Genomic DNA, 123376 nt, shown 5'->3' on the forward strand with positions numbered 1-123376 from the left:
GACAGGAGGATCACGGAGGTTCTCAGGCAGCCTCAGCTACTTAAGCCCTTTCAACTCAGTGAGACCCTGTTTCTAAATACAGAATGAAAAATAGGGCTAGAGGCCTATTTTGTTTTTGTAGCTCGGAGGTAGAATGCCCCTGGGTTCCATCTCTAGTACCACAAAAATAAATAAATGCTTTTTTAAAAGGGTAAGTAATTCTTATTACAACTCTACAAAGTAAGCACCCTTGTCCCTCCCCTCCCACTTTTGAGTTGGGGTCTTGATGTTGATACACAGGCTGTTCTTGAACTCATGAACTCAACTGACCCTCCTACCTCCGCCTTCCCCAAACATGGGACTACAGGCAAGTGTTTTCCATGCCTAGCTATGATCTCTTCTTTAGAAAGAAAAACCCATGGTATGCAGAGGATATATAACTTGCCCAGGGTCACAGTGGAGGCAAAATGCAAACCCGGGCAGTCCACTGCCCCCACTCCAGCCATTCCCCTGCCCTGCCTTCATGGTGTCCTGTGCAAAGTAGAAAAATGCCTGTCCTGACTCTCCCGAAGTGCCCAGGTTACAGAACTGCACAAACCCACTTACACTGGCATCACTCTCTCATGTGCCAGCTGCCCCAGTGGAAATAAGACAGCATGCCAAGGACACAGGTGTGGGAGCACCTAGGCCCACCACCTGGGTAAGGGAAGTGCAGTACTGAGGCTAAGTACTGAAGGATAAGCAGCGATGCTCTGCTGGGCAATCCTGGGGGAGGCTGCTGCAGGCAGAGAGGCAGAGGAGACTGACAATATCAGACAAGTATAGGGGTTCTGAAAGTGCCTTCAGAAATGTCTTGAATAAGCCGGGCATGGTGGCGTACGCTTATAATCTCAGCATTTGGGAGGCTGAAACCGGAGGATCGCAGTTCGCGGACAACCTCAGCTACTTAGTGAGGCCCTTTGCAACTTAGTGAGACCCTGTTTCTTTTTTTGTTTGTTTGTTTGTTTTGATTTCATTTTTTATTTTAACTTTTATTTTTTATAAGTGGAACATAGAGAAAGTGGTGTACATTTAGATTGTGCTTCATGCCCTTCCCCCTTCACTTCCTTCCCCCCTCCCACTAGAGAGTGTCCAGGTTAACCATGTTGTATTTATGCTACTACACATATTCACATGTAGCTCCTCCATTGAACAACCTTAGCTTTCTTCCTCTCCTAGCCTTCTGTTCAAGCTTTGCTGAGATTTCCCCTCCATTATCTGGAGTCCCTCTGGTATTATCACTGTTCCCTAGCTTGGGTATATTAGAGAAAACATATGTCCCTTCTCTTTCTATGCTTGACTAATCTCACTTAACATAATGTTCTCTAGTTCCTTCCATCTTGCAAATGCTATTATTTTATTTTTCTTTACAGCTGGATAGATTTCCATTGTGTGTATTTCCCATAATTTTGCAATCCATTCATCTGTTGATGGAGATCTAGGTTGGTTCCATATTTTGGCTATTACAAACTGTGTTGCTATGAAATGGGTATGCATATGTTGACGTAGTTCTCTGATTTCAACCCCTTTGGAAAGATACCCAGGAGTGGTATGGCCGGATCAAATGGTGGATCTATTCCCAGTTTTCTAAGGAATCTCCATACTGATCTCCATAGCGGCTGAACTACTCTGCATGCCCACCAACAGTACAAAAGAGTTTCTCTTTCCCCACATCCTCGCCAGCAAATGTTGTTCTTTGATTTCTTTATGTTTGCCACTCTGATTGGGATTAGATGGATTCTCAGCGTAGTTTTGATTTGCATCTCCCTGATGGCTAGTGATGTTTAACATCTTTTCATGTATCTATTTGCCATTTGTATCTCTTCTTTTGTGAACTGTCTATTCATTCATTTGTCCATTTCTTGATTGGGTTTTTTTTTTTTTTTTTTTTGCTAATGTAGAGTCTTTTGAGCTCTTTGTATATATTCTGGATATTAGCCCCCTATCAGAGTGGTGGCTAAGATCTTCTCCCATTGTGAGACTCTGTTTCAAAATAAAGAATCAAAAATAGGGCAGGGCGTGTGGCTCGGAGGTAGAATGCCCCTGGGTTCCATCCCCAGATCTGCAAAAAAAAAAAAAAAAAAAAAGCCTTGAATAAGCCCAGTGTGGGGGCCCATACCTGTAATCCCAGTACTTGGGAGGCTGAGACAGGAGTAGTCCAGGTTTGTAGCCAGCCTCAGCCACTTAGTGAGGCCCTCTGCAACTCAGTGAGACCCTGTTTCAAACTAGAAAAAAATAAAATGGGGCTGGGGATATGACTCAGAGGTAGAATGGTCCTGTGTTCAATCTCTAGCACCAAAAACTAAAAAAGACTTAATTATCAATTGGCCTCTCACAGTGTTAGTATTCAGAGAAACAGCAAAGTCACTCAGTTCAAAACCCTCTCCGTAGCCAGACATGGTGGCACACGTCTCTACTCCCAGTTCTTGGAAGACTGAGACAGGAGGATCAAAGGTTCAAGGACAGTCTCAACAACATAGGGAGACTGTTTCAAAACAAAAGAGAACAAAGGAATGGGGTATACCTTAGAGAGAGCATACACCTGGGTTCAATCCCTAGTACCATGAAAATAACCCTATCAGTTTAATCGTTTCAGGTAAATTTAACCTCCCCATCCATATATATTCACTCCCCCCTCAAAAAAAAAAAAAAAAAAAGCCTAGAAGGATATATTTCAGTGGGAACATTGGTTTCTCTAAATGGTGTTGTTAGCAGGGCATGGTGGCACTTGCCTGTAATCCCAGTTTTTGGGAAGCTGAGACCGGAGGATCCAGGTTCAACGATAGCCTCAGCAATTTAGGCTTTTAGTAACCTTGGGAGACTCTGTTTCCAAATAAAAAATAAATCAGGGGATATAGCCTGGAGGTAGAAGGCCCCTGGGTTTTACTCCTAGGACCACAAAACCCAAAACCAAATGGTGCCGTAATGGGTGACTTTTAGCTTTGTTTTTATTATTTTGTACTTTCTACAGTACTAGTATTCATTTGTAATTAATGCAGACTTACACACTTCATTAACCAAGCCGGTCACTTTTAGCTATGGTGTGGCTTGCTGTATAGCCTTTTTAGTGAAGTCATCTCCAAGCAACCAGACAGAACTAGATCAAACTAACCTTACCAAATCTGCAGGGATTAAAGTTTACACAGAACTGCACATTGCTTCTGGGCATGCTTTGGAAGAGAGAGGAAAAACTCAGGAGCCTAATGTTCAAATTATTTAACTAGAGCTGAGGAGTTGAGCTGTCAGAGGAGGTTCCTAATAGACCTGGGAGAACCAAATGTTCCAGGGCATGTTATTTTAGAGTGGTTTTTAATAAATGGTTAATGGAGGGCAGTGTTCAGAGGGAGGGGGCGTTGTGTAATGCAGCTGTAGGTGGTGAGTTTCTCACCTAGGGAAGGGTTGGTCACTCCCCTGAACTGACCCCCAGGGCACTTAGAATGGGCCAGCTGTGTCCCATCAGGTCCTTCGTGTATGACAAGCCTCTCCTTTGGCTGTTCCCGCACCTTCCATTTCAGCTGATATGAATTATTTGGTTTTAACTAGGTTGATTTTTTTTTTTTTTGTGTGTGTGGGTCTGGGGATGGAAACCAGGGACATTTGACTTCTGAGCTACACCCCCTGCCCTATTTTTTTTATTCTTTATTTTGAAACCGGGTCTCACTAAGTTGCAGAGGGCCTCTCTAAGTAGCTGAGGCTGGCTGCGAACCGTAATCCTCTGGTCTCAGCCTCCCGAATGCTGGGATTACAAGCGTGCACCACCACGTCTGGCTAGGTTGATTTTAATAGATTTTTTTTTTTTTTTTGGCCAGGAATTGTGGCACACACTTGTAATCCCAGTATTTGGGAGGCTAGACAGGAGGATCGCAGATTCAAAGCCAGCCCCAGAGATTTAGTGAGGCCCTTCATAACTTAGAATTTTTTTCAAAACAAAAAATAGGACTGGGTGTAGCTTGGAGGTAGAATGTTCAATCCCCAGTACCACACACAAAAAATAGATTTTTTTGGTTGTTGTTACTGGGAATTGAACCCAGGACATTCTACCTCCGAGCTATACTCGCAGCACCCTCCCCACTCACACCTTTCTTTTTAATTTTGAAACAGGGTCTAAGTTGCTGAGGATCTTTGGAGGTTTCTGAGGCTCGCCTTGAACCTACAATCCTACCTTCTCAGCCTCTCAAATACTGGAATTAGAGGTGTGAGTCACCACACCTGGCTTAAGAGATTTTTATTAAACAACTGTGGAAGCAAACCAAATGAGAAAGTAGAAGCTATTGATTCTGAACTTGCTATATAGCAAAACAGAGACTTGGGTTTTGGCAGAGAAAAGCTTAAAGTGGGCAGAGGGAAGGCTTCAGGTGTGCCCTGGTGGAGCTGTCAGCGTGAGGAAGCTGCAGGGGGCTAACTCCAGGTGGCGCATGGGCAGTGATTGATCAGGAGTACATTATTTGGCTTTGTCTGGTTGGTCCTAACTTGAAAGTAAGGCGTAACTCAGGGAAGTTGCCAGTGATTAGTGAAATCCTGACCCTTTCCAGCTAATAGTTATGGAAGTTACTGTTCAGTTTCCTAGGCCATCACTAGCTGCAAATCTAACTCATAGCAGTCTGGCTTCCTGGGTTGTTTATTGTAGCTAAGAGTGATAGTTTCCTAGATAGATTGTGGGTGTGAGAGTTCTGGTTTTTTTTTTTGTGTGTGTGTGTGTGGTACTGGGGTTCCTGGAAGCCCTTCTACCTCTGGGTTACACTCCCAGACCTATTTTTATACTTTTTATTTGGAAACAGGGTCTCTTAAGCCAGCGCGGCTGGCTTCGAACCTGCGTGATCCTCCTGTATCTGTCTCCCAAGTGCAGGGATTACAAGCGTGCGCCACCACGCCCGGCTTAGAGAGTTCTGTTTTTAAAAATGATTTGAAGCCAGGCGCGGTGGCGCACACTTGTAATTCCAGCATTTGGGAGGCTGAGGAGGAGGATCGTGGTTCGCAGGTAGCCTCAACTACTTAGTGAGGCCCTTTGCAACTCAATGAGACCCTGTTTCAAAATAAAGAATAAAAAGTAGGGCTGGGGGTATAGCTCAGAGGTAGAATGCCCCTGGGTTCCATCCTGCAATAAATAAATAAATAAATAAATAAATAAATAAATAAATAAATAGTTTGGCTGTTGTCCATTCACAGAATCAGTCCATCACAATAGAATCTCCCTTGCCCTTATGCTTTTGTTATTACTTCATCTGAGGCAGACACCTGCTGTTCTGAATAATACATTGGACAGTCAGTCGTCTTCTTGGCAAAATTGTTAAACATTTTTTACTATATACCATTGCAAGGCCCTGAGGACATACAAATTAAGCAGAGTCACTCTCTTTTTCTGTGTGTGTGTGTGTGTGTGTGTGTGTGTGTGTGTGTAGCGGGGTGGTATTGGGGATTAAACCCAGGGGCCTTCTAACTCAAAGCTACAACCCCAGTCCTGTTGTATTTTTAAACAGGATCTTGCTAAGTTAACGCTCATTGCCTTGAGCCTGCGATGCTCCTGTCTCAGCCTCTCAAGTTCTGGATTACAAGTGTGTGCCGCTTTGCCTGGCTACTTAACATAAATGAAGTCAGAAGGAAAGTCTTAGGTGCCATGTGAACTCTGGGTAAAATGTCATTTGTGTTCAGATTTATTTTTTATTTTTCTGTGGTACTGGAGATGGAACCCAGGAGCCTTCTGCCTCTGGGCCCTAGACCTATTTTATTTTTCATTTGGAAAGAGTCTTGCTAAATTGCTGGAGCTGGCTTCTAACTTGTGATCCTCTTGTGTCAGCTTCCCCAGTACTGGGATTACAAGTGTGCACCACCACGCCTGGCTAAAATATTATCTTTTGTTCAAAGCAAAGATGGTATTTTTCCACTGACTATTTTTTTTGTGTGTTTAAATATGTAATATGAGAAGGAAAATGCTCAAAAGGCAGTACCTTCACTGAGAAAAATGGCAAAACGCAACATGTGAGGTGTTATTCAGGACATATTTGAGTATCATTGTGCTACTGTCCTTGAATTATGGGATCTTAGAATTATGTTGTCAATATTTTATTTACTTATTTATTTTTTATTTTTTTACAGTATGAAATGGAACCCAGGGACATTCTACCTCTGAGCTATACTCCAGCTCTATTTTTTTTGGGGGGGGTAGTACTGGGGTTCCTGGAAACCCTTCTACCTCCAGGCTATACTCCCAGACCTATTTTATACTTTTTTATTGGAAACAGGGTCTCTTACGCCAGTGCAGCTGGCTTCAAACCTGTGCGATCCCCCTGTCTCCGCCTCCCAAGCGCTGGGATTACAAGTGTGCCACACCGCGCCTGGCTCCAGCTCTATTTTTTATTCTTTATTTTGAAACAGAGTCTCACTGAGTTGCAAAGGACCTCGCTAATTAGGTGAGGCTGGCCATGAACCATGATCCACCAGTACACCCGGAATACATACACATATATATATATAATTTTTTTTTTTTTTGGTGTGTGTGTGTGGTACTAAGGGATTGAACTCAGGGACATAATACCTGCAAGCTACACCCCCAATCCTATTTTTTTTTTTTTTTGTGGTACTGGGGTTCCTGGAAGCCCTTCTACCTCCGGGCTACATTCCCAGACCTATTTTATATTTTTGAAACGGTCTCCTATGCCAGCGCGGCTGGCTTCGAACCTGAGCGATCCTCCTGTCTCCGCCTCCCAAGTGCGGGGATTACAAGCGTGCGCCACCATGCCCGGCTCAACCCTATTTTTTATGCTATATTTTGAAACAGGGTCTCACTAAGTGGCTGAGGCTGGCCACGAACCTGAGAGCCTCCTGTCTCAGCCACCTATGTGCTGGGAGTACAAGTGTGTACAACCATACCCGGATGTCACTAATAATTTTTTTTTCTTTCTTTTTTTTGCGGGTCTGGGTATGGAACCCAGAGGCACTTAACCTCCGAGCTACACCCTCTGCCCTATATTTTATTCTTTATTTTGAAACCGGGTCTCACTGAGTTGCAGAGGGCCTCACTAAGTAGCTGAGGCTGTCAGCGAACCGCGATCCTCCGGTCTCAGCCTCCCGAATGTTGGAATTACAAGCGTGCGCCACCACGCCCGGCATAATTTTTTGATAATCAGATGAATGAAGCATATCCTGATAAAAATGGAGGGGTGAAAATATTTACTCTAAAAAGAGATGAATATTAAATTACAATTATTTCTCTCTACCTTTTAAAATCAGGATGCCAAATTCTAAATTTCAGAGGCTTTTTTTTTTTTTTGGTAGTACTGGGGATTAAACTCAGAGGCATTCCACCTTTGAGCTACACCGTTAGACCTATTTTATTTTTTATTTGGAAAACAGGGTCTTAGTAGCTTGATGAGTCTCACTACTTGCTGAGGCTATCCTTGAACCTTCCATCCTCCCGTGTTGACCTCCCAAGTACTGTGATTATAGGCATGCGCCACCACACCCAGCTAAATCTCAGTCTTTTAGTAAACTTAAAATATAATTTTTAGCATTAAAGTATTTTGGGAATGGTGGCATGGTGGCAAACACCTGTAATCCCAGTACTTGGGAGGCTGACAGGGGGGGATCACAGATTGGAGGCCAGTCTCAGCGATTTAGCAAGACCTTGTTACAAAATAAAAAAGAAATAGAGCCGGGCGTGGTGGCGCACGCTTGTAATCCCCGTGCTTGGGAGGCGGAGACAGGAGGATCGCGCAGGTTCGAAGCCAGCCGCCGCGCTGGCTTAGGAGACCCTGTTTCTAAATAAAAATATAAAAATAGGTCTGGGAGTGTAGCCCAGAGGTAGAAGGGCTTCCAGGAACCCCAGTACCACCAAAAAAAAAAAAAAGAAAGAAAAAAAAAAGAAATAGGGCTGAGGGTATAGTTTAGAGGTAGAATGCCCCTGGTTCAATCCCTAGTACCAAAAATTAAACAAACTTAGATTGCCTGCCTACCTACCTACCTTCCTTCCTTTTTCTCTGTTTCTGTTTCTTTTTCTCTTATTTTATTTATTATTTATTTTTTGTCATACTGGGGATTAAATCCAGGAGCATTCTGCCTTTGAGCTACACCCTAGCCTTATTTTATTTTTTATTTTGAAATAGGGTCTCTCCGGATTGATGAGTGTCTCACTTCTTGCTGAGGCTGTTTTTGAACCTGCGATCCTCCTATCTCAACCTCCCAAGTACTGAGATTATAAATTGCATGACCATGCCCAGCTGTTTTTTTTTTTTTTTTTGACATAGAAAGGATATAAGCATGCTGACATATGATGATCAGAGGCCAAATAGGTCATGCTATTGAGACAAAAAACATCAAAAGTAAGTTTCTTTCTCTTGTTTTCATCATTAAAAAATCATGAAATTCATCTAGTATCAAAGATAATTTATATTAAACTATTTCACATAGGCCATATGTACACTCCTGTAATCCCAGTACTTGGAAAACTGAGACAGGAGGATTACAGATTCAGGCGCAGCCTCAGCAAATAGTGAGACTGCTGTCTTTATCTCAATATAGCGAGACCCTGTTTGAAAAATAAAATTAAAAATATGGCTGGGAGTGTAGCTTGCAGAAAGAATACCCCTGGATTCAATCCTTGGTACTACACACACAAAAAGTTTTACATAAAAGACTTCCTTAACATTGTTTTAAAAATTTGACTGTTGGAAGGCCAGGCGTGGTGGCACATACTTGTAATCCCAGCATTCAGGAGGCTGAGACAGGAGGATCTGGGTTCATGGCCAGCCTCAGCTGCTTAGTGAGGCCCTCTGCAACTTAGTGAGACCCTGTTTCAAAATAAAGAATAAAAAATAGGGCTGAGGGTGTAGCTTGGAGGTAGAATGCCCTTGGGTACAATCCCTGGTAACACACACACATACACACACACACACATACACACACACACACACACACTCATACACAATTGACTGTTGGAAAAGCTACTGTGTAGGTTATCTTTTACTATACAAGAAATTACTACAAAGTTTGGTGGCTTAAAACAATAATAGCGTTGGTCACTCTCACAGTTTCTGAGTGCCAGGCCAGTGCTGACCTGGAGCCCCTGGTGAAGCTGCAGTCACGTGCTGGTGGCTGCCCCGTGGTGCTGGGGGATCCACTCACAAGGTGGCCTGCTCACAGCCCGGGCAAGTTGAGGCTCGTTTTTTTGGTGTGAGGACTTAGTTCCTCTTTGCAGGCGTCTCTCCACAGGCTGCTCCGTGTCCTCACTACATGGTAGCTAGGTTCCCTTAGAGCCAGTGATTTCAGAAAGCAAGTGAGCCAGCCAGAAGCCATTCTTTCCATGGGCCAGCCTTGGAAGTTCCATAATATCATGGATGCCATATTCTGTTCTTTATTTTAAAACAGTCTCAGTTGGGCGTAGTGGCTCATGCCTGTGATCCCAGTACTTGGGAGGCTGAGAATGGAGGGTCACAGTTTTAAGGCCAAGAGGCTCTCAGCAACTTAGTGAGACACTGTTTCAAAATAAAAAATAAGATGGGTGTGGGTGTGTAGCCCAAGGGTAGAAGGCCCCTTGGTTCCATCCCCAGCAAAACCAAAAACAAAACAACAAGGTCTTGGGTCTTACTAGGTTGCTTAGAGTCTTGTTAAGCCACAGAGGCTGGTCTCAAACCTTGATACTCCTATCTCAGCCTCCCTATAATTGGGATTACAGGTGTGCATCACCAAGCCCAGCTGACTTTAGTTTTTAGAGTAGTTTTAGGTTCATGCAAAATTGAGCAGAACAAGCCAGGTATGGTGGCACATCCTTGTCATTTCAGTACTTGGGAGGCTGAGACAGGAGGATCACAGGTTCAAAGCCAGCCTCAGCTACTTAGCAAGGTCCTCCACAACTTAGTGAGACCCTGTTTGAAAATAAAGAATACGCCAGGCATGGTGGCGCACGCTTGTAATCCCAGCGCTTGGGAAGCGGAGACAGGAGGATCGCGCTGGTTCGAAGCCAGCCTCTCTGGCTTAAGAGACCCTGTTTCCAAATAAAAAAAATATAAAAAATAGGTCTGGGGGTGTAGCCCAGACGTAGAAGGGTTTCCAGGAACCCCAGTACTACACACAAAAAAAGTACTAAAAAATTAAGAATACAAAATCAGGCTGGGGGTGTAGCTCAGAGGTAGAATGCCTTTGGCTTCAATCCCCCGTACCACAAAAAATAAGTAAATAAATAAAAATAAATAAATAAAAATTGAGCAGAACATATAGAGACATTCCGTATACCTTCTTCCCCCATGCAGGCACTGCTCTCCCATTGTCAGTATCTCCTGCCAGAATGGTATGTTTTTTTTTATAACTGATGGACCTGTATTAACTCATTATCGTCACCCAGAGTTTATAGTTTGTATTAAGGTTCACTTTTGGTGTTTACATTTTAAGGGTTTGGATAGATAATTATATTGACCTGTATCCATCATTATCATATAGAGAATAATTTTATGGCCTTAATTATTTGCAGATATATTCCTAAATTGTTTCAAGTCTTTGCTGGCATTATCCTCCTATCTCAGTGTTCCAACTGCCTTTTCTTTTTCTTTTTCTTTCTTTTTTTTTTTTTTTTTGTGGTACTGGGGATGGAACCCAGGGACATTCAACCTCCGAGCTACACCCCAGCCCTATTTTTTATTCTTTTTTAAAATTTTTATTGGTGTATTCTTTATTTTTGAAACAGGGTCTCACTAAAGTTGTGGAGGGTCTCACTAAGTAGCTGAGGCTGGTTACAAACCTGCAATCCTCCTGTCTCAGCCTCCCAAGTACTGGGTTTACAGGCATGTGCCATCACATCTGTCATTTATAATGGATTTTATATAACTCTTAAGTGGATTCAGTCTGTCAAGATGAAATCAATTATATTCCATTGTAAATACAGTGATATCCAAAAGCCAGGCGTGGTGGCGCACGCTTGCAATCCCAGCATTTGGGAGGCTGAGACAGGAGAATCGCAGTTCAAGGACAGCCTCAGCTGCTTGGTGAGGTCCTTTGCAACTCAGAGAACCTGTTTCAAAATAAAGAATAAAAAATAGGCCTGGGGTGTAGCTCGGAGGTTGAATGTCCCTGGGTTCCATCCCCAGTACTGCCACACACACACAAATTATATATAGTGATATTCTTGCCTATACAGGAAATGCCCCAGACTACTAAACTTTTTTTTTGTTTTTTTGTTTTTTGGTGCTGGAGGTTGAGCACAGAGGTGTTCTACCTCTGAGTTACATCTTCAGCCCTATTTTATTCTTTATTTTGAAGCAGTGTCTCACTAAATTGCTGAGGTTGGATTTTTTTTTTTTTTTTTTTTTTTTTTTTTTGGTGGTACTGGGGTTCCTGGAAACCCTTCCCCTGGCTACACTCCCAGACCTATTTTTTATATTTTTATTTGGAAACAGGGTCTTTTAAGCCAGTGCAGCTGGCTTCGAACCTGCGCGATACTCCTGTCTCCGCCTCCCAAGAACAGGGATTACAAACCGCCACCACGCCCAGCTTGAGGTTGGCTTTGAACCTGAAATCCTCCTGTCTCAGCCTCCCAGGTGTCGGGGTTACCAGCATGTGCCACTATGCCCAGCTGCTTTTTGGCTTTGGGATTGGTGTTTCCCATCACCTTTGTTACCAGCAGGTTGTTGAGTTTTTATTACCAAATCTGCTTGTAGATCTGCTTCTTGTATTGCACATCTGTGGAGGGGCTTCTTATAGAAGATGCCATTTTAGGTGCTGCCTGTATTAGTGTCAGGAGGTGAAAGATGAAGATATGACCCCTGCCTGTCGATTGTATGTGACAGGGGGGATAAACAGCGAATAGTTCCTTGGTTCTGCAGATAGGATCATTGCTGGATGAGGTGGTGGTATCAGCAAAGGCACAAAGTATAGAAATACATGGTGTATATATTTCTACAAAAGTATGGAAATACCATTTATAAATGGAAAATAGGCCATATGAGTAGACTATTAAGTTGCAGAGGGGCATGGAAAATGAGGCATTGGACCCCAATCTGGTGGGCTCAGAGCCATAAAAGGTTTTCTCTCTAAGTAATAGGGAAACTTTGAAAAATATCACAGAAGGCAGTGATGGGAATCATCCTGTGTTTTGCAGAGAGGTAGGAAACCAGATAGGAGATAGTGAGTTTAGATGTCATGGTTACATGCATTAGTTCAGTTTCTCCAGGAAGCAGACACCAAAGTCAGTGTTAGCTATACAGAAACCTAGTGGTGTGGTGTTAGGGGACAGCAGAGGAGCATTCAGACTAGTGCAGGTCCGAGCCTGGTGGAAGGGAGACAGATGGAAGAGGGGGTAGAAAGTGTCTTGTACCGCAGCATGAGTCTAAGAAAGGCTCATACAGGCACAGAGGGAGTCCTTGAGTGAAAGCCATGTATCTCATAAGTCTGATGTCTTGCAGAAATGTCCGCATTAGCTCTCCTTCTGGACTTAGTTAATGCATGGTTTTGGTATAGACTTGATGACTGATCAAAGGGGCAGCAGGTAAGACTCTCAAGCAGTGTCTTGGCTGGGTGTTTTGAAGTGATGGCAATGTCATTTACAGAGAGGGAAAAGGATCCCAGAGAAAGGCAAAATGAAGTCCTGCTTAAGCAGAATTGGGCTCGAGGTGCTTATGGAGCATAGCCGTTTGGAAAAAGGTGGAGCATGAGTTGGAAAGGAGGGGGGAGGGAGAGGGAGAGGAGAAAGAGTGAGAGAAGAGATAAAAGTTGTAGATTTAGTGAGTCTTAAATGAATTCATGGAAATAGATAGCACTTCAAAGGATGGCTCATGGGAAAGAAAGCAGAGGCCAGGATGTTGGGAAGGATGGAGGATGTTGGGAAGGATGGAGGATGTTGGGAAGGATGGAGGATGTTGGGAAGGATGGAGGATGTTGGGAAGGATGGAGGATGTTGGGAAGGATGGAGGATGTTGGGAAGGATGGAGGATGTTGGGAAGGATGGAGGATGTTGGGAAGGATGGAGGATGTTGAGAAGGATGGAGGATGTTGGGAAGGATGGAGGTAGGGCAGCCTGAGATGAAGCCATCAGGGTCAGGAGACAAATTCTCAGCAGAGGTTGTGTCCCCAGTGCCGTCCTCTGGGCCTTTTTAGATACAAGAGGGAGGAAAGTCCACATAAAGCACGAAGACCCCTGAGGTGGAAGGAGTTGAGAGGCTGCCGTCTCACGATCTCTGCATGAGAGGCAGAAAGGGTGAGACTGCACATTAGAGAAATGTGGCATTTCAGAAGAGCCTTTTGTGCATCTGGGTGGTGCGAACACGGGTCAGCCCGCGTGGAAGACCTGCTGAGATTGAATGGCAAGCATTCGTAAGGCGTGTTGGGTCGGGCTCTCCTCTCCCTGGCATCATTCAGTGACCCGGGAGCAGAAGGACATGCGGTGAATGAGTTCAGCTGAAGTTGAGGATTGGCGGAATCAAGGGCAAGGGCTCCAAGGTCCACTAGTCAGCTCGGGTCAAGTGGGTTTGGAGAGAAGTGGGACAGTCCCATCCACATTGTGCCTGCTTGTTGAGCATGACGCAGGAGCTTCAGGACAGGGGCTGGACAACAAGGTTATGAGCCGCTTAGAGCAGGTTTGTGGTCGGACTTCATCTGTCCTCTTTCCATTCACCTAATAGCATGTGCCTTGCTTGAATAATTCTCAGTTATATGGTGAAGGAATAACTTTGATGTCACTTTGACCCCTCTTATTTAGTCAGATTTTTTTATTTCAGTAATGGGAATTGAACCCAGGGTCTTGCACATGCTAGGCAAGCGCTCTACCACTGAGCTACATCCCCAGCCCTTCATATTTTGTTTTATTTTATTTTTATTTTTTACAGTACTGGGGTTGGAACCCAGGGGCATTCTACCTCTGAGCTACACCCCCAGCCCTATTTTTTTCTTGTTTTATTGAAAATAAATGGCATACATTTAAACTGTGCTTGGTGCCCTCTCCCCTCCACTCCCATTTTCTCTCCCCCCTCCCAACAATGGGCATCCAGGGTAACCATGTTATATTCATTCTTTTACATGTTTGGATGTAGTTGCTCCATTAGTCAAGTTCAGCCTTCTACCTTACCTATCTTTCCATTCAAACTTTGCTGAGATTTCCCTTCCCTTATCTGGAGTCCTTCTAGTGTCCCCAATGCTCCCTAGTATGGGCATATTAGAGAAAACATATATATATATATATATATATATATATATATATATATATATTTTTTTTTTTTTTTTTTTTTTTTTTTGGTGGTACTGGGGTTCCTGGAAACCCTTTTATCTCTGGGCTACACTCCCAGACCTATTTTATATTTTTTATTTGGAAACAAGGTCTCTTAAGCCAGCGCGGCTGGCTTAGAACCTGCGCGATCCTCCTGTCTCCGCCTCCCAAGCGTGGGGATTAAAAACATATTTTTTATTCTTTATTTTGAGAAAGGGTCTCACTGGGTTGAAAAGGGCCTCACTAAGTGGCCGAGGCTGACTGCGAACCAGAATCCTGTCTCAGCCTCTCAAATGTTGGGATTACAAGCGTTCACCACTATGCCTGGCCATATTTTATTTTGAGACAGAGTCTTGCTAAGTTGCTCAGGCTGGCCTCCGATTTGCAAACTGCCTGCCTCAGCCACCCGAGTAGTTGGGATTACGGGTGTGCACCACCCTGCCTGGCTAAGCCCAAATTGGCTTTTTTTTTTTTCTTTTGTTTTGTTTTACAAAAAATACCAACTGAAAACTTTAGTAAAATGGATTCTCAATGCATATTCAGTATACTAATTGATTAAACAATGAGGTAATAAAAATCTCTGAAAATATAAAATTACTGTAAACACCGCTTTATTTCAAAGAACTTTCTCAATAGCAGCAGAAACATTTCCCTGTATAAATCTCTAGCTTTTGCTTTAGGGATACAGTTGAACCAAATGTGAGAATAATTTGTGCCTTGACTAATCATTGTGTATTCTGTGACAGATGAGTTATTGCAAATATTGAACTACTTGTATGTGAAACCTTAGGTGAATTTTCATTGCAACATGTTAATTTTCCTGTATTTTCTGAGTATCTACTATGTAACCCACTATGCTCTTGTCCACAAAGAGAATATAGTTTACTTGCTGAGATTCTGAATTCAACTACTGAACATACCATTATTCCTTTGATCTATCAAAAAAGTACCATTCCCTCAAGCAAAATAAGTGGTTTGAGTTAGACTCTCAGAACATAACCTTCCCTTCTTGTTTTTGCTCTGCAGGCCAAAACAATGTGCCTGCAGGAGGGCAAAGAAAGAAAATAAAATACTGATTCTCATTTCAAACGACCCAGTTGGCCTGATTGCATAGGTCATCTGGTGTCCCAGATAAATATTGTGAATTGCAGTGTTCCTCTGTATGCTTATTTTAGCTTATGTTATTATTATTATTATTTTGTGGCACTGAGGATCGAACCCAGGGGCATTCTACCTCTGAGGTACACCCCAACCCTATTGTATTTTTATTTTGAAATGGAATCTTACCAGGTTGATGAGAATATCATTACTTGCTAAGACTGTCCTCAAACCTGAGATCCTCCTGTCTTAGCCTCCCAAGTACCAAGATTACAGGTGTGTGCTACCATGCTTGGCTCTGTATGCTTATTTATTTATTTAATTAATTTATTTATTTATTTATTGCAGGTCTGGGGATGGAACCCAGGGGCATTTGACCTCTGAGCTACACCCTTTGCCCTATTTTTTTATTCTTTATTTGGAAACAGGGTCTCACTAAGTTACGGAGGGCCTCACTAAGTAGTTGAGGCTGTCTGAGAACCGTGATCCTCTGGTCTCAGCCTCCTGAATGTTGGGATTACAAGTGTGCACCACCACGCCTGACTCGTATGCTTATATTTTTTTAAAATAATAGATTAAATGAAGAGAGGATGTGAAGGAGGCCTCCCGCAGAAAGAAGTATGATTCAAGTCTCAGGCCCCTCCTCCCCACTGCCCTCAGTGTTTTGATGATCCTACAGATGGAAGGACCTGGAGGCTGTGTGTCTTTGGGGTGGGAGAGCAAGATGAGCCACAGGGACTGCTCACTCAACTCCGTGTATACAAGGGACCAGGGACATTAGCAGCATAGAGGAGACATGCCTCAGCTGGTTTGGGGTACAGTTGTCCCAAGGAAGGCTCTAACCCCTGAGAGTCACGAAGGACTGAGCTAGGTGGCCTGTTAGTTGGCTGAGCAAGAAGATAGGGACGAGCCGGGCGTGGTAGTGCACAAATGTAATCCCAGTGCTTGTGAGGCTGAGACAGGCGCATCACAGGTTTGCAGCCAGACTCCGCAAATTAATGAGGCCCTCTGTAACTTAATGAGACCCTGTTTTCAAATAAAAAATAAAACAGGGCTGGGGGTATAGCTCAGAGGTAGAATGCCCCTGGGTTCAACCCCACTACCCATCCTCCACACACACATGAAAAGAAGACGGACACGCTGGCGGGGTTAGGTGAGAGGAGTTGGAGCCCCAGGTCAGGTGTTTGTGGGCCCCTACATGGCCACATCCTCACTCCTGGTGCCCCTCTGCCCTTCTCCCAGGGTTTTCAATATGTTTATTTTATTCATATATATTGTTATTTTTGGGGGAGAGAGAATGTTACTGGGGATCAAACCTAGGGGCAATTTACCACTGAACTACATCTCCAGGTCCCTTTCCTCTTTTATTTGAAACAGGGTCTTGCTAATTTGTTGAGCCTGGCTTCCAACTTGTGACCCTCCTCTCTCAGCCTCCCAAGTACCAGGATTACAGGCATGTACCACCACACCCCAACTAAGGGGTTTCAATTTTTTTTTTTGTACTAGGGATTGAACACAGGGCATTCTACCTCTGAGCTACACCCCCAGCCCTATTTTATTTTTTATTTGGAAACAGGGTCTCTCGCTAAGTTGCCGAGAGCCTCACTAAGTTGCTGGCTTTGAGCCTGCGATCTTCTGTTTCAGCCTCCCAAGTATTGGGATTATAGGCATGGGCCACCACACCCAGCTAAAGGATTTCAATTTATAGTCTCCATTCTACCTTATGAAATATGATTTGGGTTGGCTTCCTGGAATGAACACATTCTCTGAGCTGACTTTGGTTGTGGAACCCGCCTCTGTCCAGGGAGCAAACTTGACATTAATAGGTAGATGGGCTGGGTAAGTGGGCTTGAGCCAGGTGGTTATGGGGGAAGTAGAAAGGTGTTGTACATGACTAGAGGATGCAGTAAGATGGAATTTGTATTCAATTATGGCATCCACTCAGAAAAATCAGAAACTCTTAGCTTGTGCTCTCTTTATAGTCTGTCTTGATTGATACCTGGACCCTCACCCCTATGCTTTCCTGCCCAGCTTTGAAGCCAGGGATCTGCATGTGAGCAAGAGAATTCTGCCCAGGCGGTCTCTGTCCTCACATTCTGTTCCCAGCTTTTCCCTTCAGCTTCTGGCAGAGAGAGGCCTTTCTCAGATTGGTGACATTGTCTGGGCAAACGCAAATATGAGTGTGTTGGTTTTCAGTCCTGATGATTTCCTTGGAGACCTTTTCCTAAGATCTTGCCAAGTACACGGATGGCGAGGAGTGGGAGGGAGGCCCCGGCGCTCCTTATGGCCGCTCTGGGCAAGGCGCTGGTGAATGGGTGGCTGGGAAGTGCCAGCCTCGGGGACTGATGGGGCCCTGCACTTGTCTACTGCCCAAGCAGTAGTTCATCCCAGGCACAGCATCCTGTGTGTGTGTGTGTATGTGTGTGTGTGTGTGTGTGTGTGGTATTGGGGTTGAACACAGGGACTTTCTCCCTCTGAGCTACACCCCTGGTCCTATTTTATTTATTTATTTTGAAACAGGGTCTTGCTGAGTTGCTGAGGCTATCCTTGAACCTGTGATCCTCCTGTCTCTGTCTCCTAAATACTGAGATTAGAGGCATTCTCCACCATGCCTGATTCATAGCACTGCGATTTATTTATTTATTTTTTTGTACTAGGGATTGAACCAAGGGGCATTCTACCTCCAAGTTATACCTCACCCCTATTACTCCTCCTCCTCCTCCTCCTCCTCCTCCTCCTTCTTCAGTGGTACTAGGGTTCCTGGAAACCTTTCTACCTCCAGGCTACACTCCCAGACCTATTTTTATACTTTTTTATTTGGAAACAGGGTCTCTTAAGCCAGCACGACTGGCTTCGAACCTGCGCGATCCTCCTGTCTCTGCCTCCCAAGCGCGGGGATTACAAGTGTTTGCCACCGTGCCTGGCTTTTCTTCTTATTTTGAGACAGGGTCTCATTAAGTTGTAGAGGGGCCTCATTAAGTAGCTGAGGCTGGCCAGGAACCCGGAACCTCCTGTCTCAGCCTCCCAAGTACTGGAATTATAAGCATGTGCCACCACACCTGTCTTCAATTTAATTTTTTTTTTTTTTTTTTTTTTTTTTGGTTGTACTGGGGTTCCTGGAAGCCCTTCTACTTCCGGGCTACACTCCCAGACCTATTTTTACATTTTTATTTGGAAACAGGGTCTCCTAAGCCAGTGCGGCTGGCTTCGAACCTGTGCGATCCTCCTGTCTCTGCTTCCCAAGTGCGGGGATTACAAGCGTGCGTCACCATGCCCGGCTTAAATTTAATTTTTGAATAAATAATATAGGCATATTGCCCCAAACTGAAAAGCATAAAAAGATAAGGAAAAGTATGAGTCCTACCCACTTTTAATCTCATGTTGTGTGTATGTATGTGTGAATCATCTTTGAGATGTTTCATTCAATACAAGCACACACACCACACACATTTTATATATATATATATATATATATATATATATAATTTTTTTTTTTAGATGGGTTTGGTAGTACATGCCTATTTCCAGCTACTACAGAGGCTGAGGCAGGAGGATGACAAGTTTGAGGCCAGCCTGGGCAACTTAGTGAGACCTGTCTCAAAATAAAATTTTAAGATTAGGAATGTAGCTCAGTAGTGGAGCACCCTTGGGTTCAATCTTCAATATTGAAAAAATATATATATATATGATAATCTATGTACTGTATAGAAAATTTTTAGATTGTTATAGAAGCAAAACAAAGCATGGATACATTTTTCCCATATAAATAACCCAACCCCTAAATGTAGTAGGGATGTGTTTGGGGTAATGGGTTAAGGATGGGAAACGTGTGTGTGTGTGTGTGTGTGTGTGTGTGTGTGTGTGTGTGTAGGTATGGCAATATCATGATTCATTTAGCCTGCCTGTCCATTTAAATGACATTTTTCTACTTGTGTAAATTCACATATATGGAAAATTGAAGCTTAGACCATCAATGCATCAAACATTTAATAGCTAAATTGTATAGTGATTGGTGCAGAGTATTTGATATTTCAGGCACAATTGGTAATGGAGTTGCTTCTAGGAAGGCTCTTATATGCTGGGCTTGGTGGCACATGCCTCTAATTCTAGTACTTGGGAGGCTGAATGGGTTTTGGGGACACCCTCAGAAACTTAGACTTTCAGCACCTTTGTGAGACCCCATTTCAAAATAAAAATTAAAAGGGATGGGAGTGTAGCTCAGAGGTAGAATGCCCCTGGGTTCAATTCTCAGCACCAAAAAGAAAAGAAAAAGGCTCTTGTGTGGAATTATGTAAGGAAGAAGGAAGTGTTCATCGTGACTTCCGAGAAGCAGGTGACTAGCCTTCACCTGCACATTCTTAGGAAGCAGCGCCGAGAGGCCCCTGAACTCTGTTCTTGGTACATTAGGACCAGAGCATTATGCAGTGTTCTGCAGCAAGAATAGACAAAGTCAGAAGTAAATGCTGGTTCCATGAGAAAAGAATTTATTGCTTAGGTGCTTGAAGGATGCTGGACCTCTGACAGAGCTGGGAGTATATATATAATGCATGTGATGGTGCTGCAGGCTGTAGACAAGCGAATGCAAAATGACAGTGCATCTGCAAGCAGCTCTTTTTCTCTCTCTCTCTTTTTGGCACTGGGAATTAAACCTAGGGGTGTTCTACCTCTGTTGCACCCTCAGTCCTTTTAGTTTAATTAGTTAATTAATTTTTTGTGGTACTAGGGATTGAACTCAGGAGCATTCTACCTCTGAGCTACACCCTCAGCCCTATTTCATATTTCTTATTTGGTAACAAGATCTCACTAAGTTTCTGAGGGCCTTACTAAATGGCTGAGGCTGGTGAGAACTAAACCTGCAGTCTTCCTGTCTCAGACTCCCAAGTACTGGGATTACAGTTGTGTGCCATCACACCCGACTCCAAACAGTTTACTTTTTATATGTTTGTTTGGTTTCGTTTTGTTTTGTGCTGGAAATTGAACCCTGGGGTCTTCTACCTCTGAGTTATACCTGCAGCCCTATTTTTATTTTTGTGGTACTGGAGACTGAACTCAAGCATATTCTACCTCTCAGCTACACCCCCGGCTCTATTTTATTTTTTATTTTGAAACAGGGTCTCAATAGGTTGCAGAGGGCTTCACTAAGTAGCTGAGGCTGGCAGTAAACCTGTGATCCTCCTGTTTCAGCCTCCCAAGCGCTGGGATTACAGGTGCTGGATCCAGGTGATTCTTAATGAATGGTCCCTTTTTCATTGTGTCTCCTTTCTTTTTCAGTTAGTTTTACTCTAGTTCATGTTCATGAAGATATAGGAATTAGGCCTGTGCCCAGGAGCAAGCTGGTTTTGTCAAGTTAGAAGGGAGAGTGGGAGAAACGTGCTCTGGGGTCGGCTCTGGGGGAAATCTGGTCTTTTTCCTCTTCCCTTTGTCCATGAAGCTTCCTCTGGCTGCATGCTGTCCAGGGTTCGGATGCACAATTGCCTCTTTATGATGTTTCTCTAGGGGAAAAGGCTTTGGGATTAAGGGTCCCCCAGTGTTTTCTCTAGAAAGGAAATTCTTTTCCAGCTGAGAAGAGATGTGACAGTGTGGGCATTATGTGCTTATGACTTGGACTTTTATTTAGACTTGATCATGGCCCCAAACTGGGACTTAAAGACTGGATTCTGCTAATTCCATTTTCAGGTAGGCTCAGCAGGTCAACCTCTGTAGACTTTGCTTGTTCTCTCCTTTTCTTTCCATCCATTGCTATCAGGACATCATTTAGAAAATAATGAACTCTGGGTTTCTAAATACACTGGGTTGAGCCGGGCGTGGTGGCGCACGCTTGTAATCCCAGCATTTGGGAGGCTGAGACCGGAGGATCGCGGTTCGCGGACAGCCTCAGCTACTTAGTGAGGCCTTTCGCAACTCAGTGAGACCCTGTTTCAAGAATAAAGAATAAAAAATTGGGCAGGGGGTGTAGCTCGGAGGTCGAATGCCTCTGGGTTCTATCCCCAGACCTGCAAAAAACAAAACAAAACAAAAAAAACAACTAAATACACTTGGTTGGCCCTTCTGCAGATTTGGCCAGAGTAAGATTTCATGAGTGAGAAATGGTCACTAGTACACAAACATTTGAAATAATCCAGGCACTTGCCACGCTGTGTTCATGGGGAATACTTTTTCCTGTGGGTGGGTGGGGAAGCCTGAGGTGTTAGCTTTCTATCACAGTAAGTGTGGCTTAGCTCTGTTCATCAATTCACACATCCTCCTGGCTTCTAGCTGGGAAGTTTGGTCATGATGCCGTGGATGAGTGAATGGGGAAGGTTTCCCACACCACTTCCACTTTAGGAAGCACAACTAGGTACTTAGCCATACTCCCTGTAAGGCAAACATCTGCTAGCTTGGTGTACAGGGGACAGCTCATTTTATTCTCAACAGAAGATAAAGTTGGGCATAAAGACCTGGCTGTGATAAGTGGCTTTGGGGGAAACTTGTATTAACCCAACCTCCTGTGCTTAAGATGTTTGGCTGGTTCTATAGGAACTAGGGTCTACCTTTATTTTTTAATTTATTTATTATTGGCACTCGAGGTTGAACCCAGGGGGACTCTAAGCTATACCTAGACCCCCCCTTTTTTTTGTACTGGGGGTGGAACCCAGAGACTTTCTACTTCTGGGCTATACTTCCAGACCTATTTTTTATATTTTTATTTGGAAACAGGGTCTCACTAAGTTGCTGAGAGCCTCACTAAGTAGCTGAGGCTGGCTTCAAACCTGTGTGGTACTCCTATCTCAGTCTCCCAAGCGTGGGGATTACAAGCATGCATCACCATGCCCTGCTCTTCAGCCCTTTTTAAAAAATTAAAACAGGGTCTTGCTAAGTTGGTGAGGATCTCCTTAAGTTGCTCAAGCTGGCCTTGAACCTACCATCCTCCTCCTTCAGCTTCCCAAGTACTAGATTGCAGGTACCATCAAGCCTGGCTAAAGTATATCCTTAAAGTATTAAAGTTTTCTTTTTCTTTTCTTTCTTTCTTCCCTTCCTTTCCCCTCCCATTCTCTCTCTCCTTTCTTTCTTTCCCTCTCTTCTCTCTCTCTTTCTTTCTCTCTCTCTTTCTCTCTTTCTTTCTTTTTTTGGGTCTAATGATTGAACCCAGGGACATTCTCTCTCTGAGCTATATCCCCAGCCCTATTTTATTTATTTTTGATGCAGGGCCTTACTAAGTTGCTTAGGTTGGCTGTGAACCCGTGATCCTCTTTTTTAGCCTCCTAAGTACTAGGATTACATATGCCACCACACCTGGCAGGATTAGAAATTTCTGTGTCTTTGGTGGCACATTGCTGTAATCCCACTACTGGAGGATCACAGGTTCAAGGACAGCCTCAGTAAGTAGCGAGACTCTAATCAACCTAGCAAGACCCTGTTTCCAAATTAATAAAATCAGGCTGGAGGTGTAGCTCGAATATGGAATGCCTCTCTGGGTTCAATTCCCAGTATCACACACACAAATTATTTCTCAATTTTGACCATTTTTATGCTTCTAGATATTATTTATAATTAATTGTTTTCTTTATCCTAATCGACTTTCAAAACTTTCAGATGTTTTCTTCGAGTGTGTAAGACTTGAAGTGAGGGGAGTTGATTTCTGTCTGGAGACACTGAACTAATGCAGAATGTGCCAGTGGGCTCCTGGCTGGTTCGGCATGGCATCTTTCCTTCCTTGCTATTGAAGGCATCAGGCAAGATGGGGCTGGGCGGTGGGAGGCTACAGAAGGAAGGGAAGAGCGAGGTGGGCACTCTCTGGCCTGGAGCTTGACCTTTGCCCATCGCTCCTGGATTGCTCTGCTGGGAAGTATGAGACAATAGCCTTTTCTGTATAGGAAAAATCCAGACCCCTCCACTGTTCTAGTTGAGAATCTAGAGTCTCAGAAATATCAGCAACCCCCATAGCAGCATTGACACTTTTCACACTTGAATGACACACCTAAGGTTTCTTAAAGGCCAGTTAGTAAAAATGATGAACAAAGTAACTTACTTTTTGTGTGTGTGTGTGTGTGTGTGTGGTTCTGGGGATTGAATTCAGGAACATTCTACTCTGAGCTATATCCCCAGCCCTATTTTTTTTTTTTTTTTCGTGGTACTGGGATGGAACCCAGGTTTATTCTACCTCTGACCTATACCCCCACGATGATTTTTTATTCTTTATTTGAAACAGAGTCTCACTGAGTTTCAGAGGGCCTCACTAAGTAGCGAGGCTGTCCTTGAACCTCGATCCTCTAGTCTCAGCCTCCTGAATGCTGGTATTAGAAGCATGTGCCACCACGCCCCACTCCCAGCCCTATTTTATTCTTATTTTGAAATAGGGTTTCTCTGGGTTGATGAGAGTTTCACTACTTATTGATCTTTTAAGCTGCAATCCTTTTCCCAACTGCCCAGGTACTGGAATTACAAATATGCACCTCCATGCTCAGCTTCAAAATAGTTAATTTAAAACACTTAGAAGCATAAAAACGGCCAGTCTTCAGACATAGTAGTTTCTAGTTGAGAGCTCCAAAAGGAAGCTCTTAAGAACAAAGGGACCGGATGTGGTGGCACACGCTGCAATCCTAGTACTTGGGAGGAAATAGGAGGTCGAACGCCCCTGGGGTCTATCCCCAGTACTGTAAAAACAAACCAACCAAACAAACAAATGCCGGGTATAGGGCACACACTTTTAATCCCAGTACTTGGGAGACTGAGATAGAAAGATTGCAGGTTTAAAGCCAGCCTCAGCAATTTAGTGAGGCTCTCAGCAACTTAGTGAGATCTGTTTCAAAATAAAATAGGTCTGGGTTATAGCCTGAAGGTAGTAGACTCCTGGATTTCATTCTCAGGACCACACAAAAATAAATAAATGAGCCGGGCGTGGTGGCGCACGCTTGTAATCCCTGCACTTGTGAGGCAGAGACAGGTGGATCGCGCAGGTTCGAAGCCAGCTGCACTGGCTTTAAGAGACCCTGTTTCCAAAAATAAAAAAGTATAAAATAGGTCTGGGAGTGTAGCCCGGAGGCAGAAGGGCTTCCAGGAACCCCAGTACCATCAAAAAATAAAATAAAATAAAATAAAGTAAAATAAATAAATGAGGGGGGGGGAAGGGGAGGGAGGAAGGAAGGAAGATAAAGAAAAAGCTGGGGATGGTGGTGGACCCTTGTAATCCCAGCACTTGGGAGGCTGAGACAGGAGGATCGCGGGGGTTTGAAGCCAGCATCAGCTACTTAGTGAGATCCTGTTTCCAAATAAAATATAAAATAGGTCTGGGAGTGTATCACAGAAGTAGATGGCCCCTAGGTTTCATCCCAAGTACCAAAAAAAAAAAAAAAAAAAAGAAAGAAAGAAAAACTGATTCTTATATGTTAATTTTTGTATCCTGCTACTTAACTGAACTGATCAACTCTACAGGTCTTCTGGGAAGCCTTTTGGAGTGTGTGTGTGTGTGTTTGTGTGATATATATATATATATATATTGGGCACTGAGTACAGGGACATTCTACCTCTGAGCTATACCCCCAGCCCTTTTTTATTTTTTGTTTTGAAATGGTCTCCATAGGCCGGGCGTGGTGGCGCACGCTTGTAATCCCCACACTTGGGAGGCAGAGACAGGAGGATTGCACAGGTTCGAAGCCAGCTGCACTGGCTTAAGAGACCCTGTTTCCAAATAAAAAGTATAAAAAAAAAATAGGTCTGGGAGTGTAGCCCGGAAGTAGAAGGGCTTCCAGGAACCCCAGTACCACCAAAAAAAAAAAAAAAAAAAAGAAAAAGAAAGAAATGTTCTCCATAGGTTGTTGAGATTTTCACTAAGTTCCTGAGGCTGTCCTCAAACCTGTGATCTTCGTGTCTCAGTCTCCCAAGTACTTGGATTACAGGCATGGGCCACCAATGCCTATTAATTTTTTATTTTTTGTCAGTACTGGGGATTGAACTGACAGGCATTCTACCTCTGAGCTCCACCCCCAGCCCTATATTTTATTCTTTATTTTGGAACAGGGCCTCCTAAGTAGCTAAGGCTGGCTGTGAATCTGCAATCCTTCTTTCTCAGCCTCCCACTACTTGGGGTTCCAATTGTGTGCTACCACGCCCCGCTCTCAACCTAATTATTTCTAGTTATGTCAACTACCATTTGATTGTTTTCCCCCAAGCGTTTACCTAGTTAAATGGCAGCCATTGATCCCCGCATGGTGGTGCGCACCTGTAATCCCAGTACTTGGGAGACAGAGACTGGAGGATCACAGGTTTTAGGACTGTCTCAATAACTTAGTGAGGCCCTGTTTCAAAACTAAAAATAAAATAGGGCTGGGGGTGTAGCTCAGAAGTACAGTGCAGTAGGGTTCAGTCTCTAGTACCACCACCACCAAAAAAAAAAAAAGATAAAACAAATATTAGTCATTGAGTTGGCCCTCAGCCCGACCAGTTGTAGAACAACATGGCATCAAGATCCATTGCCTCCCCCACACTAGGCTGTGCAAATGAGCAAGCACTGCCCTGGGCAAATCTTTGGGCTGGATAATTGGCTCTGACATTTGGCCAAGTCCCACTGAGGAGCTGTGTGGAAAGCACTTCTCTGCATTGACATTGTTGTTGTTTTTTGGGGAGGGGGGAGGTAGTTTTGGTATTGGTGGTATTGGTGAACCCAGGGGCAGTCTGCCTCTGAGCTGCCACCCCCACACTGCCCTATTTTATATTGAAACAAGGTCTCACTAAGTTGTGGAGACTCACTAAGTTGCTGAGGCTGCCCTGGAACCTGCAATCCTCTTGTCTCAGCCTCCCAAGTACTGGGACCACAGGCATGCATCACCACATCCAGCTCTGCATTGACTTTTTTCTCTTTCTTTCCTTCCTTTCTTCCTTCTTTCCATTCTTCTTTTCTTCTTTCTTTTTTCTTTATTTCTTTCTTTTGCAGTAATGGGTATAAAACTCAGAGGCGTTCTACCTCTGAACTACACCCCCTGCTGTATTATTTATTTACGTATGTATGTATGTATGTATGTATGTATGTATGTATGTATGTATGTATTTTTGCGGTACTGGGGATGGAACCCAGAGGCATTCTACCTCTGAGCTATACCTCCCCAGCCCTATTTCTTATTCCTTATTTCGAAACAGGTCTCACTGAGTTGTAAAGGGCCTCACTAAGTAGCTGAGGCTGGCCACAAATCCGGATCCTCCTGTCTCAGCCTCCCGAATGCTGGGATTACAAGTGTGCACTGCCATGCCTGGCTTATTTTTTATTTTGAAACAGGGTCTCACTAAGTTGTGGAGGGCCTCACTAAGTACCTGAGGCTGACCACGAACCTGTAATCCTCCTGCCTCAGCCTCCCAACTACTGGGATTACAAGTGTGTGCCACCATGCCCGGCTTCTGCATTGACTTTCAATACAGTCTAGAAACGCTACTCCAGTATTCTTTTATCGTTGGGAAAGAGGGTTGTTTTGAGAGAATGGACATACTCACAGGGCTGATAACTTTCACTAGCAGAATCTTAACACTTTATGGAAAAACTTTCTGGGAAAGTGCTGGAGTTCACCAGAGCCTGTGGGTGTGGTCTAACTGGCCAGAGGGGCCTTTCTGGAAAATGGCTGACACAGCTGCCAGTATGTGATTACTAAGTTTACTGTAACAAAGTATCACAAACTGGAGAGCCTGAACAAAAGGAATTTATGCTCATAGTGCTGTAGGTGGGCCAGAAGCAAAGCCAAGACGTTGGCAGGGTCGGTTCCAGTTCGGAGGTCTGAGGAGAACTGGTTCCTTGCCTGTTCCCTGGCAACTTGTGGCTGCTGGCAATCCTTGGCTTGCAGGTGCGTCACTGCAGTCTCTGCTTCCACCATGGCATCCCAGGGCATCATCCCTGAGTGTGTGTGTCTGTGCTTCCCTCTTTCTGTAAGGTCGCCAGTCCTTAGAGTGGTGATATATATATATATATTCCACTGTGCTCTCAGGTGTACTTGGTTATATCAGTAAAGACTCAATTCCCAGATAAGCTAACATTTACAGGTACTGAGAACTGAGATTTCAGTGTATCATTTGGGGAACACAATCCAATTCATAGAGCTCCTTTTATTCATCACCCTCCTGGACAGTTATGCTGACCTCTGGCCATGTCTCCTTTTCCATGACCTCTCTGCACCATCAATAAGATGATCTTCCTGTAATGTTGAAATAATCATAATATTCTCCCGTGTGAAAATACTCCATTACTTTTAAAGGCCAAACTTGTGTTGACAGGCAGATCCCTTCACAGACTGTTCTCATTTGGGAGCTGGACTCTCTGTCCTGGCGGCAGCGTGGGGCAGGGGCTTGTTCCCCTTGCGTAGATCTTAATTGAAGCTGGTTGTGCCTGCCAGGCTCTGCTAACGAGTCTCCCTCCCACTGGGCTTCTGCATTACTCTGCTTCTTGAGAGGATTATTTGGGAAGCGATTGAATTTCTTGCATGATTGTTCCAGGATGCCACCCTTGCCTGTTTCCTCAGATGCTGGTTTATAGCTCTTTCACTTATTTCCTAAACTTTTGTTAGAGGAAGACAAGAAGACAGTTGAATATTTACTCATGGAACGGATGCTTACAAAACCATCTTTTCTTGCTTTAATCTACCATGGCACAGTAACACATCACTCTGTGTGTGTGTGTGTGTGTGTGTGTGTGTGTGTGTGTGGTACTGGGGATAGAACCCAGGAGCATTCTACCTCTGAGCTGTATCCCCAGCCCTATTTATTTATTTCTTTATTTGTTTGTTTATTTATTTATTTTTGTGTGGTACTGGAGGTTGAACTCAGAGGCATTCTCTCTCCAAGATATACCTTCACCCCTATTTTTTATTTTATTTTATTTTTTGGTGGTACTAGGGGTGGAACCCAGGGGCTTTATCCCTCCGGGCTATACTCCCAGACCATTTTATAAACAGGGTCTCACTAAGTAGCTGAGGCCAGCTTCAAACCTGTACAATCCTCCTGTCTCAGTCTCCCAAGCACGGGGATAACAAGTGTGCGCCACCACGCCCGGCTTATTTTTTTATTTTGAATTGAGGTCTTATTAAGTTGTAAAGGTCTTCACCAAGTTGCCAATGCAGGCCTTGAACCTGCAATCCTTCAGTCTCAGCCTCCCAAGTGCTGGGAGTACAGGCATGCACCACCAAGCCTGGCCACATTGCTTATGAATTTATTTCCTGTGAAAACCTGTGAAGTGAGAGTGAGAATGTGTGAGAGGTAGGAGTGGAAGGTGACAGTGTTTTCATTGAGTATAAAGATGCACTGATGAGAACAATATTGAGATAGAGTTTAGTTGGGTTAAAATGCCAGGAAGCATCTTAGCTAGTTTGCTGGCTTTGATTTTGCTGCACCTAGATTTCTCTCTGATATGGTGGTAACAGTAAAATCAATAAATTACCAGCTTTAAGTGAGTCCCTGGGAAGGTCTTAAAGGATAAAGATGTTTGCCTGAATGGTTAAATTTTAGTAGCATGGCTGGGCGTGGTGGCGCACGCTTGTAATCGCCATGCTTGGGAGGCCGAGACAGGAGGATTGCGCCAAGTTCGAAGCCAGCCTCGCTGGTTTAAGAGACCCCGTTTCCAAATAAAGAATATAAAAATAGGTCTGGGAGTATAGCCCAGAGGTAGAAGGGTTTCCAGGAACCCCAATACCACTAAAAAAAAAATTAGTAGCATGATCTGTCTATATGCAGAGGAGCTGAAGAAGAACCATAGAATGTCATTTGTAGGTAAAAAGTTTCCTTCAGTATAAAAGCTATACATGTAGCAGGTCTCAGGCATGCCCAGTAGGTTACAGTATAGAATCTAGAGTTAGACTAGATTCATAATCCTTGCATTCATATCCACGTGACATCGGGCAAGTGATCCTCTTTAAGCTCCAGTATAATTCCTGGCAGAGTAATGCTCTGTGAATGTCAGATGCCATTATTATTTTGTTACTTTTATATATGAATTACCCACAACATGGTTTCACCTGCATCAGAGAACTTTAGTTCTTACCTTATAAACTAAGTGTTAAAGTAAGAATGCAATTAAAAGTGCATGTGAGTCTTTTATTATAATTGATATTTCATGGTTTGGGGGGATGAGCTTTTCATAATCAGCCCTTTCAGCGACACAAAGGAAAAATGTCTGATACAGTGGAACAGTTATTGAGAGCCGGGCATGGTGGCAGACACCTGTAATTCCAGAGACTCAGGAGACTGAGACAGGATTGCAGATTCAAAGCCAACTTAGACAATTTAACAAGATTCTGTCTCAAAAAGAGCCAAGCATGGTGACACATGCCTATAGTTCCAGTACTCGAGAGGCTGAAACAGGAGTATCGCAGGTTCAAGGCCAGAGTCTGCAGTTTAATGAGACCATAAGCTATTTAGCTAGACCCTGTTTTAAAATAAAAAATAAAATAGGGCTGTGAGTGTAGCTTGGAGGTAGAATGTCTCTGAGTTCAACCCCTAGTACCACAAATTAAATAAGTAAATGAATGAATATAAAAGGGGGGTGTAGTTCAGTGATAGGACACCCTACGCTCGATCCCCAGTACCATGCATATACAAAGAATAATTATAGAGAAAATGTTGATTTTATATATACATATATATTTATATATTTGCTGCTGTTTCTTTTTTTTATTGTACTAGATATTGAACCCAGAGGCATTCTACCTCCAAGCTATACCCAGCCCTATTTTATTTTTTATTTTGAGACAGGGTCTTGCTGACTTGCTGAGGCTGGCCTCAATCCTCCAGTCTCATGTATGCACCACAACACCAGGCTGGTTATATGTTTTCTTGTTTTATTTATTTATTTTTGTGTGTGTGGTATTGGGAATTGAAACCAGGGGAAAATCTACTTTTGGCCTACACCCTCAGGTCTTTTTTAATTTTTATTTTGAAACAGGCTGTCCCTAGGTTGGTGAGAGTCTCACTACTTCCTGAGGCTGTCCTTGAACCTGCCACCTTCCTGTCTTTGCCTCCCAAGTACTGGGATTACAGGCATGTGCCACCATGCCCAGCTAAGTTATATGTTATTAAAGACTGAAATCTCTCCTGCTTGTGGAAATTATAAGACAATTTAAAAACAAAAACATAATAAGACTTTTTATTTAGATTAAGCCTAACAGAAATGAAAGGGTTTTTTTCTGCACAGAAGAAACCTAGAAAGAGGCAAGTGTTAAAATTGGGTAACTCTGGCCAGGCGTGGTTTGCACACGCTTGTAATCCCCGAGCTTGGGAGGCTGAGACAGGAGGATCGCGCAGGTTTGAAGCCAGCCTCACTGGCTTAAGAGACCCTGTTTCCAAATAAAAATATAAAAATAGGTCTGGGAGTGTAGCCCGGATGTAGAAGGGTTTCCAGGAACCCCAGTACCACCAAAAAAAAATTGGGGGGGGGTAATTCTGACAAGTAAAGAACTGGGATGAGGGGGGAAAAAGGGTAAAAAAAAATTCAACAAACCAAAAAAACAAAAAAAAAAAAAAACAAAAAAAAACAAGAGACCAATATTGAGGAAAACTGGAAGACTATTTTGGCATTATTCTTTTCAGATTTCCATATACAGTACTTGTTAGTTTGATGGATGATTATATTCTCATAAAGCTATTCACACAAAATGAGGTTTTTAAACTGTTAAATTAGAGCTCCTGTCTGAGACATTTTCTCTCTCTCTCTCTTCCCCACAATCAGGTGAAAATGAGATCCTCGCAACGCTGCGTGCCATCTCAAGCAAGAACCAGATCTGGAGGTCGTACATTGGCATGGGCTATTATAACTGCTCAGTGCCACAAACCATTTTGCGGAACTTACTGGAGAACTCGGGATGGTAATGTATCTCCTGGCTAGAGAACAGGAGCACTGTGCTCTCTATGATTCTTCCTGCCCTCCACATTTCCCCTGGGCTCTGCAGAACCCACACCGACACCTAGCCCTGATGCTGTTTCTAAGCGCCACCAACCTACCTGGTTTCTCTGGTTGAGACATTTCCTTGCTCACATGTTAAGAAAATAGAAGTCTCTTCCCACTTGTAGTCCCATGAAATTCAGTGTACTAAGCCGGGCATGGCGGTGCACATCTGTAATTCCGGTACTTGGGAAGCTGAGACAGGAGGATCGTGGTTGGAGGACAGCCTCAGCTACTTAGTGAGGCCCTCTGCAACTCAGTGAGACCCGGTTTCAAAATAAAGAATAAAAAATACATAGCCTGGATTCATTCCCCAGTAAAACACACACACACACACACACACACACACACACACACACACACACACACACACACACACACCACCCACCACATTGAATTGCAGAGGTGAGTAATCCTTTCTTTCTGCAGTTTCGTTTCTGTGCTGTCTTTGAGCAGGATGTCAATGCTGCTGGTGGCAGATTCAGGGCTTTATTCCTATTTGGAGATGACCCTGGGGCTTAGGTGATGTCTGAGGTTACTCGGTGAGTCAGTATTGGAGGCTGAGAGAGAATATCAGTATTCTAAGGTGACGGATAATCATTTTTCCTTGCCACCCCCCCATATTTCTGGGTTCCTGACTCACTGAAAAAGAGGAGTCGTATCAGATAAATGGTGATAATATTAGTTTTTTTTTTTATTAGTACTTTACTGAGAAAGAGAAGATGTGTTCTGTGGATGGCCTCTTCTCCAAAAGATACAGAAGGGCTGGAGCTATGTATGATCAGTTACTTGTTCCAGTCTCACCAATCAGATAAGCCTCTCCTGTTCTAGGGTCTGCACGTGTGCATGTGTGTGTGTCTTTCACGCATGTCTGTGTCCATCCACTCTGCCCTTGCTGATTGAATACGACTGAAAGCATTTCTGCATTTGAGGAAAGCCCGCTGGCCACTCTGCTCTTCTTTCATTGTGTTCTGGTGCTGAATGTCATAAAGAACCAAGTAGAAGTTCCTGTATCAAGTACCTCGACATCCATCAGGCAGAGGCGCTGGCTCCGGCAGTGACTGAGGGAGATCAGGGCACCTGCTGCTTCGATCTCTAGGGAAAGAGTGGCCAACTGGAGGGAGAAGGGTGGCACCTTTCTGTCCCTTCCTTTTGGATTGGTGCCACTTTTTTGGGGGGGGGGTACTGGGATAGAACCCAGGAACATTCTACTTCTGAGTTTCTGAGTGACACTCCCAGCCCTATTTTTTATTCTTTATTTTATTTATTTATTTATTTATTTATTTATTTATTTATTTATTTATTTTTGCGGGTCTGGGGATGGAACCCAGGGGCATTCTACCTCCAAGCCACACCCCCTGCCCTATTTTTTATTCTTTATTTTTGAAACCGGGTCTCACTGAGTTGGCAGAGGGCCTCACTAAGTAGCTGAGGCTGTCCTTGAACCATGATCTTCAGGTCTCAGCCTCCCGAATGCTGGGATTACAAGTGGGCGCCACCACGCCCGGCTATTCTTTATTTTTGAAACAGGTTCTCACTGAGTTGCAAGGGCCTCACTAAGTAGCTGAGGCTGGCCGCAAACCACGATCCTTCTGTCTCAGCCTCCCAAATGCTGGGATTACAAGCATGCGCCACCACGCCTGGCTGGATTGGTGCCACTTTGTATGCTAGAGTATTGAATTGAAACTTTATTTGAAAATGACTTAATCCACAGGAAAAGAAGTTGTATTTGGGAATAGAGGTATACTCTTATTTCCAGCATAGAAACAGATAAAATGTGAGTGGTGGGGGGTGATGACAATTGCTTGGTGATATTTTTTGTTTTTAGTTTGTATAAGAGGTTACTGTAATTTCTAGTAGGACCATTATAATGTGACTTCAGAGCAAATGATAGCCTATTCAATTCAAAAGTATTTATAGCAAGATATAGAGATTGTCTTTTAGGTTAACATATATTAAACCATTTAGGGCTTTCCTAAATAATAAATTATGAAATCACCTCAACAGGAGTTTTTGAAATATTCAAGTACAAAGCTGGGCATGGTGGCACATGCTTGTAATCCTAGCATTTGGGAGGCTAAGGCAGAAGGATCATGATTCACAGACAGCCTCAGCTACTGAGTGAGGGAGGCCCTCTGCAATTCAGTGAGACCCTGTTTCAAAATAAAGAATAAAAAATAGGGCTGGGGTGTAGCTCCAAGGTAGAATGCCCCTGGGTTCCATCCCCGGTACAGAAAAAAAAAAAAAAAGATTTAATTACATGCTTCAATTAATCAACAAATCTTATTGTTTTAATTGTGTGTGTGAGTGCACGTGCGTACATGTGTGTATGTTACTGGAGATTGAACCCAGGGGCCTTCTATCTGTGAGATACATCCCCAGCCCTACTTTATATTTTATTTTGAAATAGAGTTTTACTAAGTTACCAAAGGCATCACTAAATTGCTGAGGTTGGCCTTGAACCCACAATTCTCCTGTCTCAGCCTCCCAAGTACTGGTATTACAAGTGTGTACCACCATGCCTGGCTCACATCAACAGATCTCAACATTTCAGTGAAGACTCTGCCTTTTGGGGATGGCTTCTGGTAAATACCAATGTTGTCCCCAGTGGGTGAGAGCGTTTTGGACTAGATGCCATTACTTGCATCACATTCTTATAGGAACTAGGTCTGTTGGCATACTCGCATCTATGTTGTCCTCCCTGCACATAGCTTTCAGTTTCAGTGTTACTGATGATAGGGAAACACCATCCCAGTACCAGTTTTCGTGCTCTGGGTGTGTGAATGTCTTTACGTTGCTGAGGGCTTTTTTTTTACATTCATATTGATAAGTTTTGGTAAACTCCAAGGTTGATTTCAAAAGCAATAACCCCATTCCCTATTTTGTTTTTAGTTTTGAAATAGGGTCTCACTAGGTTGATGAGGTTCATCTCTTCCCACTTGGGGAAAAAAAAGCAAAAAACAAAAGTCAGCCAGGTATGGTGGTGCACGCTTGTAATCCTAGTACCTGAGGTCGAGACAGGAGGACTGCAGGTTCATGGCCAGCCTCAGCTACTTCGTGAGGCCTTCTCCAACTTAGTGAGACCCTATTTAAAAACAAAAAAGGATTTAAAAAAATAGGGCTGGGGATATAGTTCAGAGGTAGAATGCCCCTAGATTCAATCCCCAGTACCACCAAAAAAAAAAAAAAAAAAAAAAAAAAGAAAGAAAGAAAGGAAGAAAAAAAAGTCAGCAAATTTCATCAGTGGGCTGCAGCATCCCATCGGTCTGAGTACCGGGATGCGGCCTTCACTCTTTGTGGCCAAGCAGAACATTCTCTATATTGCTCCCAGATTGTGGAGCACAATTAATGTGTTAATTTACTCTAGGGGCAGCCAGCATTTTGAGAGGGAGACTGCGTTGTTTAGTCCTTTTCAGTTTCTGTTTTGGGATGCATTTTAAAATACTGTTTCTTTCCATTCTCTACAAGCTGATCTGAACAAGAGAGAGACACTGCATCCCACCAGAGCTGATAGGAAGGACTGTGCACACGTGGGGGTGGACCTCAAATTACCATCTTTCTGAATGGTTTCCATAGAGATGGAACCAACAAATTCCGGTGACGTGAGATGAAAGTAAATGCGCAACAGAGCCTTGAAAGAATACAAACATTTGGGCTCCTAAAAGCAGATTTATACCAGATCTAGGATTTGTTCTATGGGGTCCTCTGTTCCAACTGTTTAACTGCTGATAATATCAGCAGCTAATATCAGAACATTTATGTTATCTGCGTGTCCTTGTTTGGTATGATTTTGGCACCAGCATTAAAATGAGGAACTCTCACAAGTGTTTGTCCTCTGCAACCCCCCACTAACTCCTTTTTTCTCAATTGCAAAAGTCATAGCTACAATGATAGAGAATACTGATCATCTTGGGATTAATGTTAATGCCACATCGCATGTGTTAAGCATCCTACTTGAGCAGAACCGAAAGCCTTCTTGCAGAGACTTCTTAAAAGTTTAAAGTACATCCAGAAGTAGAAACCATTTATGTTAGTCAGTTAGGAGATAGACATTATAATGACTCCAGACTACAGACACATTTTCTTTTCTTTTGCGGTGTTGGGGATTGAAGCCAGGGCCTCACACATGCTAGGCATGTGCTGTACCATTGAGGAACCTCCCTAGTCCCACAGAAAGTTTTCTCAATCACAGGTGTTTTTCCTTATTGAGGCAGATTCTTGTATTCATGATAACAGGCCCTTTGATAACATTTTCCTCCTGAAATGTGGGTTTATTTATTGTCTTCAGGCCTGAGACACACTGACCTAAAAGTTCTTCAACAATACATGATTGCTAAGAGCATTAATGCCCATTTTATTTTAGTAGTGTAAAAAAATCTCTAGACTATAAAGTAAGTTTAAAATAAAAAGAGTGGGATCATACACTTGTCATCTTTGTAAAACAACACTGGGAAAGATCTCTACCCTTAGCAGCGCTTATTAGCATCAGTCTAACCCTTGACTTATCAAAGGGTTGAGTAAGGACAGGAAGGTTGGACAAGAGAAGAAAGAGAATATTAAATTTCAATGTCTGTGACCATTTTTTGTGTGTGCATTGTAGTCATACATCTTAATGGAGTACAAGATGGTAGAGGCATACACACACACATTATTTTTGAATAAAATAGTTCTCACTAGGTTGGTACGGTGCCTCTTTTTCCATTTGGGAAAAGAAAAACAAAAAACAAAAGTCAGCCAGGCATGGTAGCATATGCTTGTAACCCTAGTACTTGGGAGGCAAGATAGCATAGTCTCAGGAATGAACAACTGTGTCTGGGAAGTTTGGGGCTTTTCCTGCATATAGCTGGGAGCCATGGGAAGCATTTGAGCCAGAGGAGTCAAGTACACACATTCACAAGCCGGGCATGGCGGCACACACTTGTAATCCCAGTACTTGGGAGGCTGAGACAAGAGGATCACAGGTTCACGGCCAGCCTCAGCTACGTAGTGAGGCCCTCTGCAACCTAGTGAGACCCTGTTTCAAATTAAGTAATAAAAAATAGGGCTGGGGTGTAGCTCAGAGGTAGAATGCCCCTGGATTCAATCCCTAGCATCACACACCAAAAAAAAAAAAAAAAAAAAAAAAAAAAAAAAAATATATATATATATATGTGTGTGTGTGTGTGTGTGTGTGTGTGTGTATGTATATATATATTAATTTTTAAAATTTATTTATTTATTTATTATTTTTGTGGGTCTGGGGATGGAACCCAGGGGTATTTGACCTCTGAGCTACACCCCCTGCCCTGGTTTTATTCTTTATTTTGAAACAGGGTCTCACTAAGTTGCGGAGAGCCTTACTAAGTAGCTGAGGCTGTCTGTGAACCGGGATCCTCCGATCTCAGTCTCCCAAATGCTGGGATTACAAGTGTGCGCCACCACGCCTGGCCTAAAAATACTTGAATGACACTGTCAACAAGTGCTTTGAGGAAGGTCAATGGCTATGTGCTATTTACATTTTTTATAACTCCTCCCTATTGTTAATTCAAGGTCTATTTCTAGGAATAAATGAAAAATTTCCTACTTATCAGATGGGCTAGCTGGTATGTCTATGCCTTTGCATGTGTGTTTATATATCAAATAGTGGCTCCGAGCAGAGCAAAGTGAAAGTTTGGTGGTAGCCAGGCAGTGTAGTCACGTAGCAGGGGCAGCACCGCACCTGTCTCCGTGGTGGTGAGCCATTTCTGAAGGTCTGGTCTAATTGGAGAGCACAGCTGCCTGTTGTCCGTGCCTTTTGTGTGACCCCATTTCTGTTCACATTCCCTTTTTAATTGCCTCGCCATGTATTGTGTGTCTCATTCATTCCAGTTCACCACCCACTTGGAATCTGGCAAACTCATTTACAGTTGCTAAGCCAGGCTGTTCAAGGAATTAATTGAAACAAAAATACATTCTGCTGTATGCACATAGGCATACGCATTGTCAGACCAATACATTTCAGGAAATTATTTCAAAGTCTTGACATTGTGCTGCTTGCTAAGGCAACCTGCTTACCACACTCCCCTCTGCGACCAGATACTTAAAACCAAAAGACAGTATATTGATGTCAAAGCCTTCAAAAAGGGGATGGGGAGAAAAGAATGGAGATACATGAACACAAGGATAGGAGAAAAAGGAAAAGGGCTTGAAATGAAAAGCAAAGAAATACATCAGCAAATAACGAAAGGGTTCTCAGCTCGGAAATACCAAAAACAACAGAGCTCTACACCAGCATCAGTCTCCTACAGGTTCACGGTCCATACCTGGGAGTCAGAGTGCATGGGGTTTTGGTGAAAAGGTAGCACGTCTGTCATCCTCTGTCCTGTCACTTACTTTATTTTCTCTAAAACATTTATTGCTTTGAAATTTGAAATAATTTCATTTATTGTCTCTTTTCCCCCACTAGAATATTCTTCTTGAGGTCAAGGACTGCTATCCATATTGCTTATGAACTATAATAGTCCCTGGTACTAAGGAGACAGTAAATACTGCTAGGACAATAGGGTGGGTGTGTGATGAAATGAAAAAGGATGAAGGAAAAAAGCGGGTTGTTTCCCATATCTCAAGCCACAGTCCTGGCTAATAACTAGAGGACATAAGATTAGAATCCACATCTGTGTGACATCTAATAATTTGTTATCTCTGAATTTTTATACATATGGAGTTAATGTCCAGAGATTTTCAATAACTAAATAGTGAGAATTCATTTTGTTTTTGTTCTTTGTGGTGCTGGGGATGGAACTCAGGGGCATTCTACCCTGAGTTACACCCCGGCCCTATTTTTATTTATTTTGAGACAGGGTCTCACTGAGTTTGCAAAGAGCCTCACTAAGTAGCTAAGGCTGACCTCGAACCGCCATCCTCCTGTCTCAGCCTCCCGAATGCTGGGATTACAAGTGTGTGCCACCATGCCTGGCCCGATAGTGAGAATTCTTAACTAAATCTCTGTCAATTTCTTAGACTCATATAGAACAACTCCTGGTTAATATGAGAGCAAAGATTAAAAATGTTTCTAGTATCAGATACTGGATGCTTGGATGTTTTCCTATTGTGAACTTCAAAGGATATATTCTTTATCTCAAAAAGAGATAATAAGTGAAATTTCTATTTATAATATCATTGGCTCACATGGATTTTAGAGCCAGCTTACAATGAGACACATGTCCACAATATGATAATTAACAGTAAACTAGGTGTAATGGCACATTCCTATAATCCCAATACTTGGGAGACTGAGACAGGAGGATTATAGGCTTGAGGCCAGCAAGTGGTAATTTAGTGAGACTGTTTCAAAATTAGAAATAGAATAAGACTTGGGGAAGGTGTACTTCAGAGATAAAATGCCCTGGATTTAATCCCTAGTACATTCCCCCTCCCGCACACAAAAGTAATAGAAGGTTAAAAAATAATATATAGAGAGAAAAATAAATATTGATCATTCCTTAATGTAGAGGGAGAAAAATAAGTATTGATCATCCCAAAAGGATTCTTTTATTACCATGATTTAATTCTGTCTTCTTTACAAAAGCCCAAAGGAGCCTCATTGGCATGTTGTATAATTAATTCTCAAGAGATTCAGGTTCTGAATTCTACAGTGAAATTCTCTGAACAACAGAGGCACAGTGTGGACATGGCCTGTGTTTCCCTCCCAGGATCACCCAGTATACTCCATATCAGCCAGAGGTGTCTCAGGGGAGGCTGGAGAGTTTGCTGAACTACCAGACCATGGTGTGCGACATCACAGGCATGGACATGGCCAACGCATCCCTGCTGGATGAGGCGACTGCGGCGGCAGAGGCAATGCAGCTGTGCCACAGGTGAGAGGTTCAGGCTGAGATCCCTTCTGTCAGGGGAACATCCTCCAGTCCTTCTGCTGTGCAAGGGGGAAGATGCCACTGTGCCTAGTCACTTTCTCTCACACACATGCATGGGCAACACATACACATATACATTTGCGTGCAGGAGAGACACTGTATCAGTGTCATTGTATTGGCTTGCTGAGGTAACAAAAGATCCCATTGATAAAATAGTGTTTTTTTGTTTGTTTGTTTTGCGGGTCTGGGGATGGAACCCAGGGGCATTTGACCTCCGAGCTCCAAGCCCTGCCCTACTTTTTATTCTTTATTTTGAAACTGGGTCTCATTGAGTTGCAGAGGGCCTCACTAAGTAGCTGAGGCTGTCCACGAACTGCAATCATCCAGGTCTCAGCCTCTCGAATGCTGGGATTACAAGCGTGCGCCACCACGCCCGGCTTTAAAATAATGGTTTTTAAAAAGCCACTACTGTTTAACATTATCTAAGAAAGACATTTCCTTTTCTCTTACATAATGTTAGGTTCAGAGATAATTGTTAAGTTCAGAAATGTTACAGCAGTGCTGAGATATTATCAGGGACCTATTCTCACTCTGCCATCTTTAGTGTGAGGCTTCATCTTCACCGTCAGTGGGTGGCTTCTAGACAGTACTTGGGCAGAAAAAAAGGGGAAATGTAAAGGAGAATTCCAGATAAAGAGGCCATTTTAAAAGAGGTTTTGGGTTTTTTTGTGTGTGTTTGTTGTTCTAATATTCAACAACTAGGGGTGTGTGGTGGCTCATGCTTGTAATCCTAGTACTTGAAAAGCTGAGACAGGAGTATCACAGATTCGTAGTGAGCCTCAGCAACCTTATGAGACCATTTCCAAATAAAATAGGGCTGGAGGTGTAGCTCGGAGGTAGAATTCCCCTAGGTTACATCCCCAGTAACACCCCCCACACATACACACATGCGTGTGCACGCATTCACGTACACACACACACATACACACACACACACAAATGTCAACAACTTTCATTTACACTTTGATTCCTACAAGTGACTTGGGGAAATGAGGTTTCTTTTTTTTTTTTTTTTTTTTTATTTTTTTTGTGGTGGTGGTACTGGAGGTGGAACCCAGAGGCTTTCTACCTCCGGGCTATACTCCCAGACCTTTTTTATATTTTATTTGGAAACAGGGTCTCACTAAGTTGCTGGAAGCCTCACTAAGTAGCTGAGGCTGGCTTCGAACCTGCGCGATCCTCCTGTCTCAGCCTCCCAAGTGCGGGGATTACAAGCGTGCGCCACCACGCCCGGCTTGAAATGAGGTTTCTTAGAGGGCACATTGCTGTGCAGTATCTTAGGGTCTGTCACTTTGGGTTGAAGGGAAGAATGGGTACTGGGAAGAAATGACAGTCTCTAATGTAGTTATATATCTCACTCACACTCTCTTATGAAGGCTATTGTACTCAGATTATATGTAATTTTTTTTTTTTTTGTGGTACTGGGGTTCCTGGAAACCCTTCTACCTCCGAACTACACTCCCAGACACCTATTTTTTTATATTTTTATTTGGAAACAGGGTCTCTTAAACCAGTGAGGCTGGCTTCGAACCTGCACAATACTCTTGTCTCCACCTCCCAAGCGCCACCACGCCCAGCGTATATGTAATTTTTTAAGCCTGTTTTCTTTTCCTATTTTACAATATATTGTGACAGTCTCTCCATTTCCTTAGTCAGCTTTCTAGAATATGACTTCTTTTTTCTCCATGGGTATACACTTGCATGGAGATACCATGATTCATTCATTCATTCATTCTTTCTTTCTTTCTTTCCTTTCCTTTCTTTTCTTTTCTTTTCTTTTCTTTTCTTTTCTTTTTTTTTTTTTGGTGGTACTGGGGGTGGAACCCAGAGGTTTTCTACCTTTCTACCTCCGGGCTATACTCCCAGACCTATTTTGTATTTTAGTTGGAAACAGGGTCTAAGTTGCTGAGAGCCTCACTAAATAGCTGAGGCTGGCTTCGAACCTGCGTGATCCTCCTGTCTCAGCCTCCCAAGCGGGGGCATTACAAGCGTGCACCACCATGCCCGGTGAGATACCATGATTTATTTAATCTCTCTATTGTGACACAGTTAGCTTGTTTCTACCACTTACCATTATTAAAATATTTCACGTGCATCTTTGTAATAAGCCTTTGTCAAAACTCATGACTGTTGCCCGAGGAACCATTTCTGGAAGCAGTTACTGGGTCACAGGGCACAGTTATCGATTGTTCCTCCTCTCCTCCCTTCCTTATTCTCTGCTCTGTGAACACAGCACAGCATAGCTTCTTGGTAGAATCCTCCTGCAGATGGGCATCTGGTCATCTGGTTGGGAAATCTGCCGGCTTTCATGATGTGTTCATCTGGCCCGAATGCCCATAGATGCATTTCTTGGCTCCAGCCTACTTGGGGGTGGGACGATGAGGCCCAAACTCACTCAGCAGGTTTGAAGGTCCCGGTGGTGGATTCCAGCCATAGGCCCTTATTTTTCTGGAGCAATCTTAAGGATGAGTTCAGGTTCTTCCTGTGTGTGGGGTGGACAGCCACAAAGGAATGGACAGCTTCTATCTCCTCTGGCTACTGTTCTCAGTGTTTCTTTTCTTTTCTTTTCTTTTCTTTTCTTTTTTTTTTTTGCAGTACCAGGGATTGAACCCAAGGCCTTTTGCATATGAGGCAAGTGGCACACCACATTCTACCACTGTGCTACACCCCCAGCCCTTTTTAAAATTTTTACTTTGGAGCTGGGTGTGGTGGTGTGTGCTTTAGAATTCCAGTACTCGGGAGGTTGAAACAGGAGGGTCGCAGGTTCACAGCCAGCCTCAGCTACTTAATCCCTCTGCAGCTTAGTGGGACCTTGCTTCAAAATAAAAAATAAAATAGGAGCTGGGTATGGTGGCACACGCTTGTAATCCCAGCATTCGGGAGGCTGAGACGGGCTACTTAGTGAGGCCCTCCGTAACTTAGTGAGACCGGGTTTCAAACTTAAAAAGTAGGGCGGGGAGTGTGGCTCGGAGGTCAAATGCCCCTGGGTTCCATCCCCAGTACCACAAATAAATAGATAAATAAATAAATAATAAATAAAAGCCGGGCGTGGTGGCGCACGCTTGTAATCCTACCACTCAGGAGGCTGAGACCGGAGGATAGTGGTTTGTACACAGCCTCAGCTACTCAGTGAGGGTCTGCAACTTAGTGAGACCTTGTTTCAAAATAAAGAATAAAAAATAGGGCAGAGGATGTAGCTCAGAGGTTGAATGCCCCTGGGTTCCATCCCTAGACTAAATAAATAAATAAATAAATAAATAAATAAATAATTAATTAATTAATAAAATAGGGTTGGAGGTGTAGCTAGGAGGCAGAACACCCCTGACTTCCATCCCCAGTACCCCGCAAATTACTTTGGGAGGGAAATATGCCAAGTGATGTTTGCGTATCTGTTTGTATGTTTGTATCACTCTGAATAGCATTACGATGCATAATTACAATGCACCAGTAAAAGTATAACATTTTTTCTTAGTTTCAGTTGGGTGCTGGGGTGCACTAATTACAGTCTCACTAATTAGCCGAGGCTGGCTGCGAACCTGTGATCCTCCCGTCTCAGCCTCAGCCTGCACCCCTAGGCCTGGCTTAAGTGAGAACTAGGACTTCATGCTTGCGGAAGCCCAGGGTTCCCAAGCTGACTTGCAGGGTTTGCCCTGAGCTGCTTAGTGCTGATGGGCTAATCACACTCTAAATGCTTGACTTGCTACCTTTTATTGGGCATTGTACTAAGGCATCATAATGATACTTTTTATTTTATTATTATTATTTGTGTGTGGGGGGTACTAGGGGTGGAACCCAGGGGCTTTCTACCTCTGGGCTACTCCCAGACCTATTTTTTATATTTTATTTGGAAACAAGGTCTCACTAAGTTGCTGAGAGCCTCACTAAGTAGCTGAGGCTGGCTTCGAACCTGTGCGATCCTCCTGTCTCAGCCTCCCAAGCGCGGGGATTACAAGCGTGCGCCACCACGCCCGGCTCATCATTATGATATTTAGATACAAATATATGTGCAAACATCACTGCATTTAGATTTTCCTTTGGGAAGCAGCCTAAAGAGCTTAGGTGTGTTCTTGCTGTGAGTAGCAAAAAAAAATGTTAAATAGCGGTGTTTTGTTTCATCTCATATTTCTTAGGCGCTCGGAGCTTTTTTTCTCCAGATGCACTCAGACCCAAACTGTAAACAGCATTGTGCATTGGAAATAACAATTACTGTATCTTCCCAACTCTGCCTGTTGTATTAAATTTATGTTTATTATAAAATACCTGTACATGGTGAAAAAATCCAGACATTTGAGTGGGATATAATTAAAAGTAAAACCTGCTTTTTTTCTTGTTCTAGTCCTTAGAGGAAGCCACTTTTGGTTGTTCATTGTGTATCTTTCTGGAATTTTAAAGGTATAGCAGAATATACCCATATACCTCCAACATACTCCTTTCTTTTATCCAGATGTGCTCTTATGCATCCATATCAGTTTTGTTTCCTGAAACCAAGGAACGGTAGAAAGCTCTCAGGATGTGGGTCCCAGGCTCTGCTCTTTGTATTTCTATATACACCACAACCTGTCTGAGTGTTTTCCCTCCTGTTATGAACAAGGGTACTTGGTTTCGAAAATCTTCCAAGTACTACTTTTGTCAATAAAATTCCAAGATGTGGTTATTTAGAAGAGTTATTTGTTTGTGTACTGGAGATTGAAACCCTGAGCATTCCACCCCTGAGATAATACCCCCAGCCTTATTTATTTTTGAAACAAGCTTTCACTAAATTGCCAAGGCTGATCTAAAACCTGTGATCTCCTGTCTCAGCCTGTCAAGTACTGGGATGACCAGTGTGTGCCACCATACCCCATACCTGGATTTGTTTGTTTTATTTTTACTTGTACCTAATCATTGTCCTTTGCTGTTCTTTCATTTAGTCATGGTTGCTTTTTTTTTTTTTTTTTTTTTTAGTTTTTTTGAACCATTTTAAGACTGGTTTTACTAAATGAAGTTAGAATGGGAATTGGATTTAAGTAGAATTGTAGTCGGTAAACATTATTAGACATTAATGACTCGATTCTTTCTATACTAAGTTCAGACTCTGCCTAACTATTGTGTTTGCTTTGTATTCTCAGGTATGCTGACTTTTTTTAGTGTTCATGTTTGAATGTGCATTTTCTCTTCAACAGACACAACAAGAGGAGGAAATTTTTTGTCGACCCTCGTTGCCACCCACAGACAATAGCTGTTGTTCAGACTCGAGCCAAGTAATTAATTTTATTTCTGTTGTGAACCCAAAGTAATAGCATGCTCATCTCTACTGTTTCTTTCTAACATCCAGCCTGATTGGAGATGAACCTGCTGTGTGTGTGTGTGTGTGTGTGTGTGTGTGTGTGTGTGTGTTTGTGTGTGTCTTTGGTGGCACTGGGGGTGGAATCCAAGGGCTTTTCTATTTCCAGGGTATATTCCCAGACCTATTTTTTATACTTTATTTGGAAACAGGGTCTCACTAAGTAGCTGAGTCTGGCTTTGAACCTGTGCAATCCTCCTGTCTCAGCCTCCCAAGTGCTTGGATTACAAGCGTGCACCACCATGCCTGGCGTGTGTGTGTGTGTGTGTGTGTGTGTGTGTGTGTGTGTGTGTGTGTGTGTGTTTTACTGGGATTTGAACCCAGGACACCTACCTTTGAGCTACACCCCCTATTTTATTTTTATTTTATTTTATTTATTTTTTTTGGTGATACTGGGGTTTCTTTGGAAGCCCTTCTACCTCCGGGCTACACTCCCAGACTCATTTTTTTAAAAATATTTTTATTTGGAAACAGGGTCTCTTAAGCCAGCGCGGCTGGCTTTGAACCAGCACGATCCTCCTGTCTCCGCCTCCCAAGCGTGGGGATTACAAGCGTGTGCCACCACGCCCGGCTATTTTATTTTTATTTTAAAACAGGCTTACTAGGTTTATGAGCCTCACTACTTGCTGAGGCTGTCCTCGAATCTGATATCCTTCAGCTGCTATGAAGCATGTTACCATAGAGGACCAGCCAGGCGCGGGATGGTACATCGAGGAGGGCACAGATATTGAATGCCATTTCACTGAGAAGAAACTTTATTTCCTTGTCCCTTGTAAAATGAAAGCCTGATTGTGCCTTGTCCTCTGTCTTTCCAGATATTGTGGGGTCCTCATTGAACTGAAGTTACCCCATGAAATGGACTTCAATGGAAAAGATGTCAGTGGGGTATTGTTTCAGTACCCTGACACTGAGGGGAAGGTAGAGGACTTTACAGACCTTGTGGAGAGAGCCCGTCAGACTGGGGTAGGCAGAACCCCCTGGTAGGGGCTCAGAGAGGTGTATTCTAGCTTTTATCCATCCATCCATCCATCCATCCATCCATCCATCCATCCATCCATCCATTCGTCTGTCTACTTATCTAGCATCTAAATTTTGGTGAGTCTTAATTTCTTTACCATGAGCACAGGGAGTGGTAAAACTCTCCTACCTCCTCTTTTCTCTTAGATTATTTTGTTCACTGATTCCTGACATATGGCAGGCACTCAGTAAATATTATGGAGTTGACAGAATATGAACCAACACTGCTTGTCTACCTCTCCTTGAAATTACTCACGATGTACTCTATTCTCAGGGGAAGGTCACATCATCAGATGTTCTTTCCTTTCCAGAGCCTGACCTGCTGTGCGACTGACCTTTTAGCTCTGTGTATCTTGAGGCCACCTGGAGACTTTGGGGTAGATATTGCTCTGGGCAGCTCACAGAGGTTTGGAGTGCCTCTGGGCTACGGGGGGCCACATGCGGCCTTTTTTGCTGTCAGAGAAAGCCTGGTGAGGATGATGCCTGGAAGGATGGTGGGGGTCACAAGGTAAATAGCTCCTGGCCCTCAGCCCCTTCTCATTGTAGTTTCTTCTCCAGCTTATACATGATGATTTCTCACTGAATTTAACTGAGTCATGTTGGATCAACTAAATAAATGAACAACAGGCTGGGCATGGTGGTACACGACTGTAATCCCAGTACCTGGGAGGCTGAGACAAGAGGATCGCAGGTTTGAGGACAGCCCCAGCAACTTAACGAGGCCTTGTTTCAAAATAAAAAAATAAAATAGGACTGAGGGTGTGGCCTGGAGATAAAATGCTCCTGTGTTCAGTCCCCAGTACTGCAAAAAACGTGTGTGTGGAGAAGCCGGGCATGGTGGAGATGCTTATAATCTCAGTACTTTGGAGGCTGGGAAAGGAAGATCACAGGTTCAAAGCCAGCCTCAGCAATTAAATGAGGCCCTCCAGAACTTAATGAGACCCTGCTTTTAAGTAAAAAATAAAATAGGACTGGAAATATAGCTCAGAGGTCGAATGCTCCTGGCTTTTATTTCCAGAGCCATACACACAAAAAGGGAGGGGGGACAACATAGATTTTGATGGGATAATCTATTTGTGGTATGAACTAGTATTTCTCAAACATCACAAATGTGTGCATATTTTTAAAAATATGTTTATGATTTGTAATACATAAGTATTCTAGTCATATAAGTATATTTATTTAGGGTGATAAAAACCTTGAGAGACTGAGTATTTTAAGTATGTTTTGAATCCAACTTTCTCAAAAGTTTTATCATGCCATATGATTATTTTAAAGACAAATGCAGTAAGAGCTTATAGAGCACACCCATGGCATTTTCCATGCTATTCCCTGCCACTTGGTCATTCTAGCAGTTTCTAAATGTATTTTCTTGCACGTTTCTCACTTTAGGAATTTAGAGGAATGCCAGGATTACTGGGGAAATTTAGCATAATCTTTTCACAAAAAGATGGACTATGAACATATGTGAATAGTCCACATTAGTGAATAATGTAAGGGTGATAGAAAATTTTGAAAAGCTTTCGATTTGTTTTAGATTTTTAGTGTAAAAACAGTTTCATCAAGTATTCTTGCATCCTCTTATTTTACATCCTTTTTATCAGGAGAGAGGAAGGGGCTTTCTCATTCAAAAAGTTTCATTTCATTTGTTAATTATTTTGGTTGCTTTTGATAGCAAATTTCTTAATGTTCTTGAAAAATGGATCACAGGTTATAGGTTGGTCAAATAAAAGTTAAAATTGAGTCTTGTGTTTATCAAATTGTATAGGGAGGGAAAAAGTTGAGAGACAAGTGACAAGATTTGGTAAGTGGTTTTTTTGGGGTGTGTGTTTTAATAGTCATCAAATCTGTGTATCTAGTATAAGAATTATATTTTGTCAGATATTTCCTCCTTTCCTGTGTCTGCCAAGAAGCTCAGTGAAACTTAGTCCTCGGTCATCATCATTATGTTAGGCAGGGTAATTTCTTCCCTGGGCAATTTCCTTTCAGTGTTTCTAGTCTTATTGTATATGTTGCTGTGTCCTAGAGTGAAAACTAAAACTCAGTAGTCCTATTTAGAAGAAAAGAGTTTGAAAATTCTCTCATTCTCTCCCTCTCCTCTCCTCTCCCCTCTCTCCTCTCCCCTCTCCCCTCTCTCCTCTCTCTTCTCCCCTCCTCTCTCCCCTCTCTCCTCTCTCCCCTCTCTCCTCCTCCCCTCTCCCCTCTCTCCTCCTCTCCCCTCTCTCCTCCTCCTCCTCTCCCCTTTCTCCTCTCCCCTCTCCCCTCTCCCCTCTCTCCTCTCTCCTCTCTCTCCTCTCTCTCCCCTCTCTCCTCTCTCCCCTCTCTCCTCTCTCCCCTCTCCCCTCTCTCCTCTCTCCTCTCTCTCCTCTCTCTCCCCTCTCTCCTCTCTCCCCTCTCTCCTCCTCCTCTCCCCTCTCTCCTCTCTCCCCTCTCTCCCCTCTCCCCTCTCCCCTCTCTCCTCTCTCCTCTCTCTCCCCTCTCTCCTCCTCCTCTCCCCTCTCTCCTCTCTCCCCTCTCTCCTCTCTCCCCTCTCTCCTCTCTCTCCCCTCTCCCCTCTCTCCTCTCCCCTCTCTCCTCTCTCTCCTCTCTCCCCTCTCTCCTCTCTCCTCCTCCCCTCTCCCCTCTCTCCTCCTCTCCCCTCTCTCCTCCTCTCCCCTCTCTCCTCCTCTCCCCTCTCTCCTCCTCCTCTCTCCTCCTCTCCCCTCTCTCCTCCTCCTCCTCTCCCCTTTCTCCTCTCCCCTTTCTCCTCTCTCCTCTCTCTCCCCTCTCTCCTCTCTCTCCCCTCTCTCCTCTCTCCCCTCTCCCCTCTCCCCTCTCTCCTCTCTCCCCTCTCTCCTCCTCCTCTCTCCTCTCCCCTCTCCCTTCTCCCCTCTCCCCTCTCCCCTCTCTCCTCTCCCCTCCTCTCTCTCCTCTCTCCTCTCTCCTCTCTCCCCTCTCTCCTCTCTCCTCTCTCCCCTCTCCCCTCTCTCCTCTCTCCTCTCTCCACTCTCTCCTCCTCCTCTCCCCTCTCTCCTCTCTCCTCTCTCTTCTCTCTCCCTCCCCCTCTCTCTCCTGAGGATTGAACCCAGGGGTATTTTTACTTCTGAGCTATACCTCCAGTCCTTTTTATTTTTTATTTTGAAACATGGTCTTACTAAAGTGCTGAAGCTGCCTTCCAGTCTGCAACCCTCCTGCCTCAGCCTCCCAAGTATTGGGATTACAGGTGTGTACCATTATGCCCGGCTTGGATATTGTTTCCTTTTGAACTCATAATGAAGTAAATTTGCTGAATTCACTTTAGTTGGGAAGGAAAGAACTAGTCCATTTATGAATCCTCTTGTGCTGTGGTTCTCTGTGCTAACTGGAGGTATTATCTTGGTCCAGGGATGCCACTGGAAAAGAAGTCTATCGTCTTGCTCTTCAAACCAGGGAGCAACACATTCGGAGAGACAAAGCGACCAGCAACATCTGCACGGCTCAGGTAAATCAGTCACAGACCTTACCATGAAATGCTCTGCAGTCTGCAGGAGTGAGCTATTCACTACCTCCTGTGCAGTGTGCTCACTAGAAGTGACAAGATCTTTTTGTGGTCTTATTACAGTGTGTTTTACTGCTATTCTGTGTATGCGTGCGAAATACCTACATTCACTTCATCTTAAGTGTTTTTTTGTTTTGTTTTGTTTTGTTTTGATAATCTCTGAACCCAGAGAGATTCTACTTCTGAGCTACACCCCTTGCCCTTTTCATTTTGAAATAATGTCTTACTAAGTTGCTGAGACAGGCCTTGAACCTCTGATCCTCTTGTTTCTACTTTCCAAATACTGGAATTCATCTCGTCTTCTCATTTGGTGATCTTCTAGTAGGAGCCACCATACCCGTGCCTCAAAGGTGTTTTATTCATTAATTTTACTTGGTGCTGGGAATAGAACCAGAGGCATTCTGCCTCTGAGCTATACCTCCAGCCCTTCTTATTTTTTATTTTGAAACAGGATCTCACTAAGTTTCTGAGGCTGGTCTCTAACTTGTGATCCTTCTGTCTCAGTCTCCCAAGACACCAAGCACACCGGGATTACAGGTGAGTCTCTAGCATTCTTGGCCATAGGCAGGTGCATTGTGGGTGGAGACTAGGGCACCCTCTCTTAGAGTTGGGCCAGAAGTTCTCCAGGAATGGGGTCAGGAAGGCAGAGGGGCTTGAGAAGACTGTGCTGCAGGAGGTGAGAGTCATGGGGCCCTGTCTTTGGGAGCTCATGAAAAGTATTCCTGAAGTAGATGCGATAAAGGCAGACGAGCTTCCTGGACCTTTGACCATCCTTGGAGTTGTTCCAGTGCTTAGGTTAGAGGGTTCAGAAAGCCAGCCAACCCTTAGGATCAGGGGGAGGACTATTCCTGAGCATGAGGTCTGTTCTAGGTACATCTCTTTCCTTGAGTGTCAAAGCGAAAAATCCCACAAGCACCCCAATGGGAGCTACAGTGTTCTCCCCTCTGGGGATGTGGGTTCTGCGAGTCACCCAGGTTTTAGAATGCATTTCCAGAGGGGCAGTGAATAAGAAGTTCTTTGTGAAGTTTGCTCTGTAACCCCTGGTATTTGGAGAATTTTTCTAAGTTGATTTTCTTGTATTACTTTTCTTTGCCTTGGGAAGGTGGCTGCCTCTTTTCAGGTGAAAGAACTTCCAGTCATTCATTGGCAGAAGAAGGACACAATTAGTACAGGCTTTCCCTCTGCTGATCAAAAGAAGTAGGAACAGATATGTTCCTACAATTTTTTTTTTTTTTTTTTTTTGGTGGTACTGGGGATGGAACCCAGGGCATTCTATCTCTGAGCTCCACCCCCAGCCTTATTTTTTATTCTTTATTTTGAAATAGGGTCTCACTGAGTTGCAAAGGGCCTCCTAAGTAGCTGAGTCTATCCGCAAACCATGATCCTCCTGTCTCAGCCTCCTGAATGCTGGGATTACAAGCATACACTACCACACCCGGCTCCTACTTCCTAATTTATCCCAGTTCATTGAAAGCTCACATTTCATCATTTAGCTTGGATTATGAAAGGTCTGTATCTCTGGGTGTGGTGGTGCTTGCCCTTAATCTTAGTACCTGAGAGGCTGAGACAGGAGGACTGTAGGTTCATAGACAGCCTCAAACAACTTAGCAAGGCCCTCCTCACCTTAGTGTGAGAACTTGTTTAAAAAAAGATAGGGTCTGGGGTATAGCCCCCAGATTCAGATTCAGAGGCAGAATCTACCTGGCTTCAATCCCTAGTACAGAAAGAAAGAGAGAGGAAGGGAGAGAGGGAGGAAGGAAGGAGCAAAGGGAGGGAGGGAGGGTGGGTAAAGGTCTTTAGCAATTATTAAAGTGACCTCGGCCCCAGCACCACCATGCTTCATCTCATCTGATTTTCATCTTTTCATTGGTGATCTTCTAGTTCTCCACCATCTATTTCAGTTTTGTGTTCCTTTTCCAGTTGCATAAAACAACTGTTCCTCTAACGCCAGTAGCTTTCTCTTTGTGAGCATGAAATTACCTGCTTTTGTCAGGAGATGACCGGCATTTTTTGAGCTCAGTTTATGCTGTACATCTTTGACCTTAGCCTTTGGCCTCATGTAGCAACGGTTACATATTCTTAATCCTGCGTTTTTCTTCCTGGCATCATAGGGTCCACCTGGATTTTTAAAAATTTTGCATCATTGATGGGGCATGGCTATTTTTTTAATCTCTGGAGGTCTGTTAGTAATTAGCGAGCCGGGCTTGTTGGCATACACTTGTAATTCTAGCATTTGGGAGGCTGAGACAGGAGGATTGCAGTTCATGGACAGCCTCAGCTACTTAGGCCCTTTGCAATTCAGTGAGACTCTGTTTCAAAATAAAGAGTAAAAAATAGGGCTAGCTGTGTAGCTCCAAGGTAGAATGCCCAAGGGCTTTATCCCCAGTACTGCAAAAAAAAAAAAAAAAATTAGCATTATTATTTTGATACTGGAGAGTGAACCCAAGGGCATTCTGCCTCCAAGCTGGGCACCCAGCTCTTGTTCTTTTTTTTTTTTTTTTTTTCGGTACTAGGGATGGAATCCAGGGGCATTCTACCTCCAAGCTACACCCCCAGTCTGACTTTTTATTCTTTATTTTGAAACAGGGTTTCACTGACTTGCAAAGAGCCTCACTTAAGTAGCTGAGGCCGGCTGCAAACTGTTGATCCTCCTGTCTCAGCCGCCCAAGCACAGGGATTACAAGTGTGTGCCACCACGCCTCGCTGTTATTTCTTATTTCTAAGTTGATGAGGGTTTTTATTAAGTTGCTGAGGCTCACCTAGAACCTGGGATCCCCCTGTCTAAGCATGAATTAAAAGTGTGTGCCACTATCTCAGCCCTAAATAATTATTGTATTTTATTTGTTTTTGCGGGTCTGATGATGGAACCCAGGGGCATTTGACCTCTAAACTACACACCCTGCCCTATTTTTTTCATTCTTTATCTTGAAACAGGGTCTCACTAAGTTGTGGAAGGCCTTACTAAGTAGCTGAGGCTGTCCGCAAACTGCGATCCTCCTGTCTCAGCCTCCTGAATGTTGGGATTACAAGTGTGCGCCACCATGCCTGGCTAATAACTATTTTAAAATATTTTCTAGCCGGGTGTGGTGGCACACGCTTGTAATCCCAGCATTTGGAAGGCTGAGACCGGAGGATCGTGGTTTGTGGACAGCCTCAGCTACTTAGTGAGGCCCTCTGCAACTCAGTGAGACCCCGTTTCAAAATAAAGAATAAAAAATAGGGCAGGGGATGTAGCCCGGAGGTCAAATGCCCCTGGATTCCAACCCCAGACCCACCAAAAAAAAAAAATTATATATATATATATTTTTTTCCTTTTTTTTTTCTACACCGGGTGTGGTGATGCACTCTTGTAATCCCCTCGCTTATGAGGTGGAGACAGGAGGATTGCGCAGGTTCGAAGCCAGCCTTGCTGGCTTAAGAGACCCTGTTTCCAAATAAAAATATAAAAAATAGGTGTCTGGGAGTGTAGCCTGGAGGTAGAAGGGTTTCCAGGAACCCCAGTACCACCAAAAAATAAAAAAAATAATAAAAAGACTAAAAACTAGGGCTGGGGGTACAGCTTGGAGGTACAATGCCCCTGGGTTCCATCCTTGGTACCACAAAAAATATTTTTTTTCTATAGACTTTTGAGATTATAGATACCTGAATTCTTACCTTCAACCACAGTAAGTAGTTCTTTCTTTAGCTTTTTCAAAGATAGGTGTATTGAGGAATTTACCAGCTTTTTTATTGAGCTACAACTCAATACAGAATTTACTTATACAGAATAGATTTTTTCTGAAAAATAAATAAATAAATGTATGATAGTTTCACCTAAAAAAAAAAAAAGAAAAAAATATTCTCTGGTAAGAAAGAAAGCAAAAAGAAATATTGAAATGTTATCTTTAAGTCATCAAAAGTTTGGTACCAGACAAATGAAACTGTTATGTGAGATTATCAATGTTAATATTGTATAAATTGCTATAATACTAGATGTCAACCATTAAGCCAAGCGTGGGAAGGAGGGATGGGGAGGGAATGGGGTGGGGATCGTGGTAGGGGCTAACTGGGTGAGATGTGCATGTATGTCTACAAAAGTATTTTCTTTATACCACTATGATGTATGAATACATTGCACCAATAAAAAATAAATTTAAAAAAAACCAAAAAAAAAAAGGATTTACTTATAGAGTATACAGTTCAATTTTTTTTTTTTGTATATTCACAGAGTTATGCAACTATTACCACTACTTAATTTTAGAACATTTTTTAACCATCCCCCAAAGAAACCCTGTTCTGGGCCAGGTGTGGTGGTGCATGATTGTAATCCCAGTACTTGGGAGGCTGAGACAGGAGGATTTCAGGTTTTCAGTCAGCCTCAGCTACTTAGTGAGGCCCTCTGCAACTTTGTGAGACCCTGTTTCAAATTAAAGAACAGAAAAATAGGGCTGGGGGTGTATATCAGAGGTAGAATGCTCTGGGTTCCATCCCTAGTACCACAAATAAAACACACACAAAAACCTAGAAAACCCCTATTGTTATTAAGCAAGCAATCATTCCCCAGCCATATCGTTCACACAGCCCCTGGTAACCACTAAACACTAATCTGCTTTCTCTTGCTATGAATTTGATGACCCTGGATACATACATACGAGATCGTAATGCATATGGCCTTTTGTGCTTTCACTTTGCATGTTTTCAAGATTCAGTCCACATTGCAGCTTGAATTGGTTTTGTATTCTTTTTAATGACAGAATATCCAGTGTATGGATATTCTACAATTCAACTTATGGATAGTTGTGTTGTTTCTACTTAGGGACATTATAAGTAAGGTTCCCATGAGCATTTCTGTGCAAACTTTTGTGCAAAAATGTTTATAGTTCTTTTGGATATATACCTAGGAGAGGAATTACTGGCTCATATGAAAATTTTACGTTTAACTTGCTTGTGTGTTTATGTAGTACTAGGTATTAAACCCAGGGGAATTCTACTTCGGATCTATACCCCCAGCCTTTTGTCCCTTTGTGTGTGTGTGTGTGTGTGTGTGTGTGTGTGTGTGTGTGTGTGTTTACTTACTTACTTTTGTGGTACTGTGGAATAAACCCAGGCATTCTACCTCTGTGCTCTACCCCCAGCCCTATTTTATTTTTTATTTGGAAACAGAATCTTGCTAAGTTAATGAGCATTTTGCTGTTTACTGAGGCTGTCCTCAAATCTGTGATCCTCCTGTCTTAGTTTCTCAAGTACCAAGATTACATGTGTGCCACCATTTTATTTTATTTTATTTATTTTATGATACTGGGGATTGAACCCAGGAACATTCCACCTCCGAGCTATACCCCCAGCCCTATTTTTTATTCTTTTTTTTGAAACAGGGTCTCACTAAGTTGAGGAGGGCCTCAGTAAATAGCTGAGCCTAGCCATGAACCTGTGATCTCCTGTCTCAGCCTCCCAAGTACTGGGATTACAAATGTGTGCCACCACGCCTAGCTCAATGTATATCTTCTTATCATCACATGCTGCCTTTCTTTAAACACCTTGGTTTTATTTATCTATTTATATAATTACATATTTATTTTATTTATACTGAGGATTGAACCCAGGGACACTCTACCTCTAAGCTACAGCCCCAAGCCCAATTTTTTGTTCTTTATTTTGAAACAGGGTCTCACTAAGTTGTGGAGGACCTCACTAAGTAGTAAGGCTGGCTGTGAACGTGTGATCCTCCTGTCTTGGCCTCCCAAGTACTAGAATTGCCAGTGTGCACCACCACGCCTGACTTGGTTTTATTTTTAAGTTTGTTTGATTTATCAAAGAAATTTGAATTTTTTTGGTTTCTTTGTTTCTCTGATCTTTTTTTCCTTTGGTATTCTAATGATTTTCAAAGGTCTTTGTTTTCTAATTAAAGCATTTGAATTTAATAATAATAACAATTATTACTTTTTCAGGGCTGAGGATTGAACCCAGGGCCTCACATATGGTAGGCAAGTGTTGTACCACTGAGCTTTACCCCCAGCCCATTTCAAAGATTTTTAAAAATGATTTTCTACTTCTTATCAATTTGTTACTCATTAACATAGTTATTCAGTCATATAGTTTTCTGATTGTGGAAAGAATTATTTCTAGATTAAAAAGCGACATGAACCAGCCTCTCCAAGGCAGATGTGATGGAGGCTTGCAGAGCATCCTATGACTATCAGGCCTCGGGTTCTATTTACTAGCAGCGTATCTGAGTGTTTATGCACAGGATGCCATGGATTCTTTGGACTGGTCTTCTTCATAGCAGTAAAATGTTGTGGTGCTTCTGTATTTATTTCTGATTGTTTTATGGCATCCACAGCCTTGTCTATGTTTTTTTTCCAGGACTTTTAGTCCAAGAAAGTCTATTTCTGTGTTCTCCGATGTCTTCTTTTCTTTCAAGTTTTCTTTACTGACTGCTAACTTTCCTTTATGCATCTTTTGGAAACGGTTTCTTGTTTTGCAACGTCCCCATTAGAGATTACTTCTCGCAGTTTAGCTGAGAAAAAGGTATACTTAAATGAAATAGATCCCATATTGAACATTATTGAGCTTTAAAGCATCATGTTTCTCGGCGGAGTACAGTGTCTATTTTGTGAAATGCCCCTTCCCAACCTGGCACTGGGTGGCCATGAAGGCAAAGCTTGAGCTGCTGACCTTGAACTGCTGACCTAGTGCACTAGAGATCATGCTGCTGCACTAATGAGATGGGAGGGACCGGGGAGGACAGATTGACCAGGTGGGCAGGCAGAATGAGACTTGAATTTGGACCAATTACCTGGGGTGGAAGTGGGTTATTGGGATGCTGCTCTTGGCAGGTTCTAGGGTGAAAAATCAAGTGAAGAATGACCAAGAGGTTATTCTTAGTGATAGAGGGTGGGCCTCTATCACTTTCCCTTAAGAGGCCACTCATTTTAGTGTCTCACCCAGACATCTTTTTGTGTGTGTGTGTGTGGTACTGGGGATTGAACCCAGGGACATTCTACTTCTGAGCTACACCCCTGGCCCGATTTTTTATTCTTTATTCTGAAACAGGGTCTCACTAAGTTGCGGAGGGTCTCACTAAGCAGCTGAGGCTGGCTGTGAACCTGTGATCCTCCTGTCTCAGCCTCTCAAGTACTGGGATTACAAGTGTGTGTCACCTTGCTTGACTCCCAGGCATCTTTTTCTCTTTCTCCCATCCCCAGTAAGACTTTCCTTTTCCACATGCAGTAGCCCTTCACAGAAGGAGTTTGGTCCCTTTTCTCAAAAAGGTTCCAATACTATTCATTTTCTTTAACACTAGAACATATACTTCAAGGTGAATATTTTTCTGAAACCTCAATCCAGTAGTCCAGAGAGATATCTTTACTTGAGAAAGTGGCCTTACTGTCATCAGGTCATCTAGTATGTCTCCTTCCAATTCATTTTGGTTTTATTTTCTTTCTTCTCACATTGCCACAAATTATTCATTAATTTCTTTTATAAGAAGCTGGAGATTGAACACAGAACCCTGTGCATATAAGCACATGCTTTACCACTGAGCTACACTTCCAGCTCCATTCATCTCTTGATTGTGTGAAATTCAACTTCTTGTTCTGTTTAAGGCTGTGGGAGAATTATAGTCCTGAGTTGTGATTTATTCCCTCCCTCCCTCTCTTCCTTCTTTCCTTCCTTCCTTCCTTCTCTTTTTTTTTTTTTATACTAGGGATTAAAACAAGGGGCATGCCGGGCGTGGTGGCGCACGCTTGTAATCCCCGCGCTTGGGAGGCAGAGACAGGAGGATCGCGCAGGTTCGAAGCCAGCCACACACGCTGGCTTAGGAGACCCTGTTTCCAAATAAAAATGTAAAAATAGGTCTGCGAGTGTAGCCCAGAGGTAGAAGGGCTTCCAGGAACCCCAGTACCACCAAAAAAAAACAAAAAAAAAAAACAAAAACAACAACAACAACAAACAAACAAGGGGCATTCTTTTCCAAGCTACCCTCGAGCCCTATTTTATTTTGAAACAGGGCCTCACTAAGTTGCTGAAGGTCTTTCTAAGTTGCTGAGGCTGGCCTCATGAAAACTGTGATCCTTTTTTCTCAGTCTTCCAAGTACTGGGATTATAGGCATGTACCACCACACTGTCTTCCCTGAGTTTTTGAGTTTGAAAATTACTTGCTGCTTTCATTATTGAAGAGCTGTTTGATTCAGTATAAAATTCTCAGCTCTTTTTTTTTTCCCCCTCTGAAGTCTTTCTTGCTCATCTGTCTTCCAACACTTAATACTGCTTTTTTTTTCTTCTGCAATACCTGGGATTGAACCCAGGGCGCATTGTACCTCCAAGCTACACTGCCAGCTCTATTTTTTTATTCTTTATTTTGAAACAGGTCTCACTAAGTTGTGGAGGGCCTCACCAAGTAGCTGAGGCTGGCCACGAACCTGTGATCCTCCTATCTCAGCCTCCCAAGTACTGGGATTACCAGCATACACCACCATTCCCAGCTGAATACTACTTTTTGATGCCTCCCCTTCGTAGGTGACATGATTGTTATAGTGATTTTAGAATGTCTTAGATGTTGTGTTTAGGTAGTCAGGAAGGTTATAAATGGTCTCCAACTATTGTAGAGAATGCAGGAAAAACTGACCATTTTGCTTTGTCCCCGTTTTCAATTTTGGCATCCCAATTCATGTAATCTCTCCCTCTTGTTAATCATCTTCCATTACATTTTGCACATGATTCTTTAAAATTTTTTTTAATCCTTTTAGGCCCTCTTGGCAAATATGGCTGCCATGTTTGCGATTTACCATGGTTCCCATGGACTGAAGCGAATTGCTAGGAGGGTACACAACGCCACTTTGATTTTGTCCGAAGGTGAGTTGATTATCTGTTCTAAAATTGGGGGTATCGCAACACTGATACATTTGAGTAAGTAAAATTGAAAACTTGGAGTATGTCTCATATAGAATACAAAATTAAAAGTCAAATGAGAAAGTGGGAAAAATATTTTCAACATTTACAGTAGAATGAGTATTAATATTTTTAACTTATATAGTGCTCTTTTCCCACCCTAAACACAAAAAGGATGAACACTCTGATGGAAAAATGAGCAAAGTACATTAAGGGTAATATAGAAGAATAAAATAAATGGCTGAATGGACATATAAAATTTGAACTCATTACTAATCAAAGAAATATAAATTAAAACAAGAAAATAGTATTTTCCCCTCAGATTAGCAAAGATTAAGAAGCATGCTAAGAGCCAGGCAGGGTGGTGCTTGTCTGATATCCCAAGTACTTGAGAGGCTAAGACAGGAGGATCACAAATTTGATGACAGCCTCAACAGTATTGTGAGATTCTCAGCAATCTCAGTACCACAAAAAAAAAACAACAAAAAAAAAACAATGCATACTGATACTATATTGGTATGACTTTTATGGATGATACTTAAACACTATGTAAAAAAGCTTTTAAAAATGTGCCTATAAGCTGGGCCTGGTAGTGCATACTTGTAATCTTGGTACTTGAGAGGCAAAGACAGGAGGATTTTGGGTTCTCAGCCAGCCTCAGCTACTCTACAACTTAGAGAAACCCTGTTTTTATTTATTTATTTATTTATTTATTTATTTACTTACTTACTTACTTACTTACTTATTACAGTAGTGGGGATGGAACCCAGGGGCATTCTACCTTCGAACTACATCCCTGGCCCTATTTTTTATTCTTTATTTTGAAAGAGTCTCACTAAGTTGTAAAGGGCCTCACTAAATAGCTGGGGATGTCCACAAACTGATCCTCCTGTCTCAGCCTCCCAAATGCTGGGATTACAAGCTTGTGCCACTATGCCTGGCTGAGACCCTGTTTTTTTTTTTGTTGTTGTTGTTGTTTGTTTGTTTGTTTGTTGGGGGTTTTTTTGTTTTAAAAAAAGAAGCCAGGCCTGGTGGCACATTTGGGTTTGCACACAACCTCAGCTATTTAGTGAGGCCCTTTGCAACTCAGTGAGACCCTGTTTCAAAATAAAGAATAAAAATAGGGCTGGGAGTGTCGCTCAGAGGTAGAATGCCCCTAGGTTCCATCCCCAGTTCTGCAAAAAAAAAAAAGAATAAAGAATAGGGCTAGGGATGTAGCCTAGAGGTAGAATGCCTCTGGGTTCAATCCCTGGTAACACACACACACACACACACACACACACACACACACACACACACGAATGAATGAATGAATGAATGTGCCTATGATTGATCTGATATTTTATATTTTATTCCTGGGAAAATATATACATATGAAATAATCAAAGAAGTATGTAAAGAATGTCCATTGATGTGTGTATGTGTATGTGTGTGTATGTGTGTGTGTGTGTGTGTGTCACTGGGGATTGAACCCAGTGGCATTCTACTTCCGAGTTATATCCCCAGCCCTATTTTATTTTATTATGAACAAGGTCAGGTCTCTCTAGGTAGGTTAATGAAAATATTACTACTTGCTGAGACTGTCCTGGAACCTTAGATCCTCCTGTCTCAGCCTCCCAAGTACTAGGTAAATTATAGGTATGTGCCACCACACCCAGCTATAAGAAAGTCCATTAAAATACTCTACAATAACCTGGTCTTAGAAACAGCCTAAATGAGCTGGGCGTGGTGGCACACACTTGTAATAATCCCAGCATTCGGGAGGCTGAGACTGGAGGATCATGGTTCGCGGACAGCCTCAGCTACTTAGTGAGGCTCTCCGCAACTCAGTGAGACCTTGGTTCAAAATAAACAATAAAAAATTGGGCAGGGGGTGTAGCCTGGAGGTCAAATGCCTCTGGGTTCCATCCCCAAACCCGCAAAAAAAAAAAAGAAAAGAAAAGAAAAGAAACAGCCTAAATGTAACAAGTGATTAAATTATGGTATATTTGTATGTTTGGCTATCATAAAGCTATTGAAAATAATGGCGGAAGGCCAGGTGTGGTGGCGCACACCTGTAACCCCAGTACTTGGGGGACTGAGTGAGACAGGTTCAAGGACAACCTACGCAAGCACTAACACTCCTAGCAACCTAGTAAAACCCTGTTTCTAAGTAAGAAATAAAATCAGGCTGGGAGTGTAGCTCAAAGATAGAATGCCTCTGGGTTTAATCCCCAGTAACAAGAGGAAAAAAAAAAGAAAATAATGGTAGATATTGACCTATAGAAAAGCAAAGATGTTTGTGACATTTTAGTTATAAAAAGTATAACACACATACATACCTGATGTCTGTCTATGTGTCTGTCTGTCTCTTTCTTATACATTCACACATACACACCATTTCTGGAGGAATATTTACCAAAATGTAAGAAGTACTTATATCTGGTGATGATGATGGTTTTTCTTCCTTTTAAATAAGTATTTTATCATTTTATATAGCATGGTAATCACTAATTTAAAGCAGCCACCAACACATTGGCCAAGTCAAGGAACAGCCTCGTGTAGACGTTCCCTCATTTTCTCTCTGCGATGTTCGTGGCTGAGGCCTAGGTTGCTGTGTTAGGGATTGGTTGCTCTCCTGTCTTGTGTAGGTCTCAAGCGAGCAGGGCATCAACTCCAGCACGACCTGTTCTTTGACACTTTGAAGGTTCAGTGTGGCTGCTCAGTGAAAGAGGTCTTGGCCAGGGCGGCTCAGCGGCAAATTAATTTTCGGCTCTTTGAGGATGGCACAGTAAGTCAAAATTTCACTATTTTTTACCAGTTCTTTAAGTTTTCATGACTTTTCTCATTAAAAGCTTCTCTTTTAGCCAGGTGTGTTGGTGCACGCTTGTAATCCCAGTACTTGGGAAGCTGAGACTGGAGGATCACAGGTTCACAGCCAGCCTCAGCTACTTAGTGAGTCCCTCGGCAACTTAGTGAGACCTTGTTTCAAAATAAAGAATAAAAAATAAGGCTCAGGGTATAGGTCAGAGGTAGTATGTCCCTGGGTTCAATCCCCGGTACTGCAAAAAAAAAAAAAAAAAGAAGAAGCTTTATTTAAAAAAACTATTGAGAGAGTCAGTCTGTCTCTCTCTCTCTCTCTCTCTCTCTCTCTCTCTCTCTGCAGTACTAGAGATGGTCTCACTTAGTTGCAAAGGGCCTCACTAAGCAGTAGCTGAGGCTGTTTGTGAACCGCGATCCTCCTGTCTCAGCCTCCCAAATGCTGGAGTTACAAGCGCGTACCACCATGCCCGGCTTGAGTCTGTTTTTTGTAACAATTTTAATTTCCTATTTGGAAATTGGACCTTTTCAAATAAAGAACAATTCATCTACAGCTTTCTTAGTCTGTGTGTTTTCATATGGATGGTTCAAGGTAAAGGCTCTGCTAAATTATAAAGTAAGTTAAGGGGACAAAAGTCTCAGCAGGTTTTAGTTCTAGTATTAATAGCCACAGCCATTGACCATTAGAATCCACAGTGGCTTGCAAAACTCTCCACCTTCTCATGACTCGGACCTGGGATATAATAATACCCTGATATTTGAGAATGACAGAATTTTGTCCAGCACCTTTGCTCTTCTTCTGGCTCCTCTACTGATCCTGGAGTTTAGAGCTAATGTTCTCCTTTTCATTTTTCTTTCTGTAGCTTGGTATTTCTCTTGATGAAACAGTCAATGAAAAAGATCTAGATGACTTGTTGTGGATATTTGGCTGTGAGTCATCTGCAGTAAGTACAATAAAAACGTGCCTTTCTCGTAATGGCCAGCAGTGTGAGAGACGGCTTTGCCTTTGGGGGGCCTGAGAGTGAGGGCCTGAGGGGGACACTGGGTGGTTTACTAGTAGAGCTATGTTGCTGACTGTCCTTTGCTCCTGTGACTGCTGACAGCAGATGGTTATTGTTGTTGAGTCCCTTCCAGAAATGCACAGCCTGGCTAGTCAGGAAGAGTGTGTGTGTGTGTGTGTGTGTGTGTGTGTGTGTGTGTGTGTGTGTGTGTGTCTGACTGACTATGGACGGAACCAAGGGACAGTCTACCTCAGAGGTACACCCCAGCCTTATTTTATTTTGGACCTCACTGAGTTGCTGAGCTGGCCTTGAACCTTCAGTCCTCCTGCCTCACCTCAAATACTGGGATTACAACTGTGCACCTTCATGACTCAAGGTTCTTAATCGGGTTTAATTGATACTGTTCCTACTACAAAGATTCATGACATTGACATCTTGGTTTATGTCAATTCTGGGAAAGTTAAGATATTCATTTATAAATAGTTATTGAGGACCTCATATATGACAGGTACTATGCTAGGACCTGAGGATATAGTGGTAATTGAACTCAGAGGCACTCTACCTCTGAACCTCACTCCCAGCCCTATCATCATCATCATCATCATCATCATTATTATTATTATTATTATTATTTTGAAGCACAGTCTCCCTAAGTTGCTGAGGGCCTCGCTAAGTTGCTGAGGCTAGCCTTCAACCTTGATCCTCCTGAGTTAGCCTCCCAAGTACAGGTATTATAGGTATGTGCCACCATGCCTAGCTTGTTTTTAATTTGTGTGTGTGTGTGTGTGGCTTAAAGAATCAAATCCAGAACCTTACATGTGGCAAATAAGCATTCTATTACTGAGCTACACACTCAGCCCAAATGTTTTTAATTTTACTAAAATCTAGTATGTTTATTTTTTGTTGTTATTGCTGCTCATTCTTTGGTGTATTTTTTTTTTTTATTCTTTATTTTGAAACAGGGTCTCACTAAGTTGCGGAGGACCTAAGTAGCTGAGGCTGTCCGCAAAGCACAATTCTCTGGTCTCAGCTTCCCGAATGTTGGGATTACAAGTGCACTCGTCATGCCTGGCTGGCTCTTGGTGTCATATTTAAGAAACTATTGCCAAGCCCAAGGTTATGCGGATTTGTCCTATAAGAGTTTGATAGTTCGCCGGGTGTGGTGGCACGCTCGTAATCCCAGCACTTGGGAGGCTGAGACAGGAGGATTGCACAGATTTGGAGCCAGCTTCAGCTACTTAGTGAGGCTCTCAGCAACTTAGTGAGACCCTTTTTCCAAATAAAGTATAAAATAGGTCTGGGAGTATAGCCCGGAGGTAGAAAAGCCCCTGGGTTCCACCCCCAGTACCACACAAAAAAATAAATAAATAAAGAGTTTGATAGTTCTGGCCTATAAATGTCTGACCTCGTTTACTTTTGCTTGTTTTGTGCCTCTGCCGCCTGGAAGCCTGATGTCCCCAGGTGCTTCCAGCCACGGCCCCTGCCCTTTAGCTTCTGTGGTCTCTTCATGCAGGAGCTGGTAGCGGAAAGCATGGGAGAGGAAAGGAGAGGGATTCCAGGGTCTGCGTTCAAGAGGACTAGCCCGTTCCTCACACATCAGGTGTTCAACAGGTTTGTGTGGCTTGGGTGACCACTGTGTCTAATGTCAGAGCCATAGGCTCGGGGGCTCAGGGCGGAGCTGCTTCTAAGGCTGACCCCAACATGGTCTGGGTTATCATGGCTCAACCATGGCCGCTAAGAATTAGTACCACAAGGATCCCGTTCCTGACCTGTGCCAGGACCACCTTATCTCCTGGTGGTCCTGCTCAGTTACTGTCGGGGGAGGAGGTCTTTGGAGGTAGAGTTGCCAGGCCAAAGTTCCCACTCAGGAAAAGCACATCCTCTTCTCTGGAGACCCAACCTTCCTCTCACGCCCACAGGAACATTCTTGTGTCAGCCAAGCTCTGAGGTCCACAGTTTCCTTCCCTCTGTTATATAGCTGACCTATTGCTCCTGGCCAAAATGGCTCCATATTTTGAAGTAGATCCCAGGGTGCCTTTTCTTTCAGCAGTTAAGACTCGTGATGTTATTGCCTTCACCATGTGTTTTGTGTTCACAGTTATCACTCCGAAACAAATATTGTCCGGTACATGAAGAAACTTGAGAACAGAGACATTTCGCTTGTTCACAGCATGATCCCGCTGGTAGTTGTCTGTGCCTTCCTTCTTACCTCTTGCCTGCCCTCATCTGCCATCTCTGGGTCATATATATATATATATATATATATATATATATATATATATATATATATATATATATATATATATATATGCATGCCATATTGGGAATGGAAGCCAGGGCATTTTACCTCCAAGCTCCACCCCCAGCACTATTTTTTAGCCTTTATTTTGAAACTGGATGTCACTAAGTTGAGGAGGGCCTCACTAAGTAGCTGAGGCTTGCCGCGAACCTGTGATCCTCCTGTCTCAGCCTCCCAAGTCCTGGGATGATAAGTGTGTGCCACTGTACCCAGTTGTCTGAGTCATATCTAATACACTGCAAGAGGGGAAAAGGGGCGCCCCTGTGAGAACATAGGAGGGTTGGCAGATAGACTGTAGGAAATCACTAATGTGATATAATTTGGATGTCTTTTTAAAGGGATCCTGTACCATGAAGCTTAATAGTGCATCTGAACTCAAAGTAAGTACGTCACGGCTATTAAGAGGGTACTTACTGGGGCAGTTTTCCAACTTGTACAGAAATTGATATCTAGAGAAAGCTACTAGGACTGCAGCCTAATAACTAATAATACCTTACCTTGCTGTTCACCAGTCTTGGAAGAAACTCTGGTACTTAGCACAACTTGATCAGTGAAATATTTGGGTAAAATTGCTTTTTTGTTCTTTCCTTTTCTTTTAGTGGCGGTGGGAAATGGAACCCAGGGCTTTGCACATACTATTTTATTATTATTATTATTGAGATGGGGTCTTGCTGTGTTGCTCAGGCTGGTTTTAAACTCATGGGTTCATGCAATCCTTCTGCCTCAGCCTCTCGAGTAGGTATGACTACAGGTGTGCATCATCATGCCCAGCAATGTAAAACTATTTCTCACAATTAAAATAATTGGATGTATTTATACCTTCCTATCCTTCCTTTTTAAAAATGTATTATAATGCTGGGCGTGGTGGTGCAGGCTTGTAATCCCTGCGCTTGGGAGGCGGAGACAGGAGGATCGTGCAGGTTCGAAGCCAGCCTCACTGGCTTAAGAGACCCTGTTTCCAAATAAAAATATAAAAAGTAGGTCTGGGAGTGTAGCCCTGAGGTAGAAGGGTTTCCAGGAATCCCAGTACCACACAAAAAAACAAAAAGACATATATATATTTTATAATATATATATTATAACAAAAAACCTTCATCAACTTGTAGTTGTTAATCTTAGGTAGAATTATGAACTTTTAAGTCTTCATTCTAGAAATTCATGCACTGTGACATCAAAATATGGATTTGGGGTTTAAATTTATTCCTTAAGTCAACAGAAGATTTGTGTAATCTGGTTTTATAGTTGACAAATATCTCTATTAGGCCAAAACCCTTTTTAGCAAAGGTAACTTATTCCTATTATTTATTTATTTATTTATTTATTTATTTATTTATTTATTTAGTGGGTCTGGGGATGGAACCCAGGGGCATTCGATCTCTGAGCTACACCCCCTGCCCTATTTTTTATTCTTTATTTTGAAACAGGGTCTCACTAAGCTGCAGAGGGCCTCACTAAGTTGCAGAGGGCCTCACTAAGTTGCAGAGGGCCTCACTAAGTAGCTGAGGCTGTTTGTGAACGGTGATCCTCTGGTCTCAGCCTCCCGAATGCTGGAATTACAAGCATGCGCCACCACGCCCAGCTTTCCTTTACTTTTTTTTACTTAAAAAAAATTTGTGTCTAGATGGTATTGGGGATTGAACCCAGGGACACTCTACCTCTGAGTTACATCCCCAACTCGATTTTATTTTTTTGTTTTGAAACAGGGTTTTTTGTTTTGAAACAGGGTTTTTTTGTTTTGAAACTAGGTTGTTGAGAGTCTCCCTGTATTGCTGAGGCTTTCCTTGAACCTGTGATCCTCTTTTCTCAGCATCCCAAGTACTGGGATTACAGGCATGTACCACATGTCCAGCAGCAATTTATTTCATTTATTTATTTTATTTTATTTTATTTTATTTTATTTTATTTTATTTTTGTGGCACTGAGGGTGGAACCTAGGAGCTTTTCTACCTCCGGCTATACTCCCAGACCCATTTTATACTTTATTTGGAAACAGGGTCTCACTAAGTAGCTGAGGCTGGCTTCTAACCTGTGTCATCCTCCTGTTGCAGCCTCCCAAGCGCTGGGATTACAAGCGTGCGCCACCACACATGCCTCTATTCCTTTTATTTTTTAGGATTATTCTGATGTGACAAATCAAATCAAGCAAAGAAAATAACTTTATATTATAAGAGGGCCCTTCTCTTTTCTCTTTTTTTTGGGGGTGGTGGTGGTGGTGGTACTGGGGTTCCTGGAAACCCTTCTACCTCCGGGCTACACTCCCAGACTTTTTTTTTTTGTGGTACTGGGGTTCCTGGAAGCCCTTCTACCTCCGGGCTACACTCCCAGACCTATTTTTACATTTTTATTTGGAAACAGGGTCTCCTAAGCCAGCGCGCGCGGCTGGCTCCGAACCTGCGCGATCCTCCTGTCTCTGCCTCCCAAGCGCGGGGATTACAAGCGTGCGCCACCAAGCCCGGCCTTCAGACCTTTTTTTTTTAAAAACAGGGTCTCTTAAGCCAGCAAGGCTGGCTTCGAACCAGCTCAATCCTCCTGTCTCCGCCTCCCAAAGCACGAGGATTACAAGGGTGTGCCACCACGCCCAGCTAAGAGGGCCATTTTCTATTTGCTTTTTTCTATGGCTTGTTCTGCTAATTGAAGAGAGAGTAATATATGTGTATTTTGAGTGTTTGAATAAACTCATCAGGTTTCATGGATATAAATCTATTTGGAGGCCTTTTTGTTCCTGAAACAGTAGAAAAACATTTCTGTATAAGTTCCCTTTGTGCACAGCCCTTGTCCAATGAAGACAGCAGTAGCACTAACTCTTATCAGATCGTGGTGAGACCTAATGAATTAATATAACTAAGCACTGGGGACATGGGAGGCATGCTTGGTATTAGATACTGTGATCATCATCCTTAAAGTTATTGCAAAATTATAACATCTACATGCACATTTTTTTCCTCCCTTCTTGTTCTTTAGCCCATCACATGGAAGGAATTTGCGAACATCCACCCCTTTGTGCCTCTGGACCAAGCCCAAGGATACCAGCAACTTTTCCGAGAGCTTGAGAAGGATTTGTGTGAACTCACAGGTTATGACCAAATCTCTTTCCAACCTAACAGGTAATGAGATTTCTTTTCTTCTTGTTTGTTAGCCATTGCAGTTTATTCTTTTGCATCTTTCTGTTAGTTGACTGGACAGTTCCATTCTCCTGGGTGTTATGGCTAAAAGGTCCAAGGTGACCTCATTCACATAGCTGAGAAGTTGGTGATGGTTTGCTGGCTGAGAGAGCAAGTGAGGTTGTTGACCAGGGCCTTATTGTCCTCTCCCTGTTGGTCCTTGAGCCTCCTTACTGCATGATGTCTGGGTTCAGAATGAAAGGTTACAAAGTGAAGCATGCAGAAGCTGCAGACCACTTCTGGTCCACCCGCCAAGGTCACAGAGTATCACTTTCAGAGCATTCTGTTAGAGGAGTCCCAGGGCGACCCGTATTGAATGTGGGAGGGGTCCAAATGTTAGGAGAATGGTTTGTTATGTCCTTCTTTGGAAACTAGCAACACCACCTGTCAGTGATTCCACCTAAAATTAGAGACTCCAGCACACACGGTAGGTTCTAACAAGTGTCAATGTCTCCATCAGATAGGGCCAGGAAAACTTGGGTCCTGCTCTGGTTCTCTAACTGGGAAAGGGCCTTTTCTCTTCTTCTGATCTCACTTTTTTAATCTATGAAGTAAAAATTTGGAAGAACAATGATTTGCATAAAGTAGGACCCTTCAGCAAAATCTTTGGAACTTGTTAAAGATACAAATTTATGGGTCCTACTCCGTACTCACTGACAATAATCTCCAGGGGTTAGGACTAAGAATCTTTATTTTAAGAAGCAACCAAGCAATTCTGAGATTGGAGAAGAGGCACAGTGTGAGAAGAGGCACAGTGATCAGTGTGAGAGGTACCATCTGGTGTTTTCAGAAGAATAATCATGGTATGTCAGCCCTAGATTCTCAGCCTCCTGATGCTCAAAGCGCTGTTCTCTACCAGTAGCCCCAGCATGGCTATCACCAGGGAGCTGGTTGGTAATACACGATTTCTATTTAAAAATAATGAAAACAAACAATTTCCCCCCAATGAGATATTTACTGTCTGTCTGTCTGACACAGAGAGCAATCATCTCTTAATCAGGTAGAACCAAACCCTGCCTCCCTTTTGATAACATCGGCCACTTCGGACCTTCTGGCCATACCACTAACTGATGTTATATAGCAAAGCCATGCACTTTGTAAAAACAATGTACCCTATAAAATACAAACTCTGTGGGAAGAGGGCATAGGGCACATGAGAGGACACAGTGCTTTTAACAGCCTTTCAAACTCTCATTTCATGAATAGGAAGGAATTGATACCATGAAAGTCAAGCTGTTGTATGCTTTCATTGAAACTTCATCATTCAGCTTAAAAAAATAATGTATTTATTAAATGTTGAAAATGAAGAAACCTTGCCCTCTAGTGATAAAATAGGATCACATCTTCAGTGTCACCTTGGAGAGTAATTTTATGACTATTATAATTATGAGCCTGTGCCATGGTACATACCTGTAATCCCGATACTTGGGAAGCTGAGAAAGGAGAATTTCAGGTTCAAGGCCAGTGTGCAGAAACTTAGCAAGACCCTGTTTCAAAATGAAAAATAAGCCAGGTGTGGTGGCGCACGCTTGTAATCCCAGTGCTTGGGAGGCTGAGACAGAAGGATCGCACAGGTTCGAAGCCAGCCTCAGCTACTTAGGTTCTCAGCAACTTAGTGAGATCCTGCTTCCAAATAAAGTATAAAATAGGTCTGGGAGTATAGCCCGGAGGTAGAAAAGCCCCTGGGTTCCACTTCCTGTACCAAAAATAAATAAATAAATAAATAAATAAATAAATAAATAAATAAATAAAATAAATAAATAAATAGTGCTGGGATGTAGCTCAGAGGTAGAACACCCTTGGGCTCAATCTATAGTAACACATACACATACACACTCACACATACACACACACACATCAGTGCCAGTTTTTACCTTTTTCTCTTGGGAATAGTCTTCTGACATTGCCACAAACTGCATTGAGTTCTCCCTTTCTTTCTTTTTTTTTTTTTTACTTAGTTATTTTTTTTTGTGTGTGTGTGTGGTACTGGAGTGGAACCCAGGGGCTTTTCTACCTCTGGGCTATACTCTCAGACCTATTTTATACTTTTTTTTTTTTTAAACGGTCTCACTAAGTAGCTGAGACTGGCTTCGAACCTGTGCCATCCTCCTGTCTCAGCCTCCCAAGCACTGGGATTACAAGCATGCGCCACCACGCCCGGCTCTAAGATAGGGTTCTTAGATAATATTTATGTGTATCATTTTTGTTTCTGACCACTTGATGGAGGTATTTTTAAAGTAAAGGAGAGTCTGGATGAAAGGATTTTGGCCTCAAAGATCACCAGTTCCAAGCTATTACCTGTCATAAGAAATTATCTGTTTATTTCTGAGGAGTGAAACTGAACAGAATGGGTATGCAGTGTGTCTGTCTGTCTCTCATCTTAAGTTTCATACCCTTCTGCATGGGTTTCGGGGTATGTGTGTGTGTGTGTGTGTGTGTGTGTGTGTGTTACTGGGGATAGAATCCAGGGGCTTTTCTACCTCTGGTCTATACTCCCAGACCTATTTTATGCTTTATTTGGAAACAGGGTCTCACTAAGTTGCTGAGAGCCTCACTAAGTAGCTGAGGCTGGCTTGGAACCTGTGCGATCCTCCTGTCTCAGCCTCCCAAGTGCTGGGATTACAAGCGTGTGCCACCACGCCCGGCTTGCATGGATTTTAAAAATTACATAAATTTATTATTATTGTTGTTGTTGTTGTTGTTGTTGTTGTTGTTGTTGTTTGTGATACTGGGGATTGAGCCCAGTGGCATTTTAACTCTGAGCTACATCCCAAACTCTTTATGTTTTGTTTTGAAACAAGGTCTTAGTAGGTTACTGAGAGTCGCACTACTTACCGAGGCTGACCTTGAACCTGCGATCCTCCTGTCTCAGCCTCCTAGGTACTGGGATTATAGGCATGTCCCGCCATGCCCAGCTAAATGTATTATTTTTATAATAAAAGTGTAAAGTTTACCTGTGAATTAGTAGCATCTGCATGTGACAGATGAGGGGACTATGATCCAGAGGAGCAATTTACTTGGAACCCAGTAGCTTTTCAAAGGAGCAGAATATCAACAAGGGCTTTGGTATTAGAGATGAGAAACTCCAGGATGGCCTCCTTTGGCCTCTTAGATCTGCCTTGGAATGCGTGGCTTTAACATACTTGCATTGTAGGAGTTTTAATAATACCCATCATTGAAGGGGTCTTGATTATCAGCCACAGAAAATGTCTTGGACTAAGTTAAGCAGAAAAGTTATCTATGGGGAAGGTATCGGGTGGTGCACAACTGGGCTCCAGAAGTGAGCCAGACTGGAAAGGCTGGCATCAGAGAACCAATGGATTCATGCCAGGGGAAGAGTCACCGTGTCACTTCCCCACTGTGGAAGAATGCTAACTCCCTCCCCACTCCCCATTCCTTAGACCAAGCCCTCAGATGCAGGAAGTCCAGCTGGAGTATCCTATGGGCTGGGTCTAGGTCTGAATGTACACATTCTATCAGTGGGTAGTAACAAAATGTCTGGTCCCTCTCTATTTCCAGGGGGAACATAGCACCCTGCCTCTTCCTTAGACCCACACCAAAGGAGAGTCCTCTCCCAATTTTAAGGTCACTTAAAGGCTCTACATCCCCGTGTATATATCTCTCTAAATTCAATTCCCAGTAACAAAAAAATTCACTTCATATTTACATTGTTTTTCAATGCCCAAATATAGTAAAATAGTTTTTAAAAAGCATACCATAAATTGAATGCAGTGGTACACACATGTAATTCCTGCTACTTGGGAGGCTGAGGTAGAAAGATTGCAAGTTTGAGGCCAGCCTCAACACCCTAGCAAGACTGTCTTAAAGAATAAAAGGGGCTGGAGATACCTAGAATGTACAAGGCCCTGGACCCAATCCTGAGTATAAATACATATGTATATACATACAAACATACATGCATACGTACATACATAAGCAGCTCGTTAGGAAGTTCAAATATATTCAAAGTAAAATAGACCCAAAGGAAACTTAAGAGATTTCTTGTGAGCATAAACTGAGAGCACAAACTATAATGGTATATACAAACTAAGAAATGATTTTCAGAATGTCTAGAGAAAATTAAAACAAAATAAGTGGTAAATCTAGATATTTGATAATTTAGTAATTGTGTGTGTGTGTGTGTGTGTGTGTGTGTGTCTGTCTGTCTGTCTGTCTGTCTGTATCTTACTTACCTAGTACCAATTTTTAAAAATTATTAGAACCCATAGCAAGATCTTTTCTTTAGGACACATTAACAAACTGTGTGTGTGTGTGTTTTACTGGGAATTGAACCCAGAGCTTCACACATATTAGGCAAGCCCTCTACCACTGAGCTACATCCCAGCCCCTCTTTTTTGGTGTTACTGGGGATGGAACCCAAGGACATTCTACCTCTGAGCTACACCCCTAGCCCTACTTTTTATTTTTATTTTGAAACAGGGTATCAAAGTCTCACAACTTGCTGAGACTGTCCTCAAACCTTTGATCTTTCTTGTCCTCAGCCTCCCAAGTACTGGGATTACAAGCGTGCACCACCACGCCTGGCATCCCCAGCCCTTTTTATTTTATTTTGTTACAGGGTCTCGCTAATTTGCTCAGGCTGGTCTTGAATCTGCAATCCTCCTGCCTCAGCCTCCCAAGTCACTGGAATTATAGATGTGTACTGCCATGTCCAGACAAGCCACCATGTTCTTTAGGTACAATAAGGTGTTTTTAAATTTTTTTTTCTGCTTGAATAGTGCTTTGCTTTCTACCTCAAAGTCATGGCCTTGACTATTCAGAATAAAATCATCAGGAAGAGTAGGCCATGTTCTTTCTTCATGGTAGCTAGACATATTATCTGCACTCATATTTCTGAAAATGTAGCAGAAGCTTTCATGTGTCCCTTGAGATTGTGCTTGTATTTTATATACATATAAAATTATATGCAGTACTGGAAATTGAACCCAGGGGCATTCTATCTCTGGGGTATACCCCAGCCCTACTTTTTGTTTTTCTATTTTTCTATTTTTATTTTATTATTGTTGTTATTATTATTATTATTATTATTATTATTATTATTTTATTTTATTTTATTTTTTTACGGTACTGGGGATGGAACCCAGGGACATTCTACATCTGAGCGACATCCCCAGCCCTATTTTTTTTATTCTTTATTTTGAAATAGGGTCTCACTGAGTTGCAAAGGACCTAAGGAGCTGAGGCTGACTTCGAACCTGCGTAATCCTCCTATCTCAGCCTCCCAATTGCTGGGATTACAAGCATGTGCCACCATGCCCAGCTTATTATTATTATTATTATTATTATTTTTTTTGAAACAGGGTCTCACTAATTTGCAGAGGGCCTCACTAAGTTGCTGACGCTGGTCTTGAACCGGCAATCCTCTTGTCTCTGCTTTCCAAGTACCAAGCGTACAGGCATGCACCACTATATACAGCTAACTTTTTAGGTCTTTTGAACTCTTACCCTGTCTCTTCCATGCCATCTAAAATTTATTTTTTACTTTAAAAAGCTTTTAAATTTTTTGCAGAATTCACATTGACCAGCTGCCCTGAACTTCTAGACCTGTGATGATATGCAAATACTGATACCAGGTTTTAGTGATCACAGAACAGTCACATCTCATCGGCTCTAATTTATTTTTACCTTGCAGGTTCTGGTACTTATGGTTGTCTAGTTTCTCCTAATCTATTGAATTTCTCATGAATGCTCTGTAGAATGAATCTGGGTTTTGGAAGAAGTTGTCTGTTTTCTATCTTTCTGCAATAAATAGTAAAATATAATAGCTCATTTTTTCAGCCTGAGTGAATGTCACACATGGGAAGACCTGATTTTCTTTTTCTTTTTTTTCTTTGGTACTAGAGACTGAACCTATGCTCATACTGCCTATGAGATACATCCCAGTCCTTTTTATTTATTAATTTTGAAACAAGGTCTTGCTAAGTTGTTATTTTTGCTATTTATTATTATTTATATTTTTCACTATTTTATTGAAGTTGGCCCTGAACCTGCAATTCTCCTGTGTCAGCCTTCCATGTACTTGGATTACAGGCATGCACTACCGTGTCCATTGAGGGCCTGATTTTCTTATATTTTATTTGGAAACAGGGTCTCACTAAATTGCAGAGAGCCTCACTAAGTAGCTGAGACTGGCTTCGAACCTGGCGATCCTCCTGTCTCAGCCTCCCAAGCGCAGGGATTACAAGCGTGCGCCACCACGCCCGGGGCCTGATTTTCTAAGACCATTTACGCTCATCCTCCCTGTGAGCTGCCTTCTAGCTGTAGAGTGTTAACATTGTAAGTGGATGTCAGAAACCCACTGTCCTAGCTTCTCTACCACATGTAGTAGTTTTTTGATGGTCTCTCCATCTGGGTTAGGCAGATGAGTAGCTATTTTTATATTTTCCACCAATAGATGGCAGTAATAATTCCTCTTATTTTAATATTATTTCCTGGTAGTTAAGCCTTGTGTGGGATTTCAACTTATTTGCACTATCTTTTTAGTTGAAATGTAGCTGATTTTAAGTGAGTAGCTAAGGCAAAAATCCCCCAACATTCCCAGACACGTTTTTAGCATTTTGCCTTCCTCTTGGACTTCTGGCTCATAGCTTCAAACTTCTTTCATCCTAAGTCTATACCTTGATTGGTCTTACAGTGAAACAAGATAAAGTCACGAGAAAAACATAAGGGTAAATATAAGATACATTTGTTGAGGACCCTTCCTGTAGGGGCAAGGATGGCATCCATGTTAATTGACTGAATGAAGGGTGGAATTGAATTTGGAACATTCATTGTAGTTTTCTAAACATTCATTGTAGAGCTTCTTCATCTAGAAAAGTTCTGTACATTTCAGTAGGAGAGCTTACATAACTCATCCCCTAGCCAATTTTTTATTCTTTATTTTGAAACAGGGTCTTATTAATTGCAAAGGGCCTCACTAAGTAGCTGAGGCTGACGTCGAACCTGCGATCCTCCTGTCTCAGCTTCCCAAGTGCTGGGATTACAAGTGTGTGCTACCACGCCCGGCTTTCACTCCTATTTTCAAAGCTGACACTTTTAATTTTTAATTTTTTAAATTGAGATAGGACAAGCATGCAAAGTGTGAGATCTGTAATAATTTTTTTACATACTATAGCTGTCTGAGTTGGTATTGCCAGATCAGATGTGGAGGGAAATGCTCTAGGAGTACATTAGAGAGTCATTCATTTGATCAGTCAGTATTTTTGTGTGTGTGTGTGTGTGTGTGTGTGTGTGTGTGTGTGTGTGTTTTCCTGTGGTACTGATTGATACCTAGGGGCTTTTATACCTCCAGCCCTGTTTTATAAAACAGGGTTTTGCAAAGTTGCTGAAGCTGGCCTCAAACCTGTGATCCTCCTATCTCAGTCTCCCAGGTACTGGGATTACAGGTGTGTGCCACCATGCCCATGTTCAATCAATATTTATTGAACATTCTTTATGTCAGTGTTTTTTGGCATAGAGGATACGATTACGAAAAAGCAGTCAAGATTCTTGCCTTCAGTGAAAGCCTCTGTGAAGAAGTGGCATTTGAGCTGAGGCCTAAATATTGAGGAGAGCCGGGTGTGGTGGTGCACGCGTGTAATCCCAGCATTTGGGAGGCTGAGACTGGAGGATCGCTGTTTGCCGACAGCCTCAGCTACTTAGTGAGGCCCTTTGCAGCTTAGTGAGACCCTGCTTCAAAATAAAGAATAAAAAATAGGGCTGGGGGTGTAGCTTGGAAGTCGAATGCCCCTGGGTTCCATCCCCAGACCTACAAAAAATATATATATTTTATATATATAATATATAATAAATATATATTATAAATATATGTTATATAAATTTACAAATATATAAAATTATATATAAATATATAGTATATGTAAGTTTATAAATATATGTTATATATATATAATAAAAACAAAAAATAAATAAATATTGAGAAAAAAAACCAGATACATGAGGATCTAAAGGAAGGGCTTTCCCAGCAGAAGGAAAGTCTGGTGCTAAACCCTAGTGTAGGAATTGGCTTGATATATTTGAGGGAAGGAAGAAGGCCTGTGTGGCTGGAGCATAGGAGAAGACATGGGTACACAGAGACCTCAGGACCCGTGTGTGTGTGTTGGGGGGGTTATAGGCCTGGCAAGGGGCTGGATTGGTGGCTCTCGGAAAGGCTTTGCAGAGAGCTAGTGAAGAGTTGGTAGGAGTTGGCTGAAAAGTAGGCTATCACTGCTCACCACATCTACCCTATGAAACAGGCAATGTTATGTCCATTTTACAGATAAGGACACAGAAGTGCAGAGAGACTAAGTAGTGATTTTTTTGGTTCTCAAGAATAAAAAGCATCAAATGGGTTAGCACTTATTTTTCAGAAAAAGAGAAGAGTGGTCTTTGTTTTTCTTCCTGGAATACAGTAGACAGTGGTGAGGTTGATTCAGTGCAGGGGGTGAGGAACTAGGTATTGCGGGTCTTTTCCTCTCCTCTCCCCCTCTTTTATTTTTTATTTTTATTTTTGCCACTAGCTAAACCTCCTAGTTCATGCAAGCAAGCAGATGAGGCACTATGGAGGTAAATCATTACTCTCAAGACTCTCCATCCTCAGGAGTGAGAGTACTCAGAGTAGCAGCTCTGATCGCACAGGAGCCAGTGGCTCCTTGAGGCAGGCCATTTCCACATGGCAGTGTCCATCTGTCCCTGCCAGCCTTCAGGCAGATTGCACTCCGTTTCTTCACATACACCCTGGGAATGTGCATTGGAGGACATAAACATTTCGAATGGGACTAAAAAGTCCATTACTCACTTCCCTTTCCCTGCTCCACGGGGCTCTGAGACCATTAAATAACAGTCTACAGATGACTCAATGCCACTCACTGGGGTGTTAGTCACTAAGTGTGTTCTAAAAGTGCAAGGGTTTTGAGATGAGTTTGGCCAGCCTCCAGCAGCCATCTCCATGTGCAACCTGGGAAAACCAATCCCAAGACCGAGGGGAATGGCACCACGTTAAAAGTACATAGTTCCTCCGGGGATAACCTGGCCCCTGAATCAATATTCGATAATATGAGGACATGATTGCTCATTCTGTTACTCTTTTCATTTGAAAAAATAATTCTTCCCTTTGAAAGATACATATTAAAGTTCTAACTGATAAAATATGCCTGAGCTTTTCTTCAAATGACCTAGTTCAGCATGAAGGGGGTTAGCAAGGGGCATAGTTGAAAACAAAATTCAGCCGGGCATGGTGGCGCATGCTTGTAATCCCAGCATTTGGGAGGGAGGCTGAGACTGGAGGATCGTGGTTCATGGACAGCCTCAGCTACTTAGTGAGGCCCTCTGCAACTCAGTGATATCCGGCTTCAAAATAAAGAATAAAAAATAGGGCAAGGGTTGTTTCTTGGAGGTTGAATGCCCCTGGGTTCCATCCCCAAACCCGCAAAAGAAAACAAAATTCACCATAAATCAGGCCAAGCTTGGTGGTGCATACCTGTAATCCTAGTCCTTGGGAGGCCAATATAGGAACATTGCAGGGTTGAAGTCAAGTCCTCAGCAGCTTAGCAAGAAAGACCCTGTTTCCAAATAAAAATACAAAATATAAAATAGGGCTGGGAGCCGGGCGTGGTGGCGCACACTTGGGAGGCGGAGACAGGAGGATAGCACAGGTTCAAAGCCAGCCTCTCTGGCTTAAGAGACCCTGTTTCTAAATAAAAATATAAAAGTAGGTCTGGGAGTGTAGCCCGGAGGTAGAAGGGCTTCTAGGAACCCCAGTACCACCAAAATAAAGAAATAAAATAGCACTGGAGGTATACCTCAGAAGTAGAACAACCTTGGGTTGAGACCCCAGTGTCATACACACACAAAATTGACTACAAGCCGTTTTAAATTTGAATGTTAGGTAAATGGTGGTTCCTTTTATTTCAATGTTTATTTTGGTATAATTTAAAGTCATTCCATAATCAACAGTTCTTTCAGGACAGGGTCCTGGGCTGAGAGGTCCACCTTTGCGTAGGTGTGGACAAGCTTTAGCGGGCAGACCAAATGTTGTTCCTTTGGTTGTTCAGGACCTTTTGACTCATACAGAGACCCCAGATGAGCATTGGCTTTCTCCAGGAAGGTGACAGTGCTTCACACACTGGTGAATGTGTGTGGCCTGTGCCCCAAAGATATTGAACAAGTAAATGAAAGCAAAGGACCACAGCCCTAATGCTTCTTTTCTTGTCTTTGCAGCGGAGCCCAAGGGGAGTACGCTGGACTGGCCACTATCCGGGCATACTTAGACCGAAAAGGAGAGAGGCACAGAACGGTGAGGGTGGACACGGACCCAGCTCCTAGGGCCCCTTTCTGTTATCTTGGATACTCCCTCTGCATCTTCTTGGAAACAGAGAGGCATAGGATGCAGAAACAAATCTCTGTGAGCTGGCTATTATGGCCCCTGCCTCCAAGATGTCCCACTTAGCCACATGAGGGGAAACATTCAGAGATGAAAAGCTTTTGCTCAAGCCCAGAATGTAAAACTTAGCCAGCTGGCCATGGAGCTGCCCTCTGGGGAGCAAAGGAGGAAGAGGGCAGGAATGGGAGATTGCAAGCCTCTTTTTCTTGACTCAGCCCTGGCTCTGGGCCTGGACAAAGGTCAGAGAGCACACTTTATTTCTTCTTGAACCCCTGCAGGGTCTAAGCACAATTCCAGTCATATGTAGGCTTAAAAAATATTTATTGAGTAAATAAATTCCCCAAAAGATGATTTTAAGCTCTAAGTAACAACAACAAAGACACAGTTTTTTGTTTTTGTTTTTTCCATGATTGGACTTCATTGTTTGCTTTGAGTACAAAAGCACCCAGTCTTCAGGCGAGCCCAGTCTCCAGGATCTATACTGCCACGTGGGGACCGGCAGGTGCTAATATGCACTACTAGTCCCCACAGGCAGTACCTTTTAATCTACACAGGCCTCAAGTTGTGGCTTAAAGAGGCCTGTGTTCCTGGTTCTTGCATTTTGGTGGCCATTAATATGCCATTCTTTGAGCTGTAGAATTGGAGTTCTTAGAGGGACCTCTGGGTAGGAGTCCGGAACAGGGCAACCTCCCTGCCTGTCCCGGGAGGGTTTGAGAAAAGGGTACTGGGTGTTTTGACTATGGTGGGGGTGGATGCGGGCCCAATTGTGTGGCTGGTTGCCTGGATTTTGCAATGAAAATTTTTTTGCAACTGTTGTGCTTCCCCTTCAAAAAAAGAGGCAAAGAAGAAAATTTTCTCTCCTTCTCCTGCTTATCCATCATTCCACAGGTGTGCCTTTATCCTAGTTGGAGAATAAAATTGATTTTTTTTAAAGATCTTTGAAAAACAAACCGTTCATGAATTTAATAAACTGTGGAACCCTGGCTACATGGAGGAACCATATGCCAGCCAGAGAGCAATCAAGCCATAACACGGATAGACACAGGCCCTGACAGGCCAATCTGAGTTTTCACCGGGGGTTTCTCAATGATTTTGAATTATTCACTCTCTCAGGCGGGGTTGGTTAACACCTATAAGTGCTCTTGGGAGTTCAGAGGCTCAGAAAGGAAACTTGACATTCAGGTCATCCCGAGAGGGTATCAAGTGCCCATTTTATATTTTTCCTTCATGATTCCCAAGCACCAAGATAGCCCCTGAAGCGCCTTGTCATTTCCCTCTTTCACCACAAGGTGATGGGGGACCCTAGGCACCCCTGGAAAGGCAGTGGTTTATTTGTCCTGTGTGCCATCCACATTGCTTTCCATTTCCTGACAGAGAGGCCACCGAGATCCATGTTGGTAGTGTTTGAAATGCATGTGACTAATTCATGCCAAAGGGCCAGCCAGCGTCCAGCTTCTCCCTACTCTTTGATGCTACCAAGCCCTTGATATATTTTTCCAGCTCCCCAATGTGACACCAGGAAATAAAAGAGCTGTGAAGGTCTAGGAGCAGGGGACCATGTCAGAGGGTTAAGGAAAATAAGACACCTTTTTTTTTTTTTTTTTTTTTTGGTCCTGGGGACCAAACTCCAGGGTCACTCACTCTACCTCTGAGCTACACCCCCCCCCCTATTTTGAAACAGGGTCTCATTTAATTGCTGAGGGTTTTGCTAAGTTCCTGAGTCTAGTCTTGAACTTGTGATCCCCTTTTTCAGTCTCCAAAGTACTAGGATTACAGGTGTGCGCCACTGTACCCGCCTATGAGAGAGCTTTGATTTTGTCTGGGCAGGGTTCTTCCATGACTTGGTGATTCTTTCTGAATCCTGTTCCCTCCCTTCACGCTTTCCAGCCCTCCCTATTCTCTTCATCCCCTCATGTGTGATGTTTCTCCTGGCACTGCTTGTCCTTACTGCTATCACTGAAGAGTCGTGAGAGGCTATTTGGCGTTTGAAGGACAGAGAGGAGCGGGATTCTGCTCTTCAGAGAGGGGGAGTAAAAGGGAGATGCAGGGAAGGACACCCAGCCACTAAGTGTGTAGAAATGTAAGTCTTGTGAGCTGGGAAATGTTGGCATCCTTCTAGACCAAGGATTGTAATTAAAGCTGATTTTTTTTTTTTTTTTAGAGAAGAAGAAAATTACTTAGTATTCAAATAATCAGGGAAGATTTCTCTACATCAGTGATGTTTGAGGCAGCTGCTCCTACAAAATAGGCTCTAACAGGATCCGATAAAATATATCCTGTTTTGAAAAGGAGTATGGGGAAATCATGTGCTACAGAACCGCCTGGGTTCCTGATGTTTCTCTTCTTTTAAGCTGCCTTTTGTAGTTATTTCACATTTGCTCTTAGGTTAAATTTCAGAGGTTCCTAAGATAGAATGGCCAAGTTCTTGGTTTACCATTTTAATTTGGGAAAATATAAATGTATTTAACAAACCCTTTTATAGCAGTTACCATATGCCACGCATTGTCCTAAACACTTTATTATTATTTTTTTGATATGCTAGTCAAATATCAACTCATTTGACTATATGAGACTGAGTTTCCTATGGAAAGGAAAAGTGTTGATCCACAAATACATACATCTGTGAAAATAGGTTTTCTTCCCAACTGCTAGAGGCAATGTAGTGGCCCATAGTTATTGGATTTTTTTCTGTGGTATGACATTGACCTCCTTTGCAGGGCTACACTCCTCTTTAATCCTTTACTCATTTACCAACACTCTCTCTCTCTCTCTCTCTCTCTCTCTATATATATATATATATATATATATATATATATATGTATATGTATATGTATATGTATATGTATATGTATATGTATATATATACACACATATGTGTGTGTGTGTGTGTGTGGTACCAGAGATTGAACTCAGGGGCATTCTACCTTTGAGTTATACCCCCCCAGCTCTATTTTAGTTTTACTAAATTGCTGAGGTTTGCCTGAAACCTGTGATCCTCCTGTCTCAGCTTCCAAGTGCTGGGATTACAGGTGAGCGCCACCATGCCTGCCCAGCATCTTTGCGGATGATCTGTGCCATTTCAACATCAAGCTCCCTGGAAGTTAGGAAAACATAGCATCCACCTAAATGGGTATACATTAATCAAAAGTTGTATTCACTTTGGATAAACCAAACATCAGGTATAGATCCTGTTCCTTTCAGGTCCATCATACTAGTTTTTTCTTAATTGGTGCATTACAGTCATACATCTTGTTGCATTTCAGGGTGATAGGGACATGCATGCACACAGCACTCTCTGTGCTCTGTGGGGCCCTCTCCCAGGTCCGCCCTGTTCCCTTCCCCTCCTCTCCTGTGCTCAGCACGGTGATAGCTTTGTGTATGTACATCATATTTATTTAGGCGTTCCCCTCTTCAAGTCTTCTCAACTCCTTCCTGTCTCCCATAGTTGGTCCCCTCCTTCACTCCACTAAGGTTTTTCCTTCTTTGTCTCCATGTCCCAATTTCTCCTTAGCTTTCGAATATGAGGGAGAACACCTGACCTTTCAGTTTTTGTGACTGTTCTCACTCAGCATAGTATTTTCCAGTTCCATACATTTCCCTGCAAACGACATAATTTTGTTCTCCTTTATGACAGTAGAATTCCACTCTGTGTATATCCCATAGTTTTGTTATCCATTCATTTGTTGATGGACATCTCACCTGGTTCCATAGTGTGGCGATTGTGAATTGTGGAGCTATAAACATAGATTTGTGTGCATTACTACGATCGTTTGGCTTCGGGTCTTTTGGGTAGATACCCAGGAGTGGTTTTGCTGGGACATATGGTGGGTTCATTTCCATTCTTTTGAGGATCCGCCACACTGATTTCCAAAGTGGTTGCACCAATTGGCAACCCTACCAACAGTGTATCAGAGTTCCAACTTCTCCACACCCTCGCCAGCATTTGTTATTGTGTTTGTAATTATTGCCATCCCACTTGGGGTTAGGTGAAGTCTAGAGTAGTTTTGATTTGCATTTCTCGGATTGCTAATGATATTGAAAATTTTTTACACATTTATTGACCATTTGTATTTCTTCTTTTGTAAAGTGTCTATTTAGTTCACTTGCCCTTTTTTTTTTTTTTGACAAAGGGACCAAAAACATATACTGGAATAAAGATGGCCTCTTCAACAAATGTTGTTGACAAAACTAGTTATCCATATGCAGAAAAATGGAAATAAACCCCACTTTCTCACCCTGCAGAAGAGTAAAATCAAGATGGATCTGGAAATTAGTCCAGAGACCTTGCAGTTACTTGAAAAGGGCATAAGACCAACACTTCAACATATAGGAATGAGTGAAAACTTTCTCAACAAGACTCCAAAGGCACAAGAAATTAAAATGAGGATTAATACATGGGATCACATTAAAATGAAGAGCTTCTGTGCAGCAAAGGAAACTATCAAGAATCTCAAGAGAGCTGACAGAATAGGAGAAAATATTTGCTAGCTACTCCTCAGATAGAGGACTAATATCTAGAATATGTAAAAAACTCAAGAAACTCACCACCAACAACAACAAAAAAGCAAATAACACAATCAAAAAATAACACTGTAATTTTTATTTTTCTTTCCTTTTATTTATTTAGTTTTTTTTTTTGTGTGTGTGTGTGTGTGTGTGTGTGTGTGTGTGGTACTGGGGGTGGATCCCAGGGGCATTCTACCTCTGAGCAACATGCCCAGCCCTAATTTTTTATTCTTTATTTTTGAAACAAGGTCTCACTAAGTTGCAAGGAGCCTCACTAAATAGCTCAGCCTGTTGGTGAACTGCGATCCTCAGGTCACCGCCTCCTGAATGCTGGGATTGCAAGCATGCACCACCACGCCCAGGCATTCTTTACTTTGAAACAGGGCCTCACTGATTGTCAGAGGGCCTCACAAAATAGCCAAGGCTGGCCACGAACTGCGATCTTCCTGTCTCAGCCTGCCAAATGCTGGGATTACAAGCATGTGCCAACATGCCTGGCTTAATAACACTTTTTTTTGTTGTTGTTGTTTGGGTTTTCCTTTTTTGCAGATCTGGGGATGGAACCCAGGGGCATTTGACTTCCGAGCTACACCCCTTGCCCTATTTTAATTCTTTATTTTGAAACAGGGTCTCACTGAACTAAGGACCTAAGTAGCTGAGGCTGTTTGCAAACTGCGATCCTCTGGTCTCGGCCTCCTGAATGCTGGGATTACAAGCATGCACCACCACACCCAGCAACACTGTGATTTTAAAATAAGAAAAAGTAACCAGGCATGGTGGGTTCAATTCTCAGTACCATATATATGTGCACGCGCGCACACACACACACACACACACACACACACACACACACACGCATGTGTGTGTATACATATACATATATATATGTTTTATATATATATATATATATATAACATATATATGAAAAGTAACATTGTAATAATCTAAATTCCTTAAATCCTTACAGAAAACAAGAAGTATCTAATAGCAACTTATAAATGAGCCATTGACAAAACCATTGAAATTGTTTCTTTCCTCTAAGTTTTATAACAGGGTTTATATTAGTTTCTTAAGTTTGCTTTAACAAATTACTATAAATTTAGTGGCTTAAGATCGTACATTTTGGTTGGGCGTGTAATCCCAGTACTTGGGAGGCTGAGGCAGGAGGATTGCACAGGTTCGAAGCCAGCCTCAGCTACTTAGTGAGGCTCTCAGCAACTTAGTGAGACCCTGTTTCCAAATAAAATATAAAATAGGTCTGGGAGTATAGCTAGAGGTAGAAAATCCCCTGGGCTCCACCCCCACTACTACCAAAAAAAAAAAAAAAAAGATAGTACATTTAAATTGTTTTTATAGTTACAGAAGCTAGAAGTCTGAAGTTGGTCTCACTGGGCTTAGTCAAGGCACTGGCAGGCCTGTTCTGGAGGAAGGGGGGGGCGGGGCGGAGCAGCTCTTTCCTAGTTTCTGGAGGCTGCCTGCATTCCTGGGCTCAGGCCCCCCTCCTGCCAACACTGCAGCCTCTTGCTTCAGCATCTCCTTCCCTCTCCCTTCCTCTGATCTGGACGATTGTGAACACATCTCCAGCCAGGATCCAGAATAACCCTCCCATCTCAAGATCCTTCTCTAGTTTACTCACTTCTGCAGAGTCCCTTTTGTTATTGAAAGTAGCACCCACCGGTTCCTTGGATTAAGACTTGGATATCTTGGGGACCCATCATTCAGCCTGCTGGTAGATGGCTGGCATTCAGCTGGAATGCTTTTATTTCAGCAGAACTTCCCTACTGTGATACTATTTTTTTCATATGCTTGCCACTTTCTGTATTTTTTTTTAAATTGGTGCATTGTAGTCACACATCTTAATAGAGTACAAGATGGTAGAGGCACACATGCACACATCACTCATTTAGCCCTTCCCCAATTCCCCCTATTCCTTCCCTCCTTTACTTTGAATTCTTAATTTTGGCCTTTGATGAATATTTTATATTCATTCATATTTTATATTCATTCATATTATCCCCTTTCCCTTTCTTTATCATTTATATTCCTTTCATCCAGGAATCCTTTGCAGGATAACGATATATTGTGAGAGAGGACAGTGACTCTAGCTTTGGTCCTGAGAAATTAAAGAGAAGAATATTAGCTACAAAAGGGAAGCACTCCAGCATTTGGGAGGCTGAGACAGGAGGATCACGGTTCGCAGACAGCCTCAGCTACTTAGGCCTTTTGCAATTCAGTGAGACCCTGTTTCAAAATAAAGAATAAAATATAGGGCTGGGGGTGTAGCTCAAAAATAGAATACCCCTGGGTTCCATCCCCAGTAACCCCCCCCCCCAAAAAAAAAGACAAAAAGTAAGCATTTAAGCAAGAAAAAAGACTGTGACCATTATAGCATAACCAGCATAATACTGATAGCCATTCAAAAGGGGCACAGACCCTATCGGGACTAGCGACACAATAACTCCATTTTGCATTTGGCTAAAGGTGTGTGTGTGTGTGTGTGTGTGTGTGTGTGTGTGTGTGTTTCTTAAGTAGATTGTTTTGCTGTTACAGAGGAAATGGGTAAAAACTATGTTTTCCCTCCATAAATGCATTTTTATAATGCCCATTCCTTTTGCTTCAAAGGGGTTGCAATCTTAGTTCTGGGATTAAAAAGAGAGGATTAATTATAGGGCAGTCGTTGCTTCTCTTTGTTTCATTCTGTTGGGGGATGTTGGGAGGTACTTTTCCACTGTGGTGCACCATCAGATCCACCGGGATGTGTGTTTGCCTGTCTTCATGTGATGGTTTGGAGGAAATGATACATGATTCAAATCTAGAAATTCTAACATTGTGCCTACCGTCCACTTTCCATAAAAGTCTAACACGGGTTGGGGGTTCAGCTCAGCTAGTGCTTTCCTACACGAGGCCCTGGCTTCAGTCCCCAGTGCTGCAAAACAAAAACAAGACTCCAGCCCATCTTTAAGCCGTGACTTAGACTGTGGCTCTGGAGACATCTCTGAATTTGAAGCTACATCTCATTTTTTCAGCTTCTTACAGTACTCTGTTCTCTAGACATAGGTCCACCAGTATTGTCAGGGAACAGTTGTGTCAACACGGTACAGGTGTCAATTGTTTTTCATGCTTAGTTGATGATTCTCGTGGCAACAGTGGTTGCAGAGTAAGCATCTAATAAATAAAAGTTGATATAGCCAGGTGTTGTGGTGCATGCCTGTAATCCCAGTATTTGGAAGTCTGAGACAGGAGAATCACAGGTTTGAGGTCAGCCTTAGCAACTTAGTGAGACCCTGCTTCAGAATTAAAAAAAAATTAAAAGGGCATAGAGATAGAATGCCCCTAGGTTCAATTCTCTGCACCAAAGAAAAAAAAAATCTTGACTAATGAATGTGATGGCATGAGGAGGCCCTGGATTATGTCTGTCATTATCATTTGTCTTAGATAAACCAAGAGGACCACCAAAGCTGTCATGTGGGCATGTGAGTCCTAGAGTTTAACTTCCATCATGTTTTTATAAGATGCTTTCTATATGTTATAACTGAGACGAGGTTAGAATAAACACGAGCCTATTTTTAGTATGCTTGGATAAGGGAAGACGTTCTGAACATCTTGAGGGAACAATATTTGAGGATTCAAATGGAAACTCCTCTTTTGGAAATCGTTTTGCCATGATAGTGATAATTGTGGCAGATTTCAAGGCACTAGTGGTCAGCTAAAATAAAAGCATGTGGTGTCTATTTAGTTTGTACCACAAGCATGTCATGGGACTTTTCTGTCATTGTTAATAGCCTGGCGATTATTATTATTTTTTTCTCCTTTCTTGGTTTTTTTCCATTCCTAAGGTTTGCCTCATTCCGAAGTCAGCACATGGGACCAACCCAGCAAGTGCGCACATGGCCGGCATGAAGATCCAGCCCGTGGAGGTGGATAAATACGGGAATATTGACGCAGCTCATCTCAAGGCCATGGTACTCTTCTTCCCCTTAACAAATGGCAGAGGGCTGTGCTCGGGAGAGGTGAAGGGAGCAGGGACTGAACACACACTGTAAACGTTGCCTTCTAATGAAAAGACTACAATTCTTCCTAATGGATCTGGTGGGGTGGGGGGGGGGTGGTTGAAAATTAGAAACCCAACAGTCTCTAAAAGGAAAAGCCACAGACATATTTTTGGTCCCCGAATAAAGCTGACCATGTCCACCCCTCCTTTCACCAGTAGTGAGTCTGTCCTTTAAACTGAGCTCTCCACCCTCTGTCTAATTCAAGCCTGTGTAAGACACTGCATGAATTATTCATGACAATAAGCGACTCTTTGCAGGACCTGCCTGCCTCTTTCTGATCACCCTCCCCTCCTTCCTCATCTTCCCCCATCAATAGTCACACTGGCAGTCGGAGGGACCCTCAATCTTTGTGTTGGGAATTAAAACACAAATGTAGATTTTACCAATATTTGCAACCACCCCAGCTCTACTGTGCTGAATTCCAGGCAACATTCCACCCTGTTTCCTCCAACACCAACCCCCACTCCCAACCTCCCAACCTCCAGGAAGAGGTTGCTTAGCAACCATATCTGCTTTCCACCAGTGGACTGGAGGCTGCATCTTAAGAGGGAAGGAAATCAGTGGAATAGCAATGTGATGTAGTCAGGGTTATTAGGCATGGAGACTGGGGGCCTCGCGGAACTGCCTTCGAAGGGAAGCTGAGAGCGCACAACGCTGCCCCCCTCTTCCATCCACCCCTACCCTTCCATTGTCAGACAGAAATTTTTTTCCAACAGATATTTTGGGCCAATGGCTGTAATTAGTAAGTCTCTCCAATACTGGATATGACTTTACTTTCCTCTCATTTCCATAAGCTCCTGCTCTGAGTTGCTGGCCAGAAAAAAAAAAAAAAATCCTGAAAAAACAAAACAAAACAAAAATCAACCCAACTGGGAATGAGTCTCATATATATTTGCCTTCTGCAAAAAAGGAAAATGAGGGAGGCTTTCATCAAAGCACTTGTGTGGGAATTCTAATCTCAAGAGACTGTGAGTGAGCGGGGGCAAGGGGTGTGACAAGAAGAGCGGAGGGAGATGAGACTGTCTAGAGCCAGGAAAACCTGAAATAACCATTGAGATGAACCAAGAAAAACCACCCTACAGAGTTGGGCTCCAAAAATGTCCAAAAATCTTAGCCGCAGTTTTTTTTTTTCTTTTCCTTTTTCAGTGCTAGGGATTGAACCCAGGGCCTCACACATGCTGATCAAATGCTCCACCACTGAGCTATACCCCCAGCCCTTTTTGTTTTATTTTGAGACAGGGTCTTGCTGAATTGTCGAGGCCAGCCTTGAGCTTGTGATCCTCCTTCCTCAGCCTCCTGAGTAGCTGGGATTGCAAGTGTGTTCCACCATACCTGACCTCACGAGTCTTTCTGGGCTGAACTGTAAGTACAGTCCTCACGAGAAAGGATCTTACTGTTCCTTTGGATGACTTACGACAGGAGTGATGGCTGTGGATCTTTTACGCTGTCATCATACTCTGAGACAGCACAAAAAAATGCAAGACCAGACGGCAGCTTTCTTCATCCTTTAAAAAGCAAGGTCTCACCAGGTATGGTGGCACACGCTTGTAAATCCCAGTACTTGGGAGGCTGAGACAGGAGGATCTCGGGTTTGAGGCTGGCCTCAGCTACTTAATGAGTCCCTCTACAACTTAGTGAGATTCTTTCAAAATGAATAAAAACAGGGCTAGGGGTATAGCTTGAAGGTGGAATGCCTCTGGGTTCAATTCCCAGTACTGCAAAAATAATAAATAAATACATTAAATAGATAGATAGATAGCAAGGGTCTGAGCCAGGTGTGTCTACTTATGCCTCTGATCCCAGTACTTGGGAGGCTGAGACTATAGGATGGCGGGTTTGAGGCCAGGCTCAGCAACTTTGTGAGGCAGTTTCAAAAAAAAAAAAATAGGGCTAGGGGTGTATGTAGCTCAGAGGTAAAGCATTCCTCGGTTTAATCCCTGGTACAAGAAAAACCAAGCAAGAGGTCGGCTCAGTAAGAAACCTTTCCTCCTTCTTCTCCCCACCGTCTTTCCCCCCACAGGTAGATAAACACAAGGAGAACCTGGCCGCCATCATGATCACGTACCCATCCACCAACGGGGTGTTTGAAGAAAACATCAGCGACGTGTGTGCTCTGGTCCACCAGCACGGCGGGCAGGTCTACCTTGACGGGGCAAATATGAATGCCCAGGTGGGGTCCTGACAGGGGTCTTTAGTTCCCATTCAGATATGGACAGATTTAAAAATTCTCCCTCTGGCTGCATGAGAGACCCTTTAAATTCAGAACCGAGGCTGACATTATCGCCAGCTTCCAGCAATGCGCCTCAGTTTCATTGGGGCTCCTTAGGGAGGGGATGGGGGTCCCCGAGGGGGAGATAAGCAGGTTGAAGGGGAGCAGGTGACCTTCATGGCCTCAGGTTGTCAGGGGGTCCATCTCTTTGGAGGTGCCGCCAGCCAAGGTCTCCAGCTCCCCGGCTGAGGGAGTTTAGACCCAGCTTCTGGCCACTGGTGGCTGTTGATCTCCCAGGGCCTTGGACAAGCCACCATTGCACTTGTCAGCTGTAAGACAGCGGCCCAAGGGGATGACCCTGACTCCCTGGGGCCTGGGGGTCTGTGTTGGAACTTCCCAGAGGAGGCCCACAGCCTCTTTGTGAGTCCTCTCAACTTCCCTAGTCCCCCGCCCTGTGCTTTCCCTGTTCCTGCCTGACTGCTCATAGGTATATTCCAGGGGTTGTCTTCTGCTTCATTGGCATAAAGCAAAGGCCTCATTGCCCATAATCAAAATTAACCCTATTGTGGGAAGGGCCGGAATGCCAATCATGTTGTGGCTGGTGTTTAGACCTTCTCGGGGAAGCCGTCAGCCTCGGCTCAGCACCCTCTTTAGCGGCCCTCCAGCGCTCACATTGGTGTTTTGAAGGGACCTTGTGTACCTCGCACGATGCCCAGAGCTGAACACGTAGGCGAGGTAGTGCTGCTGGGGGGAGTTGCCTGTTTCCATAGCAAGGAGGTCCTGTCCTTTCCCAGGCCTGTTCTTCCCCACCCTCTGGGGGGTAGGTACTTAGGAATAAACTGTGTGATTCGGATCTGCATTTTAAAATCCAAATTGGGTGAAATGGTCAGCTGCTGTTTCCATAGCAACCACAGCCACTCTGCCTATGCATGGATGGCAGGTTTCAACTGCAGAACTCAGCCAGTATGAAGGACGTTTCTGTGAACGCTGTGGCTATGATTCTGCCTGCCTTTCCTCTGGGGGACAGGCAGCACCAAAGAGCCATGGCCTTTGCCCCAGAGGACCCCGGCACGCTTTTGATGTTTACTTCTGGCTCTTTCCCTCTGTGGTAGGTGGGACTCTGTCGTCCTGGAGACTTCGGGTCTGATGTCTCGCACCTAAACCTTCACAAGACCTTCTGCATTCCCCACGGAGGAGGTGGCCCTGGCATGGGGCCCATTGGAGTGTGAGTTCTGGGCCACAGTTTCCGGATGGCTCTGGAGACAAAATGGCCCCACACTTTCTATTTTCCCCATAGAGGTCTTTAGGTGTCAAGGACTTGTATGTAGGGGTTGGTAAGGATCAGTGAGGGCGTGTCCAAAGAGAAGCTTAACTAGGTTTCAGTGATGTTTCATTGGCCTCCCTGAACTCCCAGCTGTGCGTAGACAGAGCGGTTTATTAACAGGACTGAATAGGGAACTTCACTTAGTGCTAGGGTTAGAACTGGAAGATTCGAACCTGAAAGTGGCTTTTTGACTTGAACCTAGATTTTCAAGGTTTCTTTTTTACTTTTTTTTCTTTTCCATTTCCCTCCCTTCCTCACTCCCAGCCTTTCGTCAACTAATGGTTATATTGAAAGTGACCTGGGGAGCCGGGCGTGGTGGCACACGCTTGTAATCCCAGCGCTTGGGAGACTGAGACAGGAGGATCGCATAGCTTCCAAGCCAGCCTCAGCTATTCAGGCTCTAAGCAACTTTGTGAGACCCTGTTCCCAAATAAAATATAAAATAGGTCTGGGAGTGTAGCCCTGGGTTCTACCCCCAAGTCAGTACCACCAAAAAAAAAAAAAAAAAAGGAAAAAAAAAAGAAGAAGAAAAAAAGAAAAGTGACCTGGGGAAAAGGCTTTGCACATTTTACAGCCCAAATTCTTATTACATCTGATGTAATTAAGAAGAAAACAGAACTTATTACTAGAAATCCTGGATATGGCCACAGTACAACCAAGGGGAGATCTCTTAGCTATTGTTCACGCGGGCACTGTGGTGACAACAGCCCTTTAGGACCTGCTTCAGTCTCCTGAAAATGTGCCAACGAGCCAGTTTCTCGGGTTGATGTGAACCTGGCTTTCTTGCTTTCTCTGCTTTTCTCGTTGATTAGTATTATGTAGAGCCCCAGAGCCTGAACCGTAGGGGAGGCAGTGGGTGGTGTTCCTCCATGGCCTCCAGGGCGCCTTCTGCCTCCCATAGGTGCCTGGTGAGCACATGGGTGAGGGGCTCCGAGGGAGGGGCCGGGCCAGCCGGGGAGTCCCCACGTCTTGGTGGCCCATACATAGCTCGGCATGCTATTCCACAGCTGCCTGCCAAATCCTCCGCCACAGTTCTTGGGTGGGCTGCTGGGATGTGGACGGCTGGCGGAGGAGGAGAAGAACCACTCGTCAGCTTCCTTCCTTGCTTTCTGCCTTGTAGCCAAAGTTTCTCTGCTAAGAATAGGGCTTCTGGAGAGGGCCCAGAAGTTGCCTGTTTGGTTCAACTGGGTCTTGTTTTTATATCTTCTGAATGTGTACTTTCCAAAAAACAACATACAGGAAGAAGCATCTGGCCCCCTTTCTGCCCACTCATCCCATCATTTCTGTAAAGCGGAATGAGGACGCCTGGCCCGTGGGGACCGTCAGCGCAGCCCCGTGGGGCTCCAGCTCCATCTTGCCCATTTCCTGGGCTTATATTAAGGTGAGGCTTGAGAACGTGTGGGTGGAGAGCTGAGATGGCACACTTCCTTCTTGGGTTAAAAGTGAGGAAATACATCCACATGCTTGTAATCCCAGTACTTGGGAGGCTGAGACAGGAGGGTCACAGGTTTGTGGTCAACCTCAGCATCTTAGCGAGGCCCTCCGCAACTTAGAGCTTTTTTCAAAATAAGTAAAAATAAGGCTGGGGGTGTAGCTCGGAGGTAGAATGCCCCTGGGTTCAACCCCCCACCACCAAAAAAAAAAAAAAGGAAATCCACGGCAAGAGATGTGGTGCAGTGAACACTGTCGATGACTTGGGTGGGAGAAGCCTTCCTGAAGGGGTCAGTTGGAATCTCTCTCATTTCTTCCTCATTAACGCCGTTTCCTTTGGGTTCTCATAGTGGGTTTAACATCAGAGGAACGGATGAACCAGCCCTGTTTTTCCAGGCACAGTCAAGTTCCATGAGTCATGTGAACGTCTGGCCACGTCATTTGGTTTCCTGGAGGACTTAAGCAGCAATTGCAAGTGAAAGGCAGCGCACAGACTAATGTGGCTCTTTGTGGCTGGGGTGGAGCTTGGGAGCGCATCTCCCTTCACTTGGCATTTCTTGGCCACCTAGCAGATAAGATAAAAAGTAGCGGAAATTTGCTCGTGTGGTGGCTTACAAAGGCTTCTTGCCCCTTGGGGCTTGTGGAGCTGCATTCTCAGGGGGTACTTAGGCTTTGTCAGAGAACAGGCTTCCTTTCTTTATCTTCTAAAACACTAGGGCCAGAGTTTATTTTATACAGCCTTTGTTCAAATTGGTTTGCCCCTCTCCGGGGCTGGCAAGCCTGCAGATGAGGAAGAACACTTTCTTCCTCCTCTTCCTCCTCCTCCTCCTCCTCTTCCTCCTCCACTTCTTTAATACTGGAGATTGAACCCAGGAGCGTGCTATCTCTGAGTTACACCCCTAGTCTCTTATTTAAATTTTTTTTATTTTGAAACAGTATCTCACTAAATTCCTGAGGCAGGCCTTGAACTTCCTGTCTTAGCCTCACTGGTACTGGGATTTCAGGGTATACCACCACACTCAGTGGAGAGGAACACTTATTTAGCTGATAATTAGAGCAGCTTTCCCAAACTTGTGGCCCTCATTAATAGAGAGTGGCTGCTAGGGAAATGAACCCCCAACTCAGCTGAGCAGGTCATGCTGGGTGACTTCAAAGGGCTGGCTGAGCAATGTGGCATTTGTGATTCTTAATGAAAAGTTTCTTGGAAGCTGGAACAACACTTCTGTACCTCAGATACTAGAACCTGCTTTTGAAAACGATAGGTTGTTTTTCAAATAGTCTTTTAACAAAACAATTAGAATAAACAAAAAACAATCAGAATAAAAGATATGTTTCTTTGCAAACAGAATCAAATTCCCACTTCCCTTTGATCCCTGGATTCTGTAAACCTGGGTTATTTGTATGGACATATTTGGGTTGGAGATGATTTCTCACATATAGAAATAAAATGTCCCAAGGCTGGTTTGGCCATATGCCTGAACACCAGATGGAATCTCGTGTTAAGCCGGCCTTCTGATCTCGGGCCTTCTCTTATTTCTAAGGCTGTTGTTGCTTATCTTCTGGACTCAAGCATAAGCCTCTCCTCTCCCTGCTGTGGTCCTCCTTGGACAGTTTCACAGGACTGCCGTGCTAAGGCCACAGCCTCCCCTGGTTTCTATTGTTTTTGCAGCTGGCTTGCGCTAGCATCTGCACTGGCCCCATCCCAGAGAGCATAGCGTTCAGCACACGTGGGTCAGGCTGGAACTGTTAGCATTTTGAGAAAGATACTTGATGACTCTGATATGTAGGTTGGGAGGCAGAGGCCTGCCGCACCAAAGCCAAGGCCCTCCTAGGGAAGGTTCCAGGCTTAGAGGAGACATTCGCAGTCCGCCTGGCCCTACTGTGACTCCCAGGTGACGGCCACGTGCCGTCTGCCACACTTCATTGTTGTCATTTTCACATGGGGTGCGACCCCCTTCTCCGTGCCTATCCACATTCTGCTAATTTTTGAGTTTCTGGTCAAGTTCTAACTTTCACTCTAGGAATCCTTCTTTGACTAACCTGGGGATATGTGTTCTTTCCTTACTTTGGACTTCAGAGGCACTGTTGTTTTATTCAATGATTTCTCATTTGTTTCACATTATTATGTTTTTCATACAAATTGAGTCTCCATCATATATGAGGTTCTTTGGGAATAAAATAGGTGGCTCACACTTGTGATCCCAGCATATGGGAGGCTGAGACCTGAGGATCGTGGTTCACAGACAGCCTCAGCTACTTAGTGAGGCCCTCCGCAACTCAGTGAGACCCTGTTTCAAAATAAAAAATAGGGCAGGGAGCCAGGCATGGTGGCGCACGCTTGTAATCCCAGTATTTGGGAGGCTGAGACTGGAGAATCGCGGTTTGCAGACAGCCTCAGCTACTTAGTGAGGCCCTCTGCAACTCAGTGAGACCCTGTTTCAAAATAAAGAATAAAAATATAGGGCAGGGTTGTAGCTTGGAGGTTGAATGCTCCTGGGTTCCTTCCCCAGACCCACAATAAAAAGAATAAATAAATACATAAATACGTAAATAAATAAATAAAGCAAGCAAGCAAGCAATGAAAATTGGTGCAATCTTGATTTTGTGTTTGTGTTCCTGGGGATTGAACTCAGAGGCATTCCACCTCAGAGCTACACCCCCTAGCCCTATTTTATTTGTTTATTTTTATTTTGAAACAAGGACTTCCTGAGTTGTGGAGGGCCTTACAAGGTTGCTCAGGCTGGCCTCAAATCTGTGATCATCCTGTCTCAGCTTTCCAAGTACTGGGATTACAAGTGTGCGCCACCACACTCAGCATGCAGTCTTGATTTTAAGCTTTTTGCTAGTGATGATGTTTATCCCATATGATTACAGGGACTTATTCGCCACTAGAACAGGATAAAATTTAACTTGGCAGTTATTAAACATGGCCTTCACTATGGACAATAAGAAGAAAAAAACATAAAATTGTTTATTTTTTATTTTTGATGGTACTGAGGTTCCTGGAAACCTTTCTACCTCCGGACTACACTCCCATACCTATTTTATATATATATTTTTTTTATTTGGAAACAGGGTCTCTTAAGCCAGCGAGGCTGGATTTGAACCTGTGCAATCCTCCTGTCTCCACCTCCCAAGCGCGGGGATTACAAGCGTGCGCCACCACGCCCAGCTTAAAATTGATTTAATGGAGAATTTTACCAAGATTTTATAGGATTTCTGGCAATTATCAGGATATCTCAAAATCATAGTAAAAAAATCACCCAAGGTTATGAAGCACCTGTAACCCATGAACAGATCCTTTCTTTCTGTTTATATAACACAATAGTCAGCATCAAATTTGCCCTGTCAAACTTTGTTACTATAATAAAAAATGTAACAGTAGTGCTTAAAGAAGAAAACCAAAAACTCTTTCAGGCTCAAAGAAGACAGATAACCTCATTAGGAGTTTCCATTCATCTTTAATTTTCAGAGTTACGGGAAGCTGATAACCTTTCTGGATGGGATTTACCAGGGGGTAGCTGGTTAGTGTCTCAGCCATTGGTACACTGTTCAATGATTGATGGTTCTTTTCTCTTTGTTACAGATGATGGGAAACAAGGGCCTTAAACAGGCCACGGAAATTGCTATATTAAATGCCAACTACATGGCCAAGAGATTAGAAAAACACTACAGAATCCTTTTTAGGGGTGCAAGAGGCAAGTATCAACTTTAGATTATCATCACTTTTTTTTTTTTACCTACATGTATTTTTTGTGACTTGAGAGATAGAATTCTACTTCTTGGCATATAGAGAAAGGTGTAGAGACCTCACTGAAAGTAACTTCACTATATGCGAGGCTATCTTAGGCACTCCATCTATTCAGGCAGTTTCGGCAAGGAGTCCATATTACTGAGAGATGTGTTCATAAATACCAAGGGCTAATAACTCACAAAGTGCTATAGAGGTGTCCCCCCAAGAATGGAGCATTTTTTTTTCTTTTTATGGTACTGGGGATTGAACCCCCCAGGGCATTCTACCTCTGAGCTACATGGCCAGCCCTTTTTACATTTTGTTTTGAAACAGAGTCTCACTAGGTTTCTGAGAGCCTTACTGAGTTGCTGAGGCTGAGCTAGAGCCTGCAATCTCCCTGTCTCAGCCTCCCAAGTCCCGGGATTACTGGAGCAGTTCTGATTAGGCAGAGGCAGGTGGTACAGTGGAGAGAGCCTTCTGGTGGGAGCTATTTGAGATGAGCCTGAAAGGAAGAGTAGCAGATTAGATCCTGGGTAAACAGTTACAAGAGCAAGCCAGAGAAAAAGGAATTGCCTGGGTGGTTGGAGCTCTGATGGCTTGAAGGGTCGCAGAGTGGGAGAAGGAGCCAATAAGAAAGTTGGGAAGATGGCCTGGACCTTGAATGTCTTGGAAGGCTCTGGCTTTTACCTTTGACCCAGACTATTAAAGGTTTTGTTTTTTGTTTTTTTGTTTTGTTTTATTTCCTGTGGTAGCAGGGATGGAACCCCAGGGGTATTATTTTATTCTTTACTTTGAGACAGACCTATTTTTTTATTCTTTATTTTGAAACAAGGTCTCACTGAGTTGCACAGGGCCTCACTAAGTAGCTGAGGCTGTCTGTGAACCGTGATCCTCCTATCTCAGCCTCCTGATTGCTGGGATTACAAGAGTGCAACACCACACCAGGCTCATTAAAGGTTTTTGAGTGGGAGAGTGACAGAATTTATTAAGAGACTATTCAAGTCATTAAGAATATGGCAAGGATCCTAGCATTTGGGAGGCTGAGACAGGAGGATCCCAGTTCGCAGCAAGCCTTAGCTACTACTTTAGTGAGGTCCTCTGTAAGACCCTGTTTCAAAATAAAGAATAAAAAATAGGGCTGGGGGTGTAGCTCTGAGGTAGAATGCCTTTGAATTCAGTCTCCAGTACTACCACCACCACCACCACCACCACAACAACAACAATAAAGTAATTGGGATAAAATAGTTAGGCAGATACCAGGTGGGAATGGAAATGGCACTGGCCTGAGACATGGATGGAGGGTTGGGAAGGAGAAGAAAGAAGCTTTTATGTTTTGGGAAAGTTTGGTACTGAAAGGGGACAGTGATTGATTCAATAGGATGCAGTTATGTGTGTGGTTTTTGTTTTGTTTTGTTTTTGTACCTGGGATGGAATCTAGGGGCATTCTACCCATGGGCTAACACCCCAGCTCTATTTTATTTTATTTCTTAAATTTTGAAACAGGAGCCGGGTGTGGTGGCACACACTTGTAATCCCCGTGCTTGGGAGGCTGAGGCAGGAGGATCGCACAGGTTTAAACCCAGCCTCAGCTACTTAGTGAGGCTCTCAGCAACTTAGTGAAATCCTGTTTCCAAATAAAATAAAAAATAAGTCTGGGAGTATAGCCTGGAGGTAGTATGGTACCGGGTTCTACCCCCAGTACCACCAAAAATAAAATAAAAATAAATAAATAAATAAAAAATAAATTGAAACAGTGTCTCACTAAGTTCTCTAGGGCCTCACTAAGCTTCCCATGCACTGCGGTCACAAGTGTGCCCCACCGTGTCTGGCTGTGATCTTTAATTTAAAGCTGTCTTATCTTACAAATATATATTGAAAAGAATAGTCCAGGAGTTTGAAAATAGAAAAGAATTAAATAATCAGAAGCTCTGGTGGGGAATATTCCCTGAGAGTAGAAAAGAAAGTAGTGAGCCAGGCATGGTGGCACACACCTGTAAATCCCAGAGATTTGGGAGGCTGAGACAGGAGGATCTCAGGATCCTCAGCAACTTAGCAGGACCCCATTTCAGAATAGAAAGTAAAAGAGCGCTGCGGGTAGAGCTCACACATAGAGCGCCCCTGGGTTCAATCCCCAGTGTGTGTGTGTGTGTGTGTCTGTCTGTCTGTCTGTCAAAGCATGAGGGTGGAAAATTAAACAACCCATGCTTCCATCAATCAGACATAGCCAACTATTAATATTTTGCTATGTTCTTTTTCATGTTTCTTTTATACAATCATATTTTAAAGGTGTTATACTTTTATAACTTCATCTTATATTGTGAGCATTGTTCCATGGCATTAAATCTTCTTGACATTGGCTCTGTCAGTTCCATTATGTAGATCTATCATGATTTAACCAATTCTATAGTTCTTTCTCAGTCATTTGCATTTAGAACAGTACTGCAACCAGAAGCCTTCTTTTCAATTATTTGTTTTAATTCTACTTATTTCCATAGGTTAGAGACATAGAAATTATATCTCAGAGGATATGTTTTAGGCTCTTGATACACAAGGTCTCCTTTTTTCCTTTTTGTGCTAATTTATTTTATTCTAATAGTACTTGCAAGTGATTATCACACCAGGGCCTAGGGATGACTGAGTATTGGACTAAAAGACAGCAAAAGTAAAAGCATAAAACATTTTTTCCAATTTGGTAGATAAAAAAATGATCTTATTGTCTTAATTTGGAAGGCTTAGGTAAATTCTTTATTTTATTTAATTTTTTTGGTGGTACTGGGGGTGGAACCCAGAGGCTTTCTACCTCCAGGCTATACTCCCAGACCTTTTTTTTTAATATATATATATTTTATTTGGAAACAGGGTCTCACTAAGTTTATGAAAGCCTCACTAAGTAGCTGAGGCTGGCTTCGAACCTGTGCGATCCTCCTGTCTCAGCCTCCCAAGTGCAGGGATTACAAGCATGCGACACCACGCCCGGCTTAGGTAAATTCTTTATATATTAAACTTTCTTATATTTAATTCTATTTGTTATCTTTGCTGATGATACCCATTTAAAGAGTACAGGTCAGTGGGGTTTTATGTTTTGTTTTGTTTTTTTTTTTTTGCAGTACTGGGGATGGAACCCAGGGGCATTCTACCTCCAAGCTACACCCCCAGCCCTATTTTTATGCTTTATTTTGAAACGGCATCTCACTGAGTTGCAAAAGGCCTCACTAAGTAGCTGAGGTTGTCCATGAACTACGATCCTCCTGTCTCAGCCTCCCAAATGGTAGGATTACAAGCATGTGCTACCACGCCCAGGAAGAATGCCTCTGAGCTACACCCTCATTGCTTTTATATTTTGAAACAGTCTCCCTGGGTAGTCTTGCTTTGTTGCTGAAGCTGTGCTTCAAAACTGTGATCCTCCTGTCTCAGCCTCTCAAGTACCGGGATTACAAGCATGCAACACCACACCTGGCTTTTAGTTTAGTTTTTTAACACAAGAATGAATGTGATTTAAGCTGGTGGTGAGGGGCAGTTGGTACCCCAGGAGAAAGGGACCAGTACCACCATGTGCTTAGCATTTAATTAACAACCTCAGGCAGAGACTCTCCATTTCCCGAGGGATCTGCAGCAAAAGAAGATGGATGAAATTTCCATGTGTTTTGTCATTTTACTGCAGAATTAAATAACAAATAGTATTTTTCATTCCAAGCAGAAACGGTCTGGTACAGACTTTATTACCCAATTCTTAAGTTCACGAAATCAAAAATTGTCTCATATTTGGCCCAGTAAACACGTTCATTGCACAATTTGAGACTTAGTATTTTAGAATTTAGAAACAAGCACCACTGAGCCTTCTGGGGGCCTCCAATAGAATGTTCCCAATAAGCACATTGTTTTCTGAAGTGTCTAATGGCAGGATTAGATGACCGTTATTCATCTTAATCATGTTTACCAGCCTTAAATAAGACTTTGGAATTGCAGATGACTATGAGGCCATCACTTTAATGAACTCCAGGCTTGCGTTTATGAGCTGTTTCTTTGAGAGATTTAAACACCAGCTAAGCTGTTGAGGCTCATGGGTTTTTGAAGCAGGTGACAGGCAAGAAGTGGGGGAGGGGACAGCCTTAGTATTGTAGATTTATTCTACTAGGATGGAGAAAGAAAAGAATTGCCTCAGGTAAGATGACACTTTTTTTCTTTTTTCTTTTTTGGTGGTAATACTGAGAATTGAACCCAAGGACATTTTACCTCTGAGCTACATTCTCAGCTTTATTTTTTTTTATTTTAATTTTAATTTTTGTTTTTGTATTGTTTTATTTTGGTGATACCAGGGATTGAACCCAGGGGGCATTTTTCCTCCAAGCTATACCCCCAGCCCTATTTTTTATTCTTCATTTTGAAACAGGGTCCCACTAAGTTGCAGAGGGCCTCACTAAATTAACTGAAGTAGGCTTCAAATCTGCAATCATCCTGTCTCAACCTCACAAGTAATGGGATTATAAGTGTGCACCACCACACCCGGCCCTGAAGAGCTTTGATTGTTCTTCCAAGCTTTGCAGAATTACCTAGTTATTCCCAGTATTCCTAGGCAGGTGGCCTCTTGGAGGAAGTGGGATAAGTGAGGTCTGTTCTCTGCTTTCAGGAAGGTTTTTTTTTTGGCTCTGGGGATGGAATTCAGGGAAATTCAGCCTCTGCACTATACCCTCTGCCTTATTTTTTATTCGTTATTTTGAAACAAGGTCTCACTGAGTTGCAGAGGGCCTCACTAAGTAGCTGAGGCTGTCTGTGAACCGCGATCCTCCTGTCTCAGCCTCCCGAATGCTGGGTTACAAGCGTGCGCCACCACGCCTGGCTCAGGAAGGGTTTTGAGAAGCTCTATTCTCCCACTGCACAGTTCCACATGCTTTTCAGCCTCCCAAGACAATCAGCACACCAGGTGGGGATGGGGTACCAATTTAGAGTTAAACCACTTTTATTTTTATTTTCCAGCACCCTGTCCCCTTTCCTACTCCTTTATCTTGGTGTTTTTTTTTTATTGGTGGATTGCAGTCATACATCTTAATGGGGTACAAGATGGTAGAGGCACACATGCACACATCACTCATTTAGCCCTTCCCCTATTCCCACCCATTCCCTCCCCCCCCTCATGTTTGGCTTAGTGATTGGCTGACATGTTTGTGAATGTACATCACGTGCATTAGGGGGTTTCCCTCTTCCCCCTCCTGTCGCCCCTAGTTTGCCTCCTTATTTGCTCACCCATGGTTTTTTCTCCTTGGCATCTTTTCATACTTGAGCTATAGTCATGGTTAGGCCCCACCGGAATCTGCTCAGTGAAAATCTAAACTTGCACTCATGAGTTTGTACATGTCCTACTTCAGTTTGCCCTGATTGTGTGCCAGCGAAGGCTTGTATATCTTTCTTCTAAATGCTGTAGAGATGGACATCCTGGGATCTGGTCTCTGATGGCCATCAAGTTTAAATTTCATTCCTTTCAGGGTTCAAGTAGGGCAAGAGAGGAAAGAGATGCTGAAATTCCACTAGTTTCTATTTGGACACTGTGGAGGATGGATGTAGAAATAACATCTGAACCTCATTGTGGTTTTTTTTTTTTTTTTTTTTTTTTTGGTGGTACTGGGGTTCCTGGAAGCCCTTCTACCTCCGGGCTACACTCCCAGACCTATTTTTACATTTTTATTTGGAAACAGGGTCTCCTAAGCCAGAGCGCGTGGCTGGCTTCGAACCTGCACGATCCTCCTGTCTCTGCCTCCCAAGCGCGGGGATTACAAGCGTGCCCCACCACACCTGGCCTGAACCTCATTGTTTAAATGAAGATCTTCCCAAACCTCTTGGCGATAGTGGGGCCTCTGCAGATGAGATCTTGGTGTCAGCCGTGCTGGGCTGGGCTTGGATGATGGTTCCTTTCAGCTATTACAGAAGCTCTGCTCGGACGTCTGTCCTCTTGGCCTGCCAAGAGCAGCTCCTCCCCCGCTGGTCTGCTCCCACTTCCTCCTGTCCTTTGTCTGAGCATCCACTAGTCTACTTCCCTGACTGTCTTAGTGCTCAGGACAGCAGCGACAAGCTCAAAGAAGAAAGGACAAAAGGTTAACACTGGACTCCAAAAGCGGGTCAAATAGCAGGGCTTTGGAGAGTCCTGAAATTAATCATTGATAAGGCCTTAAGTATTCACTTGGGTTTTTCTTTGAACATTTCACTGGCTGCTCTCTTTTGGCACTTTTTTCTTCTCCCTGAGTTTACCTATCCATGAACAGAACTAACTTTATTTCTTTCTTTGCAGTACTGGGGCATTCTACCTCGGATCTATACCCCCAGCCTTATTTTTTATTCTTTATTTTGAAACAGGGTCTCACTAAAGTTGCAGAGGGCCTCACTCAGTACCTGAGGCTGGCCACAAACCCGCCATCCTCCCATCTCAGCCTCTTAAGTACTGGGATTACAAGTGTGTACCAACATACCCAGCTAGAACTTTTTATTTTTTATTTTTTGGTGGTGCTGGGGTTCCTGGAAACCTTTATACTTCCAGGCTACACTCCAAGACCTAATATATATATATATATATATATATATATATATATATATATATATATATATATATATATATTTTTTTTTTTTTTTTTTTTAAATTGGGAAACAGGGTCTTTAACCCAGCGCAGCTGGCTTCTAACCAGCACCATCCTCCTGTCTCCGCCTCCCAAACGCGGGGATTACAAGCATGTTCCACCACGTCCAGCTAGAACTTTTTATTTTTAATCACATTCTTTACCAATTAATTCTCTATTATTGCTTAAAAAGCATATTTTAAAAACAGTCAGTTTGGGGTGTATTCAGTCAATCCTTTCATGTTTATTCATTATTTAAGAGGCGGAGCAGTTCACAGCCTGCCGGGGCTGACAGGGACTGCAGTTATTCTTGACAGGCTTGAGAAGTTACTTTTGCTTTGCTTGTTTGTAAGCGGATTCACTGCTGCGAGTCAGGAGGGCAGGGTGAGGAGAATGTTACTGTCTCATAAATAGAATCTTTCTTTAAAGGAAACTCATCCGTTGGTGAGCTATAGGACTTGGGAAGCCCCTGGGAATGCTGGGGTTTTTTTGTCAAAATGCTAATTTCCTCCCTGGTTTATTCTTGACAATGGAAGAGTGGTTGGTAGCTCACACTGGGGAGATGGCTAGAGAGTAATCTATTTACAAATTACAACAAAGTAAAGCAGCCCACACAGACTTTAACCTCACTAACTCTTTGCCACTTTTGTGTGTATGTGTACTGTTTAACAGTCCCTATTTCTAATTTTCAGTCTTTGGCCTAAAATACAAACCTAAAAATCTCTCTTAAAGAATCACACAATATTCTGTATGTGTCCTCTGGATATATGTTTAATATGAATTTGCATATACCCAGAAGAAACAGTCACTTGATATTGAGAGAGTAAAGTTGTTGAGTAGTGTCAGTGGAATTTTGGCTCTAGAAATATTTTGGGGGAAAAAATCAGGACTGTGATGATCTGTTTAACTGTTGTAAGTAGATTTTAGGTCCTCAGAGCAGAAATAATCTCATCTCCAGACTCCCCTCACTGAATATTCCAGTAATGCCTTCTACCTCTCATCAGCCATAATCAAGCTCATGGGTATGTAGTGAAATAAAATTGGCACTTATGTAATAAGAGCAAATGGAGTCTTTATTGCCAGCTATAAACTTACTAAGTACTTATAGCTTCCTCGTCGTTGATATCCATAAAGAGCGGAATTATTTATATATTTGTTTGGGTAAAATGAGCTGAGGCTGATTTTGAGCTAATTTTCCTGAACAGGTTATGTGGCTCACGAATTTATTCTGGATACAAGACCCTTCAAGAAGTCTGCGAACATTGAGGCTGTGGATGTGGCCAAGAGGCTCCAAGATTATGGTAAGTAGACTTAGGGCAAGTGGCCTTTGACATTCATGCAGCTGTCCCTTCTGTGATGGACCAGTTCCTCAAAGCACAAACGGAATGTTCAGGCACCACTGGATGTGCTGATCCATGGGGTAAGTGGGAAGCCTCAGGTTATAGGCAGTCTTTAAAACAACAGGGAAGCCGGGCGAGGTGGCCAAAGCTTGTAATCCCAGTACCTGGGAAGCTGAGACAGGAGAATTGCAGGTATGTGGCTAGTCTCAACTATCTAGTGAGGCCTCTGCAACTTAGTGTAACTTGGAGATAGAATGCTCCTGGGTTCAATCCCTGTTACCACAAAACAAAACAAAAACAGTGAACGGCTTTTCTTCATGACTGCCTGCACTGGTCTTGCTCTTGGGAAAACATGAAAACATATATCATGAATCCATCGCAGCACAGGAAGAAACCTTTATAGTTAAAAATTTAAATACCAGCCAGGCGTGGTGGCACACGCTTGTAATCCCAGCAGTCGGGAGGCTGAGACAGGAGGATCATGGTTTGCGGACAGCCTCAGCTACTTAGTGAGGCCTTTTGCAACTCATTGAGACCCTGTTTCAAAATAAAGAATTAAAAAAAAAATTAGGGCTGGGGGTATAGCTCGGAGGTAGAATGCCCCTGGATTCCGTCCCCAGTACTGAAAAAAAAATTTTAAATACCAAAGAAAATGATTGCTATTCTTTGCCTGTGTTTCTGACTCGTTCCTACTCCTATCCCACTGCTAGTAAACTCAGAGTCCATGAAAAGGTAAGCTGGCAGAGTCTGGAGGAAGCAGGGCAAGCAGCCTGTTAAGAGACCAGTGGCATTAGAGTTGTTTAAGTACTGTGGTCATAGTGCTTTGAAACACAGGAGTTTCAGCTGCTTCCAGACATGAAGAAATAAGGTATCATTTCCACAAAGATCACCAGGCATGGTGGCACATACTTGTAATCCCCACCTGTGGGAGGCTGAGACAGGAGGATCGCAGTTCGAGAACAGCCTCAGCTACTTAGTGAGGGCCTTTGCAACTCAGTGAGACCCTGCTTCAAAATAAAGAATAAAAATAGGACTGGGGGTTTAGGTCAGGCGTAGAATGCCACTGGGTTCCATCCTTAGTATCACACACACACACAAAAATGCAACTTTTTCCAAAGTAGGGGCCCCTTATCTGTATATTAATGTGTGTTCATTAATACAGCCCTAATTAAAACATTTTATTGGTGACTTTATAAACAATATCAAGGATCCTTCAATTCTCAGAAAGGATAAGGTGGGGAGGGCTTTGCCTTTGATGGATATGGAGTTCTATTTGAACTTTAGAGACTTGTTAAAGAAGCACTGTGAAAACCAGGCGTGGTGGCACACGCTTGTAATCCCCGCGCTTGGGAGGCGGAGACAGGAGGATCGCGCAGGTTCGGAGCCAGCCTCGCTGGCTTAGGAGACCCTGTTTCCAAATAAAAATGTAAAAATAGGTCTGGGAGTGTAGCCCGGGGGTAGATGGGCTTCCAGGAACCCCAGTACCACCAAAAAAAAAAAAAAAAAGGACTTGAAAGATTTCTACTACTGTATCAATGGGCATCCCAGGTGTACAACTCCCTTCTTGAATGAGTCTTATTACATAGAATTACACTGATAATAAGTAGGAGAGCCAGAGACAGATTTTAGTAATAAATTAGCAGTCATCCCCTCAAAGGTTTTTTTTTTAATATTTTTATTGGTGCCCTCAAAGTTTCTTATTGACAGCTCAGGTAACCTGAAGGAGGACTCCCTCCTACTAACTCCCCATACTGGACAGGGACTACGTAGTGGCCAGTTTACCCATCAGTTCTTCACTGTATCGACAGGGAAGGAGAGATTAGGAGGGAGGTGGTAACTGAAGTCACAACTCATGACCTCGAAACTATTTTGTTGTTTGATGTCTTCTTGTCCAAAGTCCAAAATTGTCTAAGTGCCTGGAACATAATCCCTGAGAAGACACCCCAGTACATATGCATTAATAAGTGAGTTGAGCTGCCAGCTGTGGTAGCACATGACACCAATAATTCCAGTACTTAGGAAGCTGAGACAGGAGGATCACAGGTTTGAGACTAGCCTCAGCAACATAGCAAGGCCTTCAGCAACTTAGTGAGACCCTGTTTCAACAAAAGGACCAGGGGTATAGCCCCGGGATGAGATGGCCCTGTGTTCAATCTCCAACCAAAAGTAAGGGTAGTAATAGTGGGAAGGGTTGGAATGAAAAAAGAAAATTAAATTGACAACATAAGTTCTGGGTCTTAACCACACCTACTCAATCAGATTTTTAGCACTAAGAGGCCTGATAAAGGCCTCATAATCTGTATATTTAATAAGCATGTCCTGGGTGAATCTTCTCAGACAAGTTTGGGGCATGTCGTCTGAGGACAGGAGTTTCCAAATCCATTATCTGACTCTCAGAGTTTCCCAGCATTTTTTAGGATCTAGGCCCTATCCTAGGTTCTTGAATCAGGGTTCAGATCCAGAAATGTGTTTCTTTTTTTCTTTTCTTTTTTTTCTTTTTTTTTGTATGCTGGGGATGGAACCCATGGGCATTCTACCTCCAAGCTACACCTCCAGCCCTATTTTTTATTTTTTTATTCTTTATTTTGAAACAGCGTCTCACTGAGTTGCAAGAGGCCTTACTAAGTAGTAGCTGAGGCTGTACTCAAACTGCAATCCTTCTGTCCCAGCCTCCCAAATGCTGGGATTGCAAACATGTGCCACCACGCCCAGCTAAGGAATGTATTTCTGAAACAACTTCTCAGATGAGTCCAAACACAGGAACCACTAAAGCAGAAAGTTGGACTGAATTTTCTCACAGGATAACTGAGGACACATTTTAATGAGTAATGAGATCAGATTATTGCTGAAAACAAAATCCCTTCCTAGATGGGTGATGCAGGAATATATATCTGTCAAAACTAATTAAATTAAGCCGGGCATAGTGGTGTACACTTGTAATCCCAGCATTTGGGAGGCTGCGACAGGAGGATTGGGTTCACAGACAGCATCAGCTACTTAGGCCCTTTGCAACTCAGTGAGACCCTGTTTCAAAATAAAGAATATAAAAATAGGGCTGGGGGTGTTGTTTGGAGGTAGAATGCTCCTGGGTTCCATCCCTAGTACTGCAAAAAAAAAAAAAAAAAAAAAAAAACCCAAAAAAAACCAACAACAACAAACTAATTAAATTACATTTCACTGTAATTTTTATCACAATATATGTGACTATTGAATTCTATTTAATGTTATGTATGCTAAAATATTCAAGGGTTGAAGTATGCTGATGACTGCAATGTCCTTTGAAATGCATCAAAAATCATTTGGATGAGGTGGGGATGGTGGCACACGCTTGGGAGGCTGAGACAGGAGGATCACACAGGTTCGAAGCCAGCCTCAGCTACTTAGTGAGGCTCTCAGCAACAAGTGAGACTCTGTTTCCAGATAAAATATTAAATAGGTCTGGGAGTATAGCCTGGGGGTAGAAAGCCCCTGGGTTCTGTCTCCAGTACCACACACAAAAAAATAAATCAATAAAATAAAAATAGTTTGGATGGATGAAAGGAGAAAGGTGACAAAGGAAAAATCGTAGACTCTAGGTGATGGGTGTGTGGGTCTTCACAGACCTTTCAACTTATCTGTATGTTTAAAAATTTTTATAACAAAATGTTGAGGGCATAATCCCTTAAGGCAGGTAGGTGTAACTAAAATACCCCATGTACTGATGATGCACAACAGAATTTGGGATCCACTTCACTCTGGCGCAGGGTTAGTGATGGGTATACAACCTAGGAGTTGTTCTTCACCTTTTAAATGTCTCACTGCGGGTTGGAGAGAGCACACAAGTGACATGTGCGTGGCCCTGGACGTGGTAGGTGCGTGTCCAGCACCACCAAAAAGAAAAAAAAGTTTCACAAAGAAGCATAAGAAATGGGAAAAGTTGGGTTTTTTTGCCCAGAAAATCTCTTTTGTTCTTATTATGTAGGAAAGTTTTTGGAAACATGGAAATAGCATAAAGGCAAAGACTTTCCTCATACTGACCAACACTCAGTTTCTCCACTTATAAATGAAGACAATAAGATTTATTGCAGGTTCCTTAATTGTTACCTCATTACTTAAATTTTGACAGGCTATATTTGAATTTCTTTTATTTACAAGTAACATGGTTACTGTGGAAAGATGTTTCATGTGTATGCTGGGGATTGAACATAGGACCTCATAAATGCTAGGCACATGCTCTCTGAGGCACACCTCCAGCCTAAAAAGATTCTAAAACACAATCAAAGTGAAATAAAAATCCCAGTCTTTTTGGTGATAAGTTACATTATCATTTTGGCCTAATTCTTCAAAGAATCTTCACTCATAGGAAAATGTATGTATGTGTGCATGTGCTTTGTCTTTGTTTTACAAGAGTGGGATATTATTTAGCTTTTTTCTCTTAATTTTGAATGTTTTGAATTCAATTTAATATGAGTTTATATACGTTTGAACGAGTACATATTTGTTGCATGAGTATTCGGTAAAATTTACTTAACCAATCCCTGAATGTTGGCTAGTAGGTTTCCTTGTTTTTCTTGTATAAAAATAGTGCTGAGATGAACCTCCATGTATATGTATGTGTGTGTGTGTGTGTGTGTGTGTGTGTGTGTGTGTGTGTGTATATACACACACATTTATATGAGCTACATATGTATATGTGTGTGCATACAAATTTATCTATCTGATGATTCGCTTCTAGTAAATTGTAAGAGGGGAGAGGGGCTTTTTCCTAACCTGGGGAGCCCAAAGTCAGTGAGGTAAGTTCCTCTATCTTCCTTTGCAGGATTTCACGCTCCTACCATGTCCTGGCCTGTGGCAGGAACCCTTATGGTTGAGCCGACTGAGTCTGAAGACAAGGCAGAGCTGGACAGATTCTGTGACGCCATGATCAGCATTCGGCAGGAAATTGCTGACATTGAGGAGGGCCGTATTGACCCCAGGGTCAACCCTCTGAAGGTGTGTCTCATAGAATAGAAAATGGTGTCTGGCAACTCCTGAACTCTCATCTGAAGATGATATTCCGGCTAAATAGATAATTCTGAAAAGATACAGCCATTACTTAGCAGTTTAAAACATCTTGAATAATCTAACAGTGGTCATTCAGGTATAATGAGGTTGTAGGAGCTATATGCTCCACATGTTCCCAATAGGAGGAGAGGCTGAAGGATGCTATCTAGTTGAAGCTCTTAAAAATTTCCTTCCATTCTTCCTTCCTTCCTTCTCTTTCTTTTCTTTTCTTTTCTCATTTCTTTTCTTTTCTCTTTCTTGTACTGGGTATTGAACCCAGGGGCATTCTACCGCCAAGCTACAACCTGAGAGTCTCACTAAATTGCTGAAACTGATCCTCCTGTCTCAGCCTCTCAAATACTAGGATTACAGGCGTGTGCCACCATACCCGGCTCTAGTTGGAAAATTCTTATAATTCTGTCTGTTTGATGCAGTGTAGTGAAATGAACATAAATAGAATTTATGCATTTACCCCACAAACTGTATAAACACAGGTTCTTATAGTTGAGCAGTGAACTCTGAGAACAACTGGTTTGGTACAGTGTTTGTGGCCCATGTTTAGAGAAAAGTTTGTTAGGCATTACCCTGCCTCTCCCACATGTTAATTTTATATCTGATCAGAGTCCTAAATTTCTGGTTAGGTACAGACATTAAGCTGAAGGATCATGAGTTGAGAACACCATGAGGGCCGTGCTGTGTCTTCATGGCTCTGAGCCAAGGAACAAGAAGCTGAGACACCTAGCTGAAGGCAGAGTGTAGGGGCCAATGGCTAAGTAGTAGGCAGGCACCTTGCTAAATGTGAATTTCACAGGGTAGTGAAGGAATTCAATTTGAGGATTTTTTTTTTTTTTTTTACTGGCATTTCTTTTTTTCTCTCTGGATATTGGTGATTCTTCCAGAATTTCAGCTATTTTTAAAATGGCAATGGGCATCTCAACGAACGTAATATTGAGTTACAGGGATAAATGGAGAATGTTCAAAAGATGGCAATAGGCTTAAAATGTGCCCAATTATTCCATAGTCTACTTATTCATATTTTCAGTCATAGTGTAAAACTATGAGCATGGTAAACACCAAATTCAAGATAGTGATTATCCATGGGGAAAAGGATAATGACAGCAGAGAGGGACATACAGACAGCTTTACCTGTGACTTTGTTAGGTGGTAGATGATATTATGCTTACCATATTGTATTATTACCTCACCTTTCCAATATCTGAAATATTTCACCATAAGGAATTCCTATCCCAAAAGTTGTTATTAAGTGACAGCTTCATTTTTCTGGGCTTCCATTAGAAGAAGCTCAATGACTGAAGTATCGTGTGGAGAAGGCAGTGCACTTCTCTGACCCCTTTGCCATCTGTGTGTTTGTCTTAGATGTCTCCACACTCCTTGACCTGCGTCACGTCCTCCCACTGGGACCGGCCATATTCCAGAGAGGTGGCGGCTTTCCCACTCGTAAGTTCTCTGAAGTTCCATGAGCCAAATGGGATGGTGTTCACGTGTGTAGGCTGCCCTCTCCCCAGAGAGGCTTCCACTACTTCAAGCTCATGATGGAAATGTATGTGGGACACTGGTGGGATGTGGATTGTGATGAACACAGAGTAAAGGAATTGGCAGCTGGGCGTGGTGGTGCACACTTGTAATCCCAGCATTCAGGAGGCTGAGACCAGAGGATCGCGGTTCAAGGACAGCCTCAGCTACTTAGTGAGGCCCCTGCAACTCAGTGAGACCCTGTTTCAAAATAAAGAATAAAAAATAGGGCAGTGGGTGTAGCTCGGAAGTCGAATGCCCCTGGGCTCCATCTCCAGATCCGTGAAAAAACAAAACAAAACCAAATAAACAAAATGGAGTAGGAGTCCCTGTCAGGTTGATTCACATGTTCTCTAACACCTTCCACAGGGTGAGGGCCCCAGGTGCAATCTGCCTTTCCTTTCTGGCTCTTATATGGAAGAGGTGCTCTGTAGTGTGTTTGAGTGGCATAGATATAAGGCTTAAAAGTTTAAATACATATACATATATTATTATTTTGGTACTAGGGATCAAACTCAAGGGACTTCTACTACCAAATATACCTCCAGCCTTTTTTTATTTATTTTTAAACAGTCTTGCTAAATTTCTGAGGCTGGTCCTGAACCTACGATTCTCCTTTCTCAGCCTCCCAAGTACTGGGATTACAGGTGTGTACCACCACACCTGGGTTTAATTATTATTTTTTGAACTGGTAATTGAACCCAGAGGCATTCTACCTCCAAGCTATGCCCCTAACCCTATTTTATTTTTTAATTTTGAAACAGGGTCTCACTAAATTGCTGAGGCTGACCTCCAGCCTGTGACCCTCCAGTTTCAGCCTCCCAAGTACTGGATGCAACACCACACCTTTTTTTTATTATTATTATTAGGAAACAAGGTCTTGCTAAGTTCTTGAGACTGGCCTCAAACTTGTAATCCCCCTGTCTCAACCTTCCAAGTACTGGGATTACAGGTATACTGTCTACTCCCTTTTTTGAGACAGGGTCTCACTAAGTTGATGAAGCTGGCCTAGAATTTGCCACCCTCCTACCTCAGTCAGTCTCCCAATTCGCTAAGATTATAGGCCTGTGCTGCCACATCGGACAAAAGTTAGTTATTTAGGACAGGGTGGCTTTTAGTACTTGGGTTAATGGTGTTTTGGGCTGTGGGAATATCATTGTAGCCTCCTTTCCCTCAAGAGAAAACTCTCAGAACATCCCACATTATTTCCATCTTTTGCCTTTCCAGCCCTTTGTGAAACCAGAGAACAAATTCTGGCCAACAATTGCCCGGATTGATGACATTTATGGAGATCAGCACCTGGTCTGCACCTGCCCACCCATGGAAGCTTATGAGTCCCCGTTTTCTGAACAGAAGAGAGTGTCTTCTTAGTTTTCTCTTCCTAAGTTCAAGGGACTGAGCTGATGCCTCTCCCTGGAGCATTTGATAAAGCAATAAATATGTCATCTGCCGCTCCAGGCGCAAGTGGGGGTTTTATATACTGTATATTTTTGTAATGTCTATCAAGGTAAATGTACATACAGAATTAGCATAGTGCATGGCAGGTGATTATTGTTAGGCCGATTTGCCTCAGTACTCTGTTTCCACATCTACCCATTGATGTTCCAGTTGCCTTGATTAGGAGCTATTTAGTTTTTTGCATAGAAAAACTTGAGTGTGCTAGCTATTTTTACTCTCAGTGCAGAAGCTAGAACCTATACTGGAGATTCAGTAGACTTATTTTTGTTCCAAATAAGTCCTTGTGGACTATGAGAAATCCCAAGGCAAATGTTTACATTTTATATACACTGAAGAACTCCTTTTTCTGATTAATTTGCCTAATCTGTAATAGCACTTCTAAGTATTTTCTTTTTTCTGTGTGTGATTTTTTTATCTGCAATTTATTAGTATTCTAATAAAAAACAATTCAATTTTAAGAATCCCCTCTGCTTTCATAATTTTGTCCATCACACTTCAGATCCAGGGGTAATGAACACGTCCAATCCAACAGCCATTGTTATCAGTTATGTCTTGGATTGATTAAAGAAAAGGTTTGGTTACCAGTGAAGGCCACTTTGGCCCTTTTCATTAGAACTGTGTTAGGCTGCATGTAACTAAAACCCAACTGCAGAAGGTCAATTGAATATGAGTTTATTTTCTCTCAATTAACAAGTCCAGAGGTAATTAGGACTGGTGCTCCTTCAGTCTTGCTGTTCTGATTTCATTTTCAGGCTCTCGAGATGGCTACTGCATGTGTGTGCACCACATATCCCTTCAAGACAAAGAGAAGAGCAAAGATGACAGGCAGATTCCATCTAAGTTTGCTTCTTTTGAAATGCTTTCCAAGAAGCTCCATCCAGTAACTTCTGCTTACTTTTTTTTGTAGTACTGGGGATGGCACCCAGGGACATTCTACCTCCAGGCTGCACCCCAGCCCTATTTTTTATCCTTTATTTTGAAACAGGGTCTCACTGAGTTGCAAAGGGCCTTACTAAGCAGTAGCTGAGACTGTTCGCAAACTGCAATCCTCCTGTCTCAGCCTCCCAAATGCTGGGGTTACAAGCGTGCGCCACCACGCCCGGCTTCTGCTTACTCTTACCAGGCCAGCATTGGTTCAGCTCACCACTCCTCGCCACAGGGAGTAGGAGGTCTTTTACTTGGGCATGCTACTGCTCGAGACAAAATGAGTTCAATGAAAGGTGAAGAATGGGATTTGGGTAGGCAGGTAGCACACTGCCACAAATAACTTCCTCCAAGAAATAACAAATGCTCGAAATGAACTTGATAGTTACTGAGCGCTTGCTCTAACACTGGCTTTTTGGTTTCTTGCATGGCAGATTACTCCAAGAAATATTACTCAATATTACTCAGTATTACTAGGCTTTATCCTAGTGATCTGGACAAAAGATCTGAGTGCTCTATTGAGTTTTCTGCAAGTACTTCGTTTTTTTTCACACTTAACCCGTTTTTAGAACAACTTCAGCTTAACAAAGCAGTAGAGAAGGTATGGGATCCATGGCTTCTTTTTAACATTACAATTAAATATCTGAGTACATCTCAGGTACTATTCTAAGTGTTTAAAATATCTCATTTGAAAGCCGGGCATGATGGTGCACGCTTGTAATCCCCGCGCTTGGGAGGTGGAGACAGGAGGATCGTGCAGGTTCGAAGCCAGCCGCGCTGGCTTAAGAGACCCTGTTTCCAAATTTAAAAAAAATATTAAAAAAATAGGTCTGGGAGTGTAGCCCGGAGGTAGAAGGGCTTCCAGGAACCCCAGTACCACCAAAAAATAAAAATAAAATCTCATTTGACCCTTACAACCCTCTACTTTTACACACGAAGAGAAGGTATGGAGAGATGCCAAAGGTCACACAGAACCTAGGGTGACCAGCTCCAGTACCTGTCAGCCCAAACAGGATGCCAAACTGCCATGGTGATAGCAAACCTGAAGCCTCTGCCCTTCCTGAGCTGGAAACCATCTAAATACAGACTAGCCAGCAGGGCACGGAGCAGCTCCTTCTCAGGAAGTACCAGCATGTAAAGTAACAAGTGAACAGCAGTTCTTTTCTACTTTGTCAAACTGCCTATAGTGGAGCGCCACAGTCGTAGCCACGGCTGACCGTCCATTGCTTGCTTTCGGAACACATCAGAGGCAAACGCAGGTAACCGAGGGAGTCAGCGTGGGCCATTGTGTCCTTCATTACTGAGTTATCCACATATTTATCCAGTGCTTGTGCTGCTCCTTTTCCCACTGCTGGGTCTTGGCCTGTATGGTATCCTCCACGAGGAGCACCTCCGGTCACCTCTGCTTTGCTGTCTTCTGCTCATTCTTCATGTTTTAGTATCAATTTTTTTTCTGTTCATATTTCACAGGACTTTTCGGAACACCAGGCCTTAAAGAGATGGGTCATCTCGTCCTCGATTACTCCTTTAGTCCCTCGGTCAGAAGTATCTCTCACTGTCCCCTTTGCCAGGCTCTAACTTCCCAGCCTTCGGACACATTCCTTTTATATTTCCCATTTCTTCTCATCTCGCAGACACACAGGCCCATGGAGACAGAATAAGTCCATGATTTTTTGTTATAATTCTGCTGTCACATCTGCATATCAACATTTGCTTGGAAAATGTAGTCAATTTGAGGCATCAGTGGTCTCTGGTGACTAGAACTGGCAGAAGTTTTCCATAAAAGCAATACTGTTAAATTATGATTTAGTAGGCTCAGATAAGGTAACCAACCCCTTTCTTCTATATTATTGTCCCCTTGGGAGAATATTTGTACAAATTCATGCAAACAAGAGATTCTCATTTTCAACATATATCAAGTCAAAAACCATGACTTACTTCCTGCAAATTAACTTCTAAAATGCTAGTTGGAGGACACCTATAATTTCTTCTGAATTCGATGTAATCTATAGAGATTTTAAAAAAGAAATCAACTACAATTTATTTTTGTGGTGCTGGTGATTGAACCCAAGGACATTCTTCATCTGAGCTACATCCCAGTCCTATATTTTATTTTGAAACATAGTCTCATTAAGTTGCAGAGGGCCTAAATTGCTGAGGCTCACTGCAAACCTGCGATCCTCTTGTCTCAGCCTCCCAGGTGGATTACAAGTGTGCGCACCACAGCCAGCTCTTTTTTTTTTTTTTTTTTTTTTTTTTTAACAGAACTGCATGAAAGGAAACAACTCTGTTGGTGCTGTAGGAAGCTGAGGGATTTCAAACTGACACAAGAGAAATTTTAGTGTGGTTTTGATCTGTTTGTTGAATTTTACTATAACCTAATAGAAGTATTTGCATACTTCTGGGTATGGCATTTTTAACTTCTTACAAAAGTTCTTCTGAAGATCATTGGAAAAAATAAAACAACTTAGGCTCGGAAGACATATGTACTTTAAATACAGCCAAAGTCATAAACTCTCTAAAACAGAGTGAATTCCAAAGGCATCAGGGATGAGGTCAGTCATCCTAAAATAATGCCCATTTCTCCCAATGTTATCACCACTGAGAATGGATCCAGAACTGCACTGTGGCGGTAGGAGCAAGCAGCCAATGTGGAACTAGATGCAAACATTCTTTCTTAATCCTGGCATAAAGAATGGGGGAAAAAAGTTAACTTGCTTGTGTTCAAGATATTTTGGCCAACACGAACTACACAGCAGTGGGAGAGATCCCCCAAACAGAAAATCTAGATGTTTTTATTAGTTAAAAGAAGATGCTTCAAGTGCATTCCAAAAGACAGAGAAAAATATTTCCTATGGAAGGTGACAGTTGGCTAGTCTGTTAAATAGACTTGCCAACAGCAGAGGAGTGAGTATAGTATGCGGTGCTGACAATTTTGGAAGGTGTAAGTGGAGTGATAGCTGGTTGACACCATTTCCTATTTTGTCAAAGACAGGTTTGCCCCTGGGACCGCATCTGCCATTCAAAGAAATGCTGTCAATCTGAAGTCTAACGCTACTGAGCACCAGGCAGTTCTGGGAAGAGAAGATAAAGTTCCATAACAATTTCACTATTTTCTAGAAATTAGTTAAATTTAGAAATGAAGTCCACAGTTTTTGTGGTTTAAATGTTAAAAGAGTCTAAGATAGGGATACAGCTCAGATTTGGCACTTTTCTGGCATGTGCAAAGCCTTGGGTTCAATCTCCAGTATATCTCCTCCCCCCAAAAAAGAAAATATGCATAATACAATAATTATTATCAGGTATTTTTAGATGAAATTTAGGTTACATTTTGTGTGGGAGGGGTACTGGGGGTGGAACTCAGGAGCTTTTCTACCTCCCAGCTATACTCCTAGACCTGTTTTATACTTTATTTGGAAACAGAGTCTCACTAAGTAGCTGAGGCTGGCTTTGAACCTGTGTGATCCTCCTGTCTCAGCCTCCAAGCGCTGGGATTACAAGCCTGCATCACCATGCCCAGCTTAGGTTACATATTCTCTTTGGAACAGTGTACAACTTGTCAAAGGGCAAAAGAATATAGTACAAATTAAGAGTAGTGGGAATCTGGGCATGGTGGTGCACACCTATTATCCCATTACTCGAGAGGCTGAGACAGGAGGGTTGTGGGTTCATGGCCATCCTCAGCAACTTAGTGATGCCCTCTGCAACTTAGTGAGACTTTTTCAAGATAAAACAGGATTGGGGGTGTAGCTCAGAGGTAGAATGCCCCTGGGTTCACTCCGCAGGAAACACAGACACATATATACACATGCACGTCAGGCATGATGATGTTGGTCTGTAATTCTAGTACTTAGGAGGCTGAGACCAGAGCATGGCAAGATCAAGACCAGCCTAGGCAACTTAGCAAGACTCTGAGCAACCTAGAGAGACCCTGTTTGAAAACAAAAATTAAAAAAGGGCTGGGGATATAGCTTGGCAGTAGAACGCCTCTGGGTTCAATCCCCAGTACCACAGATGAGTTAAAAATAAACAGAGGAAAGTAATATCCTTGAGTTTAAATTCTTGACCCACCACTGACTTAGGGCAAGCAACTAACTCTGAAACCTCATCCTTGCTTGTAAATTATAGATAATGCCATTTACACCTCCCAGAGCGTATATGAGTAGTAAGTGAAATAACATATGAAAAATACCAATACCAAGAGACAGACTTAACAGATATAGGAAATATTCCTATCTTTGCTCTAAGAAATGAACATGCTTAGCCAGATGTGGTTGCACACGCTTGTAATCCCAGCATTCGGGAGGCTGAGACAGGAGGATCACGGTTCGCGGACAGCCTCAGCTACTTAATGAGGCCCTCCCTCCGCAACTTAGTGAGACCCTGTTTCAAAATAAAGAATAAAAAACAGGGCAGGAGATGTAGCTTGGAGATTGAATGGCCCTGGGTTCCATCCCCAGACCTACTAAAAAAGAAAAAGAAAAAAAAAAAAAAGAACATGCTGGTGAAGTACTTCTCTTTTCGTATTTAAAACTCAAGTTCTAAAGAAAATTTCCAGATGACAGACATGAAGCAGGAACTCATCTAACTTTAAACCGCGTGGCCTGTGGGGATACCAGGACTAGATATATACCTTAGTAACTAGGGGGCTCAGTGATAATCAGGGAATGGACGTTAGGAACTGAGACTGCAGTCAAATGGACTGTGAGGAGGAGAAATGGCACGCATTTAGAACTGGGAAATCTCTTTTCCAATATGATAGCTGGAAAAATCTATTATCTACTAGCCTAAGGTCATAGCAGGAAACAGAGTTCCCATTCCAGACGATATGTTGAAACAAAGCTACCTAACAGGAGGCCTGGCTACACGTGAAGGTAAAAGCCAATTTACATCATCTGCATGATAGGGTCCCATTCAACAAAACATCTGGCCCAGTTTTAGGAAATCATACAGGACCTCAGCAGAAACAATCTAAAAATTTCTCCAGAGGAGGTAGTTGTATCCAAAACAAAAGCCATAAACAAAACCCTCTCAGCAGAACTTCTGTGGAAAATGAGCTCACAGATATAAATTTTTAAGGCAATTAAATTTAATGTTAAGCACCAACAAATGGCAGAATTCTTGAGGAGCCAGAAATGAGAGAAGAATCAAAAGGAGCTCGAAATGAGGATGTTTAAATGATCAAAGCGATAGTGGAATAAAAATCAACAAATGAGAACAAGAGATTATGAAACAAGGACAGATAAAACAGAGTACAATGAGTTCTAAGCAGAATACAAAATAGTAACTATTAACATCTATAACACTTTAGTGAAATAAACTATTAACTCCTATCTTTCATAGAAAAGTCAAATTGACATCCCAAGTTTTTTGTTTTTGTTTTTTGTGGGGTTATTTTGTTTTGTTTTTTTGGGGTGGTACTAGGGGTGGAACCCAGGGGCTTTCCTACCTCTGGCCTACACTCCCAGACCTGTTTTATACTTTATTTGTAAACAGGGTCTCACTAAGTTGCTGAGAGCCTCACTAAGTAGCTGAGGCTGGCTTTGAATCTGTGTGATCCTCTTGTCTCTGCCTCCCAAGTGCTGCATTTACGAGTGTGCCCCACCACGCCTGCCCGGCAAAAGTTTAATATTTTAGATATTATATTTTTAGTAATAAAAAACAGACCTCCTCTAGGGTTTAAAATTTATGTTTGAAAACAATAGTATGATCCATAGAGTAAAAATCGATAGAGACTACATCAAAATTAAGACCATTTCTTCTGCAAAGCAATCTGTTAAGAGGACAAGAACACAAGTTAACAGGCTGGGAAAAAATAGTTCCAAATCACATATCTAACAAAAACTAGTATTCAGAATATATAAAGAACTCTAAACTGAAGAGCAGAAACAGTATGATCGGGAAGTGGGCAAAAGGCCGGGTGTGGTGGCCCACACTTGTAATCCCAGTACTTGGGAGGCTGAGACAGGAGGATCCATGTTCGTGGCCACCCTCAGCTACTTAGACCCTCTGCAACTCAGTGAGACCCTGTTTCAAAATAAAGGATAAAAAATAGGGCAGGGGGTGTAGCTCAGAGGTAGAATGCCCCTGGGTTCAAAGCCTAGTACAAATAAAAGTTTTAAAAAGAAAGCAGGGGATGGTGGCGCACGCTTGTAATCCCAGCATTTAGGAGGCTGAGACCGGAGGATTGTGGTTCGCAGACAGCCTCGGCTACTTAGTGAGGCCCTCCACAACTCAGTGAGACCCTGTTTCAAAATAAAGAATAAAAAGTTGGGCAGGGGGTGTAGCTCGGAGGTCGAATGCCTCTGGGTTCCATCCCCAGGCCTGCAAAAAAAAAAAAAAAAAGAAAACTTATGCTTGGTGGCACACTCCTGTGATTGTAGTACTTGTGAGGCTGAGATAGGAAGATCACAGGCAGTTTCAAAGCCAACCTTAGCAACCTCATGAGGTCCCCTGCAACTTGGTGAGGCCCCGTTTCCAAGTAAGTAATATTGGGCTGGAAGTGAAGCGTAGAGGTAGGACTATCCTGGGTTTAATCCTAAGTACCAGAAAGAAAAAAAAAAAAAAAAAAAGGAAATGAAAACATAGCTGGACATAGTGCCACACACCTGTAATCTCATTACTCGGGAGGCTGAAACAAGAGGATTCCAGATTTGTGGACAGCCTCAGCAATGTAGTGAGACTCTTACAACTTAGTGAGACCCTTTCAAAACAACTCGTTAACCTAGCGAGACTCTGTTTCAAAATAAAAATAAAATAGGGCTGGGGTATAGCTTGGAGGTAGAATGCCCCTGGGTTCAATCCTGAGTAACACACACACACACACAAAGAAAACTCATGTAAATGAAAGAATCTGTACATGAATATTCAGTAGCCTTACTTAGACAAAAACTAGAAACAATACCTAAGTCCTTCAGTGAGTAAATTGATGAACAACCATTAGTACTATTTGACAATAAAACTACATAAAACAGTAAGAACTATATGCTATCAAATAATTTCATATATATGTATATATGTAATAACTTAAATGGAAGTTGATTACCAAGCTGTGTTGAAAAAGCTAGTCTCAAAAAACTTAGATGAAAGTTGATTACTAAGCTGTATTGAAAAAGCCAGCCTGAAAAAGATACTTATCAAATGATTCCATCTATAGCATTCTTGAGATGACAAAATTGTAGTGATGGTGAACAGACTACTGGTCATGAGTTAGGTTTAAGAAGAGGGTATGACTTAGCCGGGCGTGGTGGCGCACACTTGTAATCCCCGCGCTTGGGAGGTGGAGACAGGAGGATTGCATAGGTTTGAAGCCAGCTGCACTGGCTTAAGAGACCCTGTTTCAAAAAAAAAAAAAGTATAAAAATGGGTCTGAGAGTGTAGCCCGGTGGTAGAAGGGTTTCTAGGAACCCCAGTACCACCAAAACAAAAAACAAAACAAGACAAAAAACAAAAAAAGAGGAGGGTATGATTCTGAAGGGGCAGCACAAGAGCTGTTTATGGTGATATAACATTATCTTCATCATGGGGATATATGAATTTATGTGTTGATAAAACTTCATAGAACTATACATATGCTCAAAAATGAACTCATGTGAAAACTGGTAAAATTTGAGTAAGACCTGTAGTAAATATTGTACCAGTGCCAATTTCCTGGTTTGAACAATTTACAATGATTACACAAGCTGCTATCATTGAGGTAAGTTTGCACAAGGGAATTCTCTGTATTTTTTTAACTTCTTGCAAATCATAATTACTTCAAAATAAAAAGTTTAAAAACCTTTTAATGTGCTGGGCGTGGTGGCACACGTTATAATCCCAGTATTCGGGAGGTTGAGACTGGAAGATCGCGGTTCGCAGACAGCCTCAGCTACTTAGGCCCTCTGCAACTTAGTGAGACCTTGTTTCAGATAAAAAAAAATAGGGCAGGGGGTATAGCTCGGAGGTAGAATACCCCTGGGTTCCATCCCCAGACTCGCAAAATAAATAAATAAATAAACAAATAAATAACTCTTAATGTGACTTGAGGGTATTGTACTTTATAGACCTCAAGAATTATAAAGATATACAGTTCTGGAAGATCATACATATTTGTGACACTTTCTTGTTGTAATTTCTGGGCCAAACAATATAGTTTATATTTTTTGGGGAAAGTTTGCTTTAGTGGTCGATACATTTAAGTCCAAAAACTCATACAAGTTTTACTATGATTTCTTCTTGTTCTTTTTTTTTTTTTTTTGGTGGTACTAGGGTTGCTGGAAGCCCTTCTACCTCCGGGCTACACTCCCAGACCTAATATATATATATATATTATATATATATATATATATATATATATATATATATATATATATATATATATATATTTGGAAACAGGGTCTCTTAAACCAGCGCGGATGGCTTCGAACCTGCGCGATCCTCCTGTCTCCGCCTCCCAAGCACGGGGATTATAAACCTGTGCCACCATGCCCGGCTTTTACTATGATTTCTTTCTTTTCTTTTTTCTTTTTTTTTTTTTTTTAGGGTCTGGGGATGGAACCTCGGGGCATTCTACCTCCGAGTCTCATTGAGTTGCAGAGGGCCTCACTAAGTAGCTGAGGCTGTCTGCGATCCACAATCCTCCAGGTCTCAGCCTCCCGAATGCTGGGATTACAAGCATGTGCCACCACGCCTGGCCTACTATGATTTCTTAAGCAGACACCAAGTAGGTTAATTCTAACTCCAAAGTATCTACTTTACAATCTTCCACACTAGAGCAAAGGGTAGTTGTGTATGAAAAGTACAGGGCACTTCAAATCTATTAAATTTCAAGAGCATCTGTAGGTCCAGATTACAGCTGGGCACGATGACTAAAAAAATGTAACTAAAAAATGGGATCCCTGAGGTTACTTAGAGTGTGCCTAATACACTACCAACAATTCAGTCAATTGACTAAGATATAAAGGAATTAGCTTAAAAACAGTGAAAGCATTAGATAGAAAACTAAAAGTCCAATTAGATTCAATTCCATATGGATAGGTAAGATGAGGAAGTCAGGAACTCTTATTATTATTATTTTTGGTACTGAAGATTGAAGATTGAACCCAGAGGCATTCGGAGCTACATCCTCAGCCCTATTTCCTTTATTATTTTGAAACAGGGTCTTCCTACTAATTGAAGCTGGCCTTGAACTTGCCATTACCCTGTCTCAGCCTCCCAAGTACTAGGATTACAGACATGCGCTATCACAGGCATGCACCACCATACTAGCTTCAGAGTCAGACCTACTGTCTGTTGGGTTAAGTCATGAAAGCTTGGGAACCTCAATGGACTTTAAAGTTCTCACTCATTGCATGTCCCCCACAAGTTGACTGGGAGCTCTGTCATTCTCATTTTGAGATTCAAGCCAATAAAAAGTCTTACCTTGGGCACTACTGGTCTTTAGGGAAAGGAAAAGAAAATTTCTGGAGGGCAATGAAATGCTCTGCCTACAATTAACACATAGCATTTTTTCCCACAAGTTAATGACTGCGTTAATCAACTTTCTGTCACTGTTACAAAACACTGGAGATAAACAACTTTTAAGGAGGAAAGGGTTATTTTAGCTCAGGAGTTTTAGAGGTTTCAGTCCATGGTCAGTTTGGCTGTTGATTTAGAGGTCAGTTGGGCTGTTGATTTAGGGCCTGGGGCAATGTAGTATATCATTGTAGGAACATGTGGCAAAGGAAGCTGTTCATCTCAAGGCAGCCGGAAAGGAGAGAAAGGAGAGAGTGAGCTCTCAGTATCTCCTTCAAGATGTGTCCGATAACCCTACTTCCTTCCCCTAAACTACATGTCCTAAAGGTTCTACCTCTTCAAAAAACCATGGGCTAGCTGGGCATGGTGGCGCATGCCTGTAATCCCAGTGCTTGGGAGGCTGAGACAGGAGGATTGCACAGGTTTGAAGCCAGCCTCAGTTACTTTGTGAGGCTCTCAGCAACTTAGTGAGACCCTGTTTCCAAATAAAGTATAAAATAGGTGTCTGGAAGTATAGCCCAGAGGTAGAAAAGCCCCCGGGTTCCACCCTCAGTACCACAAAAGAAAAAGAAAGAAAGAAAGAAAGAAAGAAAGAAAGAAAGAAAGAAAGAAAGAAAGAAAGAGAAAGAAAGAAAGGAAGGAAGGAAAGAGGGCTAGGGACCAAGCCTGCAACACATGGGCCTTTGAGGATTACTTAAGATCCAAACTGGCATTCTGTCCTTGGCTCCCAAAGTCTCACGTCTGTCTCACAACGTAAAATGCATTCAGTTGAGAGCCGGACGTGGTGGCACACGCTTGTAATCCCAGCATTTGGGAGGCTGAGACCAGAGGATCGTGGTTCACTGACAGCCTCAGCTACTAAGTGAGGCCCTCTGCAACTCAATGAGACCTGGTTTAAAAAAAAAAAATAGAGCAGGGGGTGTAGCTCGGAGGTCGAATGCCCCTAGGTTCCATCCCCAGCCCCCCCCCCAAAATACATAAATAAAAAAAATAAATAAAATGCATTCAGTCCATCTCCAAGAGTCTCCAGTTCCAGCACTGCTCAAGTCCAAAGTCTTCTCTAATACACAAAGCAAACGTAGCTGTAAGCCCCTGTAAAAGTAAAAAATAAAGCAACATATTTCCAACATACAGCGGTGAGACGGGCACAGTGAAGGGAGGGATGGATCAGACAAAAAAAGGCAAGATCAAAATCGAGTGAAGCAAACATTAAGTCCTACGTCTCCATGCCTGGCATCCAAGGCACACTGTGGAAGAACCTGGGCTCCCCAGAGCTCGGGCAGCCCCGTCTCATGGCTGTGCTCTGTGGCCCACACGGTCACTCTCTTGGACTGGCCCTGCCCACTGCCTGAAGCTACCTTCAGGCATTCCATATTCTTGACATCTCTTAACTTGCTGGGGCCTCCACTACAGTTTCAGGTATCACTGTGAGGAGCTGTGTGCAGGGGCTCTGAGCCTGCCACACACACTGCCTGGCTTCCCAAGGCTGCCTTTGAAATCTTGGTGGAAGACTCCATAATACCTCTTGCATTCTGCATGCCTGCAAAACCAGTCTCACATGGATGACACCAAGGTTTACCTATCAGCATGAGCTGTACAGAGGGAGCCTGAGCCAAGACTGTAGCTGCCTCTGAGAAACAAAATAATTCATGGGGAAAATAATCCTTATGTGGCCCTGACCAGGGTGCTAGGGTCTAAGTTGCCAATAACTTACAATACTGTTTTAGCTTCCCGAGTTCTGGGATTACAGGCATGTACCACTGTGCCAGGCTTAGTACTTTGGTCTTAATGGCACCAATCTCTTCAGCACCAATCTTTTTTGGTACTGGGGATTGAACCAGGGGCATTCTACCTCCAAGCTACACCCCCCAGCCCAATTTTTTATTCTTTACTTTGAAACAGGGCCTCGCTAAGTTGTGGAGGGCCTCACTTCGCAGCTGAGGCTGACTGTGAACTTGCAATCCTCCCGTCTGTTTCCCAGGTACTGGGAATATAAACTTGCGCAACCACACCCAGTTTTCTTTAGCACCTTTAAATACACTCCTTTCTGGCCAACTGTAAGTTTTTCCAATTTTTGTGCACTGTTCCCCTTTGCTCCTTATTCTCACAATTTGGCTAAAGGCGCCCAATAATACTCATGTGACGACCTGAATGCTTTGCTGCCTTGAAATTTCCTTCACCAGATAAATTAGTCTATCACATTTGACTTCTGCCTCTAATAGTCTCAGGGCCTGGACATACTGTGTCCAAATTATTTGCCACAGTTTAAAAAAGTGACCTTTGGTCTAATGCCCAGCTGAGTCTTTAT

At 42.8% G+C, this 123376-nt stretch overlaps 1 protein-coding gene across 1 annotated transcript; it reads left to right on the top strand.

Moving 5' to 3' along the window:
* Window positions 1–37289: 37289 nt before the first annotated feature.
* Window positions 37290–113154, top strand: GLDC (glycine decarboxylase; the record flags this gene model as incomplete). The annotated part of the gene is made up of 26 exons (XM_080708982.1): window positions 37290–37492; window positions 38855–39019; window positions 44239–44316; window positions 45215–45362; window positions 45728–45924; window positions 48780–48876; window positions 57660–57765; window positions 60432–60571; window positions 61464–61544; window positions 63115–63212; window positions 63700–63784; window positions 66862–67004; window positions 77280–77355; window positions 85785–85910; window positions 88021–88170; window positions 89322–89434; window positions 90435–90453; window positions 90825–90914; window positions 94551–94662; window positions 100514–100783; window positions 102505–102600; window positions 107438–107610; window positions 109039–109119; window positions 110422–110553; window positions 112764–112835; window positions 113047–113154. The coding sequence occupies 26 exons, from the start codon at window positions 37290–37292 to the stop codon at window positions 113152–113154; spliced, it is 3159 nt and encodes a 1052-aa protein (XP_080565108.1).
* Window positions 113155–123376: the final 10222 nt, after the last annotated feature.

This window comes from Muscardinus avellanarius (assembly GCF_963383645.1).
Source record: "Muscardinus avellanarius genome assembly, chromosome: 13".
Lineage (NCBI taxonomy): Eukaryota > Metazoa > Chordata > Mammalia > Rodentia > Gliridae > Muscardinus > Muscardinus avellanarius.